Here is a 144,179-nt window from a genome sequence, read left to right on the forward strand (position 1 = left end):
TAACATCTGATATCAGTCACTAAATTATTCCATTAACTATGTTTTCCTGATTGTTTAATACTGATTTATAAATTATACAATTCACCTTAGGACAGCCATTATTTTTTTTACCCCGCTCAGAAATAATGTTGCAATATTCACTCCAGTGCAAAGCATGAATATTGTAATGGCTTCGAAAAGAGCTCCGTGTTGCTCTCTCACGCCCGGGCTCTAAACAGTCGTGAATTTTTATTTCATTTACAAATGGTAATGAAACTCATCTCAACTCAACTCGGTGAAAAACGACTTCTCCGAAATCCCACAAACTCAACCGGCGTTTATCCACATGATCAATTTCCATGAGTGCTCTCTTCTATTCCATCAAACTGGGAATATCAATCTACGTTTGTGAAAGGATGAGCCTTTTTCTTTTTTTAAAAGTTTGCTGATACTGATTATTGTTTCAACAGAGGTAGGTTGTATTTAAAGTATTTGACATTATAATACTAGTGCATAGTAATGCATGGTAAGGAACGTAAAGGCTAACATAATACAAACACTGTGCAACCTCATTAGGGTGTCAGCCACTGGCGTCACAACAAGAAGCTACGCTAATGCTAAACGAAAATTAAAACATTTGCGCTAATGCTAATCGTAGCCTCGCCAGCTTAACTTTGGAAACAGATTCGCCAAGTTTGCTGCAAAGTAGTAGCATGCTAATGCAAATAAATATGTGCTCGCGTATTGGTGAATGGACAGCGACTTTGTCGTTTCAGTATAACACCATGTTCTGCAGTGAACCATGTGAAAATGTCTCGCCCACCGTGAGGACAGCCTCTTCACTCCCACCTCCCCGCTCCAGACAGTGCAGCTGCTGCTGATGAGCCGCTGCCTGCCTGGTGTAGCGTGATAAATCAGCGAAAATTTAAATTCCTCCAAAAAATGTGAAAATCAAGGATGCACACCATCGGGCCATGCTCAACCCATATCCAAAGTCCTAGGGCGATCTGACTAAAAGTCAGCGAGATATGCCTGAGTTGCGTTACTTGCTTTTTAGGAAGATATTGTTAAACGCAAAATCTGCCCTGCCGTCTCACACTAACGTTAATTCAACCTTTAGGAAATTCAAACTCTACAAACTACACAGGCTGATAATTTACCATTTTAACTGCGACATTAAGACAAAGGCGCCTTGTAGAAAATGTAACTAAAAGAAAAGGGCACAAGACGATTTGAAGGGGTAAAAAAAGCAAGTTTGAAACACTGTTAAATTCAATTTTGAAACATTCCCGATTTCTACTCATTCCTTGAACCATTACCTATAATTATGAGCCATTTTTAGATCCGTTGTGAGCAGCTCTGCCCTTAAAACAGTAGTTTCCAACAAAATGAATCTCTCGTGTTGTTTATTGTGCAACAGTACTGAAATACGATCATAGCTGGATGTAGATGTGTAATTGATAAGTCTGTATTCTGATCTCTAACCAGTTATTCAGATTTATATAAGAAGAGAAAACAACATTACATACATAAACCCTTACATATTGTCAGTGTGGATGTGACCACTTCCCGAGACACAAAAATATGGAGAGAGTACAATCACAGAGAGGTAGTCTTCATCTGTAACTAAGAATCCTGAACACTGGTTGTGTGCTGTCGATGCCCTGTTGGCTGTTTATGGTTTCAGAGGACAGGTGAATGTTAAGGACAGATGAATGATGAGGACAGGTGAATGTTGAGGACAGGTGAAAGATGAGGACAGGTGAATGAAGACCGGTGAATGAGGACAGGTGAATGTGTCGAGGACAGATGAATGATGAGGACAGGAGAATGTTGATGACAGGTGAATGATGAGGACAGGTGAATGAGGACAGGTGAATGATGAGGACAGGTGAATGAGGACAGGTGAATGATGAGGACAGGTGAATGATGACAGGTGAATGTTGAGGACAGTTGAATGACGACAGGTGAATGATGAGGACAGGTGAATTGGCACTAATTAAGGTCCCAGAGTGGGTGAGAAAGCTAAACTCATTTGTGACCCATGTTGACTAATATATTATGTGTTTACAGATTTCATTGCGTCAGCACTTTAATTTTTAAAGGTTTAAGACACAAGAAAGAACCTCAACCGTGTTAAAAAAGTAACTAAGTAACTTTTAATATAAGTACTTTTTTTACTTTAACTTGAGTACATTTTAGACCAGTACTTTTACTTAAGTAAAGATGTATGAAAATAGTGGTACTTTTACTTGAGTAGTATATTTCAGTACGCTGTCCACCGCTGAAGATACCACAACCACAACCACCAGTGTTTTGACAGCGGATATACAGGAAACTGCAGGTGTTTGGACAACCTTTTGCAATACCTTGTTTTAGGGGTTAGACACGTTTTAGGTTAAGGGTTATTTGGTTGTGATACTCAAGGTTAAGGTAATGGGCTATGGTGTGCGTTATATCTGAGTGTCTTCACTGAGGTTCAAAAATGTGTGTGTATCGTTTTCAAAGCAGGGCTCGTAAATTAATCCTTTGGGCAAAAGGTGTAAAAAAGGGAGGAACATAAAAAAATATCACTGACTCTTCTTTTTTTTTTGAAGCTGAATAAAAAAATGGCCACTGACCCTTGTATTTATTAAATCCTCCAAGACGTTTCTGATGTTCAACCGTCTTATCAATAACTAAAATCCCTGTCAACTACAATGTCTATGCCTTGCCTGTTCCTGTGGCCTGGGGGCAGGACTGAGGCAAGTTTAAAGTAATATCCCTGAGACTGTCTCTCTCTTCCCAGATCTCCTGTAAGTCCTGTTCAATGAGGGACAGACGGCTCTGTTGCTCCTTAGCAGCCGACTGCAGCCTCTGGATCTTGGAGCTCAGTGTCGGGCTCTCCACGCTCCCGCGGAGCATGCTCAGGCGGCGCGCCGTCTCGTTCAGGATCTGGTCGAAGCGCTCCAGCGGCACACTGTCATCTGTGCCATGCATGGGTTAGAGAGAGGGCAGATGAAACAGGGAAAGACAAGGACTTAAAGACTTTCTTTCTGATGTTTATAATGCAGCTCTTGATGGCTTACATCATTGATACAAATTGAAAATCAGCCAACACATCGACCCGATCCCAGTGATTTGTCTTTATTCATGAGGCCTGATGTCCACGTATTGACCGCGAGTCAGAACCACGCTTTTTCGAGTTAATTCTTCGTACAGTGCCGTTCATTATACATGAAATGTGTAAGACTGAATAGATCAGATAATAATGGGCCAGGAATACACAGCTGAATTGTTTTATTACATTGAAATTTACCCACGAGGAAATGCTGCTGGGAGCAGCAATTATTCTTGCTTTACCATCAGGATACCAATCAGGGAAATATTTCCATGTTAAATGAGGCATTAAAAAGCACGGGGCTCTTTAGTAATCTGACATTTAAGGTATAATGAAGATTTATGGGTTTATAGACACAGTGGACTAAAAAGTGGCCACAGTGGAAATCATCTTTGAGAGAATGACTTACCGATCTTACTGATTAGGTCTGTTAGAGTGGCAGAATAGGCCTCTAACTGGAGCTTGGCTGCCTCCATGTCTTCCTTTACGCCGGTCAGGGACACCTCGGGCTGGGAATAAGAAGACATAGTCTAAGAAGTGTTGTTTTTAGCCGCGCACAGGAAGCACCGATCGATACTCATAGATTACGCCTTACAAACGTGAATGTGTCCGCGTTAAGTACCTCTGAGGTGATTTGGGACTTTGCTTTGTCAGTTAGTAGCTCGTGCTCAGCGAGCTGTTGTAAGGCAGAGTCAACGTGGGAGTTGAGGTGAGCAGAGGCCGTCCTGGTGTGCTTGGCCTGGCTCAAAATGGCTTTGGATTCCTGGAAGCAAAAATAAATGATGAAAAATGGAGTGACAGGCGAAAGGTACACAGATCGATGACAAAGCATTTTAACTTGAGACTAAAAGTCTGTTTTCTACTTGTAACTGCAACTTGACAGAGCTTCACGAGTTACGCAGTGTTTTAAATTCATGCTCTGGTGGAAGATGTCAGTGGTCTCCATGGAAACCAACAACACACTATCTTTCAGTCAGTTCTTGTATCATCCTGATCTGGTTAGCGTTGCGTCTACTCGTTTATTAGATGGGATGGTGAGTCAGCATTTTCTTTGTCAGTATTAGTCTTTTTTTTTTAATTATTATATTGTATATACACATTTATATACATTTTGTGATTTTATTTTGTGGATTTAAAAAAAGTGTGGCTCATTTATATCCATATCTGTGCTGCTTTTCCATTTTATAATGGGCAGATATGAGGTTGTTGACATAATTAAGGAGGAAGAGATAATAAATCTATGTTTACTATGAGGACGGAGGATGCCCAAGAAACTGAGGTGGTCAGAGGTGAAAGGTCTGAGGTGTACAGGTGCACGACAGGAGAGGAAAGAGTTGAAGAAAAAACTTTTTCCTGTCACTTGACACATTTTAAACATGGTAAGCCTGATTTATAGATCCATGCTGATGTCAAAGAAAGTGCTGCTAAGATGCTTACAATTACAGTTCCATCATGCTGGTGGTATAATGTTAACCTTCTTAGTTTGGTACGGCAGCGTGTTAATTAGCACCAAACACAAAGTAACAGCCAGTGGAGAATCTCATTAAACTTGACCCGATGATGGCGTCGGACGAAACCTTAAGTAATTAACAAATTTCATCTTCAGCGGGGTCATCTCGAGGGCACCGGAATAATCCGACATGGGAATCCATGGTATTTTATTATTTCATGGCGTATATATATATGCAAATTTGACAAGAGGCCAGACCGCATTAAAAGAGCAGGATGAGATTCCATCTTCGGATGTCGGATGATGATAATTAAGCTGCTCGCAATGGCGCCATCCTGTGTTAACCACGAATTTGTAAAAGGTGCATTATGTAATGGATCTAAAGCAACTGGCCATAAAATCCTCCTAATATATCACAAAGACTCAGGAATAATGTTCATATAACAAACTGAACTCACCAACAACAACAGTACAGCCAAAATATTTGCATTAAAAAAAATCTTTTGCGGGCCGCACATCATATTTGGGCATGTGGTGCCACCTACCGCCGTCTACCAATCATTGCAGTCTGTAGAGTCTCAGCTGCCGAGCAACCATGGGATTGCCAGTTACGTCTGAGCTACAATGGCGGAGGAAACGAAACCTAAAAGACCTCTGTATTTTGAATTTGAGTGTAGTAACCGTTTTTTGGCCACATTCTTACATATGGCGCCTTTAAAATCAAACTCTCGTGCCTTTACTGCGGCGTGTGCTTTTCGTTCGGCCTCCTTCGCGGTGCTGCTGGACAGACTGGAGTTTTCCAGAGCAGGATTAAGAACTTCCTGGATCTGCGAGACTCGTTTCCTGACGTCGGCCAGGACTTTTTCCTCCAGAGGTTTCGCCTTCTTCATCGCGGCCTTCGTCTGGGTCTGTCGATGCGGCCACTCCCTCGCCATGCCTGAGTCGAGATTGGGAAGAAAAGCAGACAGTCAGAAAAAATTACAATTTCAACGTTGTGTTGAATTGCGAGCTACAGTTGCATTCAGTAAAACACTTTAAGTAGGTCAAAACATCACAGCAGTCATCATGGCTTATTAATTGTCGTAATACTGTTTGTTTTTGTCAGGGCTTGACATTTAAATTTCAGTGGACTCTTTTAGTTGAGTAAGGAGCCGAGCAAAGAAGAGGAAGAAAAAAAAAACATGGTATATACAGACAAAGAGAGAAAAGAAAACAAACAACAAGACTCACTTTCAAATTCTCTGTGAAGTGAAATGGCTTCTGATTCCACCTCCTTCCCCGACACTACAGACGCCAGAGCCAGGACCTTTGCCTCTTGAGTCTGAGCGCGAAGCTTTATTAGAGACACAGAGAATGAAACACACGCTTTAATGTGCTGTAGAAAGCAAAACGGTCAGCTGTAATAACCCACTCGTAGTGGAGCTTCCACACATGCTCACAATGTTGAAGCAGATTTAACAAGTAGGCTATTATGTTCAGGATTGTACTTAATAGAGTGTAAATATTTGATAAGTAGCACAAAACATTGTGACTGATGGGAGACTGACAGGCACAGATCAAACAACACATTGACATTCTAACCTGATAATGCTTGAGGCAAAGTTTTTACTATTCATTCTGAGGGGCAGAAAAACATGTACAGTATATAAAAGACGACTGTCAGATCTCCAACATAGACTCTGTTGACCATGACTGTTAAGCAATTCATCATATTTAAGCATATTTAAGGTCTCGCTAAGTGTGTCTCAAGCAAACAGCCAAAAGAAAGTGATGTGACTTTTTCCACTTAAGCACTGAGGATTGAAGAACTCGGTTGATGCGTTTGAAAAGGTTTTGTTTTCAGTCAATGTGAGTTTCACAGAGTATATTATGGCTTCTATTTTTTTTCCCAGATCAAGGTCAAATCTTTTCACCGACTCAATATCACACCACAGAGACTATGCATAAATACAAACCTGAGTTGTCAAACAATCGTGTTGTAGAGGTGGTGAAGAAGAGGGCCTCGTTTCTGCATTGCACCTGTACGAAGCTCAATACATTTATACAACCATATAAGATTCTTCAGCTTGTCCTCATAGGAGAACCCTTTTTGGATCCAGGTAGAACCTTTTTATAAAGGTTCCACCTGGAACCCTTTTGGAGGGTTCCACCAAGAACCCTTTTAAAACCCTTTATTCAGGAAAGGGGTTTTAAAGGGTTCTCTGGATCAAAATGGTTCTTACTGGAACCATTAGTGTTACCAAGGACCCTTGAAAACCCTTCCCAGAAGAAAGGGTTTTTCAGAAGCAAATGGTTCCAGGTAGAACCTCAGCCTTTGTAGAAGGACCCTTTTGGAACAAAAATTGTCGGGTTTTAACTTGCAACTGGATCCACGTGCCTGTTGGGTAATTTTACAACCATCAGCACACATTCAGGTCCTTTTCACACCTAATAATCCCGCTAGACTCGGTTCAATTGGGGGTTGCAACATTCAGCCGGTCCGAGTTTGCTTTCACACTGAACCTTTTGAATAACGCATTCCCCTCCTCGCCTGAGGCGGCGCTGCATCAAGAATTACTGAAGGAGCAGACAAACAATGAACACGAAAACTCATGTATTGGTTCATGCAAGACAGCTTCTGTTTCCTCCACATAAGAGCAAAACATGGAGCTGCATCAAATCCTATCGGTCTCAGTTTTTTTTAACGTTTTGGTTGCGTTTACCCACAATGCACTACGGTGTAGTCCGCTTCCTGCATTTAGTTCACATGAAGCGAACTGAGACCACCTACATTTTCAGGCATACCACAGTTCGGTTGTGCATTCACACCTCCCCCAAAGGAACTAGACTTTCCGAGCAAACAAACTAGGGTTCGATTAAGAAGGGCTGGTTCGAATGCACCCATAAGGAACTCCCAGAATTGTTTTCTGAGCTTTGTGTACAGACAGAAAATACATAGCAATGACCTGGCAGTCTGATTCCCATTAATCTCATAGCTGGATGGTTTTTGGAAATGAAAAAGCTACATCCCTCTTGAAAAGATCACATATAATCGAAGAAATTAATGTGAAAAAAAAGGCAACATTTTTTAAGGTTTAGCTGTTCAGATCCACATCTTACCAAACAGAATGAGTGTTGTTGATGATGTGACATTAAACATATTCAAATGAGCAGAGCTGCGGCTGTTTACACACAAAGTGGACCTTTCTCAACTCTTCAAACTGCCTCACAGACATCCTGACATTGTCAAGCAGGTAAAGTTTAAGCTCCTCCACCAAAGCCCCATCTGTCTTTTTCAGTGTTGGCTTGAACCCCGGTATTTCTTTGCCCTTTCTATTGATTCAGTAGAAAGACAGAGTACCTACTCATCATCATGGACGTGGACTCGAAAATTCACATTTTTGTGTCGTTCCTGCACATCTCTGTTGATGTGCAAAGGCCTTCAAACGCCAAAGAATGTATTAAACGTCGCGGCAAAAACACTCACCGCACCGATGCCACCCGCCATCTCCAGCTTCTTATCCACAGTCTGTCTTAGAGGCTCCACCTCGCTCCTGATTTTACCGATCAGATCATCTTTGGTCTGAATTTGCTGGTCCAGCTCTTTCGTCTGTTTCAGCAGTTCGTCGGCCCACTGAACAGGGAGCAGAAATACACAGACTCAATGCTCTGTCCTCATTTTACTTTTTCTTTCAATTTCTAAAAAGAAAAAAATCATTGACATTTACAACAGGCACTTAAGCAGTGGTGCAGTGTCTGCTCAGAAATGATGCACTGGTTAATCGCCCTCCTCTGGAACAACATGTGCCCCCATGAGCTCCAAATGCTGCCAGAAACTTCTATCATATTCCCACTCAGTGCCCCCACCCCCCACCTCCAGTGAATGCATGTTTGCCAAATGTTAAATCACAGAAAAAAAGAAGAAGCAGCATTAACTGCCCACTCTTCATAACTCAGAGATGCTTTTATCTCTATATGAGCCTTGCTGAATAACCTGAAGTGAATTCTAATATAAATAAAACACACGCCGTCTCTAATTAGACTAAATGAGTCACTCGTTGGTCTATAATGCGACACGATGATGACTTGTATTCCATTTGTACCCCTGGAGGTGCCGTTCAGACTGACCTCAGCTGTACGGTTGGGTGGTTGAGTTTGGTTGAGCTCAGTTTGTGGTGATGAGCTGGCATCGGGCAGAGCCAGTTGATGTAAGGATGACGTGATGTTAGCCAGGGCAAGATTTAACGCAGCGGCCTCCTCCTCCAGGGCCTGATGTTTGGTGACGGTATCGTTCACCTGCACTGTCAGATTGTCCTTCTGCTGCTGCATGTGTGTTATTCTGAGACGAAAGAGGGAAAGGAGAGGAAATACAGTTATAATAGTAGTTTATTCATATTGCCCCTTTTAACTGTGTAAAATGCAGCTCAACGCAATGTCACAAAAAAAGCAAAACATATTAAGACAATAAAGTGCAATAGAAGAATAAAATATTAAAACACTTACCACAAAGAATATGTATAAAGAAAAGCGTGTTAGATCTGTCACTTTAACTGTTTTTCTGTACATAATTGACATTCACACGCCTTATTTATTAATCAGTTCTATTTATTGTCATAGAACTTAACCCTTTAACACCGAGCATATCACAGACAACACGTTTGCACGAGCACATTTTCCATTGCCGTAATTAAACAAGGGTTTGTGCTTTCGGAAAAAATTTCAACACTTTCTTAAAGATGAGACGTTGCACGTCAATGTCAACATGTGGTTATTACGGTAATTTCACTCATGCTGTTGCAGGAAGCCGGCTAATCAGTATCTTTGTCACCAGAGAGGAAAAGCACCTATACGTAGTTTCCATTTTTTGTTATTTTAAATATGTTTTACTGTTCAAACTTCAAATTTAACACACAAAATCTGGTGTTCGTGTATAATTGCAGTGTTTTTTTTTTTTTTAATTAATAAAAGTTTTTGTTTTCTTCATTTAATGCACTATTTTCACATTTTCTGGCCCTTTTATGGTTAAAATAAGCAAAAAAAAGTCCAGATAGACATTTTGATGGTTGGATGTTAAAGGGTTAAGACAATAAAGTACAATATGAGAATTAAATAAGAAATTCCTCAAACGCTTATTTAACATTTTTCACAAAGAATATGGATAGAGAAAGGCAGGTTACATCTGTCACGTCTTGACATTCACTGTCACGTTTTGACATTCACACGTCCTATTTAGTATTCAGTTCTATTTATTGTCACAGAACCTAATTAGCATCATTATACCATGTATGTATATATTTACTTTTATGGTATACATACACATTTCATATATACACACATTTCAGCTGCTGATAATATTGTTTCCTTTATCTTATTCCTTATTTTCTTCCAGAGAAAATGCAATGGACCCAATTTTCCCACAGGATTTATAAAGTATCCTGATTCTGTACAGCACTCACTATGCTCACCATGAGATTTGTCGTTTTAACAATGCTACATTGAGCCTATAGTACAATTATTTCTCAATCACTTTATCGGAACACATCCAGAAACATGTACTCAGTTTTAAAATAACCCAATTTTTAACAAGACTCAGCTTAAAGTGTAATGAATTCAATGGGACCACCTGAACAATGGCATGACCCTGGCTTTCTTAAATCTGCAGTGGAACCCTACTTGATTTTAGTCATAAAAATCTGTGTTGGTCGAGACATAGCTGCTGTGAAAAAGGGTCATATTTTAGTCATATCATTCCACTCCAAGTGATAATGATAATGAGCTGTTTTTTAACGTATCAACAGAGGTTTACGTTCTATTATGTGGTCGGAGTACGTTTCAAACCCTCAGTGCTGAAGTGGAAATAGCTACAGGACTTTCTTTTGGCAGCTGTGCATGCGACACACTTAGTGAGCCAAGACTGAGTACGGAAAAACCGTTTGGAACACACCCCGCCATAGAATATCTGAGAGATAAGAACGTGCCAGGCCAAGTAAAAGCTTTGAAAATGGTATCATCATTTTATGAAGCCAGTGAAGTGATGCAAATACTTGTGTAATATGTCCTCTTTTCGTGGGTCTTGCAGTACAGAGCACATTAAAGCAATCTGAAGGCCCTTTGCACAGCGCACGTCTTCCCTTTTTTTTTTTTCTTCGATGCAATTTATTCACACATTAATGATGCTTTTTCAAACCTGTGTCAAGTTAGTGTGAGCATCCGCATCAGCTGCAACATTTCCCTGAGCAATGTTTTGCCGCTTCATTTCAAAAGTTTCACACATCTAATCAGTCAGAATGTGTGCTGTTATTGATGTGAGGAAATAAAAAATAAAGGAAACGCAAAATGTGCACAGCTGGGGCTGTAAAATATCAAAACCTCACAGTCATGGTTAAATCTGTCCTGGAGTGGTGAAGTGGAATGATTTAAGCTTGTGGACCAATCAAGGTCTTTTCTCCTATTCAGTGTTTATTTGTCTTTATGGAGTAACATGACAGAGCATCAGTTCATCATGGACAGATGCTGAATCCACCCGTTTTCTGTGAAACAAGACTTTTTGTGGTCCTATAATTACCATTCACACCTTGTTTCAGGTGAAACAGAGACAACCGGAAACTGGGAGGGGTGGTTCTTTCCACTAGATCAGGAGTGTCAAACTCATTTTCACTGAGGGCCACGTCAGCATAATGGTTGCCCTCAAAGGGCCAGATGTAACTGTCATACAGAATAAATATAACTAAATGTAAACGCACCCTCAGAAAAAGACTTTGAAGCACGGGCGATTTCTTCAGCCACAATGAAACGAGCTTTCACTGTCGCATCCTTTTTGGTTATGGCTTTTGTGTACACATTCTGCTGCAATCGCAGTTTGCCTTTTAATTCTTTCTTTTTCATGAAGACTAACTTTGGCGTACTTGGCTCCTTGTTTGGTGTCAAAATACCAACGTAGATTGTACTCCTTGACGACAGACACCGCCTCATAGACAAGACATACCGTTTTTTCTCCTAGAAGCACAAACATGTATACGCCTTCCCATCTTTCTTAAAATAACCTTCCATCTGCATCAATCTTTCTCTTCCTGGGATCATTTGTGGATATTTCAATCTCGTTGCATGATGCATATACAATGCAAACTAGTGGCGGGAAGCCGTCACTTCATGGGTAACGGGTAAGCAGTATAGACCTTGCGGGCCACATAAAATGATGCGGCGGGCCACATCTGGACCCCGGGCCTTGAGTTTGACACGTGCACTAGATAGTAAGAACTGAAGCCCACAGAAGAAGAAGATTATGACCTGGATGACCGAGAACCTTCATCGACAGATCCTTATAATTATTTCACTTTTCTGAGTAACTACTCTATGCCTGGTGCAAAGTGACACAAATCGCAGTGCGGTTGTGTTTTTCACGCTATGGACCCATGTCATGTAGGTAGCACCGGTGCGCCCGTGGGTGTGTTTGGTCTTAAAATGTTGAGGCAGTAGAAAGCCACTGTGAATGAAAATACTGGGCCATTGAATGCATGAGTATTTATGCAGCGCAAAACATGCAGCAACATAGGCAGGTTCACACTCCACAACACACCCTGCTCGTGTTACACATGGGCATGTGCTTCAAGCGCTACTCTCCTCCTCTGTAGTTAAATGCATTTCAAATGTCTCTGCATTTCTTTATCCTGTGCAGTCTAATGGAGTTAGATGATTAGCTGATTAACAAGGATGATTTGACTGTCTCTGCCGTCTCTCCATGAGTAAACTATTAGGCTCCTGATTCAACTGAGAATCAAAAACAAACAAAGAAAAGTGTCTCACATATTAGTGCAGATGCTCGCTGTCATCAAATGTAAAAACATTCGAATCACAGCTGCACATCAGTGCAAAGCTTGTCCTTAAGTCCAAACCTGCCTTTGTCACATTTATTCAAAGTTTCTTAGACCTTTTGCATTTATCCATTTTACCAGCAGAAAAAAGCTAACTTTATTAGTTAAATTCATTAACTAATCGCTATTTAAAGAGCTGGATTTCAAGGCAAACGACGAGCAACATTTTCATCGGCTTAATTGATGCTACACGCAAAACACACAACAAACGAGAAAAGCACTCGGAGAGAGCAGATCTCCACCAAGGCAGCTCATGGCCTACAAAATACACCCCGCTGGCGCACCCTGGTCAGTGCTGTAACCAGTGAAAGCATCTACGGATCAGGCCCAAAATGTAATCACTTGTTCCTGGTCCCATTGCGGACATTTCCTGAAAATTTCATCCAAATCCGACTGTGACGTTTCGAGTTATGTTGCTAACAGACAGACAGACAAACAAACTCCGGCGAAAACATAATGCAGACACTAAATATAAGCCCGTTGTGCTGACACTACGTGTCATGTAAATAGCAAAACTGTGCTTTAAATCATCTCAATAAGGCCCTTAATGTAAATAGTGAGGTCGCATCTAATATTATCACACCTTTTTGTTGTTTATTCACATACGTAAATATAAATATGAGCGTGGAAAAGACAGCTACTTTTTAAAAATAGAAATACGGCTTGTATCTACACCAGAATGCCCTTTATTCATTTGAATATTTTCTCATGAAAAGACAGAGACACCATACCTGACACTCGTTAGAGCCCCGCACATTATTTCACATGTAGCGCATTCCACTTAACTTGGGTAAATGACAAAACAGCTTGTTATAAATGCGTAAATCGCAGTAAAGGGAAGATAAAACCCTTTGTGAACTTACGAGGGCTGCTACGAAAAGGAAAGTACACGTTAAAGTGTTGCATTTGTCACCTTCAAAGGTGTAAATTACGTACATTGTGTTTTTATTTTTACAGAGCGTCTTCTCTGAGGTGGCGAGGTACGGCACTCCAGGTTTTTCCCTTTTGTTTCAAATACTGTGAATTTTCATTAATCGTAACTTAGAATTCTAAGTGTGCACATGTTTTAAAAAAAGAACAATGTGAAAGTACTTATCCTTTGTCCAAATGTACACGAGTATGAGCTAAAATTATGTGGAATGCATGAAGTATAAATTGGAGAAAAATCCACCTTATGACAGTTATATTTGACACAATTTAGTCCAATAAATGCACAGTATATTAGCTATAGTGGACAGAGTGGTACAGTCTTATTGTTAGGGACTTCTTGAATGCTATTGTCAATGTTCTAAATGGATATCCCTCCTGTCTACAAACCCCATTTGATGTGTCGCATGGCTATATATGTGTGAGAAATTTAATTTTATGCTGCCTATCAGTGCGTTAAGTGCTCAATTCGCATCCTAAGAAGTGACACAAACACACACGCACGCACATGCATTGTCATATGGCAGTGCTCCATAGATTAAGAGAAGTGTCCTGAACCAAGCTGACGACTGTTACAAGGGGAGGGGGGGGTAATCAATTTTGAGTTTCTCGCTTCTTGCTCTCATCATGGCCACCGGAGGGCTTTTTGCATCATTCTGTCTAGCGTTCGGGATAATCCTCACAGCAATCACACGCTAGGAGATGCAGCGAGTGAGCGGCAAATCCAAGAAAGCAATAGGCTTACAGTGGAGAGAAACCATTCCCCTGTGGCTAAATGTCTTACTCCTAAACGCCAATGTGCTTAAATAAAAAAAAAAAGAAAAAAAGGCTGCTGCGATGAGGACCTCGAGCTGTAATTCAGAGATAGGTGCACTTTGTTCAAAATATACTGCAAAAGTACAATAATCCAGCCGAGTCGTGGCGGCTTGTTGGGAGTTTGAAATAAAGTACTGTTCATGAGAACAGCTAGTGTAGGGATGGATCTACTGGATGTGTGTGTGTGTGTGTTATTTTGTTTGTGCTCACTGCTCTGTTAGGTTCCTGATGTACTCTTCGGTGGAGTTGTCCTGCAGTAGATCCATCAGGAGAGCAAAGCTCTGTTTTGAGGCTCTCACTGCGCTGCCGGCTACGGCCTCAATGTGGTCAGCTGTTTCTCTGTGTCTGAGAAAAGAGGAGGACAACGAGCAGGAGAGGAGGTGGAGGGAGAGAGGGGGGGGGGGGTGAAGTGCGATGAACATAAAATAAGAGACTGTTACTGCCTGAGGAAAGACGAAACAGATTTCAAACATCAATGACTTCCCCTCACTGGTTTTCCAGTTCAGATTTCTGTAACTACCACATAATAGTGCTGCATACACGGAGCGTCTGAAGGTATCGATTCACAGAGGCCAAACCACAATGTAAGTGACGAGCTCAAAGGAAGGGAAGGGAGGAAGTGACCACTCGAAGACCCATTCACTGAACTTACCTTTTCATTAAAACCTGGGAGTCATTGACCATTATATTCCATTTGTTCGGTCCTGATTCCAAGTCGACGGGAATGAGCTGTGAAGAAGGTGGAGAGGTGAATCTCAGAAATGAAAAACCAACAAAAAAAAAAACACAAACACAAAGGCCTGGTCTTGAAACGGCTTTGGCATTTTTTAATTAAATCATGTGAACTTACATCTCCATCTCATAATGGCATAAGGGATTTGTCACACTCTAGCTTACCGGAGACTTTTGTTTTCCCCCTAACGCTGTTCACTCAGATCATTTTTGCATCGATGTAAAAGCTTCTCAGAGAAGAGGCAGAGGTCTGTGTCAAGATGTCAGCGCTGGGTTTTCTTGCTACCGCACAATACGAAGTCAACTATTGAATCGCTCCACTTGAAATGAATGTAATCAGAAATGTTCACAGCAAGGGCATATGGAAAAAAACCTCCCTGGAAATAAATCCCTCTGAATATTTGTCCTGATAAATGTAATGTGTATATACAGTTCCCTGAGTGACATTTAGAAAATGCTAATAAAAATCGAAATCGAAATCAATAATTGACTTCGTGGCATTTTTTTTCTTCTTCATTTCAATGAACGCTGTGCTGCTTAATAATATGGAAGGAAATTGCAGCTGCTTCAGGCTTACACAACTGATAAGGGCTCCAGAGGTACCTCTGCGCTCAGACACTGACACTTGAACAGAAATAGAGAGTTAAAGTATACTGGAATAAACAAAGTCTATCATCTTCCCTGATGCTAAATAACATGGCAGCACAATCCATAATTGATTCCAGCGAGTGTCGAGAGGAGACAAGCGAAGAGCTTCACTTGGGTGAGAAATAATTTGTTAATTTTAGCATCCGTCAAACATTGGTTTGAGTTTTCCACTCACAAGGAGGAAGACAGTGGTTGTGCGAGAGAGGGAAAATAAATATTGTTTTGCTTGGGGTGCTCTTTGTGGATCTCTACAATGCAGCTCCACCAAAAATAGTAAACCTAATAAGGACGAGAAATCAATGGCGTTACATTAAACATCAACATGCTTTTGTAATTAGGGAGGACAATAACATCATAGCTATCTGTCTGCTTCACGTACCACGTTGTCCAGGTCGGCTGTTGCCTGCTTTAGCCGTTTCTGAGACGCTCTCATCATGAGCGCAGTGTCTGTGAAGGTTTGACACACACTCCTGCTCCCTTCATCTCGCCTCCTCTCCTGCTCCTCTCCCTCTGTCATGCCGATGCTGCAGTTCAAAGCAGATGTAATGCCGTGCAGCTGGGCTACGAGTCTGCCCGTGGAACCTTCCATCGCGGAAAATCGCTTTATGAAGGCCTCTCGTGCTTCTGGAAGTACAGAGAGCGCACAAATCAGACAACGGCGTATACCGACCATGGCTGACCATGACTATTGTGCTACGTCTTTAAAGCTTGCAAGTCCTATCTTAACATCTCTCTGGGGTTTTATGCGAATCGTACTATTGTCCTTACCGTCTATCTGCTGTTATTCAGACAAATAAGAATCCATACCAATGTTAATCCTTTGTCACAGTCTCACATTTTATTCTGACCTGTTTGAAATAGCTGCACAGAGAGTTTGGATCCAAGTACAATTAGTGCACTGTGTCTGGATTCTTGTTGCTTGGTTTTGTTACACACTTTCCTTGTCAGGGCTGTGTTTTATACAATAAAAAGATAAGCATCAATGTGTACGCACCTCAGTGTGTGGTGTTTTACCTGTGTGTATTCGCTCGATGAGCCACACATTCTAATTAAAACCTTATTGGGCCACCCAGTGCCTTTAAAGCAAGGCTAGTAACTATACACGCATGTGTGTATATATGTGTGTGTGTGTGTGTGTGTGTGTGTGTGTGTGTGTCGGGAAGCATATACTTAGAAAACTGTTATTGTGATTGCAACTATAATCATAATAAACCAGGGATTAGAGATGTGCTGCCTGTCATATAAATAGGGATTAAGTTAGTCACATGGCGCCTTGTTCTATATTGTTATGATTTGTCTCCATTTGGCCTGTGCAGCTGAGCCTGTAAGCCCTTTTCCCCTCCAAAGATAATGACGATATATCAGCATTGTGTTCAAGTAATTGGGAGAGGTTTGTATTGTTGCCTGCTTCCTGATTTAATTGCTTTGTTGTGCCGTATCTGTAACAGCTTCACACTGAGGAGACACAGACAGAGCAATAGCCCATTTGCTGGGATGCCGGGGGCGGTTTCATGTCATATTTCTTCGCCATGCCTGCTGGTGTTGCATGTGCTGATATGGCATGGTATCATCTCACAGCAAAAAAATGTGACACCAATGGTAAACAAGTTTTCACCAAAAAGGAAAGGCTGCTAAGTGTCTCGTCACATGACATGACAATATAGGAAACATTAAATGGAGTGACAGGCCAAGTGGAATTATCTTTGCTCCTGGCTGACGTTACCTTGGAAGGCCAGAAAATCCTCCAGAGCATTGGGTAGAGTATCCTCCCTCTGGTGCTCATGCTCGTAAAGCTTGGCTATGTGATACTGGAGCATGTGGTGCTGCTTCCCAAATCTACCCCGGCAATCAAAGTGAGCCAGGAGCTTCTCCAAATCCTGCAGGCGACTTCTCAGCCTCTCTGCCTGTAATAGCACAAAGATTTATCACTGCCGGTGTCAATAAGAATACAGGCTTTGAAAAAGACGGAAAAAAACAAGATTCTCCCACAATGCTGCTACAACACATTCCATAAAAAGAATCTATCAATCCAGATCTGTATTTATTTATTTATTTAGACACAGGGATTGAGACAGGACTCTGATTCTTTGTACCCCTTAACATCAAAATGTAGTATTTCAACAAAGCAATGAATAAATGAATATCAATAACAGGATGAGGTTAGAATACGGTTTTCATATCACACTGTTCCTCTGCCCAGTATGTGGTTGATAGAGGCATTTCAGAAGATAACTAAATTACACTTCTGGGAGAATGGAAGTGTGAGTCTCAAAATAGAATGGAGATGCTGTGATTGGCACCAATTTCCTGACCCTGGGACTTAAATGATGCAGACCTATAAAAAGTGTGCTATCTCGCTGTGCTCATACCTCGTTATCTTCACAGAACTCCTGAGCTTCACATCCCAAGTCATGCCCTCTTAACTTCAGGTAAAACACATGATTTATTATCAATAAAATATCATGCCTTTGTACCATGAATCTTCATGTTTCATTTATTGCTGTTTTCCAGATACTTTCTTTCAATATATCTCTCTTGACTATTGATCACACATCTCCATGTTGTCTTCTTTTTGTGCTTGTTAGGAAAATGTGAGCAGAAAGATAGAGAGCGTTAGAGGCCGAGAGGGAAAGCTGGGGGTGGGGAAACCAAGGACAGCGAGAGTAATTGCAGGTGTTCAGAGCAGACAAGGCTCGGGATGTTCACTGAATTGCTAACACTGTGGAAATCACAGCATGCATTCACACAGGTACGAGCCTGTCCAGAGAGAACACGCAGCCACTTTGCCTTGAACAAGAATATGTACAGAGAAAAAGACAGAACATGTTGGAGATATTGGACTTCGCCTCAGAAGGCAAATCCAGGGAAGCAGCACCTCAGAGAAGGGGACGTGGGTTGTAACAAATCTAAAGGGACAGAAAGAAGCTGCACAGGCGATCATTAAAGCAAAAGTCTCTTTCTGTTTCACTGCACATCAACTGTTAACTTGTAATCTACAAATACAGAGGGGGCCTTATGGCTGTGATGAGGGTCTACAAAGGCAGGATGTTGCTGGGGGGGGGGGAGTAATGTGTTGTTTATAAAGGGCAAATTGCACCTCATAAAAGCCAGAGCCAAGGCACAATCTACACTTGATGCAGGTTAACAAAACGTTGATGAAAAGATTCGCAATAGCGTTTGTGGCTTAAACAACAGGTGAAGCAACCTGGGGAGAAACATACAGAAATACAGCAAAAGAAAGAAAAGAACAAATAATCAAAGCTTTAGCATATGCACAATTTTTACATGGATACTTTATATCAGAACATTTATCAGACACCTGTGGTTTCTTATGCCTAATATGAAGATGTAACAAAAACTATAGCGCTGAAACATGTGGATGCTTTTCCAGAAACATTTCAGACTTGAACTCATTTCAGGTCAGTTCTGATTTTTAAATATAGGTATGTAGTCCTAGATCAGATACAGATCACATGACCGTTCAGATGCGAGACATCAAATCTGATCTGTGATGAATCAGATTTGAGCAATCTGAACATAGCTGTATTCACTCAGCACGTCTACATGCAAAGTTTAATCGAGCTAAGGCCGTAGTCCGACTAAGGCAGGCAATTGGACAACTTGCAGAGTCCGAGTACACATGCGGAAGAGAAAATCAATTTATTGGCCGTGTACATCTGATCTCTCTATAAACCAGTATGTTTTGAATCAGTTTCCTGTTTACCATTATGTCCCTTTTCAGGCAACAGAACTGCAGTTTATACTACGTGGTCTCCTCCTACCTCAAAGACCGGGGGGATCATTTTAGTGCATGCACAGAAGTCCAGCTCCAGTCCGACTAAGCGTGTTCATGCAGGAGTAATCAGACTATGAATCACATTATCCAGGTATATTAGTCCGACTATGACAAGCTTGATTTTAGTCCAACTAATGTGTTTATATGAAATTCAGAAAACCAAATGAGTGTCTTAATCTGACTAAAATCAGACTTTTAACATGCTGACATTTTACATGTAAAAACTGATATCACCCTCTCCATTTTGGAGACTTTCTATTTTTGAGCCTTTGTTTCCACAAATATTGGAAAACAAGGGGACAGTCTCACCTGTTTCTTGACCAGGCCATAGCAAACTGGGCATTCCTCACACTGATGTGTGTCTCTGTTGTGGTAGTAGTTCAACTCACATTGGTCACATTTGTAACCGACAAAGCCCTGGCGACAGGGGCAGGTGCCGTTATTGTGACACTGCATGGAAACGGAGCCCATGGGGTCACAGTTGCAGGCTGGGAGAGGACAAAAAGAGACCAAAGATAACATAAACATCAACATTTGAAAAGTTAAAAGTGCTTTATATTGCAGTTGTGTTGCATCATGTAAAGTTCTGTACCTCGGCAACCTTGAGAGGAGAATCCAAAGAAGCCCATTCGGCAAGAATCACACAACGTTCCCTCAACTCCTGTACGACACAGGCACTGCCCTGAGATTGGGTGACACAGGATGGACGATGACCCAATTGGATTACATCTGCACCTACGATGGGCAGGAAAATGGTTTTGTAAATACAGATAACAGCTTGTGGGTGCAGTTACATTCATAGTTATCATACAGATCCACCTTGAATTGCACCACAAATCCTTTTACCTTTCACATCCTATGCCTGGTTGGAGGTTGAAGAAGCTGACTTCGCAATGACTGCAATCCCGGCCAGTCACATGAGCAAGGCACTGGCAATCTCCACTCTGAGGGTGGCATTCGTTTAAATGCCCCGTGGTTCCAGCAGGGTTGCAACTGCAGGCTAAAAAGAAGCATAATTAAAACCAACAAATTAAATTGTAAATATATAACATTTGTTTAGGGACTTTTAATTGTTGTAAGCCTGAGGCAAAATAGGATAGAATGACAGTCAGTACAAGGGAGACTCATGGACAAACTGGGCTTTTAGAGAAAACCTGCAGCACTTTTAAGGGCATTTATATAACCATGAAATGAATTTGCTTTTACTCTTTGGTTTTGTCTGCATTTTATATTATAACATTATTTTAGGTTTTATTAATTCTTTTATTCTCCCAATCCAATGACTCGGTTTCTCTTTTTGTCAGTATCTTTCTGACTCACAGCCATTTGCTCACTCCACTTTAAGCTTTTTCCACTAATGACTCCAGAGTGCTACACCTGTTGAATCTAAACTCCTGAATTGATTATTTGAGTCCATTAGCATGTGTTGCGTGTACTCCTTTATCTAAAAGATAAACCCAGGGCCGTGGGCATCAATGCAATTTGTTCCGAATAGTCTTCACTTGATTTTACCTATTCTGTGGTCAACATAGCAAATTGAGCCTTGACAGGGTTTTTGATGGCGTGCCATTCTGCTGACTAAGTATTCAATAATTCATAAAGATCAGAAAAAAGCACTTTATTTTGGATAATTTGTGCCAATTAGTTTCTTTCATAAAAATGACATCAATAAGCTAAAATGCCACTTCTCCCTCACTGTAAAACCCAGAATCTCTGAAAATCTACATTTTAAACTACTGAACACAAGTTTGATACTGGGCACTGATTAGGTTTCAAACTAGCGACCAAATCATGCTCATAATTACAAAATGTTTCGTTCTCTTCAGCAGATTAATGTGAACCTTGGAGTCTAACTTTAAATATTCTTGCCAGTGAAGGTCAAACGCTAAAGAAACACAAAAACAAAGGACATTTTTGGGTGGAAGCAGACTTTAAAGCCGTAGTGTGTAGTTCTTAAACATAGATGCATTTCTGTTCCATTCATCTCGCTGTGTTTTTCAGTATTGTCAAGTTGTGTTTTCATGTTGCCCCACAACATATACCTGAGTAATGCATTTTATGTCACGAGCGATGGAGACAACAGCTACATTGCGCTAGTAAAGTGAGATGCTGCAATCGGATGTAGTATAATTGAAATGCCGGTGATTGCAACTAGATAATGTGGTGTGAGATACTGCCAATGTTTTAATTAATACTCAGAATTCCTCATGAGAGCTTTAAAACCGTCTTACAAAGATTCTTCTTTTCTACATTTTCCCTGTAAAACATAAACATACCAGTACATGAATTGATAAATGTTTGATTTAAATTCCTCATTCACTCACGCTTGCACTTCTGGCCTGCAGTCTGGCTCAGGGCATCGCCATAGAAACCCCGCTGGCAGTGTTCGCAGTGGTCACCCTCTGTGTGTCCCAGGCATTTCAGACATTGGCCAGTGAAATGGTCGCATACTCCCAAAGCGTTGAAGTCCACATTACCATTGCAGTTGCATCTCACACACGGTCGAATTGCCCCGGATTGTCCCAGCGGATCGCCATAGTAACCGTCTTCGCACATCTGACAGCGCATCCCTACACGAGGGGAAAGGTGAATGAGATGGGCAGGAATTAGATGGATGACTGAGCTAGAAACACAGCTGGAGGTCACTCTCCATCACCACAGAGTCTCTATCTGAATCTCAGGTGGCGCTGTGTGATGTCCCTTTAAATGAGCTCCATTCAATCGACAGCATCAAGAGCTCATGTGGAAATGTTGATATCAATTTGTTTTTGAAAGCAAGCTCATTATTTACAGTGTAAAAAAAAAATGATTTCATCTCACCTGTCTGTCCTGGGGGGCAGTTGGTACACACCACCTGTCCTGTCACTGCAATTTGAGCACAGCTGCTACGGCCTGGGCAAGGACAAGGCTGACAATCACCAGGCGTGCCAATCAAAGCGTTGCCATAGTAACCATCCAGGCAGCGCTCACAGGTCATCCCGGCGGTGAAGTCTGAGCAATCACACACACCTGAAACAGAGAGAGGAGTGCGACAGTTACCCTCTCCTCCTACTCAGATGCACACCTGTTCACATCAGTGTCCATCACTGTTTTCACCATCTCCAGCAGAGTGTGTGGTGTCTCTGACCGTAACTACAGCTCCTGCACACAAGAACTCCACTCCACAGCCCAACTCAGTGAGAGAACATTCCCCACAGCCCACCTCGGAGTGCAGAAGACAACTAAATTCACCCTGGCTATAATTGCTTCAGGGAAATATATGAGCCAAATGCAGTCCGAAAGACCTTCAAGAAGTAAAGCAATTCCCCCACCAAGCAGGAGAGATTACCAATTCTATGATGCCCTAAAAAGAATCTGTTGTTTCCAATGTTTAAGAAAAACAATTCAGAGTTTCAAACAACTTTAAAGTTACTCCGGTGGCATTGATTAAAGCCCTAAAAACTAATCTCCGTTCCTCAAAATTACATATAGACAATAATAGAGTTTTCATTTGTAAACCAATCTCCTCCCACATCTCAATCGCTTGCCTGCAGCTCTGACTGTGCTCATCAAACACAAACCTCTGCCTTTGTAATACTTTGATTGCTACCATAGACTACACAATGACAACTAGCAATAAAGGAATAATACATGTTCAAATTTGAACTTGGAGGACAAAGAGCATATTGCACTGGTTTGCCTCGAGTTATATTTTGCCTGTATTTTATTTATGGCTGTCTGCAATGATAGAAGTATAAAACTTTCACATTAGATGAGCTTTTGACCTGACTATCGTGCAGCAACTAACAATTATTTTTATGACTCATCAGTAGATTATTTTCTCAATGAGTCAATTAGTTGTTTGAAACCTTTAAGGATTTTAAGGGATTTTGGCTACAAACCAGTTGTATAAGTTGTTTTATATGACACAAACACACTTATTTTCAGTGTATTGAATCAGTTAATTAAAAAGATTAGTTCAGTACTTCCTGCATGACCGGAGCACAGACTCTGTCTGTGCGGCAGAACGGGTTGTGATCGCTTGGCTCGCTATTAATGCATGTTGTCGTGATCCATCATCCATCCATTATCCGGGGGGGGGGGGGGGGGGGGTGCTGTGCCTATCTCAGCTGACATAGGGCGATAGGCGGGGTACACCCTGGACAGTTTGCCAGTCTATGCCAACATGCGTTCACTCACACTCTCACACCTACGGTCAATTTAGAATGACCAATTCACCTAATCCCCAAATCTGCATGTTTTTGGACTGTGGGAGGAAGCCGGACAACTCGGATAAAACCCACACACACTGGGAACACGCAAGCTCCAAGCAGAAACCACTACGCCAACCGCATGGCCCGCGATTAATGCATGTTGTTGCGATGTTTAAGTCTTTTCAACTGACCATTGCTCTGTTTGCTTCCTGTGTTGGACACGTCAATGACTCTTCCAGTGGCCGTCTGTCGACGTCACATTTTAATATCAGCTTTGCTCATTTGGAACCTCTGCAGAGCAAGTACCAAAACAAGCACCAGGTACGAGGTACTATCTGCAATGGAAAAGCAATAAAAATGTAGAGTCGAGCCGAGTCTTGCTAGAACTGTATACACTTACAGAACTAAAAGTGCTAAGTAGAACCATATCAGGTTTTTCGGCTTGTTCTCATAGGAGAAGCCTTTTTGGCTCTAGGTAGAACCCTTTTGGAGGGTTCCACCAAGAACCCTTTAAAAACTCTTTATTCAGGAAAGGGGTTTTCAAGGGTTCTCTGGATCAAAATGGTTCTTACTGGAACCATTAGTGTTACCAAAAACCTTGAAAAACCCGTTCTTCGAGAAAGGGTTTTTCAGAAGCAAATGGTTTCCGGGTAGAACCTCAGCCCTTGTAGAAGGACCCTTTTGGAACCCTTATTTCTAAGAGTGTAGTAGAAAAGTGCCATTTGTGGCACCTAGGGGTGAAATTGCACGTAATTAAATACCTTTTGCAAACAAACATTGCAGTACATCTCCACCCACTGCAACCCTCCCGATCCTTAGCGCACCAGGCGACTACGGCGGGCTTTGCATACCAGAAAGCATCCTGATCTCCTTTATTTGCATAGTAATTCTTGAAAATGTGACATGCTTGCTCAAGCTAGTCTGTGTGTGTTGGCTGCTATAGAAACATGGCACGGCAAACTGGGAGGCTCAAGTACATAAAAGGCCTGTGCATTTTTGAGGCTTCACGACGGGAGTTTGTTTCGTAAAACCGCATCCATTTATACACACAGACTATGTCAAAAACACGATATATTCTGGTTACACAGGAGAATATCTTGATTTAAATTGGTGGTGTAAAATGTTTGATATACAGCGCATGTATAAAAACTAAACCTCCGATGAATTCTACTTCACTTTACTGAGCAGTACTTAGTATGCTGTATTTCAAATTCAGTAAGCTACAGGCAGCGCTGAGCGACAGAACATAGTAATCAGAAGAAAAAAAAATACCCACAGCAGTGAAGTGTGTACAGAGGTAGCATGACAAGCAACCAAATTCAGAGTAAAACAAGCCTGCCTCCTGCTGCAGCAGTGACCTGCTTTTGGCACTAATGTCACAGCCTGAGATGACAGGACCCTCATACCACCCTGATGCCGGCTTAAGCATCCCTCCGAAAGGAAACCGAGACCATTTGACAAGATATACAGTAATGTGGCACTTGAATTTCTTACAACTGAAAGACTGGAGCTAACGCCCCAAAGTAATACGTGCAAAACGTTCATGAAAAAAACCACAGAGAAAAGTAACAGATCAGATGTTTACGAAATTGAATTCACTGTAAGATCACAGCAAAGCAGATATTCATTACATTTTAATCACCACTTATGCATTTTAATCTGTAACAAAACAATCGCTGCCTCTGTGCTGCATTATGCAGCAAGCAAAATTCCTTCTGCACTGCATACATTTTTGTATTCACCGAGTGCCTGTATTTCAGAGAGCATACATTACCGTGATTTTTTTTTTAATTTTCACATTAAATGACAATGCAATCATTGTAGTTTTTTGTTTTTTTAATGAAAATTAGTTGTGGACTATTTTCTACATCACTATGATTCAAAATATGTCTCGCATGTGTTTCAACAATGTTCCATTTGCTTACCCAGCTGTCCATGTTGTGGATAAACCCACACATTAGTATTTTATGCCCACAAATTAACATTATGTTCGCAAGTTATATTTATTTCGTAAGATTTAGAGGCTATTTTCCTCCCCATGTCATGTCTGGGGCTCTATGGTTATGAGATGTCTGCGATCAGCGTCTCTAATGACTAAGCCTGTTAAATATAAACCTGTATAAGACAGAATAACAACTGCAAAGATAAATTGATCATGCAGCAATTAAGGGGTATAATTATCCTATTGCCTGATGAAGTATAGGCTTCTGGGTAAAAATCATTAGCTCTTCAGCGAGGTGAAGTGAATAACACAAGACTATTAAAGTGAGTATTAGTATTTAGTAATAATGGTTGTTCCAAGCATAAAGAAGTGAATCTTTCTTGAATTTCACAAGGCTTTAGAATGACACTGATGGTGTTCAGTGTCAATCCCCAATGAGCCATAGTAAATTTAATGGCAGCAGAAATGTGCTGACTTTACGGAGTGTGAAGATGACTGAGCATGATATGAAGCGGTAGAGCCACACTGTGGGCCTCCTTGACACTATAATCGTCATCCCACCGGCCCTTTGGAAAAGCTAACGACACGCATCACAAACCGCCACTTCACATGATATTCCTGTCGTCATGTGAATAACACCCATGTGGGATGATTCTGTTTTTGTCATTAGTTTATTCAGTCATAATGAACTGGGATTTCTGGGCCGGGGGTTTCTGTTTAGAGATGCACACTGAATTCTTTGAAAAACACACACAATACTTTTTTCAGCCAACCTTGCTTGTGTACTCTGTGACGCCAGAGCAATATTTCAGAATGGTAAACAAGCTGTTTTTCTCCATTCATGCACTGTGCTCCTCTACAGAAATACACGTTTCAGACTAATTCAGCACTACATTAAGCCAGGCCACTTTTGAAAGATAAGAATATACAGGACACATGTCTATGTTAGCCTAAGAGACATGGAGAGGCACTAGAGAATGAATGAAAGAGTGGTGCACGCATTATTCCCCTTTTCTTTCTTATTCCGTGTGGTAATACTCCATTATTCAGGGTTCCTTTTAACTACCATGAGTACCTTTGCCAAATATAGTGGTTGTGGATGTTTGCCTGTAAAAACTTGGACACTGAAGGGCGGACAGCAAAGCGAGAATGGAAATCCAAGGAGATATTGATTTTAAATAAGAGTGTTTTTGTATAGGTGATAATCAGAGCCTTGTTCTTATGTCGTTGCTCTCAAACTCTCTTGATTTATTTACTGAACAAATTGATTTTTGTAAAAAAAAACAATTACATATCTTTCTGCACCGCACCCTGCAAGGTCTCACTGAGGGATGAGGACAACACATGGGGTGTCTTTGGTGAGTCATTTTGAGTTTTTTCCTCCACCATCAATATCTACGGAGTAATAATAAAAAACAAAACAAATCTAGACTAAGCCTCGAGCATTACATAAACAAAACAACAATAAAGATGACGTCAAAAAAAACACGAGCCTCCGTATTTTCGGAGAGCTATAGCTTCCTTAGCCCACTGGAACGCTAAAAAAGCTCTGGGCCAAGGAAATCTATTTACTAATGCATGTGAACACCCTGTTTTAACGAAGGACAGAAGGAAACAAGACAGAATGACAGAGAGAGAAAGAGAGAAAATTTTGTCTGCTGCTCCAAGGCCTCCAGGGTAAAAGCAGGGCTACGTCTGCTGCAGGACTGTTTGAAGATGATGTTGCTCTCTAATTTAACACAGATTATGCTGCTTGCTCAGCTCAGACAGCTGCAGATGTGGCTTGTCAGTGGGGTCTGAACGAGTGGAGTGCTTGAGCTGAGAGAGAGAGAGAGAGGGAGGATGTTGAAAGAAAAGAGGAGGGGTCGCATATATCCTGTCCACCCTCATGCATAATGTGCACAATGCCGATGTCGGGGGTAATATGTTTTTGTCAAACTGTGACTGTGGAAAATAAATGCCCCAATTCTTTTTTTTGTATATAGAGGCTGACAGCCAAGTTGTCATAGCTGTGGCCCTCTGGCATCAGGGATGGGAACACAAACAACTGTGGCTGCGGCTTGTGTAGCTCTCGCCAAAGTTCTGGGTCACCTCGCCTATAGGGGCCGTGTAAACTATTTACAGTAGATTTTACAATGATTAAATGTCATTGCACTCATGAAACAGACAGCAAGTGGGTAAATGATCAGAAATACCGTATTTTCCGCACTATAAGGCGCACTTAAAAGCCTTTAATCTTCTCAAAAAACGACAGTGCGCCTTATAATCCGGAGCGCCTTATATATAGATCAATTGGTAAAGTTTGACTTTATCTGTTTTGTTGACATTCCCTTTAGCACAGCTCCATCTAGTGGATGCATAACGCAACCCCAGTCAAACGTTTGACTGCAATTTCTTCTTATTCTATGCGCCTTATAATCCGGTGCGCCCTATATATGAAAACAGTTCTAAAATAGGACATTCATTGAAGGTGCGCCTCATAATCCGGTGCGCCTTATAGTGCGGAAAATACGGTACATGTTTTACAACATTATTGCACAATGTTGGTGTAGTTAGCAATCGTGCCTTTGCAGCAAGAAGACCCAGGTTCGCGCACCGGTCAGAACAAGGGCCTTTCTGCATGGAGTTTGCATGTTCTCCCCGTGTGTGGATGGTTTGTCTCTGGGTTTTCTGGCTTCCCCCAACAGTCCAAAAACATGGGGCTAGGTAAATTGGACACTCAAAATTGACCTTAGGTGTGAGTGCGAGAGTGAATGGTTGTTTGTCTCTCCAGGGTGTGACCCCCGTCTATCGCCCTATGTCAGCCCCCTTGTGACCCTCATGCGGAGCATAAAGCAGAAGAAAATGGATGGATGGCTGTTGCGTTGTCATTTTGTATCAGAAAATTTGAGAGTGGACATAAATATATAAATTCAGCCTTTTCATGAATTACTGAAGAGAGGACGTCCATCTCAACGGCTGTCCTCATCGTCTTCATAACAAACCATACATAATACAATACAGTATAAATTCCCCCACAAAAAACTATAAACTATAATTTAGTTTTTGTTTCAACAGCCCAACAATCAAAGGCAACGCTGATGCTTTCCAATTTCGGTGAACCAAACAGCCAGAATCATTAGATTTAATTCCCCCCGATTTCAATCAGTGACGCATTATTAATGAGAAGATTCATATCATTTGGGTTCAAAACACTACGAAGCTCTAATCCCAGATTTTTCTTTCATGATGCGATGCACTTTGGTTGTATGACCACATGTACCTGGATGCATCTGCTCTATAAGGTCTTTGTGTCCCGTGTCCCTGTTTCATAACAGCATTTGCTTGCTTCTCTCTTTGACATTTTGTGTGGGGCCAAATTTCTTTGGATAATGCACAATGGTTTTGCATAGCTAAATGTCACACCCACCGCAGTCCGGTGGAGGACGCTGAGAAACTGAAGCTGCTTTTGTTCTTTTTGGTCTGTGGAGGGGAACGGAGTACCAGGGGCTCCTGCAGCAAAATACAGTGAAGTCAGCCTAATAAAGGCCATCACCCAGAGTACCTGTCTCATTGTATCAATTAGGGCACGGATGAAGAAATGACCAAACATGCTGCTCATTACAATATTCTTTATAAAGCAAGTATAAAATGGGAGGATACTGAGTCAGTGTTTACCAAAAAAAGGGCTGCTTTACAATGGAAAAAGGGGAAACCAGATCTTGCATTTCCCACATGCCTGCTTAAATGTCATCTTCAGCCGTCTAAGGTCATTAGTTCTATCTATAAGAAAAGTTGAGGCAGACGAACTGATGGGGAGTGGAACTGGCTTCAGTGCTGGCTTATTCAATCCTGTAATCTCCCTGGTGGGTTGCGTTTGTTGCAGGGTAAAGGCCTGAGATGCCTGGTCTGAATTAGAGAGATGGTGTACGAGGAGTGACAGTTTGAGGAAAAAGTAGTCACCATGTACTTTCTCCTGCTGATCATATTCACAACACTTTGCTTATCTCCTTACAGCCAGAGCATGCATTTAACAAATAGATAAAGATATTAGTGTGCACACACTCACTGTCTGAGACTTCCAATTTAAAAAAAAAAAAAAAAAAAGGTTTCAGCCTCCCTTAGTGTGCTCAGGCAACCAACCCGCCACTGCTAAAATAAATGAAAATTAACTTTACAGAGTGTAGCCAATAAAATCGAAAGCATTTAGAAAACAACAAAATTAAGTTTTCCATCTGTGGAAAATCATATCAAAAAAGTGGACATCGTCTTCTGGTTGCAAATCAAACTCCCATTGTGATCGATCGGGATTTACAATTTTGACTGGTGCCACGTTTTTAATACTAAACCTACTTATTACAGAGCCGTTTTAGTGCTCGAGAGATGAGTATATTTAACCTGTGAAAGTCATGTTGGGAATAGACAAACAATAGTATTGGACATCATGAAGGATTAACTTGGGTTTATTAGGACACAGCGAGCAGCTCTGATACAGCACCCTGATGCTTCACGTCCAGCAGAGAAAAACAGAGTTGAGAGCATCATGTGTTCCATTTTGTTTCTGTGATTAATGAGCCCTCGCGCACATTGTGAGCAGCAGAGAAAATTGACTGTCTCCATTTTATCTATACATTACAATCACCTCACACTGTCCTCAGCGCCTTCTCCTGAGCTTATAAATTATACCCTGTGCCCAATTTTATGGATGGCGTGCATGCAGTAAACACTCATACACGCATTATGTAGACGCACATATCCAGGCAAGTCACAGTGGCGCTACGCAGACATTTTTTCTTCTATCCTATGTAAAGGACACAGAAATCGCGATTTGCATGTTCCACTGCAAATATTAACATTTCCAATCTGTTGTGTTGCTGTACAGCAAATAGAGCCGACACGACCCAGAGAATGTTAATAAATCATGATTATGAAACACCACTGGCTGTGGCTTCCCACAGCAGCCAGCGAATAAACTCCATCCCAGTTCAGTCTGTGGGCGCACACCCTGCATGATGATACAAGTCGCTTCATAATTATACAGCAATTAAGATTCTGATAGAAGAAACAGCAGGTTGGTCCAGGCTCCTGATTACCATTCAAGTTGTCTCTCTTTGACTTACTTTGATCGTTCCCCTTGACCTGAACCTTATAGATTAATGAAGAGTTTGTTTACTTCTGTTTTTATGAAAAGACAAGACAGCGGGCCTTCAGAACATGACATGCCATCACCCATTTAAAAAGAGAGAGGATAATATTAACTTGCTCCCTCCTGCTGATAATAAGCTCATGCTACTCAGCCCATGAGATTTGTGCCAAAGGACACAGCACAAGAGGGATTTTTGATCCATGACTCAGAGGACACATGGTGTTTTTTTTTTCTTTTGTAATTAATACTCATTCATCTTTTGCATGACGCCGTAAATATCCATAAAACGTCTTGAAAAGCGTGACTGTGAATCTAAAAATGAATCATCAGCCGCGAGGGGACATGTCAAATATGAACTCTATTAAGATTCTTAAACGCTGCTAAACTCAACCTGCTCAATGTTAATGTAAAAGAGCTTCTTTGATGTGAGACAGTTCAGCTAGTTTGTTAATAAACACAGACCAGTACACATCTATAGTCTATATACAACATGAGACACTGACTCATGTTGTGGAAATTCTCTGCTGCTGGTGAAGAATGTAATAGAGAACTTCCAGACAAGGTTTTATTTTCTTTGCAAAGAAAAGGTCAATCTGCACACGAGTGATCCTAGCTGAAGAAATACCCAGAGCATAGTGAGCCCTCCACATTTATACCTGAGCAACTCCCCTTTCACATTCTTCCAATAGTCAAAGGAATCTGCTTTTCCAGGCTATGTTTTCACACCTCTTTGTCTATTGCAGGTATCAGGGAGCCAACTCGCTGCAGATGATGTAGGAAGGTGCAAGTTCAGTCTATATATCCTAATTACACAATAAACAATACACAATAAACAAAAGGACCTGGTATTCTGTGTTGGGCATGTATAGGGTGATGGGCAGTTCTAGCTCTGAGACAAAGAAATTGAATTTACCATTACACTCGCATCATGTTCTAACACATACAAATTAAGAACTGCTTTAAAACTGCATGGATCCAACTGTGTGACTGTTAAAGTACTACCTGAAATTCGGTTGGAATAATAATACAGCAATATAACTTTTCCCTGATGCGTGAAATTTTGGAATTGATACAATGAAGCCAAATACTGACATTATAATTAAGATGTATGGCAATTTAGACAAAATTCTGTCACCAATTTCACTCAACAGGATCAATACTTCATGGCTTCTAATGGTGGTGCTTATTACAGAGAAATGTGAACGGATGTTTTTTTTTTTTTTCATTTTTCTGGGGGGGGGGGGGGGGGGGGGGCATTTTGCCTTCATTTAACAGGACAGTGAAGCATGAAGGGAGGAAAGTGAGACACGTGGCAAATAGCCCTTTGCCCTACAGGGCACCAGCTCCGCCAGCTGAGCTATCCGACGCCCCGAAAATGGATGTTAACTATTTGAAAAAGGTGGTGACAGCAGGAAAAATGGTGGACAGCAGTAATGATATATTAGCTTCTACAAAAACCCACAATTTACCTTTCAAGGGGTATTTTTTTTTGTATTATATGTGATGTCATTATATTGCAGTATTTTTACAAAATCTCATGAAATTACGTATTTATTGTAAGTCAGTGTGCCATTCCCACCCCAAATAAAAACATGTAGAGAAAGTAAGGATGAAATCCAGGAAGTGAAAACTTTAGATGGGTCAAGGATAGTAAAAACAACATCAAGGTGAATTGGAAGGAGCAGACACAATCATAGCTGAGGAAGGGGGGGGTGAAGAAAATGGCAAAAAGCTGACAAGAGGTGTCTGACAGAAATGTGAGCGTGAGAGGGAGAGACACCAGATTGAGAAGAGACATACGAGACATGGGAAATCTGCAAGCAAATTAGACATCATTAGCCAAGAGGTGGTTAACAAGTCTAATTAGGGGGGAGGCAGGCAGGCGGTGATACCAGACTTGCTTCCGGATCTCAGACACTCACTCACTCAGCACCCCAAACACAACACACACTCTAAGCCAAAGCTTCAGGCGTCTCCTAACTAGGTCAGATCTCTGAGACTTTAAGTCAGAGGGAAGGAGAGGGAGGAAGAGAGGAAGAGAGAGATTGAGGAAAGATAAAAGATGGAGAGCAAGACCTTGGAGGGAATAGTTGTCTACACTTGGTGAGATGGAGAGAGTTGTTAAATGCTGTTGCAGGGAGATAGTGTGAATAAAAAAAACAACAACAAGAATGTGTATAGTACAGAGATACACACATAAAAATAACCACACTGAGGTTGACTTGTTTACACACCCAACAGCTGTTGTTTTACTTCTGTCATTCACTTGATGTTGCGTCTGAGATATGAAGGTGAAAGAGTACTGCGACTGCCGTTGTTATCTCCCACGAAAATGTCAGGTGCATTAATTATGCACTTCAAGTTGAGCTGTTATTGCAAAGATTAGCTGTGTGAGATGAGGGGTATTGCCGTATTAAGCGCAGCCATCCAGTTCTCAATTTGAGTGATAGCAAGCCAGAGACCCCTGAGGGATGTTCCTCTTGATGCAATGATGACTGGATGTCAGTTGCGGAAAGACAGAAAGAATGCTTCAGTCGAACAGCCTGCATCTCTTTCTGTTCCTCTGCTCTCTCAGAGGCACAGAGACAGAAAATATGGTCTAAACACCCTCTGATGATCCCTCATCCCATGTTGAATGCTGAATGCTTCATGAGAATGGCTTTATAGCAACTTGGACCAGATTTATATTGTTACAATACGGCAGCGCCAAACCCTTTCTGTTAACAAAAAGAAAAGCATGTTTTGAGTGATAGTGACTTGTGAATTGTTGAATTTTAAATCACTTTGTGAAAACTCTCCTAAAGGGATAGTACGTCTTGTATGAGGACACGATATTAGTGATCTGCTGCTCCCACCGTTTCTCACGTGCACTCTTAGAAATAAAAGTGCTAAGTAAAACCATATAAGGTTCTTCCGCTTGTCCTCATAGGAGAACCCTTTTGTTCCAGGTAGAACCTTTATAAAAAGGTTCTACCTGGAACCCTTTTAAAACCCTTTATTCAGGAAAGGGGCTTTAAAGGGTTCTCTGGATCAAAATGGTTCTTACTGGAACCATTAATCTTACCAAGAACCCTTAAAAAAACCTTTTTTTTGGGAAAGGGTTTTTCAGAAGCACATGGTTCAAGGTAGAACCTCAGGACCCTTATGGAACACTTATTTCTGAGAGTGTGGTAGCCAGACGATTGGTCCCACTACACTCCCTGCACTACTAATAACATGGCCGCCAGCAGTGACAAAAGAAAAAGAGTTAACAAGAGATTCACTTCATAAAATATGCCTGCTTAAGTATAAAAAAAACGTTCAGGACATGTTTGCCAAATTCTCTTGCCATTAGATAACCTTTTATGGCTGAAAACTAAGTTTGAAAACTGCTCATGATCCTGCATAAAGAAGGCCTTAGAGGAAAATCATTGTTTTTAACTTGCCGGGGACACAGGAGCTCAACTGGTCAACTGCTGCCACATCTGGTGAGTTTGTATTACCTCAGTAAATCTGAAAGAAGGATTTCAAACACTGAAGACACATGAGTACATTGCTGAACTTAGTGACAGAGGCAGCAGTGGATTAACAACTCAAGTGTGCCGTATGTAACGGTGCCAATTTCCTCTATAAACTTTGGTGTGGGAGTTAGTCGTTTATACATTTTTCCGGAAGACAAAGCTGTTTCTCAGTGAGAAAAAAAAAGTGGCAAACGTATTCTTAAGATATGGTAGACTTACAGTAAAAAAGCCTATTTTTCATTAGTAGTAGTTTTGTTTTTCCTCCTGTCCGTGTTGGCAGCCATGCTACCAGTGAGAGCAAGTATTTGGCTCCCAGGCATGGTTTACGGAAATGACGGAGCATGCTAGGTCCGTGTTAATAATGTATCAATAACTCGGCTACAACTTCAACGACAATAAAATAAGAATCCTGAAATATCCTTTTAGAGCTCCAGTGTGTCAAGAGTCAAATATAATAATTTTCTTTTTTTTAATCATTTTACAACTTGAGTCACATGAGGATAGTTGATGTTAATTAATAAAAAGATTCATCCAAAACTTAAGTATTGTACTTATAAGTTGCTCCTTGAAAGCTAAATAGCAAAATAGACAATTGGTGCAGCAGAGACTGTCGTATCCCGACTTCTGTTTCACAGTATGGGTCAAAATCCATACATGCTGCATCCTATAGTTTTCATATTGCCATCTTGGTAGCCATTATTTATACTGCATTCCATCCACCCATCTTTTACTGCTTTATCCTCCACATGAGGGTCATGGCGGAAAAAAAAAATCTGCATGTTTTTGGACCGTGAGAGGAAACCGGGAAACCTGGAGGAGAACATGGAAACTGGACGCAGAAATGTACTGCATCCCATTGTTAAGTGAAATGGTTAGTTACTCGATTAACATGTACAACATGTATTTTTGGTGTGAATGATCGATACTTTTAGAATGACCGTCAGCTTAATATTTCAAGTCTAGAGTCTGAAAGGTTGCTATTTCAGCATTAGCAACAACTGCCTCTGCAAACAATTAACACATGTCGATATCGGTGGATTGTTTCAGAGATGGAGATATAGCCTCAGGTTATATCCGTCACATATGTAATGCATGTGTCTGTCCATGGTTGGTGGGGCTCAGAACAGAGAGCCTTGTATTGAAAACTTTAAGTGTTTTATGGACTCAACAATCTACAGTTTTTCTGGCGCAGCTATCACCGCGTTATTTCCCTTTACTTCGGCCAACGTGGGAAATTCATGATGTTTGCTTGGTTACCAGCTACACATTGTTAGCAGGTGAGTCCAACAACTCGGCTGATGATATCTCACCTGTGACACAAACGTCGATATCAGTTTAGTATTTACGATCCTCCGCGACACGAACGCAACTTTACACCTCTATAACGCAAACACCTATCAAACTTTACTCCCCATTATGTCTTTGTAGGCTCAGGTTTTAGCCGAGTCACTCTGCGATCAAGCCACAGCAGACATTACATGGCTGTGGAATGATTCCCATGACTACTTATTATTCTGTGCTTGATATATTACTTCACATTTTCAGGGTTATTTCACCTTAGCAGCAGTCAGAGAGACAGAAACATTGCAGATTAGTTGTCAAGGTGGTGACACCACATATGTCATGTCTCACAGATCTGCACAAGGTAAATATACTTAAAATGTCTCACTCATTACCTGTCTCCGGGTGGCAGGTCCCATGCTGGTGACAGTTGCATGGCACACAAATGGACAGAGGTCCCTTCCCTGGGACTTCCCACGTAAATCCCGGGGCACAACGCTCACAAAATTGACCTGTAAATCCATGGGGACAGGAACAAGACTCCACCCAAGGAGCTGGAGGGTTTGCGAGACCAGAGGAGATTAAAGCTGAGGTCAGGGATACTTCAGCGAGCTGGGATGTGTCTAGAGAGGAAGGAAGGGAGACGACGGAAGAGAGCTTAGTCAAAAATTGCAACACAAGACAGCAGCAAACTGCAAACACAGTGGAATCGAGAGTGCATGTGTGTCCCAATTGAGGGTCAAGATCCTGTGAAGTATGGATTTGTTGTCCGGATGTTGTCAAAATGCAGCGGGCCTTGCCAGTAGCCACACTAATTGTCCACTACTTCTCATGCGGCTGCCACTAATAGCACTAGTAGACATTTTTGACCTCACTAGTAGTACTAGTAATACTAAAATGCCCACTAGTAAGGTGTTTTTAGCCTACTAATAGCAATAGTAAGGGTCCAAATATTCACTAGTAGACCTTTTGAGCCTCACTAGTAGTAAGGTCAAAAAACATCTTACTAGTGCTTCTAGTGGACATTTTTGTCTCTTACTAGTGCTAATAGTGGGCATTTTGGCACTACTAGTAAGGTCCAGGAGGCTACTAGTGCGTGACACATGCCTACTACTAGGGCCTAGCAGTGTTAGTACAGCATAGTAGTTTACTAGTAAGGTTTGATTGTGCACTAGAAGGCCAAAAGTAGCACTAGTCGTGGAAAAAGCATTACTAAGACACAGTCATTCTACTTGTGCACCCTAGTAGTTCTACTAGTGTGCCAAATTGTCTTACTAGTGAGGACAAAAAACTTACTGTACATAGACCTTAAGTTTGATATCAAGGATATCGAATTACTGCTCAAACGGCTTGCCATAACTTTGAACTGTAGAGGGCGGCGTTTAGCTTCTTGGTTTACAGCCTGACGGAATGTAATAGGAGAAGGAGAAGGGAAACCCGTGCGTCGTGTGGGCTCGACCGTCTCATTTCAACAGCGCATGACTTCCGTCTCCTCCCTCCGCTGCGCACTTCACAGGATCCAGACCCTGAATTGAGACACGGCTTATGAGTGTGTGTGTGTGTGTGTGTTTGTGTTTGTGTGTGGGTTTCTGTATCTCATTAAACAGTCTGTTATTAGCATTTGTTGCGGTGCTGTCCCTCTCTCCCCGACTCATTATGGGTTCTGGCCTGTGTTTACATTTTATATACACACACGCGCGCACCAGAGTAAACAGACAAATTGGTTTATCCACCCACGTGCTTATAAACGGCACACTTAATGCTCACTTGCACATGCTCATGTGTGTGCAAGTGCCCATGCACGCACATGTGCACGCACACGCACACACACACGTGTGTCACCCAGGGAATCTTTGGCATAGCAAATAAATAAATCACTGCAGGAGAGCTAGAAGAAAGGAGACCGAGGCGATTCGTTGGAGGTATGTCAGACTTGCAGCTCCTGCGGGGCTTTCGAGATCCCACTCTTCTCTCATGAATAGTGATGGAGGCAGGACATCCTGAACTGAATCCCTTTCACCCTGTACTCACTAAATCACAACCATTGAACACAAGATTATATTTATCCCTGGCCCATGAGACAGATAGACAGACAGACATGCTGTATATCTGTACAGTATGTGTGTGAATGAGCAGCTGCATAAGCACGGAAACCAGAGTAGGCGAAAACAGCAAGGATTGAGAAAGTGGAGGAACCAGAGGAGGGGATGGACTTGACTACTAACAAGCCGTGATCCAGCCATTCGTTTGCCATTTGGTTCATTTGCAGCTCTGATGTATAATGAGCGGGATAGCCTGTCCTCTTCCCTCTTCCAGACTTGCCTTGTCCTCTACCTTTCATTCTCCTTTACCCCCTATATTCTATTAGCCCATTTAGTGACGGAAAAATTTGCACTTTCAGTTAATTAAAAAAAAAAACTCTTCTCTTTGAGTCACACTATGCAAGTTCCCCCCATCAATCCTTCCTCCGAGAATCCTTGTCAGCCCAGTTTGAGATTCAATTTTGTGGAATCACTCACAGCAGCCCCACTACCTATAACAATTAAGGTCTATTTATGTACCTTTAACTCATTAAGCCAATTATTTCTCTTAAATGTCCAATTTTACCACGCTTTCTGTTCAAGACCTAATGTTTGCGGGATGGAAAATGAAAGGCCTTGAGTGTAAGTGCTGTGGAAGCTGCCTATATAGACTAAGGACAATACTGTCATTTAAAAACACACACACACACACACACACACACTTCTGTAGAGAGAATCTCTGCAGTGCAGAGATAGAGTTGTGGTGCACAGGGGGATGAGAGAGGGACTGGGAGAAAAATAAGAGGACAACTTTTAAGGGATTTAGATGTCAAAGATGTTCCATGCAGCCTGCAGAGATAAGGCAATTCTAACTCCAACTAGAAATGAGTTTAAGACCTTGTAAAAATCATTAGGCATCCCATGATGTGCAATAGATGCAGCGCTAATGCTGCGTTTGACTTTGCATTTTCAGGTGGGTGGGTGCTTACTGAAAAATAATTTAATGGCATGGCTTTGCCTCCACATAGCTCGCTCAGTCTTTTTGCATGTGCGCATGGAGCGACAATTGTGTTACATTACCTGCTTTGCTTACAACTAATTAAAATGGGTGCAAGTAAGGTTGAGAGACTGCAGCCATGGTCGACCAGCTGTTCTTGCTTCTATGCGCTTTAAGCGGCAATAACACCCTCAGATCACGCCTGTGCTTTTTCGCTGCTGAAAATCACAATAGAATTTATTTTTATCCACCAAAGACAAAAATAAGAGCAGGATTACAAGGAGTTGTCACCAACATCTGGGAATAAATGTCCTGTTTTTTTTTTTTGCTGAACCAGATTTGGAACACTTGAATTATTCCGTCTAGATAAACACCGATGTGTTAGGAAATATGTTAGGTGCAAAGTTAACAATTTGTGCTACCGTGAGTTGAAAATGCATTATTTGTATTGATGGAAACATAAGGGTTTAGAGTTTTCTGTGGCACCTTTATATCTATTATTTATAATACCCATGCTATATGCAATAAAGTCACATAGTATTTACATCCAAGTGCACAATGTTATTAAAGTATACACAGCCACCATTTGACTGCGGTACAACATAAATTATGGGGTAGTCAGGTTAAAAATACAAAAAGGAAAAACAAACAAGAAGAAAAAGGTATACTTTGATATCAACACGTTGTACACACTTACAGTTGTGACCGCCAGCGTTACTGATTCTGACAGCGGTCAGGTTGTAAAGGAGATGCTGGAACTCAAAGGCAGACAGTGAAGGTTTGAAGCTTCTCTCATTTTCGTGGAGCCTGCGAAACAAGAAGAGAGTAACATCAACATATATTCAGAGTCTTGATCACTGAGCTCTGCCATCTGCTGAAGGATGTTGAACAAAGTCAGGCTGTGCAGCTGACATCTGTCTGTTTTACTCCAGGTGTCATGCGGTGCTGTGTCAGCTCCACACGGCTGATGCTATGCTTTCTCCTCCACTATTGTTTGAAGGTCCCAAGGGCGATGAACAGCAGCATGAAGATGTTTTTTTTTTTCCATATAAATACATATTGTAGGAAACACACTTACAGTAAAAAGATGCTTCCTACCAAATTCACAGTGAACCATCAAGACTGCAGCTGTTATAAAATAGATTATAGATTATATTAAATAGATTTTGGCCCAGGTCCTCTCAGGACATTATCCAGAGGGTTAAATGTCCCATATTATACCCTATTTCTCCAAGTTAAAACTAGTTCCCTGGTGTCCTAATGAACAAGTACAACGAAACTTAAGGGACAGGAATTGATATCAGCCACAGAGACTACTGGGAGCTAACAGCAGCTCTCTTTTGGAAAAGTGATCATTTGCACTAGCTCTAGCAGGCATATTGCTGTCATATATAACATGTATCCACTATAAAGAGCCACAAAGATTTGGGCTGCAACCATTTCCACTATTAACCATCGTTGAAAATGTCATGTTGTATAACTGTAAAGAATCCGCTACACCCACCGTTTCTTGTCACACTCTCAATTTATATTGTTGTGTTATGAACAACAGCGGCAGAGTGAGGGAAATGCTACTATTGTGTCATGCATCAACAAGATCAATTTTGCGGAACGATGCACCACACTCCAGCTTAGTAGGTGGCAGCCGCAGAACTTTACCGTTAATGCTTGTCGCAACAGCTCTATGGCTGCATTAACAATGGTTGCGGGGCTGAGCACTCAGCTTTGTTTAATGTTTACACCCCAAAAATATCAAGTTTTAAGTACAGGAGTGTTTTACCCTCGATGCACGGATCAGTGCTGCAGGTGCACCCTTGGTAAATAATACACAACTCCTTATATGGACATCCTGGGGATGTTTGTCTATAGGTCACATCTTAGAAATAAGGGTTCCAAAAGTGTTCTTCTACAAGGGCTGAGGTTCTTCCTGAAACCATTTTGATCCAGAGAACCCTTGAAAACCCCTTTCCTGAATAAAGGGTTTTAAAAGGGTTCTTTGTAACACTAAGGGTTCCAGGTAGAAGCTTTATAAAAAGGTTCTATCTGGAACCAAAAAAGGGTTCCCCTATGAGGGAAAGCCGAAGAACCTTATAGGGTTCTACTTAGCACTTTTATTTCAAAGAGTGTATCACATTTCTTTTTAAACAAAGACAGTTGGAGTGATAATTGTGCAAAAGTCACAAGTGAACTTTTGAACTGCACTCTTAGAAATAAAAGTGCTAAGTTGAACCATATAAGGTTCTAAAAACATAACTTTCAGATTGCCTATAGGTTGTGCTGAAAAAACACTATTATTCTTATGTATGACTGTATTCTTATACATTCTTATAGCCTCTGCATATATGTTTTAACATAGTAATTGGAAAAAGCGGCCTAAATGCGCTGTGTTCTAAGGGTTAAGATACTTGAATGATCAGCTGTTCAAGAAGAAGGATATCCCAGTTTTTACATAATGTGAGGGTAATACACTAATTAATGACTAAATCAAAACATGACTGGCGAGTTGTTTTCCAAAAAAATGAGCCAGTTGACGTAAAACATGTCTAAACATGTCACACAGTTAACGTAGTAGCGGAGCAGGCAAAGCATGATTTCACCCATCGCTCTCCAAAACGACACATTATCCACTCTGGGAAAATGCAAAAAGAAAAACCCAAACAACTATAATTCAAGATGATTACTGTGGTGTAGTGTTGAAGAATAACAATGGATTATAATCGTAAAACCATGAACCCGCATGTTTTTTCCCCTCAGACAATAATCACACTGTGAAATCTTTAATCGTTGCATCCGACATTCACGGTCCCTTGGGAATGAATCTCCCGCTAAGCCACAATTGCAACACATGAACCTCACAGTTATAGATAACAACCCTATACGGATGCTTTAGTGACCCTGTCGAGCCTCTACGGTTGGCTGACAGCAAAGAACAATGATCTAGCTGGTGTTTGTCAGGGAAAAAAAAAAACAGTAACCAGAATGTAAGTTCTGCAGCTGCATAAGGGAACATTACACTTTCATAACAGCAGGTGCAGGTAGTCTGGATTTGTCACTGAAAAAGAGAAACTGGAAGCGTTGCAATACGCAACTCGACGAGGGCTATGGACTGTCACCGATTTCCTGACAGCTGACAGTTAGGGCAGTGTTTCCTGGACGTTAGTGCTCTTTCTTCCTTTCTTTTTTTTAAATCTCAGTGCATCACTAACTTGTTTTCGTACTGCTGTATTTCTCCAAATGTTTTAGATTCCCTGTGCATACGAGAATTGTGTGTGCCTGTGTGTGTTCCTGGCTCTGGCCACACAGACTCTCCCACTGATGCAACGGGTCCTTGTTCCCTGGCCTAACATGTAGGCGCGGTAATAAAGAGAGGCAATTACAAACTGGGCCTGAAAGCCATGGTAATGGAGCTGGTCAGACAGCGATAAGCAGAGTGTGCATGAATGTGAACAAACTCGATGTCATGCTTTCCCTATGGAGCATCAATGTCCTTTTTAATCAGCACTAAGCAGAGCACAGGGAGCCCAAGTGTAATTAAGCCTGCACCGTGGAGGATGAGTGGAGATTATCAAGAGAGAAAAGCCTGAAAGAATACCAGGCCGACGTGTGTGTTAGTGTGTGTTAATTTGTATTTGCTACCTCTTTAGGACTTTTTCTGGCATAAAACGACCTTATCAGGACCAGAAGTCCTCCACAAAGACCAAAAACCTGTTCCTAATGATGCAGAATACAATTTCTGAGCAACTGGTTAAGTTTAGGGCTAAGATTTGAATTGTGGTTAATTACAGGCTGTGCAGATGCATGGAAGTCAATCTGCTGTCCTATGAAGAATAGCCGTTCAAACCTGTGCATGTGTGTGTGTGTACCCTCAGCTAATACGCACAGATAAAGATATAAAGCGAGTAAATAAGCAAGACATAAACAGTCTGTGATGAGGAGAGAGGACATGATGAGGCCCTGGGACAGTGAGCATATAAGTGGTGATTTAAAATATGGGGCCATGCAATTAACATAATGTAATTGTGTCATTGCCTTAGAAAGAAACATATTGTAATGAAATCCTCTATTAAAATTGATGCACATTGTCAATTGTGAAACAAGTCATTTTACATTGGGCCAGCATAACAAAAGCCCCAAGCCTGCCTTCGCTCCTTATCACATTTTTTTGGAACAAATATCTGTTACAATTAAACCATTTTCACACAATGCTGATTAAGCCTATCAGCTCCACACGACTCTCTGTGTTTCTCAGTGCATTGGTGTACAGATCTCGTGTCACCAGCACACAGAAAGTGATTTGTTTCTCGTCAAGACAGATGAGACGACATCAATATTGCACTAGTAAAATAGGTCAGAGCACGACTGAAAAAAAAACAAATCAGTGGTCATTAAAAGTTTCAGAGGCAAATTCTACATGTCATGCACCCAAATGCTCCCTCCCTCAGGTCTGATAGTTTTGCTTGACAACACCAAATGGAGGCAGAATAATAACATTATCATGAAGAACATGAATCACCAAAGGTTACGTACTGCAGCTTTAAGTCACAAGCTGTGTACCCTTGGGTTGAGGCTGTTGCTGAGCCCCATTTACTGCCATTTAGCCGTAAGACATGAGGCATTTTAATCATGAGTTTTGTCACAAAAGTTGTTTTTCAGTGAAATGTGTATCCATACAGTTCTGCATACAATCAAAAATTATTAAAATTAAATATTTCTTGTAACAGCTGTGGTTATGGTGAGGCAGGGACATGCTAATGATGCTAGCAACACAGGGACAGAAGTGTTAGGATGACTAAATCTTAAATAAACCACAAATAAATCATACAAAACCTATAATTTGCTTTGTGTTTTTTTTTTTCCTGTTCGATATATTTAGTCGGCCCTGATCTATGATCAAAGTCAGTATATTTTCGAAACATGACAGAAATGAGCACAGTGCCAGATGGACCACATGCCTGCACTAGTGCTGGTGCTCTACCAAATGGGCTCATTTCCTCTTAAAGGCATTCATATGAGCGCTTTCCCTACACACTTCTGTTGGCTGTTTGAAAGGATGAAAGCTGATCACCACACTTATTTCAGTCAAATGTGGCTGAGCGTCTGATGGGGCGTCTTTGCAGCAGCAAAATTATACCTCCACGCCGTAGTTGTATACAGCAACAAGCAGGGCAATAAAAGCTCCCCGCCTACTGGTTTCAGGGGAAAAAGATAATAAACAGCGGAGACATCAGAGAATGGATACCACCTCCTATAAGCCATTCATCTCCTCCTTTCATCAATGCATTCTGCCTAAATCCCCACACTATCATACGATTCTTCATCTGATTTTGAAATGATCGTTGCACCAGGTGGGAGCACACAGCTGCTTCACAGGTTACCACATGAATGAGCTATGAATGGCATTCAAGAGCGACATTATGAGTGTGTGTGTGTGTGTGTGTGCGCGCTCATGTTTATTCATGCTGTGAAATGTCTTTAATAAAACATTTATTCTCTTTTTCTAAACACAATTATTTTTGATGCACATCATGGCACATGGATGCTGGAAGTCACACTGCCAGATGGCCACGTGAATTAATGTGTCTGTGTTGTGGGCTCAAACTTAAGAAACAAACAAAAAAAAGAAACACCCAAAAAACAAATTCCTCACAAGCTAGAATGTGTGTGCTGTGAGTGTGAGAAGCAAAAAGAGACAGAGGGAGTGTGAGGAAAAGACATGAGCATGTACTGAGGTGCATCTGTGCATGTACCTGAGAAGTGTAATGAGATCTGTGGAGAACTTCTCCAGAGAGAAAGACTTAATGATAGTTTCTGTCCCACCACATCTCAGTGAGGGAAGCACAGAGCACCTTTTTAGCCTCAGCTCTTGGTGCTGAGGGATAACTCATTACTGGAGTCAAGACACCAGAGCATGGCATAAGGGGACAGGAAGAGACAAGCGGTGTCCCACTTTCTGTCCCACTTCAGGGGCTGGATCCTACACTGAAGTGAGTAAAGAAGACATCTTCTTATGGACTCAAAAACAAGGCTTATTCAAGAGGCTGACAAATAGAATAAAACTTATGGTCCATGCTACAAAACATAGCATCATTAATGAAGGGGACATCATGTAATAATAAAAAAAACTGTTGTGTTAAATCAGAGTCAGAATTAACTTACACATGAAAAAAGACAACAAGAAACAAGGACAACAAAACTGAGCAAATGAGTTAAATGATGGTTAAAAGATCCTGCGAGAATAGTAATGTGAGGTAGATATGAATTGTAATGTTTAATTTTATCAGCTCATGGACAATAGGCATGGGTCAAAATATCGATTATGTGATGCATCGCCATCCCTCCTTTTGCAATGCGATAATCAACTGGCCAGGGCGTTGCTACTTGATGTGGCGGCGCTGCGCAAATGAATGAGGGACACTTGGGTGGAAGTTAACTGGCTAAAGAAGAGCGAGTTTGCAGTGGGACAATGACGGCTAAAAGCTACTTTAAGAGATGCCCCATCCATGTTGTGAATAAAGAGAGAAATCCTGCATTTTTAACCCCACGGATGTTTTGTTTTCTTCAGTTAGACAGATATTGTGATGTATCGCTTGTATGATTGTCTTGCAAAATATTGATGATCATAGAATCGTAAAATGACTGGTATCATGGATCATGTATCGAGAGGTACACAGGTAGAACCTTTTTAGAAAGCTTCCACCAAGAACCCTTTTAAAACCCTTTATTCATGAACAGGGTTTTAAAGGGTTCTCTGGATCAAAATGGTTCTTACTGGAACCATTAGTGTTACCAAGAACCCTTGAAAAACCCTTTCTTCGGGAAAGGGTTTTTCAGAAGCAAATGGTTCCAGGTAGAACCTCAGCGCTTCCACCACAACAGACAACAACATTATCATCTCGACTGCTGCACAAACTCCCAGCTATCATACAAATGATTCTAGGCAATTGACTGTGAGGTGGAGCCTTCAGGGCAAACACAGGTTTCCTCTTTACTGAGTCCATAAAGTAAGACATTTCCTCACTGAGGATCTCGAGAATGTTTTAATTGTCTGCCAGCTGAATCACAGTTACTACAAGACTACAACATAAACATGTCTTTAAATGTCTCGCTAATATTTCACTGCATGCTTTCATAGATACCAGTCAGCAGCAGCCAACAATGAGCTGTTCATTGTTTTCAAACCAGGAACATGTGATCCCAGAAGTTCATGTTCAGGCTCTATAGAATTGTCTTGGACTAATGGACTGGAACATGCTCAGCGGAGCACATAGTGGGGACAATGCAAAGCTTCCTGCAGCATAACATGTCAATTTCCTCGTGGACCCCTGAATTACATTTGACATTTTTGCTATTACCTTTGGTTCACTCTAAACGAGCCCTGGAAAACAAAGAAAATCAAATCCTCTCTTGGGGAAGAAGAAAGCTTCCAGTACCAGCTACGGGGAGGAAGTTAATTTGGTCTGCAGGTGCTGAAAAAGAGAATTAAAACATGGAAACACAAGGACAGCACTGACGACAAATTGCAACAAAACAGTGTGAAGGAGGTGCTGAGTGGGATGAGGAGGATTAGTGGCAACAAGATTCCAGGCCAAGCGGGAGAGGAAGACAAAAATAGATTGAATGACTTAAGCCTTTTTTTTGTAATGGGTTCAATGTGGAGACCAGGGGCTTCATTTATAAAACTATGCATGGATATACGCCTGCAAAGTTTGGTGTATGTAAGAAATGCAGAAAGCACTTCCACAGGTACAGTAAATATCCTGATTTAGAAAACCAAGTGGACACATGTTCCACGTGAGTTTCCCTTTCATAATCACAAGTCACGTCCATAGTCAGCCATAAATAGGCAGAAAGAGAAAAACGTGTTATTTGGTGGACACAATGTCATATTGTATGATGTATGTTATGAATCAGCGCTATATAAATCAAATCAAATTGAATTGAATTGAAAACAGCTTAAGTGGTTGTCAACAGTCGCCTGCAAGGTCAGTGAATGGCTAGAGGGGTTAAAGACTGTAAGGGTTTGTTTAGTCAACTTGGACTTGTATGTAGAGTAATCGCTGTGGATCGCGGCACAGACATCCAGCAATACAGCGCGTGGAAGTCAGAACCGGCTCGCAATCCCTTCGTCACCACTGGACAGCAGATCTTACTGGTCTATTTGCCTCATCCTCAAGTGCCAAATAAGCCATTTTGATGATGATGACCGTATTATTAGTCATAATACTAACTATTGTTCTTCATTAATATATTGGATTTATAGCATGAATTATCTAAACACTGTTGCAACATTCTTCACAATAAAAAAAAAGCTCTTATAACATGGGTATGAAAGGATACTCAAGAAACTCGAAAATCATTAGACGCCAACTATAATTATTTATGGAAAATTCACTATCGTCTCCTCAGCTGAAGCGCAGGAATCTGTATCAGTGCCAGACGGAATCTATGTACTAGTTTTACCACATAAGTATTAAATAATTATAGCATAAATCTCAAATGTTATCTTGCAACAGCAGATATCTTGTATTAATTTTTAATGTTTACATTTTTGAGGGTGTAGCAGTCAAGCAGGTGTTCATTTTGTTGTGAGCAGTAATAATTCAATTTATTTTAAACAGTGGAATCATTTTTAAGTTTACAGTTTCTCCTCTCTCCCTTTTTATGTGCGTACACATGGAGTTTCCATGAAGAAAATAAATCCCAGGCTTTGCATAGAAAGTGGCGTACGCCTTCTTTTGAGCGTATCTTATAAATGAGGCCCCAGGCCAGCTGCACCCACATCCCTCAGGTTGAGATCTCTCTCCCCCTGAATGAGACTGATTACACAACTGCTTCCCCACAGTGTGCCACAACAGCCTCCACAGACTCAATCTGCCTCCTTCAGTCACTCATATCTCCAGATTGACCACTTTATTCTGAAGGTCAAGAGGAGAGAAAGCCTGCAGGAGACTCACTAGAGAACAGAGTGGTGCCAGAGGAAGTACTGGAAGTTTATTGTGAGATGAAATATCTTGTGGAGGATTTCCAACAGAGAAAGTGGTGGTGGCACAATCCCACAAAGAGCTGACAATCTATATCAACAAGAAAGTGATACAAAAAAAAAATCACAAGACGTCAGAGTAAGAAGTTGGCCTTCAGATAAGCAACTCGTATGGAGTTATGGAGAGGGGCACGGCATAGTCCACATTTCCACAATCAAGAGTTTAGCAGAAGAAAGCACCTTGGAGAACAGTTACACTTCCTTTCTAATCGTTTCAGTCCAACTTAAAAGCAACTGCACAATTTTAGATTGCTGCTTCAAACACTTTGCATCAGAACCCTGCACTGGCAAAGATGCAAAGTCAGTGCACGGACTGCCAAAATAAAGTGGTAGAAGAAGAAATTAGCTTGTTCAGCTGGGTGTGATGTTTCCATAATTACAGATCGAAGCCAATTAAAAACCAGTGTCTGCTGCGGAGTCGTTTGACCCAGGAGTGAAAGCCTATTTTATCAATTTCCACTGCAGACAAAAGCCAGAGGTCAGTGGGTGTTCTGACAAGTGGAAGGGGCTTTAGTTAGTTGGTGCATGAGATCGTTGACGGGTTAACCAATAATTGTATATAATTACCAACAATGAATTTATCATGAATTTAAAATGAGTAATCAGGGTATGAGAACTGTGCATTCACGTGTGGAGTACAGACAGAGGAAGAACTATCGTGAAAGTTTCCGTTTAAAAGGTTTAAAAGTGTAAACCCACACTTTTCCACCCTGATTCCCTCTTGTATTAGCAAGGATAAGACAAGATGTCTCAGCATGTAAATGGGTTTGAACAGTCAGTACATTTACATGCACCCTTTAATTGAGCTAAGGCCGTGCCCCGGCGAAGATAGGCAAGCGGACAACTTGCCGAGTCAGAGTATAAAGGATTTATTGGCTTAACGACTGACTCCACCTCTGTAGGTTCAGTCGTATCTTTCTATAAGCTAGTGCGTATTGGATCGGTTTCCTGTTGACCTTTATGTCACAGAAAAGTAAGAGATTTACAGCAACTTCTCCACCTACTTCCTGGTCAAAGACCGGGGAGGAAGTTTCGGTGCAGGGCAAGTCCGATTCCAGTCTGACTAAGCGTACATGCACAGGTAATCAGACTATGAATCACATTATCCAGGTATGTTAGTCCAACTACGACTGGCTCGATTTTAGTCGTACTAAGTTGTTTAACATGACATAAAGAAAATCTAATTACTGCCTTAGTCTGACTAAAATCCGACTTTTAACATGCATGTAAACACATTATGAGACAAATAAACTCGAACTACGACCTAGAACTAAATGCACATAATCGTCAATCAATAAATCTAACGTATTTCTCTATAGAAATGTTATGGATGTATAACTTACTTTAATCTTACAGAAGACACAAAGAAAACAAATCAGTTCTAAGGATCTGTGTCGCAGTTTGATGTGATCAGTGCAGCCTTTCCCACAATATCCAGCCTCTCTGTCTGTTGCAGTATTCAGAGAGGTGCAGTTGTCCTTGACTCCAACTAAAAACTACACCTACCCGCATAGTCGTTAGAATATTAACAGTTGTAAAGCCTCATCACAAAGTATTGGCGAACATTTTAAAGATGTACAGTACATTTATATGGAATTGCTCTATGATAGGTGATGTTTATCTGTATCTATTCTCTTCTGTGCGTGTGCTACTGGAGTTGTGTGAATGTGTAGAAGTGTGCTTATACAATATAGCACATGGAGGCGGGGGAAACTATAGAATCGATTATACCCACTTTGACATTTTAAGACTCCAGCTCTTAACCGGAAAGTGCTCAGTCAAAGATGTTTCAACTCATAAATGCATAGTTTCAAAGAAAAAAAAGAAAAAGAACAAAGGTTTAATTCAAACTAAAGCGAGCCATTAAGAAAGAAAACCGCTGAGCAGATTTCTTTAGCAGTGATTAAATACTATTAAATACTTGAGGAATACTGATAAAATGTGTTTATGGAGCACTTTTATAAACCACAGATAACGAGGGCCTCATAAAATGAATAGAAAAAAAAGATTTTCTAAATAAGCAAATAAACCAAAAGCTACATCTGCATCACAACAAATGACTTTGTGATGCCTCTAATAAAATGCTGTTTCAAAAAGAGGTGGACACTGTTTATACAGTTTTTGTGAATTCTCCCATTTATGCTGCACACATACATATTGTGCGTTTATGTTCTGCTTCCAACTAAATAGGCACGGCACAAACAAATAAATTAATAAAAAGTAAAACAGCAGCATAATGAAGCATAATCTCCTGCCCACTTCAGTCATTATATCATACATTTATGAGCTCTGTGTGTTAAAGAAGTAACTAATAGCTTGATCTCTCTCCTAACTTATTCTAGAGTCTTTATAATAATTGTGGACCGATTTATTTTCCAGCTGTTTGCCATGATCAGTTCGGTTCCACATTTTCTTTGTCAGCAGGATTTGTGACTACACTTTAAGTATCACTTTGCTGCACCTTCTGTGACTTCCCACTGCAGCACACACACACACACATTTCATGTCACTCTGCTTGAGACCATGTGATAAATGTATAAAATGGAAATGTAATGCCGCTACTGTGTACCTGCCAGACCTACACGACAGCCAGCACATGGGGGAGCTGGCTCATCACTACATTCACATCCTGACATTCTGCCGGGCCCGTGACAGCGCAGTCAGTGTGGGTGAGCTACAGTCAGTACATGGCTGTCCAGGATTGTTTTGGACTGCAGCCTCTATATTTATACTGTAGGGAGGAACAAGTCAGGCAACGGAGGGGGGGGGGGGGGGGATTCAGATGCAGTGGGGGGAAAAACAAACATCACGACATCCGTTCTGGTGCACACATTCAGGAAAAAAAATGCTTTGGTATTTTTCCACCGAGACTCAGCTTTAACAGTGACAAAAGAAAGGGTAGAAAGAAAAAAAAACATGTGCAGAATCTCACAAACTGACAAACAGTATCCTTGTACCTGACAATGAAGGCATGCTGCGGAGTGAGACCAGGGTCATGTTGAAGCACTCGTTGTGGTGAAAGGTCAGCAGAGAGAGCGATTCCAGAGCCTTGGAGGATGACGGTGACGTCGTCAGGGAGCAGCTCAGGGGTCTCGGAGTTGAAGGTGATGGAGAGGAGCTGACCGTAGCTGTGGGCATGGTGACCCAGGAATTTCTCTAAAGAGGAAGGAGAGGGGTGGGGTCAGAGGTTGGTGGTGAATGGAGTCGGTATTATTATTGTACAGATTGAATTGCTAGGTACACCTGTTAAACTTCTTAATGTACACTGCCGACATCAAAAGTCACACTTTTATTCATCAGAAGAGTTGCAAAATTAATAGAAAATACAGTCGAGACATTGACAATATTAGAAATAGTGATTTGTATTCAAAATAATAATTTTGTCCAGTAAAACTGTTTTCAGCTGTGCTAACATCATTGCACAAGGGTTTTCAAGGGTTTTCTAATCATCTAATAGCCTTCTAACACGATTAGCAAACACAATGTACCATTAGAACACTGGAGAGACGGTTGCTGGAAATGGGCCTCTATACACATATGTACATATTCCATTAAAAAACAGACGACAGCTAGAATAGTCGTTTACCACATTAACAATGTATAGAGTGTATTTCTGATTCATTTAAAGGTGCCATATCTTAGAATGTGGCCAAAAACGGTTACTACATTAAAATTGAAAATACCGAGGTCTTTTAGGTTTCGTTTTCTGACGTAACTGGCAACCCGTGGTTGCGTGGCAGCTGAGACTCTACTGACTGCAATGATTGGTAGACGGCGGTAGGTGGGGCCACATGCCAAAACATGATTTCAAAACATAAACATGATTTGCAGTCTGCAAAATATTTTTTTTTTAATGCAAATATTTTGGCTGTACTGTTGTTGCTGAGTTCAGTTTGTTATATGAACATTATTCCGGAGTCTCTGTGACATATTAGGAGGATTTTATGGCCAGTTGCTTTAGATGTATTACATAATGCACCTTTAATGTTATATTCATTGGAAAAAAATTGCTTTTCCTTCAAAAATAAGGACATTTCTAAGTGAACTTTTGAACAGTAGTGTACATTCAACCAATCACATGGCAGCAACCTAATGTTTTTAGACACAGACATGGCCAATTCAACCTGCTGAAGTTCAAACTGAGCATCAGAATGAAAAAAAGAAACATGATTTAAGTGACTTTGGTAGTGTTGTGGTTGTTGGTGCGCGGCAGGCTGGTCTGAGTACTTCAGGAACTACTTGCATTTTCATGCATAGCCATCTCTAGGGTTTACAGAGAATGGTCCAAAAAGAGAAAAACATACAGTGAAAAGGAACAAAAAAAATACCTTGTTGGGAGCCAGAAGTCAGTGGAGAATGACTGATTTGAGATGACACAAAGGCAACAATAACTTTCAGTGTGTACATTTTAGGTGAAGAAGGTTATTTCCATTTGTCATAAATTGAATATAAAATAATCATACTGATATACTGATATTTTTTGAATGCTAAATCACCAGAATGTATGAATTGTTGTTTTTCCATTAACAAGCCCTTTATATTTGCATCAGGAGCATTATCACTAAGCCTTCTGTTAGTGATAATAGGCTATCATAGGTTCTCTCATATGCTTGTGAGAGTGAAAAGGTGCTAAATTGAACACACTGTGCATATGCAAATCTATGAACACACAACACATAAAACCAAAAATCAGCATTCTGAAATATTCTTTCTTTCTGCATGTCAGTGTGTGTGTGTGTGTGTGTGTTTTGAGTCCACACTGCAGGATCCTAAGTGTAATTACCCACACTCTCATCTCTGGCTCATTAGAGCACATTAACAGGACTTCAAAGATCTTCCCCTCCATGCTTGCTGGTCCGAACCCCAACGAAAAAGTAAAAACACACAAGTTGTACTTTGAAAAAAAAAAAGAAAAAGAAGAAACCTAAAGAAAAAGATTCATTAAATCAGTTTCCCTTCCTCGTATCAAAATATGAGACTACGCCGTTTCGTGAAAGCATCAGTTCTGCTCTAAAACTGAACAAATTACAACAATAACGGCTACGCTGCCAGTTCTGGGTGAGTGAGTGTGCAGAACTGACAAGGTTTATGCTTGGCTGCCACCTTGTTTCGGAGTGTAATCGTGTGTGAAGTTCATCCTGGCCTCTTTGGCGGGTTAAGAGGGTGATTTTGCTTTCGAGAGGCATCTTGCGTCATTCGGCAGCAATTCGGCTGTCTGATAATCTAATATCTGCTCAACCAACAGCACCCGCTGCGTTCATGGCTGCTTTTATTTGACCTGCGGAGCACTTCATGAAACTCTGAGTTGGGGTTAGTGATTGCTGCAGGTAATGCATTACCCAGTGATGTGCGAAAGAAAAATCTGGTCAATTTGGGTGTTTTGTTATTGTTGTTATTATTCCACATCTGTTTTGTCCTCATGAATAGAAACTGGGGCTGTCACTTTTCATTCAAAATTCGATATGCTTTCTAACGTGGGATGTAAAGTTCACGTTTGAACTGTAATTATATGCTTAAAACACAGCCTGCCACCTCATGGGCACCTTTTTTCAGTAGTATCCATTAAAATCCAGCAGCAGGGTGCATATATATATATATATATATATATATATACATTTACAGTACACAAGGGATATTCCTCTCTCCACAGAGAGTACCCCATGCTTTGGTGGAGAGACACTGTGTGCACTGTATACCTGCCAATAACCTCAAGAATTGAACCTTGTGGAGTCCCCCAAGGTTCAATTCTTGGTCCCATCCTTTTCTCTCTCGATTTTCTTCCTTTGGAGTGATTTTTTAAGAAACAAATCAAATCCTGGACAGTCTAAATCGTTTTAAATCTGCACCAAAACTGATATTGTCGTTGTGACCCAGTGGGATCTGTGCTGCCCCTGTTTTGGACCTGGGCCCTCTGTAGCCCTTGTCCTAAAAGTTACTAACCTTGGTTTTAAACTGGAGTCTCGTTTGAAAGTAGATACACAGATGCATTCTGTGGTCATATCTTTTATGCAAGATAAAATCTGATTTATCTTATCATATTTCCTGGCCTCCCTCCATGGCCTCCGTGTACATTATTTTCAGCATCTCTTAGTTGTCCCCAGTAACCACCTACTCCTTGGCTTGGCTTTTACATCAGAATGATAGTAGTCTGCTCTAAGTTCATTGTGTATCTATTGTTTTATAATTTCTCTTAAATTCAAAATCTCTCTTTTGTGCTTTCTAATCATTGTACCATATTTAAATATACTAATTTATTAACCCTAAACCCAAATATTAAATTTTTCTGTACAACACTTTCTTTCATCCTGAAAAAGTGCTACATAAATAAAGCTGGATTGGATTGAATTGGAACCTGTCCTAATACTCTTTGTAAACTGGCTCATAAATATCTGTGTGTGCCAGGGACATCTGTGGGCTCTGAGCACAGGTTCTCCTCTGTGGGTAATAATGTTTGTAAAAAGAGAGTCGCACTTGATCCTCATAAGGTTGGCAAACTTGTGTTTCTGGCAAATAATATCCAATATTAAGTTGGGCAGTTGGCCTTGACCGGCGGTTTTAACATAGTATAATCAATGCATTATAACATTTTAGTCAAAATCTGTTGCTGTCAGTAATTAGTAATATATATATATATAATGTAACATTATTTCTATGCTGCATCCTTTGTCATGCAATACTATCAGACCTGATTAAGGGAGCATTTGTGTGTATACACTGGCAGCACAGGGGCTTAAATTAAAACAAATCACTTCCTGTGATTATTAATATTGTGTGAACTCATTTGACATAGACTACAAATTTGGTTTGTATATACAAGTTATGCACAACACTTTTAAAGTGTTTAAAGTTATTTATTTTAAAAGTGAAAAGCAGAGCATAGTCAACACCTTAATGTGGCTTTCATGTTATATTGATCTATTAGTATCCCAACAGTACGTTTCCAGCAGCAGTGATACTTAAGTTAAATAGATTTTTTTATGTGACGTGGCTGTGTCCATTCCCTTTGTAATAAGCTCCGAGCTCAGCTAAATTCAGAAGTCAATTTGCTGTCGCTTTTTTTTGCTTAGTTCTTAGCTTTAAAACAATCTCAGGTTGAAGAGAGAGTTATTTGTCATTCAGATTCGAGACCAGTATTTGCAGGAAATGAAAAGCAGCCAGTGCTCCGAGGGGGAAATGCTTCAATTACACAACCAATCAATACCACTTTCTGTTTGTAGTCCAATAAGACATCGTTCATGTCAATGTGACTTCAGAATCAAAAGAAATAGATAATTACAGCCAATCAGAAGCAGGGGAAGCAGTTTAACAGCCACCAATCATCACCAGTGAAGACAAAACACTTGCTCAAGTGAAATGAGCTGTCTCATTCAAATCTCAGTATAGTTTCAGAATCAATAAATATTGATGACAAGGACTAAAAAAAACAAATCAGTCAGTCCAGAAGGAAGAGAGGCAGAGATTAAATCCACTTTAACTGGAATGCTTTCAGCGAACGCTCTCAAATCTCAACATATTTAGGAGTGCAAAAACAACCAATATGGAGAGGGTGACAGTTCTAATTGAACAAAAAAACAAAAAGAAACGGATCAATAAACCCTGTTTATTCTGACAAAGCAGCACTCATACCAAGGCAAATTTAGATCCAAACACATTAATAATCCATAACATTAGGTGATTGTGTGCATTTCATGGCTGTTTGACACTGCAAATGACTTTTACCTGAAACTTTAACTGTAACCAAAAAAGTATATAATTTTATCCTAGCCATCTTAAAAAAAAAAAAAAAAAAAAAAAAAATATATTGAATATACATGTGGAGCTCAATGTACAGCAATACCTGGCGTTATAGTTTTTCTTTCCACTTACATTTTATTGGTTATAATTCGACTCATCTGACACAATTGCTGTTTGAGAATGTTTAGCACACAGAGCTCAGAAACTGACAAACACAGACATCCTCTTCTAAACTCTTGTCCCTCTGCTGCTATTCATTTGCCATTTTATAACATTTGGACTCTCCAGCCAGTCACACACACACACACACACACTCCTTAGGCGGCATTCAACAGAGCAGCGTCTGCCAGGAGATGATCACTGTAGCATTAAGTCTTATTTATGAGACCAGTATCCGCTGAGAAACAATATTTTGTTTGAACAAAAAAGAGCCAATTACCTATATTTTGGGGAACGGCAAGAAATCACGCTCGCAGAAAATAAAAGTCAAGAGACACTACTTCTGAAATGATTAATCACGAATATACTCCCTGCATTATAGTGGGTAATGAGGCCACTAATGCTGTTGTGTGACTAAGCTAATATTCTCCCTCAAAGTGCTCACATATGGGTTGTTGCTGTTTATGTTTCAGGTATAGCAGGCTGACCGATACTCTGCTGGGGTCAATGCGGCTTCCTGGGTGCTCTCTCCCTCGCTCTCCGATGATGATAGAGGCACCAAAGCAATAATTACTCAAAACCCTAATAGACCATCAGAGAACGGCCTCCAGTGCCCCCTCTCCAAAGTAATGAATCACAAAAAAACAATGAAAGGATTATTCATGTGTAAGGCTGACCTGTTGTCCATGTATTGCCATGAATTTATATTCATTAATGTATTGCACATGACGAATAGGAGAGACTTAAAAAGTCTGAATACCACAATGTACTGTATCTCTTTTTACAGTACTAATGCAACATTTTATATCACTGGTACCGCAAGTGATCAGTCAATAAACAGAAAGAGATTAATCACATCATTATTTTACTAAAAACTACTGTGAGGTTTGCTGCAAAGTGCAAGGGCCTGGAGTGCAGAATCCACAGCGTGGCCAAATGTGAACAATTACACTTGCACAAGTGTCTGTATCACTTTGCAGTTACATCACCAATCACTGGCTGTGAGATCATGCTCCACGGGGTTTGGGAGTCTTGAAAAGCAAGCAGTAGCAGTGCTCCACTTTGAAATCTAACTATCCCCGTCTCATCATCCCTCTTGTAAAAACGTTACCCAAAAGCACTGGAAGTCGTCTGCAATGGAACTAGGGATTTTGGCAGCACTTTTCCTCTGCCATTTTCTTCCTGCGTTTCACTCACAAACATCTGGTTGTGCTGGGAAAACATTTGGGGTTTGGTGCACACAGGTGGGCAGGTTGTGCAGCCAGACAGTAGACAAAGTATGCTGGCCAATCATCCTGTGCAGTTTTGACTGTAATGATTGGTCATGTTTATAACAGTAGTGTGAGCGCTACAGACACTGAAAAGTAGCTTTCAAGCTGCTGTGGATTTATTGGGGTAATAGGCAAGTTTTGCACGGCTTAATCCAACACAATATACCTTTTATATTTGTGACCTTTTTTAATCTATTTACAGAGCTGTAGTACTTAGCTTATACCTATCAAAGAGCAAATATTGTCTTTTTTTTCACCCTCTCCAATATAGAGATTTCTTGTCAGTTTATAATAGAACAATGGATATTAGTGCTGTGCAAAAGGTTAATGCGCGGTTTCCATGACGACTGACAGGAAAAAGATGCGCATGACGTCATGTTTACGTGTCGTGACACCGGAGTCCAGGCACCGTTTACCAGTTAGCTCCGTTAGCTGCATTAGCTCCTTTCAGCACCGTTAGCACGCCTACAGTCGATCTGGAGTGGTCCGTTTATTAAACGAAAAGAGCAGCGTACCCGTGTACTGCGTATGTGTGCCTCTGTTTTTAAAGTATAGCGTTACTTCACAGACTCATTTTAACAATCCGGAGTCACGTAAACATAACGTCACATGCGTCTTTTTCTGGTCTGTTGTCATGGAAGCGTGTCGTGCGTTAACATTGAAGCGTTACATTTGACAGCACTAATGGATATCTTTGTGTTTTTAGGGGCTGTTAATGAGAAGCTGCTTTAAGATGTCTCTTGCATTCTGGCAGGTGAAATTACCATCAAATTAGCAACCCATTCAGTGCTCAAAATAAATGATGCATATACAACAGTCAACATTTTGAAATAGAATGGGAATAAACCAAAGCTTCAGCCCCGTGCCACATGGTGTTCCAATTTTGTTTCTATGAGTCTGTCAAAATGATCTGGAGTCCACCGACTGTGCTGCTGCTGCCAGGAAAACATAAAGCCACCATCGCATCAACATCGCCATGTGATAGATGTCCGTATAACTTTTGGGGAATGGCGGAAGAGCTCACGATCAATCAGCGGGGGTTTAGACTTTGCTCCAAACAAATTAAATCAACTCGGTTTCAATTAAATCACTGCCGCCTTGCGCAACCACAAGTCCCACTGAGGCTCTAACATCGACCACCATGCAGACAGTCTGGAGGCAAAGGCTGCGTGGACAAACCAAACTTTTAAACAGTTCTGGTACCGTCAGGACACAGAGTCCAATATTAAACTGCACTGCCTGCAGTCGCCATATAAAGAACATGACACATTACCCGATACCATAAAAGATATATTATTTTCTGTACTCGAGGGAACTGCTGGAGCAATAGTGAAACCTAGGGTTGAGTGTAAGCAGAGAAATCCTTTTCTTGGCTGTGTAGGTGCTTGCTAGGGATGTAACAGTATTTGTCAATTTTGCTACATCACAGGCAAATGCTTTGATATCCTCATATCGGGGGACCTTTGTTGGTTTCAAAGCGATCGATCTTTCAGGCAAAAACTGTAGTTTTCTTGCAGTGAGGGAAGTGAGAACCATAGAAAACATACTCCCATGCAAATATGACTTTTCTTGCAAGCCATGCAAGCTCCACTGCAAAAAATATACCATGACAGTAATCTATTTCTCCAGTTTCAGTGTCTACAGCTGTTGCGTATGTCACAAACACAGCAAATCCTGTTTTTGTTTCGAAGCAAAAGCAACGACAGCCGCGTCGCTTCATCCATGAAGAGTAACTGCATTTTAGTTAAGTACAGGGGGAGTATTTAGCGTATTTAAAAACTATAATTTATGATTTTCTAAGGCAGAAACTGCCACAGCAGAGACATGCACCTGGTGTGAACGACAGAAGCGTGCAATACAGCACTGCCCACACATCCACTGTGATACCGGGCTGCGAATAAAGAGGACGGTGTTATACACAATTGCTTTGTTGGTCGGCGTACAACAGTGTCTCCATTGTGCCAGTGGTGTGCAGTGAAATGATTGAGAATACTATTTGTGAGTCTGAACAGCTTTTTACAGCCTCAGCAGCTTTAATCAAAGTGCTAATGTGATTATTCAACAGCATCCCACCTTTTTTTTTCCGCCTCTGCGAATGTGTCCGACAATTTGACTTTCCAAAAACAGACAATCCGAGCATCAGAGCTACACGGCGAACGGGGGGGTCAGGTGAGTGGAGGTGAGAAAGTAGTCACAGTTTGAATTTCTTTCTCAAACTCTCTTGTGCTAGCCCATGAATGAGAATTATGGGAAGATACGGCCCTGAATGATTTATTGTGGTGAAGACAACCACGAATGCAAAAGAGTCTTAGATAACGACTGGGGAGGCAGTGGGATGCAGCCAGTCGGGGGAATATAATGGCAGAGTTTTCACCAGATCACTGATTGTGGCCGTTTTATCTCGAAATGCGGTTGAACATTACAGTGTCATGCCTAATTTTTCAAACACACTGAACATCACTTGTTTAATTGATTAACAATAATTATAAGAAGTCTGGAGATTTTACGCCTGCTTTTTTTCTATGTAGCCTATGATATATTTGTTGTTTTTTTCTTTCTTTCTTTCTTCCTTCCTCCCTCCCTATCCCCGTCTCCACTCAGTTTTGTGATATCGCTTTGCTGCAGCCCTTTTCAGTGTTGCTTAGTCTTCCAGATGACAAAGCCTCCAGACTAGATTACATGCAGACCCCGGTGCAGGTAGCTCTCAGGCTGTGTGAAGCTGCAATTGCTGCTTGAATCAGAGTGACAGGTAGCCCGGAGCTGCTCTCACAGATCTTTGCTCTTCTTTTCCCCTTTCCACTCCTCACCTGAACACAAGCGCAGCCATATGCTGTTCTACTGCTTTCTACGAAAGGGTTATTTCATTCAAATTCTGTCTATCTTTCCTTCCTTTACTCTATTCTTTCCCTTTTATTTCAGCTTCCCTGCTGCTGCAGGCCAGGCAGGTTGGCCTGTGCTGCAGATATGAAAAGGATCGAGCTCCTCAGCAGATGGCTGTAAGGACTTTTGTTCGATGATTTCCCCCTTCAGCATGAAGCCCCGTTCAGCCAAGAGAGCCACAGTTACTGTCCAGCAGATTCAAGTGGTGACCAGTGTTATTGGAGGCAGGTCAAAGCAACTGTTTAGGGAGGTACTTCATGTTTGTGTGTGTGTGTGTATTATAGTTCCTGGCAGCTGTGCTCAAGTGTTCAGTCTGTTGAATCACCACAGGGACTTGAACTCCATGTCAACTAGCAAACAGATGTCCGAGATTCGGGAGAGAACAAGTGACAACACAAATGTTTCAGAGGACGAGTGTTCCCAAGCGCATACGCACACATGTAACCGTTCACACATGCTGCGGATAACCAGCTCTTGATTTTTAATTAGTCGCACCGATCCAACCTGTTCCGAGAACCAACCTGCATTAAACTACTCGCATAATAAGCCTTAATATATGACTAACCCAATCTGCTACCACCACTGCAGGCCACCTTATGCTGCATTCACACGTACTGTGAAAACTGAAAAGCGTCAAGCATTGTCGAACTCCACTGTGGATTCATTGCTTCACTTTGCTTTCGTTGCATGCGTCAGAAGTTGAGAAGTCAAATCAAATCACCTTGTGCAAATATTCCATAATAGGCACCATAGCCAATCAAATCACATTTATGAGTTTTGTTTAAACGCCACACAACGCAAATGCAGTTTTTGGACAAGGTTGCTCTACCCGTTTCTCCCCCATTTCTGATGTTTTCGTTGGATAAATTGCATCCAACAATAGCCGACATGGCCAAATCACATCGCCGTCACTGAAATGAGATACACAACTCTTGCTACTTAGTTAGTCATGACAGACTCTGCTCTGCCAGCTCGCAGTAGCTACCAAGCATCAGACCCACCCACGTTCAATCATTAAAGCAACACACGTTCGAGTGCGGCGAACCATAACTGTGACATTTCTAATTCTGAAATTATATTATACCCAGTTAGGCCTGTCTTCCTCCTCTCCCCAGTGTCTTTTTACGAGTGTATATTATTAAAGTAATGTTCCTCACAGTACACAAGCTTGCAAGCAAGACCGTTTTTTAAGTTACATGACCTTGAATTATGTAACTGTTGCAGCAGAGTGTGGCGCGGTCACGGCAGGTTAATTTCCTCACATTACCTGTTCCACCCCCAGGTTACATTAAACATCACCTTCATAAAGTATATCAGACCAAAGTTGCAAATTGATGATAAAGGCGCTGATGAGCTATGACAAGACATAATTTTAAACTGTAGTTTGTGTGCAAAAAAAGAAGAGGATTGATCGATGTACGAGCGTGAGTGAAGGTTGCGTTTTATTATGGTAATGCAGGCTATTGACAGCTGGCGCATCAGAGGACCTGCCATCTTCAGTGCAGTGGAGTGGACTAATAATCACAGACTAGTGTTGCATATAGTTCAGGCTTTAAGCTTCTTTATCCATGCTGTGCACAACCTGCAGAAGTTACATGGAATAGTAGAAGATAATTCAAAATCTTTCTATAAAGCAAGTTGTGTCCGTCTGTGACGGGCATATCTCGCTGACCGTTAGACAGCTCTTCTTCAGCTCCCACTATAGGAATACATACTTCCTACGGGCACAGCACTAGTGAGACAAAAATTAAATGTCCCGACTCGGGATAGGAATCGAACTTCAATATTTTTTCTCTGTATCACATAATATTGAAATTGTATTCTATATCAAAATTCACTTACAACTAGAGAACAAGGTCATTCCTCAAAGGACAAGTGAGAGGCTGCCGATTGTTTAATGAATAAAGATATGTAGAAAAAAATCTAAAGTGACACAAATAATGTACTGTCAGCAAACACTTGATAGTCCACGGAATAAATGTGAGCATGCCAACGACAAACAAAATCATTTTATGGTAATATGTAATGAATTTTTTTTTATTAAAACTGATTTAATAAAATTTGCATCCACAAAAGAATCATTCAGTAATCTTGTCCAGATATTGATATCATGTAGACAATTTTAAATCAATATCCAGGTCTTAATCCTGACTGATGTAAATGTAATTCTGGCACGGTTTTCACTGGGATGTCAGGGGAATTCTGTCACTCTCTTATTTCCATACCATCTGGCGCTCTCTCTGTCTGGCTCCTTGTCAAACAATTAAAACAGACTTTGTGATGTCCAAGCGTCTACTCGTATTTTTTAAAACAGGTGAGCAACTCGGGCCCCAAACACTATTCCCTCTCGCTTTATCACTTCAATAAAGACAAATAAAGAAGTTGATTGAGTCCTGTCTCCTACGTGACAGGTGAAGCCCAAGACAAAACATGCTGGCAAATACTGTACATTCACTGGAATCACAGAATTTGCAGGTTGTACGATGCTTGACATTGAGTTGTCACTCAATTCATTTCTTTCACTTTGTTGGAGAACAGTGCAAGGGATTAAAATAAAATTGAAAAGAGCAGAGGCAGTTGCAGAGTGACAGAGAATTCTAGAGCTACTTCCAACGCCTCTGCCTCTGTAATCTTTAAAGTAACTATACACATGCACAGCTATGGAAAAAAAAAAAGCGAGAGGAAATGAGATCATTAATAGGGATGGCAAGGCAATAGATTTGTGCTTTTATTACACGGAGAAACAACATAAACAAGAACTGGGCAAAGTAGATAAGCCACAAAGCCACTCTTGGCCAGTTGGGCCAATAATCTGTGTGGCCTACAGAGACACCACTGTAAACTGTGTGAAGAAGGAAGCAGCTGTAAAAAAAAATACCATTAACTATGCACTTAGAATTATGAAAGCACATACATGCGGTAGAGGATGCAGGCAATCATTATGGAGCCATACTTATGTCATGGGAACACGTACACAAAAAAAAAACCTGTCACACTTGAACGGGAATCTATGACTTATTAGTGGATTTAAAATGAGTCCCTATAAATTATGTCTGACCACCAGGCTTTGTCACATCTTTTTAGCTGAGAGCGTTTCATCATTCTAAAAAAAGGGATGGCAATCAGAGGGAGCTGTGAGTCTGTGATTGCGTGTTTTGGGCATTAAACCTCGAGGATGCAGAGTTAATGGGATTGCTCCTCTTTTGCCTCGAGCTTTGGACCACTTGGGTGCTGGAGGGGCTGGAGCTGATGTTGAGAACTGACTTAGCAGAAACAAGGAATAAACCAAGCCAATTTTTACTTTGTTGCTTCTCCAGTACGGCCAAGACATCCAATTCCACGCGGCCATCTAGGCTGGGGCAGCTGATGGAAATGGGCTCCATATCCTAAAACTGGGCCAGCTTATTCCCTTATCTTTCCCTATGATAAGGAATAGTGTCAGAAATCTGCCACAAGCCCCACTGCCAAAGACCCCGATTAATCTCACAAGGAACAACAGGAACAAGCTATGGAGTATTACAGATGCTCAACCAGAACTAATCTCAGTCTCATATTTGCCAGAAGAACAGGAGGATTTATGATAACTGACCCCTGGAAAACACCTTCTGCCAATTCACCCGAGCTGTGGTAACATTCACTGTCCTCAAGAATGGACTTGAATCTCAATTATTTTCCACTGTGACTCACCGGGAGCTTTGTAGAAGCCAATGTCTTCCTCAGTCAGAGGCAGCAGGTAGACTTCGCCTTCCTTCCACAGCAGGGGGTATTCCTGTCCACCAAAGAACTCTCCGACCCAGCCGTCCTGATCTGGAGGTGAAAGGAGCGTTTCATCACTGAAGGGATAGTGTTTTAAACGCTCTCAATAGGAGATGTGTGTCCGTAATTAAAAAAAAAATAAATAAAAAAATGTCATAGCGCTGTACAATTTAGAGGGTATACACATTACTGGGCTGCTGAGCTTGAGAAAATACCTTCATTAAAGTCAGAGGTGATGTTGACGCCGGCATAGTGACCAGACGAGGTGCAGGCCAGCGAATGGCCAAAGCAGAAACAAGGTTGGCAGCCCTCTGGGTTTCCATGTTGGAGATTGAAAAAGCCTGGTTTGCATCTGTAGGTACAGAGAAATACACAGCTTCATGCATTAAGAATGATCAAAAAATGCTTTACACACTTTCTCAAAGCAGCTATTCATCACACCTTTGCTGGAGTCTTATCCTCACTATTATCTTAAAGTTGTTCTTACTGCTGCAGGCGAGGACGCTAGTCCCACCCCCAGAGATTGCGGTACTGAGCAAGAAAGGACCAATCTTGGATGCAAAGACCCTGACCTGTGACCTACAGACACAAGCTGCCATACGGGTGGATAAGGAACATGGCTAAAAATCAGGCACTTACACTGGTCACATTACACAGGAGAGGGGTGTGCTCAACGAGCCATGAAATCAGCAAAAAAAAAAAAAAGAGTCCACAAACAGCCAGCACAGAATTATTCAATAGTTGCAGACCTGAAGCTGCATGCATTGTTAATGTCCCAATGAGTTTATCCTGCATCCCAGATGAACAACACATAGGCAGAAGCAGAGACTTGGTTACTGACGTATACATATCAAATTCGAAGGAGTCAAAATGACACTCTATAAACACACTGTACAATATATTGTATATACTATACTTTTTCTGTTTTGAACACATGGGAAGTATATTCGAGAAACAGATTACATTTAAACATGTATGTAGTTTTCCAGTTTGCTGGAGGAATCCAACATGGAAGTAAGCATATGTTGAATAGCCACCAGGAGGCAACTCCACGGTTTGCTAAAAAGGGGTCCATCTGGGAAAATGAGCCCATTTGTCCCTGAATTTACAACGTCAATAAATTTTCCTGAGGAGTTAATGGTCTCAATCACTCGGTTCCGGTCTTTGTCAATAAAATATGGTGTCAATTTTGTGAATTTATGTTCTCATCTGGAGGAAAATAGACAATAATATGGCATATTTGAGTGGACACCGATGTGAATGACAGCTGGCATCTTTCAGCCGAAAGCGTGGTCGCAGGTCTCTCACATTCCATTAAAAAACCTCAACATGGCTCTGGCTAAATTCTGACAGTCGAGGCTTCAATATTGGAGTTCAGGTTCTTTTGTGGGACTTCATGATTGGTTGACCCTTTTTTTTTTACAACCAGAAATTTCTAGTCTTAAACTCTAAATTAAAACCCTCAGATATAATCCAAAACACTATAATAATGACATAAATCAATGCATATTAATGGCTTCCCCGATAACCACGGATCATGTTTGATGTAAGCAGCGAGTTTCAAACACACCTGTCACATCCTTGTCCCTCCACGTTTGCCTTGCAGTGACAACGTCCGTCCAGAGTCGAGCAATCGCCCACAGTCCCACTGGGATTACACTCACATGGCCTACAGACAAAATGTGATGGGGGGGGGGGGAAATGAGAGATTTCAATAGACTATAATTCGGAGTTGTGTGTGACAAGAACAATTTCCATGAAGATATTCTCTTTTTATTTCCAACCACCTACAGTTTACAGATGATCAAAAGTAACCCAAGGACACGTCAACAATCTTATATACTTGTCCTGATGCGTACCCTTCCATGCCAGCATATTTCCATCATGACTACACTCAAGTGGTTTGTAGTGCACTTGATGCCTGCCGTCACACAATCCATCATGCAAAATTTAAAGGCTGTACAAACAACCTTGATAAAAAAAAAAAAGCAAGTGAGTAGTGTATAGGTCAGCGGTGTCTTGCATGATGTCAAAATGTGTTTGATCACCTGCACTGATTGATTACTTTTGTTTGGAAGTGTAACACAGAATCTATATTTAATGAGGTGATATTACAAATAATTCAATTATCCCAAGGCACGCTGTCTCTGCTCGTTTCTGCTCCAGTGGTCTGAGTAATTCACACCTCAACTCAACAGCCCGATTCTGCCGCATGAATGAGAGAAAGATACGCGTCGGTGTGTGTGTTGGCATGCATGCATAAATGCATGTACTTTTATTTCAGATATTTATTGCCAAAACGTGTGAAATAAGAACACCGAAATGAGATTTGAGGGCTAAAAGAAGGACGGTATTCAGCACTGATTGTCACTTAAGTTCTTGAGCCTCATCTTAAACCTATAACGCTGAACGTATCATATGTGATACATGAGTTTTTGAGCCCTTCACATAAGTGTGCGTGTGACAGTTTTTCCCTAGAAAAACCCTTTGTATACAATTATGGGAAATCCAACAGAGATGCAAGCGCTGCGTAGGCCACTTTTTCCATGTGTAGTGTGAGAAATGCTGAGTGCATCTTTGTCTGAACAACTGTTTTCAAGCCTACCATCACTCAAAATAAAAATGTTGTGAACCGCAAAATGAGTAAAAATAACTGAAATGTTGTTTTCCAGACTTCCACCCTGCCAGTTCCATTGCTGCATTGTTTTTTTGGGATTTATTTGTGTATTTTTATGTTCAAGAAAAAAATCTTTGAGTATTGCGAGCCACTGTATCAAATATGATACAAATTAAAACTCCTATATGGAAATTCATATTTGATTTTTTGTTTGTTTGTTCAGAAGGACCAATAAAGGGTCTAGTTTCAAAGAATTGAAATGTTCTGTCAATTATTTAATGGTTTGGGCTTTACAGGGTTAAACCATTATTCTTGACGTTGAACCCCAAACACAACACTGACTTTACGTCACCTCCTAAGCTGATATCGTAAACATACTTGGATTCCTTCACATTCATCAGATATATAGAGCAACTGACTGCAATGTATATGGAGTCAAACTTGGTCTCCACTAACTCCTGTCAAACACATCTGTCATTGAATCTTAAACTACAATTAAACAGAAACTTAAATTAAATCAAGCAATTACTAAATACAAAATAAAGTCATTAAAAGACTTGCACTGCACATATAACAACTCATTCATATGTAATGGCCTAGCTCTGTGAATGCCAAGTCCTTTTGGGTTTTCTAAAATTTTTCTTGTGTATTTTCTTTCGTTTGCATAGATCTTGTTGGCGTATACTGACAGAATTTGGGATGATCGTAACATTGTAATGGAAAATAAGGGTGGACCAGATGCACTGGCATGACACAGGTAAAAAAACAGCAAGAATTATTATTCACTGCAGCTTCTAAATGTTTATGTATGAATTGTGAATTCAATATCTGTCTTAATTTAAACAGGATTATCCAAAAGCTGCAAAACATAATTATTCATAATTGTGTATAGAACAAACATTAACTTTTGTAACAGGTCAGCTTTTTCTTTTTTACTTATTTTGACATTCAAAGATAGGGTCTACTTCACTTGAATGTGATGTTTCAGAGCTATTAAGTGACACAGGTTTCTGCTGCGGCAGGAGCATGAACCTAGGGGACTTTCAAATCAAAACATAAGCATAGGGGAGCTAAACAGTTGCACTGAAAAGAGGAAAGCTGCAGAGCTTGATAACAGCCTACAGGTTTATTACTTTGAGTGACTGCTATGGTCATCATTACATTCGTAATGAGAGCTGCTTTGAAGACACAAGAATGAATATCAAAGCATTTAATCGAACTTGTTTTTTAAAGTTAAAACTGCCTCTGTTTAACAGTCAGTCCACTACCTGTTGTCACGGCATCCAAAGTTATAGGTGATGCTGGAAATAATATTAACACCAAACAGTCATTGATATGCAATTCAGCACCATCACAACTTAGCATTCCCTCAGCAGGTAGAAGGGGGTCAGGGAGAGCTGCGATGGTATATGAATACAAATAGCTCATCATACTTCTCACGCACTCGCACCACACACACACACACACACTGATATGCATTTAAATGTAGGCTCATATGCACACACACACAAACAGCAAGGGAGCTCTCAGGTCAGAGAAATTCAAAATTTGGTTTCCATCATCAAAATCTACGCAGCACGTCAGTGCATTGGCATCTGCACGCCATAACAAAGTACTCTCATATCTTAGGAACAAAGTTTGAAATGATGGGAATCATAGTCAAGTGCAAATGTGGACAAGTAATTTTTTCCAACAGATGCAGTATTTTGTTTTTATTGAAGCTGCAAAGACACTTCATTTAGAGACAATCATTTGTGACACCGACATCACTGTCTTTGCACCCTTTTTTGTCACGTATATTTATGTACAGTTTCCTTTTTTTGTGCCAGATTTGATTACTTACTGCATTGGCTGCCTATGAACTCACTCACCATTGTACATAAGTGACTCTGAAAACCTGCAAATGCTTCTTTTTTTTTTCACAAGCGCATTTATTTCCCAGTTTTCACCCACGCTGGTTTAAGTAAACAATGCAGTGTCAATAATGAACTGAAGAACGAGCATTTGCATGCGTTATGCAAGTGAAACTATTCATGAGGAATTGATTATTTCTCATGAATATTAATGACTAAAAGAAGAGTGTTGTTTTGGTCATGAAAAAAAAAACATATATACTGTATTAACATGGGGGGGAAAGTGCCATTTTGAGGTTTCTACTAAAGCCGTTACCCCCTAAGTTTCTGAAGGCAGTGAGGCTGGATCCAGTCACCATGGCAACAGATGGAGGAGGCCTCATGGTCGGTTCTTCAAATGCCAGATCTTCCTCTCCTGTTGGTGAGGATGGCAGGGTGACCAGTCCAATCACTGACCATGTGCAGCAGAGCAAGATTTACAGCACAAGTATATCGGCTGTCATTGTATGTAATATATAAGTATTCATTTCATCTGGAGCCAGGTTTTAGATGACTCTTTTTATTTGTTTTCATATACACGAGTACAAGAAGAAATAACATGAAGAAATAAATGCATGAGTAAGGATGTGGGAGATAATTATATGAAGACCACACATAGAAAAAGATACAATGGGTGAAAACACCAACTTATCTTTTAAAATGGTAGAAAAATATATATATACAGAGTATAGGGAGATAATAATGTATTAAAGCAGGAGTAAATTCTGTGTTTGAAATACGATTCATTGTTTATGAAGTGGCAATTTCATAGCACAGCATCTATAATTGTGCTCCTTTCATGCACATACTATGACGCCATAGGATTAATTAAATACAGACAATCATAATATTTGATTGAATACTGACTTCTGTATGTTTTATATAATGGAGGACAATGCAAATGTGAATTCATGCCGACTGTCTAAAACTGTGAGGAACATCTAAACCCTCATAACCCACTCAAAATACAAATGAAAAGAGAGATGTATTGGATTGAAGAGCTTTGGAAAAAGGTGCGAACAAACCATTTCAGGGGCAGCAACTTAGAAAGCTCTTGTTCATATGATACTGCAGTATGTTCAATTTACATTATAATGTTGAGAAACATTTATTGTGTACAATAAATCTAAATTATAATAATCAAAATAACAAGATTTTTCGGAGACAAAACCAACCCGTTTGTCATTCCTTAAAAAGACTTTAATGAAACTCTAGTTATTAGCATGAACTTTAATTTGGTTCCTGTCATTTCCTGCCAATAACGGAATGGAATTGGACTTTTGAGATTTAATCATATATTGTTTGTTTGAAAACATTGTGATTAATTGGAAAGATAGTGACTGTGACGAGAGTGAAAATAATCTATTGTTAGATACTGCAGAACAATTATTGGTATAGAATAATATGGGTTCCTTTCGCGTGGTGCTGGATCATATTTATTTTAACTAATAAACATTGATAGAGACATTTTGTTTTGCATGGGGTATAAAATCATAGAGCCAATTTTATGTATTATAAGCATTGTCCAGAGCAAATTAACCTACTGTAGTTTATGGAATCCACATTGACCATTGTACAGAACGTTGAATTTAACGCATGCAAATGCAACGTTTACTCTTCATTTAGCTCCGTTTTGTTTTCTACAAACTCCTGAGGCAAATCGCTTTGCTCTTTATTCACTTAATGTTCCACGATGTTCGCCAGCTTGCGGCGAACTTCATCATTGTGTCGCGATGCCTGCAGGGCGTAATGAGAGCTGCAAGACTGAACCGAAACAATAACGCTGCGGTGATAAAAACACAAACTGATGAAAGACACGGAGAAGCTCTGTCTGGTTGAGGGGCGACTGCTGAGTCAGATGATAATTCTCAGTGGGTTGTAACCATTAAGATATGATGAGATTCACATTTAATGTCATTGTTTTGTATTTATATTTCACATGGCGAAATAGATACGATGGTCAACTTATGGATTTCCCCTGATGTTATTATTTTAAGCAGCTTATTTTACTTTAATTATACTGAAATGGTTTATAGATATTTTGTTCGGCAATGTGCGCCCTCTATAGATGGTGTGAGCGTTGACGAAAATGGCGTGACACAGAGAAAGGCCTCAGTCATTGACCTCAGTCTCGCTCCAAATATCGGACACGTCAGTAGATTAGTGGGATCTGAAACAAAAAAAAATATTTCCCCGTTTTTTTATAGATTTTTCTACTAATATATATATATATATATTTTTAAAGCATCAGTGAACTAGAACATCTTTGAGGACTTCTTTTGTTTTTGGGATCAAGGCCATGAGCTTTATTATTTTGCTTTGTCAAAAAGAATTGAAATAACGGTTGTGGCCGTGGTGACTGAAAGGAAGGAATGAACATCAACCAAAGTACCTCGTCAGAATAAAATTAAAACATGAAGTGAGGAGATGAAAAGAAAAGAGAAAAATATGTAGCTGAATTTAAAGACTTTGAATTTAGAGAGGTGTGGGCAGTTAGAATAGTCTTTTATGTCACTTTTCCACGATACAGTAGTGGCATGGCTCGGCACTACTTTTTTCCACTTTTTTCCGCTTTTCCATTAGGAACATTACCTAGTGCTTGTTTTAGTACCTGCTCTTGTGAGGTTCCAAGCGAGCTGAGTCAATACTAAATGTGACGTCGGCAGACTGACGGTTTGGCTAATTGGCAGAGAGTGTTGACACTGGAAGAGTCATGAGCGCGGCATCCCACACACAAATCGAACCAAACAATGCCAAACTGTAAAAATAGGTAAAAATCACATTTATCAAGGAAATTTCTTAATATTTAACAGAGGAGGCCGCATCACAACCCTTTCCAAAGTATTTCAGTGAGTGAGTTTGTGCTCCAGTCATGCAGGAAATACTGAATGAATCCTTTTAAATCAACTGATTCTAATGATTCAGTACACCAAAAATAACTGCTTTCTCGTCACTATTTTGTTTGTTTGTGTCGCGTATAAAATGACATCATGGTATTTTCGCGCAGCTGAGGAATGGCGACTCCGCCCATGTTGTGGTGGTACTATAGTAATGGGAAATCTTCCCAGATTGTGTACAGTTCAGCTGTGCTCACAGTGTGCAGTGGAAAAGATTCATTAGAGTCTGATACTGCAATTCACAAGGGTGTCTCATGTAGAGAAATGAGAATCCTCCTGTGTACAGCTGCTTTGTACTTTGATATATTTAGGGTTGGGGAAGTTGATGATTGCTGCAGACCAGGGGAGATTTATTTAAAGAAAGTCTCTCTGCTTCGTTGGTCTAGTTAGATCCCTTATCTTTGTTTCCTCTCTTTTAAAAACGTGGGTCCTTTGCCATATCTCTGGTTCACTTTCATGTCATTCACCTTTCGTTTGACATAATTATGTTCATGGGCATGTCTGGCAATGAGTGTCGCTCACCTGCAGCCACCAGGACCCAACGAGTGAAAGCCGGCCTGACACTTGTCACACTTCTCCCCTGCTACGCCGACCCGGCACACACACTTCCCTTCTTCATCGCACTGCAGACTCACCGAGCCTGAAAGGCACAGGAGATGGACGGTGTAAGAAAAAAAAAAAAAAGAGAATGAAAAGAAGGTGAAGGTGAAAGAAAGAAATTACATGGAATACGTCAATACTAATTAATAGTCTGTTACAGTACGTGCTCATGTTGGAAAAACTCAAGATAACCTTGCATACACAGTAGCTGACACACTGAATTGTGAGTTAATGGAGGAAAAAGCTCCACTGGGGCATTGTGAACATGAAAGAAAAGGAAGCCTGATGGAGGGTGTTTTAACCTTTGATCAATATAATGCACTCCAGCAGCTCTGCGCAATCACCTGACACTATTTAGGAAACTGAGGAAAAGATAGCTAATGCACTACTCATTTCTCCCTCTGGTTTTTCTCTCTTTACCCACAGGATAGTGAGTGTCATTATGTCCCAAACGTTGGACGTCCAGTCGTCTAAAATTAGACTCGGTGTTTAATGAGCACCGAGTCTCTTCACTGATAACATTCAGTGAGTCAACAAGATCAATTTACAGCAGCTGGGCTTAAAGTCATTGATTTCTTTAACAGTCATTTGGGAAGCCAAGGTGATTAATCTGATGAGATGTGTGAGACATGAGAGGAACAAGAGTTTATAAATTATGGATTGGGAGAGATTCTGCTCTGAGGCGAGGTTTGACAGTGCAGTACAGTGTACGAGTTGGACTAAATATTAAAGTAATGCTGTTAATGATTTATAAACTTTGGCTATAAAAGTTGCATCAATTAATCCTTTCAGTCGTTTTCGCCTGTAGCTAAATCTTGCTTATGGTGTTATTGTGCCAATACAGCATTCCATTTTAACCGTTATTAAATTTGCTCATACCAGGGAAAAAGAAGTGCAGTGATTAATAACATAGGAAGGGATTACAATTATGATTCTTACATCATTATCAAAATATATCTGCATCTTACCATTGATGTTGCAGTTGCAGGGAAGGCAAGGCTCTTGTGACGATTCCCTGTGGTGATTCTCTCTGCAGCGCTCACAATGGGGCCCGTCGGTGTTGTCTCGGCAGCTGACGCAGCGCCCCCCACTGCCCGTGCTGCGGTACTGCTCCGTGTCGAACACGCACTCCTCTGATCTCCCACTGCAATTACACTCTGCATGCGAGGAAAAGAAGAGAAAGAGCAAGAGGTCAAGTGAGCGTCGACTTGAAGAACGAGGAAAGAGCAGCCACAGGGGAAGAAAGCAGGCAGAGGAGGCAACGAGGTAAAAAAAAAAGAAAGAAAAAAAAAGGAGGAAGACGGAAATAGACAAAGAGGAGAGGCAGAGGGAGGGTGGATGTGTGAGAGAGATTATGTGTTCTGGGATTGAATCATAATTTAGAGGCTCGTTGCTAATCTCATTTCACACAGGCCTAATGAGGAGCCAATCGGCTGTCAGGGGGCACTTAGATAACAGTAATTCATGTTTATACAAGAGCAAATTACTCAGCTGATAACACACCATCACAGCTCTCATACCCCTCACATCAAATCCCTCCATAGTTTACCGGTTACCCCGAGGAGGGATTTAGGTAAAATTGCCCATTTTATTATGAATCAAGATGTCTGTTGTGCTGGTAATAAGTATATGTTTATTGCTTCTTGTTAATAAGGAGTCTGAGCAGGTTCACCTTATTTGAAATGAGAAAAATGTCCTCAAGTTGCTTTGAACCCAAACGTAGAAACTTGGAATTAGTGAAGGGAAAAGAGGTTAACGTAAAATAACATACAGTTCTCTGTTTTATGTGGCTTAAACTAATTATGCTGACATTAAATTAAGTAAATAAGGTTGTGGATTTTGTATTTGGACTCCCAAATAGGTTAGCGAACAATGCTATTTACATATGCAGGATGAGCATTTACACACTGACATTCAGACTCCCGTTAGCTCTGCTGGGGATTTGACTCTTTAACTGCTAAACTCTGTCTTAATAATAATAATAATAATAATAATAATAAACAATAAAATTCCAAACTGCAGCCTTGTTATTTGTTCAATGTTCTTTCATTGTGTGGAGTCATTTGTACATTTTTCAGCATTTTTGCACTTATCTTATCCACTTACCGTCTGTACTCGATTTAAATGATACGCCGTTGTTTCGTATGATTGTGTTTTTGTTGCTTTTCATGATTGTGTTTTTATCTATTGTGCCTTTTTTTCTCTTGATGTCTTTTTTTCATATTCGGCATCATTAAAAAAAAAACGAAAAAGAAAAAAGAGGGTCTTCCTCAACTGATTGCTGAGTTTTTAAATAAAGTTTACATGAGTAAATAAAACACTTGGGTTAAAGAAAGCAATGGAACAATTTGAGCAATACAAGTATTTAATAAAATTAACTTGTTCATCTAATACTCTTTGTTTTTCACTATATCTCCTGTACTGACAACAGAGAAGTTCTGAGCCCTGAAACTAAAGATGGAGGAATTATGTTGATTGTTCACAATGAGCGACTTTTTCTCATTACACATGGTCATTTGAGCCATTGTGAAGTCAGAAATAGTTACTGATCTGGATTGAATTACTCCTGGAAGTGCAGGTCTGATGAATAAACTGAGAAGCAGTATGTGCATAGCTTGAAATAGTATTTTGATCACAACATGCATTATGAAATGTTGAATCCCTTGTTATCACATCTGCAGTCCCTCTGTCCATGAGGCAACAGAACCTGAAGCTGAAATGTGAGGCAAGATGATTTAGGTCTGATTGGCACTGGCAGGCAACTAGTGCACAAACACATCTCAGCAGCTCTACTTTTCAGCCCCCTTCCACTCATATCTTTATCATCCCAGTAAGTTGTGCTGCCACTGGAGGTCAGGCTAAACTGTTAGCCAGGTATAGGACTGCACTGTCAACAGTTGCCTGATTCGCTACAAGATTTCCTTTAGTGGTACAAATGCATGTCGACTCTGAAAGGACCTCATAAAAAGTGATGCAGCCCATGATGTAACGTGTAAAATAGCAAACATTAATACTTTTTTTAAAATCCCTATTGTCTCTACAAAAGGAAAAACTAAGGAACCAGTGTATACACAAAAAAATAATATCGTCACAGTTGATATTCATTTTGTCGGTGTGCAAAAGCTGCCACTGTTCGATAGGGGAGATGGATTAGTGGGCATACACCTTCCCTCTTCATTGCCATCATCTTCAGCCGGTTATTTGACCTAAGGTCCAGGTTGTGGAGGGGGGCAGCAGTCTAAGCAGGGAAGCCCAGACTCTCCTCTCCACGGACATTTCCACCAGGTATTCTGGGGGGGATCAAAAGGCCGGTCAGGTCAGCCGCGAGATTGTAATCTCTCCAGCTGGTCCTGGGTCTGCCCTGGCGTCTCCTCCCAGATCCACTTTCCCTCGCACATTTTTATTTTAAATGTACTGTGCATTTCAAATCCCACATTGGCTGTGTCGACTTCCTTATGTCAGACATTAAGAGACATCCAAGCCATGACAAGCATGTTACAGTGCTGCAGCTTGTTTTCAAACTCGGTAAAAGTTTAAAGGTGGTATACACAAACAGTGCATGCACAGTGTAAAGGGAAGCCAGACCAAACAAATCACATTTTTCAATAGGCTTCACACAAAGACCACTCCACAGCTACACAGCTGTGCAACCTTGTATAGTCGGGGTTTGCCACATTTAAGGGTCTGCCCACAGACAACCACCACTTCCACATGCTGCTTCCATCAATCCTATCCCGGGGACCACACCGCATGTGCAACACTGCCACTGTCGAAGCTCCACACTAGTAAGAAGGCAAACTTTGCTTCGGACTCAAAAGGTTGACTGTAGTTTAGAGTAGGAAGAAGCCGATGACCCCGTTTAATCCCTTAGTTTCTTACCCTGTTGGTATAATAATGCAGGTGGAGTGTTGCTTATGGCAACACATTTTTAAAGTCAAAAAAGTACTGAGCGGTGAATAAAACTGTGGTATTTAAATTTTAATATATAACAAAGCCTGAAGATTAAAACAATTCTGAGATGAGCTAACATTATATCAGCTCATTTTCAGTTTCTCAGTAACATTTATGTGCTGGAAGTGATTTGTTTATCGTCAAGACAGATGGAGATGGCTTCAAACAGGTTGGAATAGGACTAAAAAATACAAAGGAGAAACCCACAAAAAGTCTCAGTTAAGCGAATTCTCCTGCTTAACAAAAAACTTGGTCAATTAGCAATTTAATGACATAAGTGCTTCTTTTCCCTGCCTGCACCAATCCCTCAGTCAGGTTTGACAGTGTTGCTCAACAGAGCCCATTTTCAGATAGGACGCAGCATATACAGTAATTAGGCATTGTTGCATTGCTTATGTTCACTGAAGAATAAACAGAGATAGAATAATAACCAAAAGGTATACAATGCAGCTTTAAGTATTCAGCAACAGTAAGTAAAACTTAAGATTCTGATCAATTCTCAGCTTTTAGCATTGGAATTAATTGTCACTACACATTTTGACCAACTTTACTTGAAGTGATTATATCCACTATAGCAAAACTTCTTTACCCAGTGGCATGAGTGGTCCTAAAGCACTTCAGACTCTTGTTTAAGGCTTTTTAATTACATTTAATTTGATTGCGATGCCCAGCTTTGACTTATTGGACATGTTTATACCCTTGCATTAACATGGATCTTGGGCGATACAATCACAAAAGGCAAAATTATATGTCCCTCCACCTGCATCTATTGTGACCACTATCTGACCGGATATACATTTAAATAAATACATATATCATTGTGAGTTTGCAGGGGCCAAATGTGTTGTTTTTAGCCAGTGCGACAATGACAGGCGAGTCCATTGTCAATGTGTTTGTGTGTGGGAGAGACAGAGGTAGACAGGGAGAGAGAGATACAATGAACAAACAATGTGCTGTGCACAGGTTTACAGTGAAATAAGATTTTCAGGGGGCGGGGGGGGGGGGAATCAATATGTGGCACTCTATGGTGATATTGTAGCAGGCCGACACAAATAAATCAATGTGGGAAACACTGAGAAGTGTAAAAATAGTTTTGGTCCATTATGAAGCTACCAGTAGATGTCAGCAGGCCGAGTAGGAGGTCTCTAAACATGGCTGAGGACACATTTTGCAATCACAAAGCTAAAAAGATGTGCATCCCAGAACGCTCTGAAATCTAGCCTCAGTGATCAGACTTTAAATTCATCGCCCCTCCATTCATTCTCGAGTGCTTTCACAAATTTTGTACTCAGAGCTGTCCACTTGTGATCAGATTGCTCAAGATGCGTGAACAGAACAGGTCTGTGAAAACTATATTTTTCTTATCGCTAGTACTTTGAGACGGCATTGTGAAAAGTTGCATAAAGACACCAGTGTTTCCCATTGATTGATCCTCTATTTTTCGTTTTCTCACTCACTCTTTCTATACAAAAAATGATTGACAATAGTTTCATTTGTCATAGGCAGACAATTGGGAGCACTGGGAGAAATGTTGCTGCATCAGTGAGCTGGTGGACCAAAAAAAAAAAAAATCCATTAAGTTTTTACCATCCTTGGCAGCAAGAACTTGACACAGGATCTGTAGATTCTCTTTTAGCTGTGTGCGTTTCCACAAGGGCCTCGCAAATCTCAGCTGGCAGGAGGACCTCGGCATAGCATTAGCTCTCTTTCTCTGCCCGGTGGAGGTGAAGGAATCCACCATCTTAATGTCTTTTGCCCTTTGTATGAATATTCTTTTTTTCAGGGCTGTTGCAGAGCACTTTGCAAACAGGGACCACAACCCCTGCAGGCGCAATCATTTCTCATTTTTACATCTAATTTGCTGGACAAATGAGATGTCAGACCAGCTAAGAGAGTAGAACATCAGGAGCGATAAGAACCATGCTATGAGGGACCACGCTGAACGTACATCTTTACAACCTTTGCTGCAGTGTTACAGACAAATCAGACCTCCACCTACCTCGCACATTAATCAGCCATCACAACACAATAGGAGTGTTCAAGACTGTAACGCTCTACTCTATTATTTATGATAGCTTCTCTCTGCCAAAGAAAAGTGTCTGTAGTGATATACAGCATTGTCTACAGTATGGTATTTTATATTTTTTATATTTTCTTATACAAACACAGCAAAACAGATGGTTGCTAGAAAATACAGCCACTGTTTCTGGACAGGTCATAACTAGTTTGCTTATTTCCTTACTTAAGACTGATGACGATGCTAATACACCCACACTATTGCCTTCTGTAAAGGTAATAAAGTATGCAGGATAAGATTTAACACAATATAGACTTAAATCTACCTCCACATCTATCATATTTTCACAGAAGGAGTGATGATAGGAGGTTTGGATCATGGACGTTAGATTTATCTGCAGTGTTGTAAACCATACGACTGATATTTGGGGGGAAAAAGTAAATTATTACAGTCTTCCAGTTACAACTATAGCCTTCAATCTTAAATCAGTGGCAAGAAATTATGTGAAGTGTCTGCTTACAGGAAAAGCCTTGGGCTAAGCCGATGACAATGCCAAACAGACGAAAAAAATCATAAACACCTGAGGGGAACCTGCTTAGGATAAAAATGATTTCAGTCTTGAAAGAACGACATCTAATAAAACACACACACAGACAGTCACAATACGGCAGCACAGGACACACTATTGCGCAACCTTTTCGCAAATGACTCGCAACATTAATAATGATGGATTGTGAGTAAAGGCACTACAAAAAAAGTGAAATGTCATAAAAGCACCCCCACCTCCAAGCTTTCATTTACCACCTGCTTCTGTTATTCACACAATACCAACAGATGAGATAGCTGTAGAAATCACACATGATTATCACTTTTTTTTGCTACATATTGTTTTCTATAAGAAAGTGTGAAAATCGACCCAGTCTGCAAAATCAATTTTCAATAAATGCCATTTTGTTTCTTCTTTTTTTTTTCCTGGAACCAGGCAACCACTGCATTCTACAATTAATGGTAGAAAAGGTGTGACAGTCAAACAGTAGTGAGTAAAAGAGAAAGCTTGGAAGTACTCTGTATATCTAAGGTGGGTCACTAATGTCTTACGGCGTTTGCACTTGCTCGCCTCGCCTCACTACGGCACAATTAAGTTGCGTTTCCACTAGCATAGTACCTGGTACCAGGTATTTTTTTAGTACCTGATCTGGTGAGGTTCCAAGCAAGCTGAGGCGATACTATGCGTGATGTCGCCAGGCTGCAAGGCCACTGATTGGTCAGAGTGCTGTCACAGGAAGAGACGTCTGACACAAGAATCGAATGGAACTATAGATCAGTTAAAAAGACTTGACAATCCTAAAAACCTGGGTTAATCTCCAACAATTACCAGGGAAATGTCTAAAATCTCAATATTTAACAGAGGAGTCTGGTGTATTTAGCGACAGCACTGCTGATCGCGAGCGTCTGTGCTCCAGTCATAGAGAAAGTACTGAACAAATAGTTTCAATTAACTGCAGCCGTGAAATGATGATTCCGCCCACGTAGGTAGGTACTTTTTTGTAGTGGAAAACCAACCTAAATTGCGCTGTGGCGAGTCGAGGCAAGCTGGGACCATAGTGCAAAAGGGCCATTATTGCAGAGATGGAGAGAAAACTTACATTAGATTACCCATCAATAGTAACTCAAGCGGGATTATTTGTGTGTATGAATTGCATTTTTTTTTACTCACTGCAATTTCAGACACTGCTTAATGAAGGTTGTCGTTCACCTCACATTACACTATTTAATCCTGTCTTGACATGTAAAATGTTTCACAGATTTGATTTATATCAGCTGCATGCGTTGTAGGAACCCACACATACAGTACATTGCAATCAGATTTAAATGCTATACAGCAGATAGATGATTACAGAGAAACTTGGACACTAACTTGATTCATTTTCTTAAAACAGTGCCAGATGAGCACGACGAAGGGCTCACAATAACAAACACACATGGGCTCACACAGATGGTGCCTCATCAGGGGCAATTTGGACCCAAGGGCTAGGGGATTGAACAACAAGAGTATTTAATTAAATATGCGTCACTTTGTTTTGAGTTTGCAAAGCTCAGGTTTTGTCTGAATCATTTCCTTATTGTTGGATTTCACGGTGTTCTAACCCTCAAAAGGTCACAAGTCTGCGAGGCTTTATTCTCCCCGCTAAATAAATACTTAATTTGCTTGAAAAAGACACTTGACATTTTTGCTGGAAATTTCCGGCTTCCATCAGCACTGACAACAGTCAACATAAATAAACAATATAATCCACATGGTTTAACGTCCTCTCTCGAAATGTCTCTCTTTTGTGCTTCAATAATTGAGGGCGATGGGTTTGTGAATTAGGGGAGGTCTCTTATTTGTGTTGAAAATAAGTTGAAAACAAATCATATTGTAATATCTTAAATCACAATCTTTTACAGGTGCAAGTAAAAACATTTTATAATTATAGATGAATCCATCGACTATTTTCTTGATTAATAGGTGACTTGTTTGGTCTATAAGATGATGGAAAATGTTGCCTTACCTCAAAATGACACCATGCCCACATATTTTGTTTTGTTCAAGCACTAAAAATATTCAGTTTGCTGCCGCAGAGTAGGAAAATTAGTCAAAAAAAGTAATTTAAGAAGCTGAAATCGGGTTGATAGAAATGGAGGATCACGCTATGGCAGTCGAGCAGCAGTGCGGCTTGATTTTTGTTGATTGCTTCGATTTTTACAGCTCCACAACAAACAAAGGAGATGGGAAAAAAAATCTATTTTGTGAATAACAGAATCGGTTTCTTGCTTTTATTTCATATTCAAAGTGTACACAATAGTCACACGTACATTTTTATGTCTTTTGAAGGGTAACTTTCTCTAAACATATTGCTGTTCCATTTGTTTTACAAAGCTGTATGGACAAACAATGCTACAAGAGAAGGAATGATCATGTTTAATAACTCTACACTAAGGCCCCCGTGAATTATGCACGTTCTTGTGGGGGGAGCAAGGGTGAAGTGCGATTTTGCCCTTATAATCAACCCTCAAAATGTAGTGAGCTCTGATGTGGGCTTAAAACGAAGTGGAAGATGACATTACCCATGATGCTTTGCAAATTCAGCAAGCCGGCTGATTTTTTTCAACAAATATGGCAGCCACATCTGCAGAGGTACAATTTTGTTGAAGCATATTTTCGCAAATAAGCATGTTACAATGTCGAAATGTGCTGGAATATGTAAGAAAATAACTGTGAATAACAACAATTTATTAAAGGAGCTAGCTAGTGGCTATTTGTTAAGCGCTCCACCGGTAGAATTGTCTACATGTGACGTAGATTAGCATGTTCACTACGCTAATTTCCATATAGTGGTGTCCCAATTCCATAGGGAAACCACTTCCCTATGAGGGGAATTTACAGTTGAGGGCACTCCAAACCAAGTGGAAATTTCAAGGGGGAGAAATGGGACAGGGCCTTAAACAAAAACTAATCACACAGGGGGATGCGTATACGTACAAAAGAGGAGGAGGAATTATCTTGCTGCCAGTGTGACTAAAGAAATGTATATCACTCATGAGAGCTGGAAGGTTCCACAGTGAATGCAGGCACAGTTGGAATCATGACTTAAGCCATTATGTCTGAATAAAACAAGGAATAGAATAAAAAGTGTTTTGTTAATTTCAGTGTTAAGTGGCGATTTATTTTAATTGTAACGTGCATCTTGAATGTTCTCTCTTTAATTTTCTACAGCCACTGGGGCTACAAGGCAGTGTAATTAAATACATAAAAACGTTGCTAACCAACAGACCTGTCTGTTGTCTATGGCTTGAGGACTTTTTCAGTTAAAAAAAACACCCTCAGACTTCTGTACAGGATATCCATGCAGTCACGGTTACCCTATAGTGTTATAAGTATATCTAAATATTCCTTTTCTTATTTCATCAGAGTCAAACATTTCATGGAGTCAAAGTAGCCTCCATCGACTGTGGAGAGTGTTTTTGCAGCTGCTTCTCCAACTTTGACTTCTAGTGCAACTAATGTCTCAGGCCCCTCAAGCCCACAAAACTTTCAACACTTTGACAGGTCAGACTCTATTCATTAGCATGAAGACATCTCCTCGATAACGAGCGAGTAGAGAGTATTTATTTATTTATTCTAAATTGAACAGCAGCGATAAAACAGCAAAACACTGAATTTTGAAAGTGCTAAACTGGGAAGATGTGCATCACACATTGTGTATTATTATTGTCTGTGTTGGAGCTGCTAAATTCTGGCATACTTACACCTTGATGTTCATCAGTATGTACCGTCACTATTTTCAATAAATAATAATGATTAATAAAAAGGCACATGACTTGTCATGTCCCTAGTGTTTGGTATTATAGTTGTAAAAACACAGCAGTAGCGAGACGGTTGGTAAGTAAATAAGTACTCAGAGCAAGCTGTGTCACAACTTGTGTGTGAAAAACACTATCAATATTTTGAAATATTTACTGATTAGGATATGGAATAAAGCAGTTTTGTCGTGCCAAAATTAAAGTCACGGAATACACCGTCATCAGTTTCAACATCATAAAACGGGGTTGAGCTTTAAAAGGTTCAACTATATTAAAACCATTATAAGTTCCAGTGTGGTTGTTTGTGTTGTGTCCTGGAGATGGACCCGTCCTCTACTCTGTCCTTCTCTAAATGTCAGCTGTCCCTCGAGAGGATGAGTAGTGTAGATGAGATGATGGACGGAGGGATGGATGACTTTCTGTTTGGATAAGTTAGTTCTCATGGATGTTTTATTTTAAGCCATTTGTATTAACTGTAGCAAATGCACAGACTGTGTCACACTACACTGTACATAAGTCATTATCTTATTAATTAATTACATCCAATCCAATTCAACAACATCTTGCAAAGTGTCGAAGGCCAAAGAGAAGAGGTGGGTTTTAAGAAGGGATTTAAAAACAGGCAAGGACGAGGCCCCTCTAACGTTCAAAGGCAGATTATTCCAAAGTTTTGGAGCTGCGACTGCGAAGGCACGATCCCCTCTGAGCTTCTGCACATAATTAATTTATTAATCTTCTTCCGCTTTATCCTAAACATTTGGTGGAGATTGCTGGTGCCAATTCCATCTGACATTAGGTAAATGACGAGGTACACCCTGGACAGGTTACCCATTCATAGCAGGGCCAGCACAGAGAAAAACCGTTCACTCAATTTAGAGCGTTCAATTAACCTTTGCACGTTTCTGGACATGTGGAAGGAAACCCACGTTCACACAGGGAGAACATTAGGTAGGCTGCACATTAAACCATGAGGGAAAATAATGATGTTCTATGTTAGAATATAAAAGTTTACTTTTCTTGGCTGAAAGTGTTTTGCGCCAGGTAACCGGATATAAATGTGAAATTGCACAGTGCCTTTTGTTTTTATGCGTCCACATTCTGCGAGTCTTTTATATGGTGTGTGTTTATTTATTAATATGCTGCATTAATTGAGTTGGGTGCAGAACTCTGTTTCAAACACCATCTGCTTGGAACCAAGAGTAAGAGTAATTAAAACATGCCTGCTACTTAGAGTTCAGAAAGGAAAAAAAGGAAAAAAAAACAATTTGTGAGCCACTCTCCTTTAAGGTGTTTATCCCACAGCCAATTACGATTCATTCTCGACAGCATTAAGTAAAAGTGCAAAGTGTGACCAGCCGGACCTGATAATGCTCAAGCTCATTTTTATAAATACAAGAATGGAGGGTTATTACCAGTCAACTTGTGAGCGTATTCATACAGGCATTACAAAATCATTACGAAGCCACGCACAAATTTTCACTGCTGCCTGTTTCTGTTTTTAATGGATATTTCTAAAAATGTGGAGGCAGGCAAACAGTTAAAAGCAGTGCAAAGCCGAGATCGACATTATAAAATAGCATTCAATACAAAGAATAACGAGAAACTATAAAGTACTGCTTCTATAAACAATTGACTGCTGCACTGACTGTCAGACTGTAATCTTTCTTTCTTTTCTTTTTTCAAAGTGATGTAGTGTACCATCTACTCACTCATGCAGCAAATAAAGCCTCACATGAGGAAATCAAAATTTATATTGTAGGTGTTTCACTGATTCTTTTTGAAACCCTGGACAGCATGAGCTTGACATTTGAATTTAACACAGCCCCATGGATTTTGCAGAAGGCTGCACCCGATGGGTTTTCTGACAGCGGCGCAGAAATGTGCTACTCACTCAGACACTCGTTGGCAGAGTCCCCAGTGGCCCTGGCCCAGGGTCGGTCCTGGTAAAACGGGTGACATCTCTGGCAGTCATCTCCTACTGTGTGATGTTGGCAGGAACAGAGCAGGGCACCATGTTCCCCCTCAACGCACTCGCTGGCGTGACCGTTGCACTTACATCTAAGGGAAATGTGGATGGACAGTTATGTAAAGACTGTTAGTCCAACAGTTCCTATTCACAGATACACACACATGCACACACTCTTTGCTGATTTATCAGTAGACCCACTTATAGACACAGTGGATGAAATAGGAGGCAGAGGAGAGGGTAAAAAGTAAGAAGGTATTTCCACTAAATCTACTTGTCACTCCCCATTATCTTTAATGGGCAAGAAAAATGGCCTGAGATGAGGAGGCATTTTCACTCGTCTTTTACAACTGCACTATTCATCTGTGCAGGCAGTGCCACGAGGGGGGAAAAAAACCATGCATGTACAGTAGCCTATCTCTGAGAGTCAATGCATTAACATGTTCATTTTAAAAAGTGTACTTTAATGGGGTGCATCATCTTCAAAATTAGCACAAATTCCAAATGTACAGTATGTGATTTCTGCCACTATGGGTTTCTCGTTCAATGAATGTACACAATATCTAGTTTCATGACTTCAAGTCAAGAAGTTTGTTTGCTTTAAATTTACTGGTCATTTCCTTTATCAATCTTTTGTTTCATTCAGGGTTTGCCCTAAAGCAGAAATTGGTCATTCGGAGACAAATATGAAATCATCCGTTTGCTATAAAATAAATAATAGATTTAACCCTCTTATGACTATCAAGATAATGAGGCTGCCTGGATTTATATTGATTTTATGGCTGTAGTATTGTCAAAAAAAATGTTCAATGAGTGAGTGCTTCTGCCCCCTTTCTGATCCATTTTCCACTTCCGATATCTGGCAGTTATTCAACCGTTTAGGAATATTGGATGGTTGATCCGTGGAAGTCCTTTGAGCTACCGTGACGATAGGTATGCTGAATGGGTGCAAAAGTTCAATTTCTCTGTTTTCCGGTTTCCATCCATCCGTCTTCATGAGGGTCTGGTGGGGTGTTGTGCCAATCTCGGCTGACACAGGGTGAAAGGCGGGGTCACACAATGGACAGGTCGCAACTCCATAGTTGAATTTTCTAGATATCACAAACGGTCTAGGAGTTACGGTAATGACAAGCACGCACGTCAAATCCTGTCGGCGACGACCGGATAGTCACAGGGGGAGTTTAAAAAGTGAGGAAACATTTTTAATAATGCAAGTACAAAACAAAAACGGTTTCTGTTTGATTGTTTGTTATGACAAAAAAAAAAAAAGATTGGTATTATCTACTACTATGTGTGGAAAGCCAATCATTTCTTATGAAGCACTGTGGCAGCTATACCTCGCTGTGCGTGTACCTTTTCACAACAGTGTTACTGGCTCTGTCAAGTGGTTGTGATGGAGGACACAGGCGCTGAGTGGCAGATTCTGTCAAATTCAGCCAGCTGTCCTGGATCCAGACGAGTGCTAGCCTGAGGCTCAGACCCAGTTATTTTTGTGGTCGCCGAGATGACAACAACCTAGTGGCTCTGAATCCATAAATCTTATCTCTCTGCTGTAGTAGACTTGAGCCGCTCGGGGATAATTCTAACTGAATATGTTATGAGAAGGGGGGTGACCTTAACTGTACAGGCAGCATATGTGTGGTGCAAAATGTGATGCTGAGTATTCATATTACACTCTTGTGACAAGATGCGTGAACTGCATTTTTCACATGTGGATCACCACCAAATTTATTTTTATCGTAGTCCATTTTGGGCTGGGATTGTGTTGATATTCTGAATAGATCTAGTGCTGTTTGTTTGGACAGCATGTGGCACGGAGGTGCGAAAGGCACATGTACTTGTACAGAAAGCACTGGCACAAAGCTAACATGTTTGTCATGTGGGTCTCTCCCCCAGGTGTTGTGACATTGATGGGTAATTTGTCATGCTGCTGCAGTGATCCTGAGTGTTTATGACAGGTGTCAGATCAGCTTTATATTCTTTCTGAAGGCTTCATCTCGACTACTTAATCGTTCACTTCTTTCTGCAGCACCAAGGTGCAGCCTGGTCCTTGGCACCACGTCCTCTCTCATTACTTTGAGTAATAAAGCAAGAGGTTTAAGGAGGTTGGAGGACTATCTTGGTTTACTCTGTCTTATGTAAACCTGGCAGGCACTGGGGAGCTGTTTTTATCAGTTTCACAAACACCTGTCCTTCAGTCAGTAGATTATGTTACCTACAAAAGACACTACCAGATATGTACAGTTTAGAATTTACTTTAACATGTATTAAAACATGTCATGTATTGGCTCAGACTAATCTGACTGACTGTAATTCACCGATCCATATAAAAAACGAATTCACGCACTTCATGTTTTTCTTCCTTTGATTTGCATTTCTGATTTCTTATGTTGTTTTAAATAAATGCTGCTTGACTTGAATATATTGGTTTGAAATTCTAAATAGGTCATGCTGCTCCCTGTACATATTTTATGATAAGACATGATATATCCCTACCCTTTACCTTCAGATTAAGGTTACTTTGGCTACACTTACTAATATGTGTTTTGTATACCCAACCACCACATAACAATTCCTTGGGCAGTAGTTGTGTTTCTTTCAAAACATATTTAGCAAAGCCTTCACTGGATAAGTCTCAGGGTTAACCTCTAAAAATGACAAATTCAACATTTCAAAGAAAGGAGAAAGGTTGTTGATGGTGTGCTGTGACATTGATCGTCATCGCTTACCTCCCACCTACAGAGAAATCAGAGATGGCGTAGAAGTATGAGCGCAACACGTTAACATCCTTGAAGACCTCGTCCCCAAACGTGTTAATCCTGTTCAAAGTGATGAGCAGGTCAGTGGCTGTCACCCAGTCCTGGAACAGAAAAAAAAAGAGCAGAAGAAAAAAGGACCAACACAGTGAGAGAGTTGTTAGAAAACATCGTCTGATGTCCACTTTAAAAAAAAAAACTGAATGAAAGAAGACCAAAGGGGAGCAGTGTGTTGGCTGCTGTCACTCTTGGAAACACAAGAAAGCAGCAACAAGTAATAAGAAGAACAGAAGATGGGCTTCAGAGAAGCAATGATTTGTAAGACTGCAAATATTGACAGAGCAAAGAAAAGGAAGGTGTCGGTGGATCAAGGAAAGGAAACTGGGATGATGGTGTAATGGCAGGGGATAGAGCAGATGTAATGGTGGGATGACTAAAGTGTAGTAAATTGAGTTAATGTCAGCCAGAGGGGTAAAGAATGACGAGGATTAATGGAGACAAAAGCCAAAATATGAAACACTGCAGCATCATTTCTGTATAATGGATGGCACTTGGCGAAGCTCCCTTCCCTGATATGATTTAAACTCCTCTGTTTGAGCCCACTGCAAAGGTAAAGACAGGATGAAGAGTGGGAGACGAAAGCAAAGAGGGATAATACAAACAGGGGGAAACGCAAACGGGAAGTGCAGTAGTGGGTGGAAGATAAAAGTGAGACCAGGTACAGGAGGAAAATGACATGAGGCATCTCTTACCTGCGAACCAACTTTAAAACAAATAGCTGGGTAGAAACTTTCTGTCAGTTTCTTGGCTGGCTTGGGACTCTGTGGCAGTCCTGGAAAAGCCTGTAATGCTGTACATTTTGAAGAATCTCCCCAGAGGTGTTTTTGAAGTGTGGCAATGGGAGAGATTGGAGCAGAGGGGCCTCAGACTAAAAACGTGGGTGATGAGTTCATTCATTCATGCTTTTCCCCAGGCGCTGCAGTTTGCCTTTTATCAACTTTTATCGACTGGCTTTTCGCATCCTACATGTCACAGTGTCTTGTAATGAAAATCTTGTACCATATATAATACCCCGCAACTTTGTCATATTAATGGTGTGGCTGTAGATGATGGACTTCTTGGACATTCTGAACAAGGATAATGCCGAACTTGAAATGTATGACTAAATACTGAATGCATGAAATAGGTCAAATGTTTTTTGGATGAAAAAAACTATACATTTGGCAGCATTTATAAAGTCTCTAAGAACAGAAATATGCTCCTCAGTATATAAACAAGTCATAAATTGGTCAATTAATAAATTATGATCGACCAATGTCACTTAGCTTTAGAGAAAATGTCTCAACAACTGAAGAATATGAAACAACTGTGATAATTGCTTTGACTTTTGATCTAGCAAATCTGTTCAAAATGTGATAGTTTAGTTTGATAGCCGACCTTGTGTTCTGTGCCACTTAGTAATTATTTGAACGTTGACATGTTAAACACTACAGTATGACATGGACATTTGAGAACCGTCTCTCTGAGTTCTTTTCCAGACTGATTTCCTTCCACTGAGGAAACTACACTCACTTCAGACAGTGAATCTTATTCTTCCATTTATTTTCGGGTTTCCGCAGACAATATAAAAACACAGGGATCATTTTGAAAAAGAAATAAAAAAAATGGTGGGATACTCCAACATTAGCAGACAGGTTGCAATGCTCGTTTACTGCTTTAATTCATTTCCAAGCAATCACTAACCAAGGATGCAGAGGGACACTAAGAAAAAACAAATCCAACTGATTCCTACGACCCACAATACCTTGCACGATTGTGAAATTCATATTTTCACCTGTTTCACCTCAAAAGAGATAATGTGATAATTTATTGCATGCCCTTTTTCTACAAAGCACATTTTGCAGTGTGAAAGTAGCACTAAACGTGTAAAATTAACACATATTCTGATTAAAACAAGACACAATCGAGATTTGTGTTAAATTTCACTCACTGAGTCTGAACATAACAACAAAAGTTAAATTAAATCTCTCAAGAGTTTCTTCAAGACTACTTGACTATGTGTAAATATCACATTAGAACAATGCGATGCAACAGTGAATAAAAATAAAACGTTGCTACGGCTTGATGATGAATTTTTCCAGTAGTGCCTCCAGGACTGAAGGTGGATAAAGGTGCTCTCCGGTGAGGACACAGAACACAAAGTACATTTTTCAAAAACAATTTCTACTGTGAACTGCATTATTATGCAATGATAACACTTAACGCAGTCAACCATTATGGATTACCCAAGCAACTTTTAAATGTCTGCACACACTGATTCTGATAATACAGAGGAACAGTTGAAGGTATGCAACTCATCTAAAAGCAGTCACATTTACAGGATGTGGTACTAATAGACAAAAAAGAATAGAACTAGTATAGTCTTTTAATTCATCAACTGCCAAGAGAGAGCTGCTTAAATTTAATTATAAATTATTGAAACCAATGTAGTGTCCAGGGTGTACCCCGCCTATCACCCTATGTCAGCCGAGATAGGCACAGCACCTCCCGCGACCCTCCGGTGGAGGATAAAGCGGTAGATGATGAATGGATGGATAGATGAAACCAAAGTAAAACAATACATTATTTTAATTTCTTTAGCAAGTAAGAACAATGGCCTTAGTTGGCTGGTAGTGAGAAGAAGATGACACGAATGAGCCCTCTGAGGATCTCTCTCAACTTAAAATAGCCTGAGCAGTTCTGCAGTAAAAGTTAAGAACTGAGAAATATTTTAAATTATTTTCTCTCAGGCTTTTTTCCAAAGGAGAGGGTCTTCGGGGATTCAGACCACCTGTGTGATCCGAGTCTGCGGTTTCAAGAGACACACTGCTGCATGGGCCATCGAGAGTTCATATTCCTTTATTGGAACATCTGGTGCGATTATGTTACTTGTGTGTTTTTTAATTGGTTCAAACCTTATGTAGATGTCGGCATGACTACTAAACTATGGCGCTACTTGCCGTTTTCCTACATTGATAAAGTTTTTAGTGTGAAAAATAAACTGACAGGTTCTTGTAAAAAAAAAAGAGCTCTTTCATTTCATATCTGCCAACTAGTGACTCGTTTTCTGCAAAAAAAATCAACCACTTCTGCTGCTGAAACTCATCCCACCTTTAGATTTCTTTCCTGAAATGGCTCTTTCGCTTTACCTTATATACTTTATTATATATATATATATATTTATTTGCCTTGCTTTCTTTGCCAGCCTCATATCTATAGCCTGCTCTCCCCTTCTTGCTGGAGTGCACTTCAGAATTTCCAGACAGATCTGTGCCTTGAAGGCTATAGGGCTGCTGTTTTGTAGTAACTGTAACTACAGTGTTGCAGAATTGAGTGCAGTTGGTAGGCACACTATTGTTCCAGCTCTTGCTTATCGACTTTGCCCCTGCTTGACATGGCTCTACTGGCTAATGGGGTTTGGACAACAGTGAAGAACCGTGATGCACTACAGTTGCCAGGGAAAACAGATGCTCATTCTTCATTTTGTGTTTCAGTACCTGGACATGAAATGATTTTCCACCATGGTTTATGAGAAAGACTGTGAAAATTGGGGCAGGACGCTTTGTGTAAAAGTTGTGCCAGTGAGGTTAGGGATATTAAAAAAATGTTTTGTCTTTCCCGTGGAAAAATTGTGAGAAGAAATAAGACAAGGCACAGCGGATAAGGAATGACTCTCATCTTGTGCTGCATGCTCACTGAATGTCACGACATACATCCTCTTTTTTTTTAAAGCACATCATTTGTTCCTTATTATCCATGCTGTACTTTTAACTTCAACATCTAATGTTGGCTTATTCAGCTCTCCAGAAATACAGTGAAAAAAGATGAATTGCTTTCTTAATGACCTGACAAGTTCTACGGAGCTACAGAAATGGAGGAGTTTTTGTTGGATGGTTTGGTTTTATACTGTGTTGTAAATGTATGCTCATAAAGGCATGATGTTATTAGATGACACACTAAGTTTCCTTCATTAACCCCTGTGACATTCAAGTTGCTATTGATTCAGTGGAGTTGCTGCAACTTAAACACAGAGTTTACTGTCCTACCGTCCTACCGGCCTACTGTGCACATGGCGTTCCATCTGAAGAAATGTCTGTACATTGGCCTCAAGACTTGCAGCATATTCCTCATCCACAATAAGGTGAGGTGCTCACTCAGTGAAAGTATTACACAGCACCCTGACACGGAACAATGTTGCAGAGGTAGAGGTCAGTGAGCTAAACTGATGTTACACCCAACCTTTACTCGGGTGTAAAGAACCCAATGTCATATACTGTATATCATGGCTAGGATTTGCACCTATAGCATCTACACTAGCTGATAAGATGTGATTGGATACATAGAATTACATGAAGACAATAACTTGGTGTTAAGGCTGCTGTATGTCCAATAAATGATATTGGTCCCTAAAAAACTGAATGTTAATCATGCTGTGCCAATACCCTTATATGTGCGATGACTTGCTGTCTTTCAACCAGTTTTGATCCTTCTCTAGTCCCGGTGTCCCTGGGCAAGACTCTTGCTGGAGCTGATGATGGACTGACTGAAATAAATTGCATTCTCTGGACATTTGCTGCTTGCTCGTGGTTGAAAATAACACACATCGTTATATGTCACAGTATCGTGCTTGTTTTGACAATAGCGCAACATAACTTCTTTTAAATAGAATCGTCTTACTATTCTCTGGTGACACACTTGTTTTGCTCTTTTAATGTAATCACATCTCATATAAAATTATGTTTCCAACACAAAATATGGCATGAGGGCATAACCTGGCCTTTTGTTTCATATTTAAATATATTAATGTGCACCTACTGGTGATCATTATGGTGTAAATTCATGAGATTCACACCTCTGCTAATGAGTAGACATTCAGCACCTTGGCAGGGCATTGCTATTGTTTCCAACATCTCAGCTCCCAAGCTTCAACACATTAATAGATGATGAAATGTTTGAAATTCATTGTACGCATTTCAACATTCTTACACGCCATAAAGGCAAATACTCTCCTCCATTTATCATAGAGTACGAGGCCATTATCATATGGAAGAGTTATTAGTTATGCTTGGCAGAACAGTGCTAATTGTGTAAAGAAAAGCAGACATAGTTCCAAATATCACTTACTGAAGTGAAAGGAAGCATTTTCCTTTTGGTTAATTAGTAGTCAGCCCATTACTTATCATTTGTGCAAACCACAGCAAAAGCTTAATTAACTTTGATTCTTACTCCCTTGGAATTTGGGCTCACAATGCTACAATGATGCTGACTTAGGATAGGCAGCGGCATTGGGAGTCGCAATGAGCCAGTTCTTTGCCCACAGACAAAACAAGCCTAATGGTAAAAATGGGCAGGTGTGTATTCTGTATATTCACTCACACACAGCAACATTTTTGAAATATCAAACACATTTTTAGAGGTCATCTCCTGTCCGGGGTGTATTAAACCCTCACCCTCAACTGTAAAACCCATCTCGTCTCCTTCCACTCGTCTGGCTCCTTCCCTTCTACCTTCTCTTTTTCAGTGTGTTTTCCTAAACTGGGAAACCGCTGGCTGCAGGCAGCGGCGGTAAAGAGAGCTATGTGCCTCATTCCAAAGTTAATAACTTTTTAATATAATTGCTTAAGTTCACTGTGCCCTCAATATATATTTTCTCCCCTTTTACTCATTGTCATTCAATGCAGGAAATCCAATTTGCCACACAGATTTCTAGAGAGTGTGTGAGAGAGACGGAGTGAGAGGACAGACTGGTGGCAGGGGAGACAGACAAACTGTTTTAATGGATGAGTGAACAAATTAAATTTAAATTCATACCGCAGCTTTCATCTTCTTCCTGATCATTGAAAAATGAGAGCTTTACAAATTTTACAACAGATCCCCCACCCCACCCCTTTGAAGTAAGCCATTACATTGGAGAAAACGTCTAAATGCCACATTACGGAGTGACTGTTATTTATTCCAAACCAAATCACTTAGCAATGAAAATACAATGCATTAGATCACTATTGCAACATGGGTATGTTTGTGCAGATGACTTGATACATATACAAGACAGAAACACCTGCGGATTTAAATGTCACCAGTTGTTTTTATTCAACTTTACTTTGACTCCTCAAAATGACAAGAAGATATATTTTAAAAGACGCAGATGAAGCTTGTGAAGTCTCTATATTGAAACTATGCACTCCGCCGACTGAGGCTCAAGTGGCAAATCTGCAAAAGGATTAAAATGCTAATAAAACAGGCAGAATACAATTTCTCTTTTAAGCCTCATGCAATATACATGGCTCTGTATGAGCCATATGCGGAGGAAATGGCACAAAAAAAGAAACGGGGATCAGAGTATGCTCTGTTGACAATCTGTATGTAAAGAGTGCGGCTTTAACCCCTGACATAAATGCCCGATCTTTTCCTCCTGGCAGCAAAGGCCAAGTGAAATGTGAATTCTCCGAATAAAAAGTTCTTCAGTGATCGGTCCACCATTTTATCCGTCACAGGAGTTGTTCAGGAATATACACGGATGTTGATGAAATAAAAACATTAATAGTGAGACACAAAAAAAATAAAAATAAAAAAAATAGTAGGCCATGGCCTCTTATGTACCTCCAGGCTTGATTGTACAGCGTTTGCTGGATCACTGCATAATATTGTAAGAAATAGTTCTGGGTATTTTTTTTATTTTTTTTTTTATAAAAACAGCTCGAGGCATTTATTCTGATTACATCAACTGTATGAAAAAGGCATTTTGCCTGAACAGTGGCATTTAACAAAATCAGAGACTAAGGCTTATTTATAGATACGTTATCATAGAAGCCGATCCCTGATTACAGACACATTACTGGCATTTTTCCTGCTTCTGCTGCTCTTGTCTAAGAGCTCTTGAAGTTTTGCCATCTCAAGGATAAAAGAGGTCAATCCAAGGCAACTAACTGCAGGGTATTAGTGTTCTCCAGTCCTTTTTTCCTTAGTTCGACGTCAGAAAAGGTCAGCTCATAACAATGACAATGTGAGATCATGTGGCTTTTGTGACGCACGTGGTGCATTGAACGTAGGGGAGAGTCATAGAGGTGCTTCAAAATGTGATGCTCATTCTCCATTTATTAGCCTTTTCCATCAGTCACAGAAAGGTTCTCTGTCTGCCAATTTCACCTGCATATTGCAATATAATCATATTCATAAAGTCAAGCTTTGACTTAATTAAGAGGTGTGTGATGATGGACTCCTTCAGGGAATGTGATTTCTGCCAAAGTGCTGTTTCGCAAAAATGCCAGACTCTAATCTATATACTGTATATGACAACAGATGTGCACTTGATAAAGGGACTAATAAAAAATCACACTCAAAGCTGCATTGTGACCAAGGTATGAAAAGTATTATTTTTAGTATCATTTCTTTCTTATTGTTGCCTTACAAAAAAAAAGAAGAAAAAAAAAAAAAGAACACAGGAATTTGAAAGTTGAGATATTTAAAGATGACATAATATTTCAAAATATCTAAAAATGGTGACATATTTTTGAGTAGTGTACTAACATTAAACCCAATAAGTCCAACAACATCTTTAAATATGTAGAAATCCCCATTTACTTAATGAACCCTTTCATTTGCAATTGCATTTTAATGATGTCATAGGCTATGCACTGTGTACTGAATGACCTTCTTACACAGCTGTGTTAGAATTCATATGCATGCTGCTACAACAGTGCAGACAATAAAAACGTGCAAGTGCTCATGGGGAGGATGTGGAGAAAAACAGTAACGGTATATATAAACTTGATCTAATCTTCAAAAACTAGGCTTTTCAAAATGTTCGAAGCACTGGGAAGACCTTGACAGTTAGTCATGGGATCAACATCTCCGTATTGATTGCATACATAAAATCTGACAGGTCACTGACATTTTAGCTGTTGTTTTGGATGCAATAAGTAGAGTAAAAGGTACTTGTAAAGAGGAAGGCCCTTCACATCACCATTTCCTGGCAGAATTGATCAGGTGCACTACACCACCAGTCCATAATGATCACATCAACACAAAAAGTATTTTTTTGTGAGAATGAGTAAGAGGCTAAAAGAGAACAAACTCGTCTAGAGGTTTTCAAATAAAATCTATGACCACCATGTTTGATAGGTTTTCAGCGTCTTATTCTTATTCATTCTACTGCATATACCTAGGACTTAAATAACAGTGAACTTCGCCATTTACAGAAAATGGGGAAAGTGTTTTTTGCATGTATATATTTTAAATAACTTGTCGTATACTCCTCTACCTCTTCTTTTCCTCTCCTGTCTTCTTTTCACACCATTCATCTTATATTTGATAAGTAGCGCTGGTGCGGATTATATTTTTGACTACGCTCTCCCCCCACCCCATTGTATTGACGTTCTTTGTCTTCTTGTTGTTTCTGTAGCGTTTGTAGCTCAAGTCAGTAGAACGCCTCAACCTTACTTTTGTGATTCACCACAAAAAAAATAAAAAAATAAATTGCTGTCCTGTTTTTACCGTCTTTGCATCATGAGGATGGGTGGTGTGATTTCATTTCTATTCAAGACACCCGTCTGTGCCATCACACTTAAAATAGAGGCAGGAAGGAAAGGTTTAAAGAAAGAAACGCTGGAATTGATCTGCCTTTTATTCTAATGGCAGAACAGATCACAGTCAATTATGGGTCTTCTCATCCTGTTGTTTAAGAGGAAGGCCAGGAGGGAGCAGTGGAGTGAAGGAGAGCTGGTGTTTGGCAGGTCTACTGAGAGGTTTGCCACCCAATCTATGTATTCTTGGCCTATATTGATCCCCCCGCAGCTTTATAATCAGTGGGTCGATGTCATCCAAAGCATAGTGAAATGCAGCCAGTGATATTATTAGTAGTCAGCTTTTAATGTAACCAAGGCCAGTTAATCGCCTTTATATGGCCTTACTGTGAAAAATTAAAACATCTAAATATCTAATTCCTTGGCGGTTAGAACATATTAGAACACTCGCAAATTGAAAGAAATCAATCGGTCAGACAATCAAGCTGATCTCAGTACATTTGGGTTAATCAGCCAATTGTACTGATGCATGCTCTGCCATGGATATTCATAAATATATATGCTTGAATTCAAGTTTTGCTGTCACGTACTTTCATGACTTGGAACAGAACCCAGGTCAACAGAGATTAAATCAAGTGGCCCCACTTTTTTATGGACTGAGTGGTGGGCACTTGACTCACTGATCTGTTGACCACCACAATGCTCTTTGTTCCTATCACACTATTGGGGAATCTATACATATCTTGCGCTAGCGTGAGTGACCCTTGACCCTTAATTCCACTACATTTTTTATCTTGACAAAAACACTCTCTGTCCATGCATGGAGCATGTATTTCTCACAAATCTCAGCCAACAAGAATGATCCTGCATGTCCTACAAAACTACACTCTAATTTGCTATTGTCCCAGCATGTCAGATTCCATTTTGTATTACAGAGATATAGAGGATGGAACAGCACAGAGGGCGAGTATGAAGGGATTAATCAGAAAAGAACAGCTCAGTAATCTTTAAACTAGAAAAGTGGGCTGCAGCTATAACTTTTAATGTAAGTACTTTAAAAAACTGCTCTCAAGCTAAAAAAAAAAAAAAAAAAAAGTGGAGGTACCAGCACAGGAGACCAAGTAATACACACTTAGCAAGAAGAGAAGGGATGAATCAGGGAATAATTGGTTTGGAGAGAGAAGATCCTTGTGCTTCCAGATATGTCTTTTTCAATGTGTGGCTCTCATCTGATTTTTTTTTTTTTAATTCCCCTTCTCTTTGTTGTCCTTGCAAGACAGAACAGCATCTTTGGACTTGAAGCTCGGGTGGCAAATCCAGTTCAGCGTGCGGATTCCTTTATTATGCGGCTGTATGTCGTCTTACTGACAGCCGCCTGCCACACAATGCGAGCAACCCATATAGCAACACTGAAGCTAATCCGGTAGTGCACTTTATTTTTATTTTCACTTGCTGCAGATGCACGGGGACCTCACACAGCACAGACAAGGAAAAAAACATCTTTATCCTGCTGCTCAGTCAGTGCAGCTCGGCATATGCTTCAGAGCCAGTGTGGCTTCACTACTTCTGACTTCTCTCCATTCCTTTCCCTGTTTTAAATGAGAGTGCCCTTAAGGGGGACTGCCTTGCTCTATACTCTGTTGGAGGTTGCAGATATGTCACCTTTTCCAAGTGCCATGCTTGATGAGAGGGGGGGGTTTATGAGGAGACGGCATTACAACACACAAAGCATGTGTGTGTTGGGGAAGGAGGAGGGTGGGGTTAAGGCATTTGTGCAGACAGATACCATATGTAGCCCTCAGGGCTCGTCAGCTGCATCTCACCGTTTCAAAGAGCGCAAATAAAACAACAATGCTGCATTAACATAAATAACACATTATATATTATATTTCAATAGATGTTGCAATTTGAATATTAAACTACTTTTTTAATATATTATATAACTTACTAGGGGTGTATGAAAACATTGATTTACTAAATGCCTACACTATTGTTATTTTTTACTCCGAGGTAGACATTTTTTCGGGGTGTGTGTAAAGGTGATTCAGGCTTCAACAGTTTTTAACTGAATGTAGTATTCAGGAATGTGTCATATGAGTTTTAGAACATAACAAATAGTTGGGGAGAAATATTTTGGTTTTTCCATCTCTAAATTGCCTTGAAAATTATTTCTGGCAGCCACATTCAATAAACGGCTAATGCACAGGGAGTATTGCATATTCTCTTTCTCTCTAAAAAAACCAGCCCTCATCCTTTTAGTTGCGCAAGATCTTATGTCATAGAGGAGGGAGTTGGTTATGGCTTTGTGGGGTTGCCTTGCATATCCTCCACATATCCTCTAAAAGACACCCTTACTCTTCTCATTTAATGATGTGGAGGAGGACAGCTTCCTTCACAAAGGTGTTGCTCTTGCATTTCGAGGCTGACTTCACCCACTATATTTGAAGGGGGAAAAGTTAGACAGAAGATTGTGTTATCATTATCATCGTTTAAAAGGAGCGTTTTGTTCAAAGCAAGAGTGGGACAGGGATGATTGTAGATTGGACTTTAAAGTTGTTAAGATGTACATCCACAACATTGGTACATTTTGTTGTCACAAGGCAAAGATGTTGCCCACATCCTGTAGGCCACATTATGGGGGTGGATGTGACTTCAACTCGGAAAAAAAACAGGTTCTGAGTGCTTGTCACTCCTGCTGGGGTCAAATCAATGCTCTTTATGTTAGTGAGCAAACACAGGCTGAATTATTTCTTAAATAATGATTTACATGCATCAGTGTTAAGTTAGGGTTATGCAAAGATTATTAGACCATAATATATTCTTCTGTGGGAAAATTCTGCACTTGTATGCAGTAGATAAATCTTCTTTTATGAATAATCGTCGTATTATACCTCACAATTGTCGACATCTATGGAAATATATGCATGTTTTATCTGCTGAGAATTTAACGTATGCTTTATTATTTATCTATTCAAGGTCATGATATAGCTTCCATCAGATGATGACATTAGTGTGGTCTCTGCTCTAATAACCTAACTAACTTAATTTGTTCTGACAAGATTCCATGTAGTGTATATTTAGTTCAATGCAAGATGCCGTCAGCAACCTAGAGACACAGTATAGACTTACACACAAAAGCCCAATGCTCCCAGATTCACCTTCAAGAGGGCTGCCATTAATTCAGCACAACCCTTTAGATCCCGCTGCTTTAAAAAAAAAAAGGATTGAAGCCTATTTGTATGGAAACAGTATGTTTGCTTGTGTTTATGTTTTGGACAGTGGTATAGGTGCAGTGAGCCCCACTTGTAACATCAGCAAGGATCAATACATGTAGAGTAACCTTAAGTTATACAGCAGTGTTACAATATGTCTACAGGTAAACACTAATTGTGTCTCGGTCTTTGTTTTCTGAAGTTGTTGACACTGTCAATCTGAGACAAATTTGGTTTGTAGAAGATACAAAAGTTGAACATGATGAGGATTTTTCATCCATAATAGATTATCATGACGGGTTTGAAGTACAACGCATTAAAAAGAGGCAAACATCCCTTAAAAAAGAAAATTCAAAGCGTTTCATGTTTAATCTATAATATGCATTTGTCTCTTCTAAGGAAGTTTTGCTAATTGCAAACACACACACACACACAATTGTCTGTCTGTGAGGGACATATCTTGCTGACCATTAGTCAGAACACCCTAAGACTTTGGATGTGGGTTGAGCATGGCCCAATGGTATGCATCCTTGATTTTCAATTTAATTTTCGTTGACTTATCACACTACACTTTCTCCAGTTTATGACATTACACCACGCATGGGCGCTGTCAGGATTGTCAGAGTGTCAACAACAGGCAGGCAGGAGCAGGCAGGTGGGTGAAGGTGAAGAGGCTGTCCTCACGGTGGGTGAGACATTTTCACACGGTTCAATGCAGAATATAGAAGTCGGTGTCCATGCACCGATACGCAAGCACATATTTATTTTGCATTAGCATGCTACTATTTTGCGGCTAACTTGGTGAACCCGTTCCCAAAGATAAGCTAGCGAGGCTACGATTAGCATTAGCGTAGCTAGCCGTTTTGTGACAGTCAGCCACGCTGGAATCACTTTACAAGGCATATTTGATTTGTGTTGTGCCTAATGAGGTTGCACAGTGTTTGTATTATGTTCGCCTTTACGTTCCTTATCATGACATGACTGCTAACTTTAAGGACTGATGAGTATTTTATTGTGTCAAAACATAGTTTTACTGTGAGTGAGAGTTTTTTTTTTTTTTTTTTTTTTAAAACAAACCAAAGAAAACTGAAAAATCTTTTTCAGATCCCACTATAGGAATACATACTTCCTGCACTGCACTAGCAAAACAAATATACAACAAAATGTGGCCTCACCTGCAATACTATGCTCTTGTCAAATTTGTAAGCGCTGGGTCGTCCTTCCAAGGTGGAGAAAGCTACGTTTCCTCCGCTGAGTGGGGAGATGTCACTGAACTCGTCTGTGCATAGAGCAGTCCTCTCATCATCTCCTGGTCGAATGTAGCCCTTTGCATCCTTCCCATAGGTCTCTCTGCAGGACGCACTGTAATATTGGTACGGTAGCCAGGGCCCAGCCTCCACTGTGCGCTTGTAGATGGCGAAGCTCTCCGGCCGACTGGTGTGGAATTTCAATCGCACATAGGTTAAATCAAAGGCCTTGCCTGTGGGACGAAATACAAATGATTAGCTTTGAATGGAGTCAGAATAACTGTTAGAAATACAGCTATTGTAGTCGGCATGTAGATCATGACTGGGTATGTGAGAGACAAATACTGTGAGGGCGATAGTTTAAGACCCTCGAGCAAAGATAAAAAAAAACTGACATAATTGCATTAGAGAGAGAAGGAAAACAATGGGGGACAGGCTTAATTTCCCGTGCCTCTATGCAGGGTAAATGAATGTCATTCCTCCAGGAGTTGCACAACACCCGGGATTATTTTCTTATTATCCAGACTATAATGGACCTAAGAAGTGAAACATAGGTCAACGTGAAAGGAGGCAAAAACGTCTTTTGTCTTATATTAACTGCAACAAAGAACAGACAAATGAGTGCAATATCACAAAAGGGAAAGTGTCAAACTGCCAGCACAAACAGGTCTGATGCAATATTTGATGGGTGATGTGAGAGCAAACAGTCCGATCAACAGGAAATCATATGAATATGCGAAACAGTGAGTACCATGGGGGGGCTCAGGATAGCACTGACTACATTATATGCTGTAGTTATAATTTTGGTAGTACAATGGCCATTTGGGAGCAGTGAGAGAAACAATGAGAGAAAGTAAGACCTTATATAGATTTGAATTCTGCTAAGACAGTAATTTGACTGCAATATGTGAACAAGGAAAATTGGTTTCACTTTTTAAAAGAGGTGCTTTTGGAGGATCTAGAGATATAAGATGGATTTTGATTTAGCTTGTTGCTAAAGGATTTAACAGATCAGACCAACTTATTGTATTGTAATTGGTGTTGCACTTTAACAGAAGAAATGTCTGTAATTTAAGGCGGATAATAAGTGAAAGATCTCTCAGGTCAACCATGTCTCCAATGAATTATATTCCTCGACAGCTGGCAACAGAAATGTTTTGTAGGAAATATAATTTTGGCTGGATTATATTTAGAGGCAACACACTGTATGTTTTGAATTAACGAATGAATAACTTGCTCCATTTATTTACTGCCAAATGCAGAGAGAACATTTTAATGGAATGGTGTGACTGATTGGTGTCATTTCCTCCCATTGTTTACTCGCTGCAGAATCAATAATCTTGTGTTGTGCACTTGCAGATTTATACTTCGAGTATGAACACACATTTGGACTGTGCCAAATGTTGTGCAACCTGAGAAGGGATTAACTGAGCAGACACAAAGTGAAGCCATATTGAGACCAGAGTCAGCAGTAACATGCGGAAGCGCTCGTCAACAGGTTGTGTCTACATTGCACTCACGGGGAATTTTCTCTACGTCGTGAGATACTAAGTCTCAGCCACTCGACTGCTTTATCTGCCAAGTCAGAGGCAGGCAACTCTGACTCTTGGATCTGCAGCAAACTCTAATTGTATCCTTCCAAACAATATATAAAAAAGTGGAAGAAGCATCTGCTGAATATCAGCTCTGACAAAATGCAGACGAATGTAAAAGAATATGTAAGGTTTTTTTTCTGCATAATTCTTATTGACTCATGACAGTGATTCATCCACTTTCAGGAGTGATGTGGGCACCACTGCACAAAGGGGTTCAAGCCATTAGTTAGAAAACAACAACAACAATGAAGAAGCATAAAATAATAAAAAAATAAATGGTCAAAATGTGGTCTAGCACCAATTTGCATATGGCATATTCTCTCCACAGTTAGGATGTCAATTAGTAGCAAAAGCCTCTCTTTGTCCAACAAGTGACACATCTTTGAGCACTGAAAAAAAATCAAAGACAAGCCTGGAAAAACATAGTAAAACAGCCTTGTGCAGCTTCACAGGGCTGAGCCAGAACGCTGCGCCTCCACAAATCAAACCAAAGCTGTTCACGTTGTGCACAGACATGGTAATAAAAGGAATGTTTGGACACGGACTTAAGAGTAAGGGGCTGGGAGATGGAGAAGTACAGCTGGTGACCATCTCTGATTATTTCTGTCAACTTAACCCAGCTCCTCTCGTCTGCCCATTTGGGGTCAGACGTAGACTAAACTCACCACAATTGCATACTCTAGACTCAATATTTACTGTTTGGTTCCAGCTGGGATTTTTGTCATCAGAAAAAACACACACAAACAACGAGTGGGTTTATCTAATCACATGTCAACACTACATTTATTTTTGTTCCCTTATAAAATGTCATGTCTCATACATATGCCAATATTCTAACTGTGAGAGCGTCAGACCGACTGTGGCAGACTTTAATCACTGTCTTACATCTGAGACAGGATGTTGATTTTCTTTGACTGAGTTCAATGAGAACCAGCTGTAGGCATCAATGTGTGTTTGTGTGTGTGGTGTGTATTTCTTACTGAAGTCTTTGTGGGAAAAACCCTGACCCCAATTCCTCACCAGCTCACCACCCAGCATTTTGTTCCCCCCCCCCCCTCTCCACCCCTTCTTCCTCATTATGTTTTGTTTACTCCCCTTGAAGAAGGCCCGACTCCCCGTCTTCTTCACGCTCATCCACAGACCAACTCTGACCTGGCTGCAATATGTGCCTCTGCATCCTGGTGCTGTGTTTATCAGCCCAGCATTTGTCTGTCTTCCCTTCTGAGACCTTGTTGTGTTTGGAGAGGCAAAGGCACCCCCACCAGCAATCCAGATGGATCACAGAGCTTTCATATGTGGACAAAGAAAAACACCACATAAAGAAGATTTAAAGGGTATTCAGTTACATACAACTGTGTTTCATGAAAATGCAAGCTTCCGTTTATTAAAAAACAAACACAAAATTGCTGGTACAATAATCTAAAGGAATAGAAAAACACATCTTTTGGTGGAGTGCAGAGAAGGGCAAAGGTCAATTTAGACTGACTGAGACTGGCTTATGGAGGTTTGGTATTTTTTAAGAACAACCAACCCCTCCAGACAATACAGCACAACACCTTTCTTCAGTAAGAACTAGCCAGAGTATAGATAAAAAAGCCAAAAACACTGCAGGACACATGCTTGCTAAATCAATATTTTACATTAGACAGAGACACTTACTGCTTCCAGAACACGTGATGTAACCATCAGTTACCGTTCAAAGCCCTGACATTTCCAACTTCTGTCATCATTTTGTCCATGTATCTTGTTCTTTTGAAGCAGACTTTTGTGATGGGGAGTGCCCCATATTCACCTACACAAAAGACAGAGATCTGAGCTGTCAAGAAAACGTATCGTTTGGAGAAGGAGCCGACATCCCCCGATGGAAGTCAACACAGGAGTACTGAGCAAAAGTTTCATTCATGTAGAGATGGTTGCAGTATCATGAGGGGAATCATCTGATTTGATTCAAAATGTCTTTGTATAGCCTCAAATTATTTAGTGTTTATGGCAGTTGGCATCTGTACTCTATGAAGAAAATTATACAAAAATGTGTTACCTTGAGCAAAAACTAGAGAAGAAACAAACAACTATTCCCTTGATAGCACATAATAGGAACATTAAATAACCATCTCCAGTGACATGAAGAACAAGATACCCTGGCCAGGTCCTGAGACCATTGCCCTCAACACTATGGGCAGGTGGTCCTCAGAGTGATATACATTATTTTAACGAATAAATCAAAAGAAAAATTGTTTGTTCTGCAAAATGTAAAATATACCTAATACAATGTTTTGTGTCATTGTGTTATGGTAATTTTTGATGATGTATATTGTGTTTTAATGAGTAAACGCACTTTTGATTAAAAAATTCATAACACCATGAATATAGATATATACAACTATTTTTGAATGCAGCCTGACTGTGTTTATTTGCTGTATTATTCACAGTTTAAATGGGGAAAAAAATTAAATCATTTTAAACAGTGACAAAACCCACAGTATGAAAGCTCACCGTGTTCACTCACTCACTGCTAACTGCATTGGCAGCATTAGCATGTATATACCTTGCTAGCAGAGCTGGTGGAGACGAGCCACACGTAGGAGGAGATAGGACTTACATCTGCCAGGTGTCCACAGACAGAGAGATTTGACTCCAAATTAAACAACTGCTGCTGCGCTGTGTCTTCTGGACCACGTAGGTACAAACCCAAAGTTACTAATTACTTCGCTATGTTGACTTATTTAGCCTGATAAAAATGCGGGTGTTGTGTTTACAACATTCCTCACTGTCGCTCGCTCCAAGTGGCCAAAAGGGAGTACTGCAGGTTAAACGTAGTTGAAACGGCACTTTCACAGGTGTAAATAATCAAAGTATTAATGGCTGGGTTCCACTTAGCTTCCAGCGCGTGCTGTCACAGTGTCCTGAATTGACATGAACTGAACTGAGACATTGCTAATGAGATTGGTAACACACCTGTGTTGTTTCTGCTAAAACATGTCAAAATGGCTGCTGTGCAAAATGACTTGTTGGAGAGTGGATGCCAGTTTCCTACTGTGACCTATGTGTACTGCTGGTGAGATGAAAAAAATAAAATAATAATAATACTAAATACATGTGGGATATTCTCCTGATACGTGTTAAATCAGTTGAACATCCTGTTATGAGTTTTTGCCGCGGTGGACTTAATACAGACTCCATTCATAATTAGACTAGACACGGTGACATATAAATAGGATTATAGTGCTTTTCTTCTCAACGTGCATGTACACTATTATGCCATTCACCTATTCACATCTATTATACCCATGTATACACTGCCAGGAGCAAACTGGGGTGAAATGTCTCGTTGAGGAGCTCATCGGTATGTGGGGGATGTCGTGGAGCCGGGGATAAAACCCCCAACCTTCCAGGTGGAAGACAACCCACTCTGCCGCTACTACTGATACACATAAGGTAATATGAATGTGTTTTTTTGGTTTTTTTTTCAATACTCAAATATCATAGTCGAAAAAATTCAGGATAAGGTCAACAGTCACAGTACTGACCTTACTTACAATACTTACATTTGAGTTGTTGATTAATGGCTGTGTGTAATTTTATTTCAGTATTTAAGTTTTTTTTTTAATTAACATCCGACTCTCAACCATATGACATTTAAGAGAAAATGATTTCACCAAATGAAAGACCCATTGAGATCTATCTATCTATCTATCTATCTATCTATCTATCTATCTATCTATCTATCTATCTATCTATCTATCTATCTATCTATCTATCTATCTATCTATCTATCTATCTATCTATCTATCTATATTTGAACATTGTCCATAAACAATAAGCCTATTTCTTAAAGTCTTATAGTTGTTGGTGGATACTTATTATTTTTTTGGTAATTTTGCTGTAATAGCAGCAATATGCTTTCAGTTGGGAAAGTCTCTGCTGATTCATCTTGATTTAGGTCTATGTTTGTTATTCATGCAATATGCTATTTGTTGCTCGCACAGCCAGAGAGGAACGCTGTGGACATAAACGAAGACAAAACAAACTGCGACTGAATTGCTGTTTTTCAGCCTCTGCACTCAAACTGTGAATGAACTCAATTTATTAAATGCACTTTTCCTAAAAATATTAAATACAGTTCAATAATGAAGGACCGGCCTGAGCAATAGTTTTTCAGGGGGGCCCCCAGCAAATTGGTGTGAACGTACAAGTCTATATTGAACCATCTGTTACCAAACACACACACACACACCCGTACATACAAACCAAAACACGGCTCAACAAATATATGGAAGCGAGAAAGGTAATTTCACAGAGGGATTTGTTTTACTTCTTTGTAACATAAATCGCCACAATTTAATTCTTTTAAAGTGAGAAATGTGTGACTTATTTCGGCTGTGGATTTTTCCCACAGCACGGTAATGGGATAATGATGCTAATAGCTCAGGCTGGTCTCATAAAATTTGGTAAAATGAGGAATGTCTGCAAATGCAAATATGTATGCGATGCATAAAAAAAAAATTGAGGCAAATGCATTTTCTTAAAGGGAAAGAGTGGGTAAAGGAAGGAGGAAATCCTTATGGTTGCTCTTCAGTGCTGAAATGAGGAAGTGTGATTAAAATGATGCATAAATGCAATCAAGCGATATGACACAAGAGGGAGTTCTGTTGTCCTGAATAGCAGCGCCGCTGTGATGCCTATACGACCACATCGCAGCCCTGCTGATATTCAGTACAGCAGCACTGCCTCAAGAAAGTTCTACAATCATTCTCTTTCTTTATGCTACCACAGGTTATTTTATTTAACCAGTTATATGGATCCGCTGAAAAAATAGTTGACTGTTGCCTAGCAACACATACAATGAGCCTTTTCTGCACGCTACGCAGGTTATGTCAGCTAATTTCACTCACTGAACATTTATTAATTGTGCAACCAGTTTTATTGGGTATTATGAAACTGGCGAGCTTGATCTGACAGTTCACTGCTCCAATGTTTCCTGCTCTCTGCATTGTTTGTGTTTCACATATACTGACAGTGAAGTTTGCACTGAAGTATCCTGTTCCTTCTCCTTGTCCTCTCCTGACAACCATTCATCATTTAATTCAAGTGTCATTTCTGGAAAAACAAAAATTATTATTATTTTCTTTTATGACTTTAGTTTGTGATTTATCTCTGATTAATACGGATTGGGACCCTGCGAGGGACCTGTCCAGGGTGAACTTTCTGTCGTATAACCACTTGTGAATGAAGCCGGCAGTTCAAAACACAGCCGGTGGTTGACTACATTTCAAAAGTTCTTCTTTAAAAGTTATGGGCCAAGTTCCTGCACAACTGAAGTGACTTGAGAATGAACATAATTTTAGGTGACACTAAATTGTCTGACCAAGTTCCCTGCTTTGCAAGAATAACTAGTGGGGTGAATGGAATTTTACATTTTTAAATCTTTTGAATTCCAGATGCATTTTATGCAAATGTCATTTTTGTCAAGGACGTCTCTGTAGCTTTTTACCAGGAATATTTAGTGGCTATTGTATCTTTCAGAGCATATGGTGTAACAACATATTGGGGTTTGCTGAAAAAAGAACACCAGATTGAGTTTTGGAAATTAGTGCCGAGTTTATTTGTTTTTATTTGAATGTTGAATTCACACTTAAAAAAAAAATCTAATTGATTGATTTCTGGTTGTGCCTGTCTGAATCTATATGTGGTGGCTGTGTTAATTTTTAGTTTTGGCTTAAATCAGTGTGACTTGTGACTGTATTGTTAGGGAGAGATATTTTAAAACTCCCATAGTGTTCCTATCGTATGTATGTGAACGTATGTGAGTTATGGAGGTCTACTTACATACATTAACTTGTTTTTATGGTCAAAAACCTCCTCATTGCTGGAAACGAGCCGAAAGAAATCTCTCCTCACTGAAGCTCTCAGCCGAGCCGTTTCAGACTGAAATCTCACCCCCAGAAGACAGACTGTGTTGTGATTGGCCAGCCAACGACAGCTTTCCCAAATGTCTTGTGATTGGCCAATACCTGGAAGTGACATAATTAGCACACCCACTCTTAGAAGCGCAGCTCCCCCTCTGGAACGGTGGATGCACTGCTACTCATTATCAAGACATTGTTTTAACAATGTTTAAAAATGGCTTCGTCACAACTCCCCACCGCAGTCCCTTTACGCCTTTGACCTGAAGTCAGACCAAGAATCAGAAGACACTTTCGCAAGCGAAACACCTCCACAATGGACGTTCTTCTTCTTCTGTTGTCCAATGTACGCAACTGGATGTGCCCGGACTTGTGCCCTGACCAGGAGGATCCGCTATTCAGGAGAAATGCTGTTTACGTAACCGGACCGGGTTTTTTCAGAAATCTCGCTGAGCCCGAGATTACAATACAACACAGCGTTCTCAGCAGTGGCTGAACTGTTTGTTTTCGAACCTTCAGGGCTTCATAAACGAGGTAATCGGCGCAGATACACAGCAAAAAAAACCAGCGTTAATTGGAACTTCCGTTCTAGGTCTTTAATAGGTTTCGCTCCGGTAGTGGCGTAAATGAAAGTAAACATCACTGAGTTCTTTTTTGGACATAGATATATCTTTGGTATCCTGTTTAAAAAAAAAAACAACAAAAAAAAAACATGCAAATTCTCAGACATCCCCTTGTGGCTATGTACTCAAACATAAGCCTTGTCTGAGTCTTCTTTTTTTCATGAAGACAGCTCAGAGCTGTGACTAAACACTCCACACAACGTGTTGTTCGGAACATCTGTTTTGTATTTAGTGTTTCCCCATCAGTGGCCTTGCAGCACATGAAACGCAGCAGTCGGACACACATAAAAGTGAAAAACTGATTCCTCTTGAGTTAAACAACCCTGGAAACTGTTTGCCTTCAGTGTGAGCACTAAACTGATATCCATAATCTATTCATGGACACAGTTCATATAAAGCAAATCCAAGCACTTTAAGGTGATATAGGAAATAGAATATGTAACATAACAAGAACAGGGGCCATAACTGGACGCTGAGCACACATTTATGTGACCAAGAGCATTTACCTTAGCATGAAACGGCTCTGTAAATTGTCACTGTGAATATTTCTGTAGGTCAGGGATGTTCTGATATGCTGCTTACCAAGGTGGAGGGTGACGTTGACAGAATTGGGATGCTGGACGCCATAGAACATGGACTGGCTCTGCCACCATGTAAGCTCATCATTCCTGTGGAAGTCTGTCAAGAGGCTGGCGTTGTGGTTCAGCTGTGGGTCTAACGCGTCGCAGTAGTGGCATGAGCGCGTCGAGCCGGTCTGCATGCAGTATTCCTCGGATGGAGAGCCACACACGTTGGACACCTCCACAGTGCGATTGAAGGCAACGTTTTCAAACTTGGGCATGCAACGGTTTGGGACACCCTCCTCATCATAGCAGGAGTCCATTGCAGCCCAGACAGGAGGTTGGCAGTGGAGATGAAGAGAGATTAGAAGGACCAGGAGAGGAGAGCTCACAGCTGAGGATGTATCCATGTCTACAACGATATCATTCACATATCACACAGAAACTCTCCCACTCAAATACTTTGATACAGAGATGTGAACACATAAAGACCCAGATTTTAGTCAAATAATCCAGTGACAGGAATCCAGTAAGAGAGCTTTGTATTCTTTGCTCTCTCTCTCTCTTGCTCAGTTCTGCCTCTGTTTAGTCTCCAACATGTGTTCTTCCTATGTGGAGTGGAATGAAGTTTGTGCAGGAACTCCTTTCACCAGGGGCAGCATGAGGCAGACAGAGGCGGGACAGGGAGAAGTGGGGGTTTGAGGATCAAAAGGGGAAAAAAAAAGAAGAACATTCTTTCTCCCTCTGCTGGTCAACATAAGCACCACATAACTATTCCCTCAGGATGTTCAAAAGATTTGGCCACCGCAATCCAATTTGACCAGGAAAATACATCCAATAACATTATTTAAACAATGCAGTAGTGAGGTTATTACACCTCTGGGCTCTCAGGTGGTGAGTGCCAAAGCACTTGCATTCACCACTTATATAACACAGAATATCAATGATATAGTGGTAAATGTACTCGGCAGTTGGCGCCCCAGCAGGGAGTTCTGGTAGATGCTGACTGTGATGATTCACAGTGGTGACTCCAGCTAAAATATTTCAGCAGACACAGGTGATCTACATAAAATGTCACTTATGGGAATTCTTTGACATTAAGGGACACTTTATTTATGAATAGGCAAGTCGGGGACAGTATTGATTTTCCTCTCTGTTTATTTGTAATTGTTACTGACTGCTAAGGGTTCTATGTAACCCCATGGTTCTCAATCTGTGGAACTTGGAGGAAAATCAGGAATACTGTATACTGTATACCTGGGTATGTGACCAAAGTGGAGTTGAGTTATTTTGACCGGAGTGTGTAGAAAATGATATATGAAATAACACAAAACATAATGAAATAATGTCACCTTATCTCTCGCTTCATCTTAATCTAATCGTGCTGTACCAGTGTCTGAAGTATTATGTGAGGACGATGAGCATGGAAATGATCTAGTTGTGAATATATCTACATCCTGTGAAAAGTCATTAGCTGACTTTGTTCTGCCTATTCACACCACTATTTTCTAACATAACGTTTGAGAAGTTTGAGAATAACCGATTATTTGATTCCACATGAATGAGAGGTGGCATGTCGATGACGCATAATTGCAAGTTTTGGCTCTACGGGGCTGAACATAGTTTCTTTACTTAAAATGTTAATCACTTGGTTTCAACATGCAACCAACTTCAGCAGTAGATACCACTAAATTACAGTCAACTTATCTCTCGCTTCATCTTAAACTAATTGTGCTGTACCAGTGTCTGAAGTATTATGTGAGGACGATGAGCATGGAAATGATCTAATTGTGAATAAATCTGCCTTCTGAAAAGTCTGTAGCTGACTTTGTCCTGCCTATTTACACCACTACTTTCTAACATAATGTTTGAGGAGTTTGAGAATAACCGATTATGTGATTCCACATGAATGAGAGGTGGCATGTCGATGGCATGTCGATGGCGCATAATTGCAAGTTTTGGCTCTACGTGGGCTTTCCATATGACCATAGTTTCTACTGTATATTATACTTGGATGAAACACAATCGGGGGGTGGGCGGGGGGTTTGGTGAGAGTGGTGGCACTCTTGTCTTTACAGCAAGAAGAACTGGGTTCACAGACCAGTTGGAACAAGGGTCTTTCTCCCAAAGTCCAAAAGCATGCAGATGTATGTATTAGGCGAATTAGACATTCTAAATTGACTGTAGAAGTGAGTGTGAGAATGAATGCTTGTTTGTTTCTATGTGGCAAGGTGTGCCCCACTTTTTGCCTGATACCAGTTGGGATTTGCAGCACCCCCCCCCCCCACAACTCTCATGTGGAGGATAAAGCAGTACCACATTGAGTGTGTGAATTTTGTCCAATGTCAGTCTCTTCTCCCTCAATCTGCATTTTGGAAGCTATCTGGCTAGACGCATTAAACAGCTATACACAGCTGCATGAGGACATTTAGAATGCAAAACAACATTGTGATGAATGTTAGTTCAGCTGAGGAAATAGACACATTTTTCAGTCCCTGGGAATGTTACACTGTCAACATACAGTGCACATCCGTTTAGAAATAACGGCACTCTGTAGTGCCAGGTGGCTGCTCGAATGTGGTTACTCAATAGGTCTGTGCACAGCAGAGGCTGCAGTGTCAAAATGGTATGAATCTCTTGAGTGCAACAAGTAGTTATTGAGAGCCGCAACCAACGATGTGTAATCAAGACAATTAGTGACAGTGCGGCCAGTGCTGGAGTTAAAACAATGGTAGGATCAGGGTTGTCAGAGCCGTGTTTGAAATAACAAGACAGATGTGTGAAACACAGAGAGACAGGTAGTGTGGACAGACACATTTATTTATATGCTGTACATTTATGATCCCACCCGGGTTTTACTGCAAAGTCTTTTCCATATCTCCTTGTGATTGCCTTGATTTATTGGGGATCTATCAGCACTCCAGCAGACCTATTGCAAAATGGACCACATCAATTTGCGGTGAAATCCTCTACTGGCTTTGGCTGCGAGCAGACCTGATTTCAAATCTCTTTGGATGGATGCGTATCAGCCATTATGTTAAGCATTGTAATGCCTCTGCAAACAGACGTTTATTCATCAAGCACATCCATTCTAGTGCCACCTGCACGAGAGGACAACTGTTGGGGGAAAAATAAATGGTTGTGGGCTTTGACTGGGGAAACATTTGGGAGGAGGAGAAGTGGTAAAATGTCGCAATTTGCTCCTAATTTTGTCTCTTCTATTACGTGGTGTCTGCAAAATCACCTGGCGAGAATAATGTTTTTGACTTTACTTGTGGCACATTTAACGAGTGCAAGAATCAAAGTCTTACAACAACAACAACAACAACAACAACAACAACAACAACAACAACAACAACAAAAAAGAAGTCTATTACAACAGACTTGACTTCAAAATTGTGGCCACTATATGAGTGGGCCGAATAAGCTCAGCATGGGACCTGCTACAATGGGGGGTTGGGGGCTACCAAAGGTTTTGAAGGGGACCCCCGACTGGTTTTACCCATTCAGACGAGAGTCCAACACACACTATTCTGTGATACAGGGAGAGAAGATAGACCTCACACTCGGAGCACAAGGCATAGCTTTTTAAAATCACTGTGATCCTGTCTTCATAAAAAAACAATGCTACTCTTTGAAAGTTGCATGTCAAACATAAGCAGTAGGACACACCTGCAGAGATGTAGCTACATCATGTCAACATATGTAGCGTTAGAAAACCTTCTCTCAGTTCTTTGGTTTCAGGGAAAGAAACATAGTCATCCTTCTGTCACAGTGTTTCGGGCATTTAAGGTAACAAAATAAAATGGTAACCATCAGACTGGTGTGGGTGAGATTTAGCTGCATCTTTTAAATCTCTGCCTAAGCCTGTGATCGGTCACAGTTTGAGCCTGTCATGATGTGAATGTGGATGTGGACAGAAAATTTATTTCAGTTTTTGTCTTCTTCATAAGATTACAGAATGCCTGTTCTAACTTCCAACTGATCTCATCCGTCTGTTTTCTCTGCTCCTTTTGTTTTACTTTCCACTCATGTCTCACTCCCCCAGTTCCGTGTAATACTTCAAACTCCTGCTCTTCCATCCCATAGTCTCTAGTCATATTCCCTGCATGCCTTCCCTCAATTTCTCCTCTCACTATCACAGATCCTTTAGCCCCAACCTGCCACCCACTCTTTCATGAGGTGGATTGGCACAGGTGGCTGTCATGAACGTGAAGCACGTTGCACTGAGGTACTACCAGGTACGGCCTCTTCTTTTTTTTATGATGACACGCATCGTAGTGACGATTTACACTTTCACAAATTGTGATTTGATGTCACAACTGTCAGCACGCCACTTAGCAATGCAGGAAGCGCCTGGTATATCCCTATGGGGATCGTAGTATCTGACAAACTAATGAGCGCTGCACAACCGCCATGTCGTCATATGCATTTCCTGCCGTCTCGCTGCTTTATGAAAGTCCCTAGCCTGCATGACAAAAGCCATATTAGCCTAATGTATAGCAAATAGCATCTCAATGCAGTGAGAGGTCACAATATCAATACACACAGATGTAAGACTGTCCTTAGTAAACAAACAAGACTATGCAGAAATATTTTGTGTTAAAACTCACATAGAGTGGTCCTGTTGCACATATATGTTAGTTATGGAGGTCTACTTGCGTACATTAACTTGTTTTTCTGGTCAAAAACCTCCTAGTTGCTGTAAACGAGCCGATAGAAATCCTCCTTTCTGACGCTGTTCCCCAGCCGCGATATTTCAGACTCAACTCTCACCCCCAGAAGACAGACTGTGTTGTGATTGGCCAGTACCCGGAAGTGACATAACCCGCTCTCAGAAGCGCAGCTCCGCCCTTTGGAACGATGGATGCACTGCTACTCAATATCAAAACATTGTTTTAACAATGTTTAAAAATAGCTTCGTCACAACTCGCCGCCGCAGTCCCTTTTATGACTTTGACCCGGAGTCAGACCCAGAGTCGGAAGACACTGTCGCTCGTGAAACACCTCCACAACGGACGTTATTCTTCTTCTGCGGTTCAATGTACGCAACCGGATGTGCCTGGACTAGTGCCCAGAGCAGGACGATCTGCTGTTTCCGGAGAACCCTTGTTTATGTAACCGGGCCGGGTTTTTTCAGAGATCTCGCTGAGCTCGAGATTACAATACAACACATCGTTCTCCGCAATGGCTGAACTGTTTGTTTAGAACCTTCAGGGCTTCTTAAACAAGGTAATGACGCAGATACACACTAACAAAACAGCCTTAATTGGAACTTCCGGTCTAGGTCCGCTTTAAAATACTATATTTATGAGCCTTGACAAGACTGGTCGAAATCGCTGATCACAAATTAAAAAAGAAAAATCATAAATTCTGATACAATTAGAACTGAAAGAATTACTATCGATTAATTGGTTTGAAGTTGCAGCTCCAGATACAATCCATAAACCATAACTCTGACATTAATGCTTCACTACGCACACAGGCCTCATACTGTAAAGATAGATGTGCAGTGCACCATCACTGTCATGTGACCCGGATACAAGGGCGGCACATGTCTGCCATGCTGCTGGAGCATTACTGTACATTTTTTAAATTGGCTGAGTATATGTATATGAATTTCTACTACTACTTGTACTATTTCTACTTCTACTCTAAATTGGAATCTATTTCCATGCCCATCCAGATATCTGACTGGTATCGTTATTGGTAGAAATTCAAGGTTGTGATGTCAGTATTGGTATTAAATGCAAAAAAAGCATCACTATATTGTAATGCAGTTTTTTTTGTGCTCTGTACACGTAGCAATATCCACAATGAAATACAGATTGTCACCCTTGCAAAATGGTTATCAAAATACCAAGCTTTAAAAAACAGATGGATGGACGTAACAGAGAATTATGTTGTTTGGAATATAATAAACATAGTTGTAAGGAGATGAAGAAGGAAAATTCAGTCTCAGCCAAATAATCCAAGGTTGTCTACTTCACTTAGATTTGATTCCATACATAGGATGTTTACATTTAATGACTTTTGATGTGAGCGTTCAGCCGAGTGAAACACAGGAATGCTTTCAAACTGTCACAATGACTAGTCCCTTTCTTTTCAAATGTGATGTGAATGTGAAGAAGGCTGCCAAACACAAAAGTGTGGGCAGTGGTAAAAATGCAAAAAAATAAAAAATAAATAAATAAAATGCCTGTCACTGCTAAACAAGGAAACAAACTGTCCATTCTTTAAATTTAACATGATTTATTTGCTTTTTGGATGTGACTGGTAAACACTGTGTTGATCCTTGCGTGTCCAAAAATATAACAAATATATAAAGCAAACAAGAAAAAAATCATAGCACTCAAAATAAAAAGAAAAAAACACTATGTCATGGTTCAGGAAACTTGATCAGATTGGATCCAAACGAAGACCTGTGACCAAGACGGAGAAGTATATCAGTCTGACACAAAGGTCAAACTATAGCAGTCAGTGGGATCAGGCACCATGACACTTCAGCAGCTATGCAAGTATCAGCTGTGGTGTGGTATACTACTATACCACACCACACATAAGGTACAATCAAAAAACATTGGCTGACTATATTTAATCACCATTATTAATGACTAAACTAACAGAATCTGTAGCTTTTAGAAATGATGACTCTTCCTCCTTGGAAATTAGGCCAACAATAATCAGAAGAAAACTTTGGTTGACTGAAATTGCATGTACTCCTCAAGTTCACTACACTCTTAGAAATAAGGGTTCCGGTTCCAGTTTGTATTTGTTTCCTTGCTTCCAGTAAAAGGGAAGGAGAGCATACAAAGAAATCTGTGACTACAGGCCATCCACAGACTGGAAGAAAGACCACATGTCTTTCATTAATATTTTTCAGATTGTTGTTCAGATTGGAAATGTAATGGAAAGTAAGATAATTTATTCCCTGACTTGCCATACACTCTTAGAAATAAGGGTTCCAAAAACGTCCTTCTACAAGGGCTGAGATTCTACCTGGAACCATTTGCTTCTGAAAAACCCTTTCCAGAAGAAAGGGTTTTTCAAGTGTTCTTGGTAACACTAATGGTTCCAGTAAGAACCATTTTGATCCAGAGAACCCTTAAGAACCCCTTTCCTGAATAAAGGGTTTTAAAAGGGTTCTTGGTGGAACCCTCCAAAAGGGTTCCAGGTGGAACCTTCTCATGTCCACTCATCAGCCACCGCAAAAAGCACAGAGACTGTCACGATTGCTGTCTTTAACTGTTGCATGCTGTGCTAATCACCTTAATAGAGCTTGTCTGCTTGAATCAGCAACTGACTAAACATCATTAACTCAGAATGAGTCTAAATCGGCACCGGCAACAATTTGTCAGGATAAATGGTGATGTGTTCACTTACTGGTAAACTTTTAGCATTTGATGAGCTTATCCCAAAAAGTATTTTGTTTGTACTGTGATAATCTTTCAAGCAATGCGACGTTACCCTCCTTGTGTTGTGATAATTATGTTTTTTCTTTTATGTTTTAATAATGTAAGTAAATTACTTTTGCTCTCGAGTGATTAGTCAATAATATAATTAAATTACTATTTTAATGAGCATCGTGTCATGAATAACTAATTAAAAACAGGAGAGCCAGTGTGTAGACGGGGTGACTGGGTCGGTGATGGCCCGGGGTCAGGAAACACACCCAGCCACATTTGGTGGGTTGTAGTGCACATCACTGAGGTTACAGCAGAATACGTGATGCTGAGTTTTAGAAAGAAACCACAACCAAAACCAGTGTCTTTCATTCTATGTCCACAATTCATTGACTTTTTTTTGTTCTCTCAGATTCAAACAGAGCTCGTCAACAGCTGAGTGTTTTTAATGAGCTGCATGAAGCTTAAACCCCTGACTGTAAACCCTGTAATTAATTGAGCTGTGGACCAAATTTTAAGCTTGATAATTCAGTCTTCCTCACAACACTGCTCAGAGGGACTTCTGTTTGAAGTGAGAAGTTTTAATTTGAGTTTTCTTTTCTTTTTTAACATGTTTTCCTCTAACAGAGCTACAGATTGCACTGATTTTCCAGGAACATTTTGTGCTCATCCAAATGTTGGAAGTGCAATGTCAGTGGGAAACAATGCACAGGCCACCCCACGGCTGCCTGGTATAACTCATCCCAACTTTGTGTGCTATAAAATGCTCTGTATCTTCCTTGTACGGCATTTTGTCAGTTTCCAAGGCCGATGTAAAAGGCCAGTCCGGCGTAGGGAACACCGAACGGCATAAACAGATCGATTTAGAGAGTTCTTCAAAACAGTTTCACAGTTCCATGAGACACGAAAACAGGGTGATGTGACAGTCCAGCACAGGGGTGCCATTAAGTAGAGAAATATTTTCTAAGATTTAGGGAGCCAAGAGTTGGACAGATGCCCTGTAACAAACCAGGGATTGAAGTTATTTATTGTGTCTGAGCTGCTGTTAAGCTGTTGTCAGAGGCCATGAATTTGCAGCTTCGCCCCTGCTCTTGCATCCTCCAGTGATCCCGTCCTGTATTGTAATATCAAAATGACACATTTTAGACTGACAGCAAGGTAGACCATATTTTCTTATCACTCTGTCCGCCCATCTTCTTGAAAGCAACAGTTCGCTACTCATAACACCCCCTAGGTTTAGTAATTAGTGGACTGTTGATTAAAAAAGGGCTTTAGAGAGAAAGAAGAAATCCAGCAATTACCAAGCGTATTAATCCCCTTCAGTGGCTTCATTAGAATGCTCCACGTACCCAGGCTTCAAGTTTTACATTTAAATTTGACTCTGAGATTTTACACTGCAATTTGCACTTTTAATTTGTGCCTCCCATAATTGGACATAGCTGCTTTGTGCTTGAGTTGGTCTGTAAGTGGACTGTTCTGAAACTGTTCTGTTCTCTGGTTTTAAAAAATCTTAAAATTGCAGTGTCTGAGAAGGTAAGGACACAGAAGCCATGTGTCCACCGAGTGGAGCAGTTTGGTTCGATACAAGAGTACCAAAAAAAACGGCCCCAATCATTCTATTTTTTTGGTACACTTCCCTTGGGGTGCCAGAGTAATGGTATGGTGCAATATGGTCCGGGTGGAGATAGATGTGCGACAGTCAGGTGATTGGGTGACAGAAAAGTTTCACTCCTGTGTTTCTTCGACGCTCACAGTCTATTCTCATACAAAGGTTGTCGTCTTGTTGAGACGCTTGTCGGTTTTGCTGCGTTGATTGTTCGTTATTCCTACATCAGTACAACATCATGCTACCTATCTTGTTGATGTGGCCATTGGGCACAGCTTACACACCGCCTACCAAGTCAAGGTATTGTTGTCAATTAAAACACAAGCCTGAATGAGGGCTTTACCGTTCCAAATTGTACTGTACTATACCACCCGAACTGTACCATGATGGAGACATGGCTAAACTCTTTTCCAAGTCACCAACACAATAGCACTCCTCACTTCTACCTACACTCTAAGAAATAAGGGTTCCAAGAGGGTCCTTCTACAAGGGCTGATGTTCTACATGGAACCATTTGCTTCTGAAAAACCCTTTCCTGTTTTCCAAGGGTTCTTGCTAACACTAATGATTCCAGTTAGAACCATTTTGATCCAGAGAACACTTTAAAACCCCTTTCCTGAATAAAGGATTTTAAAAGGGTTCCAGGTGGAACCTTTATAAAAAGATTCTACCTGGAGCCAAAAATGGTTCTCCTATGAGGACAAGCCGAAGAACCTTATATGGTTCTACTTAGCACTTTTAATTCTAAGTGTGCAGCTACTACTTGCAAGAGTAGGGTGGTGGAGGGAGGAAGCGAGTAGTTCTGTGATAAACTACAAAGTGATTATGCCGGAAGTTGGGTGGCAGCTTCGGGTGTCGATGGGCAAAGTATTCCTCAGAGCGTGGAAATCTCCAACATTGCTGAGGAAGGGAAATGAACCGATTTCACTTGCACTAATGGCTGCAACCCATACAACATCACCCCATTGCTCTGATCCAGCTAAAGTGTGAAAGTCCAAGGTTCCTGTACATCAGACTGAGAATACAACACTTGCCCAGAGTGCATTTTCCATCAAAAAACAAGACAACAGCATTTAGATAATGTGTAGGCTTGTGGCACTTCTATGGGGCTGTAGATATTGATTTTGCAGATCAGTTCTCATAAGTTTCTGTAGTGCCTACAGGCATTATGAGGGAATATCCAGAAGAAAAGACAAAAACACATGAAACTTCAGCCTGTAACCCCTTATAACTATGGGGCTTGTCTGTTGTGACAGATAAACACAATGCAGTCATGATTAATAGCTAGACCTTGGGCTGTTTTGAAGTGTTCTATAAATCATGTCATCATCTTCATGTAACCATCTCTCTCATGTAATAATTTACATTATTTGAGATTCTTGTTTTTGCTTCGACATACCCCACATGCATTATTTACACACACAAGCAGGTTTATACACACACACAGGCGGCGAGATTTAATGGCTGTTCTACCTTAGATGAATAGAAAAAGGGGATGTGGGTGTTTATGGGCAATCTTTGCAAATTTGACCCCAGTTGTATATCACGGCAGACCACCCACACACACAAACACAAACACCATTCAGCACAGTCCTTTCATGCAGATTTTGCCCTTTTCCCTCATTCTCTCACAACATGCACATTCAGTGCAACATACTTTATTACACAAGCATGCACAAACAAATAAGACACATAGACACAGACGCACCAGGCTGTACCTTGAGGCGAGCGGTGTCTGGTTAATGGAGTTAGTGATATATCCAATGGGTGCTCTGTTCATTTAAAAGTCAGTGGAGGGAGGACAGGAAGGAGAGAGAGAGGAAGCTGGGATAGTGGAAGGCTACGGGCTACAGAGAAAACTGCAACAGTAGGGAACAGGACATTTGGATGGTGAGAAAGCGGGCTAAGAGTGTGAACAGTAGGAAATGACAACATTAATACCACAAGTCCATGCGACTGCCCTGAATATCGTGAGGATCTCACACCTAACCACAGAAGTGCTGTTTGTCAGTTTGCTGTGTGTCTCACCTGGTGCTATTATGACATGAGCCATGCGATGCGAGAACACAACTGGCCTTATCCAAAGTGTCCACCTTCCCCTTAAATGAGACATTCTGAGCCTCGAGGCTGAAAATTGCAGAGGATTAGAGCTTGTAAACCTAAATTAAAGCACCCTAGTGATGCTCCATTTACATCTGAGTAGTGCAACTTAATGATCATTTAAAAGTAAGTATTATGGTTTTATCACTGGGGTATATTAGTTTTCGTCTGGGATATTGTTCTTTCTTTTCCTGTTTTGATATGCGCCCTCAGATTCCTTCAGGCCTAGTTTGTAATGATATTCCGTTGGTGGCTATTTATCAGCTAATGCTTTTCTTTTGTGACCCCTGAGAGACCTATCTCAGTGTGGTGACTGCGATCGCCCCCACGGCTAAGTGCTGCATCCACCTTTTAATTTCCTCTCTCATAACTATGCACTTTTTCTTCAAATGTGGATGTTTTGGTTGACCTGACGGGGGTCATATTTCATTTTTCTGTGCTTTTGTTCAGCACATCTATATATACGATGCATACTGTTACATACCTGTTTCCATATCTTTTGAATAGCACCAAGGTGGTAATTACTACAGATGTTCGTACATGCTGGTGCTTTCATGTTTTCTGTTGGCGTGATAATTGGTCTACTTTGCTAGCTGAGGGTGTGTTCACACCCAACAGCCTGCTTTCGGTTTTTTTTTTGTGCACATGGATGCGTTGTTTAATTTCTCGGCTGGTTTAGTTCTAGAAACGTGCTACAAACATAATTTACATAAAGATGCCATTCAGTTGTCGGTCAGGGAGCATGTAGGGTAGGTGGGTAAAAAGACAAACCTAGGGAATTTCTGCGTCATGGAGCGTCAGCGGGTTAGATGTTTATTCGAACCACCACTCTGGTGAGGATGTCCAGGAACAGTGTCCCAAAGGTCAACAGGTGGATAGGTGCGGCAGAGTGGCTATAGCCTTGTTTTTATTATTCACATACTCCAGAGAGGAGCCCAGAGAGCCAGGAGGAGAACCCTTTATAAAGGGAAATGAGTCCAAGGACTCCAAACTCCCTACCCTTCTCCTCCCTGGGTAAGATAGCACCTTAAGCCTAACTAGCATCGTAATTATCACCCCAGAGTGGCACTGTTTCTTGGCTGCAGGCAGGAGGGACATAAGGTTTTGCCTTTCCTTCTTGGCCTTGAGCCCCTATAGTGCCCTCCTGCCCACAGCCAAGAAACAGCAGTGAGTTCACACCTTAACACTAGGGTGATGATCCTACCTGGGGGGATCTTGAGATATGGAGGGTGGACATGCTCTCTTCAGTTCCTCTCAGTCTATCTATCTTGTATGGGTTCTTCCATCTCCTCACTTAGTGAAGTGGATGAGAATATCAAGTGTTTACTGTTACATTTACAGTTAAATGCTGAACTTCACACCAGTAATGAACCACCCGAGAGTTTACTTTTCAAGCAAACCGGAGTCCTTTCACACCAATCCTAAAGAATTGTTCCTGGGTCATAAATGGTCTACACTCTTAGAAATAGGGGTTCCAAAAGTTTTCTTCAACAAGGGCTCAGGTTCTGCCTGCAACCATTTGGTTTTCAAGGGTTATTGGTAACACTAATGGTTCCAGTAAGAACCATTTTGATCCAGAGAACCCTTTAAAACCCCTTTACTGAATAAAGGGTTTTAAAGGGTTCTTGGTAACACTAAGGGTTACAAGAACCCTTAGTGTTCTTGTAACTGTTAGTTAGTGTAACCTTTTATAAGGTTACCTTTTATACATGGTTCTACGTGGCACTTTTATTTCTAAGAATGTAGGTTTGATTCAGTCAGACTAAATAAGACTGGTGTGATTCCACCCAAACTGTACTTCCTTTCCTCTTTATTCTGTTTCAAGTTTAAGTTAAAATTTTAGAAAAATAATATGATCATTATGAAAATAACTAATTCCACTGTATGTCTTTTGCGTTTGACCTTGGGACAACTTTGCACTCTTATGTGCCAGGATCATGTGTTGCTTTTGTATGTTTCTGCAAACCACTGATACATGTGTGCTCATTTTTCTGAACCACATTTACATGAGTTATTCACAAGAATACAGACATGCATACGTTCCCTGTAAGTGTTTTAACTGCTTTTGGATATTTAACAAAAAAAATAGGAAATGCAGGTGACTGTAGCCACAGCTACGGAAAGATTGTGGTTCCTGAAAAACATTATTTTCCATGAAAAACACCTTGTGTCACAGTCAGCAGTCCACGTTGAAGTGTTGACCTTTTCAATAATTTTTTTTTGCAGAAAAAAAATAGCACACCTTTTCTGGGAAGACTGTTGATGAAGCACAAGACACTCAATCGGCATTCTGTGTTGGTGTCTATGATGCTGAGGGGAAATAAATACCGCTAAGTGATGCTGATTTTTCAAATACATGAAGTGTAAAATCATGACTGTGTGTATGTATTAAAGTCGAACTGCACAGGTTATTTTAATCCTAGAAGACACCTGGCTCGCTGCCACCGCAGAGTTCTAGGTGAAGTCATTACTGTTGTGTGTGTGTGTGTGTGTGTGTGTGTGTGTGTGTGTGCGCCTCGTTTATATGCATCCGGAAAGGTAAAGGAGGTGGCGTATCGATTTATGTAAAGAACTGCTTTATTGAATGTCTACTTAACTCTTCTTCGGTGCCTAATGAATGTGACTATATGCTGTGGATGCATGTGCTGAAGGGAAAGTTCGCATCATCTCTATTGGTATTAACCCCTTCCCAAATGTGCAATTAGTGATTCTCTGGGGGGGGATTAGGAATTTATGGTAAACGTATGCAACTCTGCGCTGCCCGTCCTGGGTGACCTTAACTTAAACTGGTTCTCTAGCATTTCAAACAAACTCCAGGAGCTTAGTCTGAAAAATTAATAAGTCTGTCATGGAAAGGTTTCCTCTCTGTTTTAAGAAGAAGAAGAAATTAATCACCAGGTGCAACAACACAGGCTAGACCATCTTGTTTTTGCCTTTAGAGTCCTGAAGTAAAAATGAAATTAATAAGGACGTACAAGTTCAAGCATAAATGAAGGATCTCAGAGCAAAATTCCAGGTATTTTTTGCTCCGAGGTAATTCATTTTATTCACTGACGTTTCACGGCCCCACTCAAGGTGGATCTTTTTTAAACCTGTGTGTCGGTATTGTGTGGATTTGCGTAGTCTGTGGGTGTCGTGGGTGTTTTTGGACAAGTGTGTTGTATAAAAGCACACTTTTGATGATCTAAGCACTTCTGTAGCTTGAATCATTAAGGATGCAGCAGTGGACCACTGGAAAAAGTCACCCTGATCTCAAATGGACGGTGGAAGCGTCAGCATATATCAGTGTGCACCCGTATACTCGGCTTCACTTTCATTCTTCACCACTCTACACTCATACCATCGCTCTGTCAGTTCCCTAACTAATTGGCTTGTTTACACCCCTCACCCTTTATTTTATTCAAGACATAACCTCTATGTCTGCATTATGCCCAACCTGTTATTGCTGTAAACAAATACACTGTGTTACTGAGATTATTTTCTGTCAATCAATGTAGTCACAAAAAAAGCTAAGCTACATTTGCTTTTTGTAACTGTATAATCTGCAGGATATATGCACTTGAGCTGAGACAGACAATGCACTTAAGGCCCAATAAGGTGGTGTTGTTGAGAGCAGGCATGCATAATCCTGTAGCCACTTTTAGGGGCGAAAAACTAAATCCTGTGAAAGTGCCAGCGACCAAGTGAGAACACTACTGAGACTGAGGCAAAAAAGCTGCTTTCCATTTTGTGTAAAAATAGAAAAATTATAATTTGCAGTTTGTATTTCTTTCCTGGCTTCCAGTAAAAGGGAAGGAGAGCATACAAAGAGATATGTGACTACAGGGCATGCACAGACAGGAAGAAAGACCACACGTCTTTCATTGATATTTTTCAGATTGTTGTTCAGATTGGAAATGACGTAATATAATTTATTCCTTAACTCTCCATACACTCTTAGAAATAAGGGTTCCAAAACGGTCCTCCTACAAGAGTTTAGGTTCTACTTAGAACCATTTGCTTCTGTAAAACCCTTTCCAGAAGAAAAGGTTTTTCAAGGGTTCTTGGTAACACGAAAGGTTCCAGATAACCCTCTAAAACCCCTTTCCTGTATAAAGGGTTTTAAAAGGGTTCTTGGTGGATCCCTCCAAAAGGGTTCCAGGTTCTCCTATGAGGACAAGCCGAAGAACATTATATGGTTCTACTTAGCACTTTTATTTCTAAGAGTGTAGGTCCTTGGCTCTGAATTCTTATTTCCTGTCAAACTCGCCACCGGTTAAATCACGGTGTTTATGGTGGTGACATGACACAAGAGCGAAAAAAAGTATACAGATGCCTGCTCTTGTCCATGGAACTATATTTTATGGCCTATTCACCCCATGATGATTCCTCGTTGGAACTCTTGAGCAACAGCCTGCAACTCAATCCCTCCTGTGGACATGAGTGAGTCCTGTTCTTTGCCCTTAAGTCTAATCAAGTGCATTTTATTTTAAGTATAATGAATCCTCAAGGAGCTTCATTGCATAATGGTAGTAACAGCACACCTCACCAACAGAACAGAAGAGATACCTCTCTTCCAACAGATAACAGTTTGCATGTTTATAACATTTTTACAGAGTAAACCCAAGTGTCAGTATACAAGTGTTATTGTTTGGGTGGCAGGAACCCCTTTTTCATAGTATTTCATAGTACTTTCACATTTGCTTTTTGCCCACTAGCGGGAAGAATATATCCTGAATATCTATCATAAATATTTATATTGTATCTTGACTGAAGTTCCATTTGCATGATCTTGGCTCCATCCCTTGCCATGCAGTCTGTGGATTATTTGTTCTGAAAGTGACATGTCTGCTGACACAGTCCTTGACTTCAATCTTACTTTAACTTTACTAAGAGTAATAGGTGGCACTCAGCTGCACATATAATGTTTATAAAAATCCTGCTTTGCTGACTAATATTTCATACAGGGAGCTAACAGTGTGTGGGTGAGGATGAAGGGCCAGCCAATATTACAATATCTGGTTATTTTCACAGTCCAATTTGTCCATTTGTAAAATAATGTTATGAGAAAAAAACATTTTGTTAACAGTATGTGCAGACACTTGACTGAGTGACCGTAGCATACTGCACAACACCTGTTTTTATGTCATTATGGTTTTAATTAGTGTTCTGTAACAAACTAACAAAAAATATGTAGCGATATTAAACTCTCGGTGCCCAGTTCAAGCTGAGATTTAAATATTTTACTACCTCCTACTTGTCCTGACTATGTGCGCAATGAGTCAACTGATAACCAGGTGCACTGCTCTCAGGAGGAGGCAGAGAAGCAGAAGCACTCAAATCAAGTTCGTTTCTAATCTTATCAAATATTGATGTCATGCTTGACGTTATTTCTTCATGATTGTTCCTATTCGACAAAATGTTACATCCAGTGGAAGAGTAGTATAAAATGTGTGTACATTATACGCATACAGCTTCAGTATTATCGCAACAAACTGTGTGCTCTATTGTACCTATATATATATATATAGCACCAGAAGTACATAGACTTGCCTGTGTGGTGCACAGCTGAGTCAGAGCAAGTATAGAGAGACAGAGAAATATAGAGAAAAGCTATTGGCAATATGCTGCGCCATGGGTGACTTGGCTTGTGACAAACTTCTGTAAAAGGCAGCACAACAGATAATAGACATTTCTCTTCTCCTTTCAGTCTTCAGCATAAACACTTTCTGTATTTGACTGATTCACTGGACTGTCACTGTTTTTTTTTGTAGTCCACACACAAACATGGCATTTGTAACATGAAGATTTTGTCCCTTACTAATAATATTTAATTTAGAGTAGCTACTTTTAACACATAAGGAATCCTTCCATTTTCTACTACCTTATCCTCCACATGAGGGTCATGAGGGGTGCTTTGCCAATCTGAGCTGACATAGGGCAATAGGCAGGGTACACCCTGGACAGATCGGCAGTCCATCTCAGGGCCACATAGAGACAAACAACCATCCATTCACACTCTCACAGTCAATTTAGAGTGTCCAATTTACCTTATCCTTCAAACAAACTCCATGCAGAAAGGCCCTTGTTCAGACCGGCTCTTGAACCCATGTCTCAAAAACAGGTCTCCTTGCGGCAAAGGCAAGAGAGCAAACCACTGCACCGACCGTGTGGCCCTACGTAAGGTATCAAGTAATCGAAATGTTTAGTGATGTTTGGCTGAGTTCAGTGGTGTAACTATAGGTGGTGCAGCAGGTGCAGCCACACCGCGGGCCCCCATGGGGAAAGGCAGGCCTGGTATTTATAATTTATGCTGTGCAACGAAGTTTGTGTTCCACATTGCAGGCACCTGTTAAAGAAAACTGAACTCCATGCATAAAGCTGAGCTCTTTTGGAGACAAATTCTGGAGTGCATTTGTGAGTGAATGTGACACTAACATTGGCGACTTGCAACCTATGTTAAAAATAACTAACAGTGGGAAATCTCTTGCAATTATGAAGCTGCTGCTAATTTGTGGCCCTGTGCTGTTATAGCTGAGCAAACGGTTAAATACCTCAGCCCCGCTATCCAGAACCAGCCCATATACATATTGTCACAGCATGTTCAGCAGCTGAAATAAACCAAGCACCATTTTTTTTTCAGTAATTATGGATTATCATATTGGTGGGCTTGTCCGGTGTTGTTAAAGTGAGTTTATTCTGTGTGGGTGTGTCTCGTATATATGGCGTAAAATAAGGCTGTTTACGGCAGTAAAATAATCATTTGATGTGGTTTATGCAGATTCCAGATCAGTTTTTACTTCATATTACTATACAATTAATCAAGTATGAGTGCCTTTATTAAATTATTGCACAAAAAAAATGCCTTTTTTTCCGCCATACTCAGTGGTCATTTCAGCACTACGGTGACATTGGATAGCTCCTCTGTTCTGGCTTACATATGGTTCTGATAGCCTCCCTTTTGACCTGTCCTTTCTCCTTTTCCAATACAATAGCCAAAGTAAAATCCGCATTGATTAATTTGAAGTGTTTTCAATTCAATTCTTAAAGAAAACTTAGCTGAATGTGATGGCCACCATGTTGGTAGATTTTCCTCTTCCCAGGAATTGTAAGAGGAGATTCATGAAAAATGTGGCTGCCTTGCTGCCTCATGGTTTTCACATTATTAATTCTTTCAAGCCTGAAGTGCATGCGCCAGCTGTCTAACCCTTCCTCCAGCCTTTAATCTAAAGCTGGTTAGATCGGTTCTTATAAAGAGAGGTGTGACTTATCTACCTGCCAGCTAGAAAACAAATAAGCACATTTCCAAACAGTTCTCGTAGAATTTAACAAAAGAATGACCCCTGATGCAGAACTGGCTCGAAAAAAAACTCCAAAGACTGAATCAAAAAGAAAACACCAATGGTTGTAGCTGGGGAAAAATAATCAATGAAACCAAAATAACATAACATAACAAAGTGAGGAGAATCCTGGAAAACAGAAACGGGGGGAAAAAAAGGTAACAAGATAAACTGCACTGCAGACTGAGGACAAGGAGCTTATACAGTATAGGTATAGTATAAAGGACACGTGCCTCTGAATAATCACATGAAAGGAGATAGACACACATGAAAGAGGATAGACACAGGAAAGAATAATTACAAAATAAAACAGGAAGTAACACAAGACAAGATCCACAAGGAGAGAAATGACACCAAACCAATATCAAAACATCGGAAATATAAATCGAAAAATACAAGTCAGTGTCCTAACAGTAAGTCCCAAAAAAATGTGTGCAGTGAACAGAAGAACAAACAAGTCTTCAAAGGTTTTTTTTTTTTTTTTACTGAAGTTATTGTTTCTGTTATGTGTGTTGTGATTTTTTTATGATTTCTGAATGGATTTCTGGAGGCTTTTTGAGAGCTTAAAGGTCCACTGTGTAACATTAAGGAGGGTATTATTGCTTAAAAATAAATAAAAATAGTTTGGTATTCGCAACCTTTGAACAAACAATATTGATGTATTTTATAGATATTTAAAGGTACATCAGCCCAAATGGACAAACAAACCAGATTGGCAGTTTTGGGTTTTGAAGTGAAAATTTAAATTAATCAGATACCGGCCAGTATCGATACCGATATCAATATGTTATCAAACATATGAGGGCCCTTCTATTGATCGTTCGACAGTGCAGGCTACAGGGTGGGTTTGTTTATGTATTCATTAAAATGCCTCATTATGTTGGAGAGGATGAAACTTGAACTTGAAAAATAGTATAGTTATGAATACAGTTTGCAAACATGACATATGCACACAGCTGTTTTAATGTACGCTCTTCAGGTTTTTGTTCAGAAACAGTGACATAGTAAAACAACTATAAGTGTAATTTTTTTCTATTTTTTTTGGAAACAGTTTTATATTAAACAAACTATAAGCTCAATATATTATTTGATCTTCAGCCATCTTTCCCATATTCCCAAGATCCCATAGTATACCCTATTTCTCCAAGTTAAACTAGTTACGTGGTGTCCTAATGAACATGTCTGTGACATGCGTTGGTCAAAATACCATAAGGATGAAGCACCATAGCAGTTTAATCACCCTGCCTAAACAGCCCTGTTCAGAACACTCTGTTTAGTAGTATCTCTTTAAAAAAATAAAGGTAAAACAACACTCAAGGGACAGGAAATGACACCAGCCACAGAGGCTACTGGGAGCTAACAGCCGTTAGCATTTGGAAAAGTGATCATTTGCAGGCTCGAGCAGGCACATTGCCGTCATATATAACATGTATCCACTGGACAGATAAATCCTCTGAGGCTGGAAGTTTGTGTAGAACTCTGTGCTGCACTGTGGAGCCAAGAATAGAACTTTTGGCGGACTTCGCAGACTTCCGGTTTTTCAGATACCGTTGCCCTCGCCAGCACAATTCCATGAAATTTGAGCATTGTGACGTCTCAGTGAGTGAGGAAGTCAATATTGCGCGTTTTATCTCCTGTACTTAGACTGAGGGGGGACCAAAAACAAATGAGTGAGTCATCTTTTGTCATACTTCGGCGACTGGTAGGGCCTCCAGAGTCCAAATATAAGGATTTAAATGATTAAAAAGTTGATTTTGCATAATATGGCACCTTTTCGTTTAATTACGCACATATTCTTCTAACCAGACCTGGTGTACAATATTAAACAGTCACAAGACACAAACCAGGTGCCTTTCAAGGTTCCCTCACTAGATACCAAAGTACCAGGCATCTGGATGATACACCATCTCAAGGCTTGCTAACTATCTGTATCAGACCTGGCATGCTGCTTGCCAGAATCTGCGATGATGCCTCACTGTTCAGATGGCAGGCATTGTCTCAGTTCTCCTCAGATCTGAGCAGTCCTCAATAAAGTCTTTCAACTTAACTCATCACTGACTCCAGAGGTTCCGCCATTGGTCGTCTCACCTGATAAACAAAAATCTCCGTAACATCATTGCGATGCTGTGTGTGTGCTATCTGGACACTCATTGCTGCTTTGAAATGACTCGGCCTGCTTGGCTTTATCTTTTCTCATGTAGTTTCATGTGTTGTTAGAGAAAAGTTGTCCCAGTTTTTACAAATATTGCATTTGGAATGTCATCTTCTGGCTAAAAATATGTCCATGCTTGCTCAATGGGAGGTGTTGTTACAATCTGCGGTCTCGCCATTTCACGTGATTCATTCTCACATACTGGACCTTTTAAGTTTGGCCTCAGCATGTTAAGTGTGAGAGTGTGTGCAGCGTTTCCCCATCATTTTCCGTTTCCGAGCCAACAGCCAAGGTATTCTGTAGTTAAATGAGAACTCTGCCACATTAAGTGAGATTTGAATGCAGGCCATATGGACACTCACAGTTGGGGAGAAACGGCTCCCTACATTAATTGCATATTGGGGCATTAAAATGTAGTGCAATATTATAGTGTGGAGCAGTTCAACTGTTGTAAAGTTCAAGCGAGACAATTAAGTGCCATATGTTCCTGAATGATGTATTGCAGGTTAAAGATAATATATTCATTCTTCCCTTCTCCCCCCACTGAGAGTGCAGTAGATAGGCAGTGGAAACACAGAACACTTACCAGAGTTAAAGAAGTTCTGTGTGTTCTAAATAGCATTGTTCTCTCGCACACATCAATGCCTAATAGCATAGTTGAGTCCTGCCCTGGCTGCTCTCCCTCTAATGGTTAAAATCATATCATCCCTCTCTCACCACCAAAGCCTTTTACTGTCTCAGTTCAACAATTTCTGACATCCTATTAGTTCACACTCTCCCTGTATCTTCCTTAATGTTTTCATTTCCTCCTCCTTCTTTTCCCTTCCTCTCTCTCTCTCTCTCTCTCTCTCTCTCTCTCTCTCTCCTCTCTAATTCTCTCATCTCCTGCTGGAGCCCCCCCAATGTGCCACTGCTCTTCAGGTTGTCAGATAAAGGTGAAGATCTTTTTTAGAGCGCTTCGCTTTGCTTTTTTCAAATCTTTCGTTTTTTTTTTTTTTTCATCCTCTTCTCCTAACTATATATATATTTTTTTCTTTTTTGAGCTCTACTGGTGGCATTTCTGATGGGGCAGGACTGGGGAGGGGGCTCTTTCGCAGTGACTGACCTTTGTGGATTTCTAAAGCTCATTATTCCTCATTGGGCTCAGTGGTGCTGCTGTGGGAGTGTCACCAGTCTAGTGATGGCTGCTGCTGGGCCAGTGCACATGCTGGTGAATTTCTTTTTTGCTCTCTCTTGCATTCTTGTTCTCCTCCTTTCTGACCTTTTTTTTCAAGCTGTTTCAACTAACTCTCTCTCTCTGTATTCCAGTTTCATTAAATCCTCTCCATGTCTTTTTCACCGTTTGGTCTTGCGTCTGCAAAACTGGTGAGGACAGAAATGTTAGAATAAGTCAGCCCACTTAACCCTTTCACATTTGCTATTTGAGATTATCACATTGATTACTTCAATAAATGTCACCTTAACGATTTGTTCAGACTGTTTTTTTTTTTTTAGCCTAAACTGTTTGTAGGTGTTTTATGTTCTCGTCGTAATATTTACATTGAATCCCTGGTGTGAATGACAGCTGGTTAGCCAGGAAGCATATTTCAGTCTCTGTTCACATCCTTAGTTTTCAATTACACAAGCAGCTTCAGACAATAGCGATCATGTCATGCAAGTGTGGGCGTCTGTAGACGGCAGCGACACTGCACATGTACCCTTATAAGGATGTCTCAAGGTTAGAGTTTTTGTTGTCATGGCTGGCAAGAGAGAGGGCCTTCATCTCTGCTTCAGGGTCACACAAGAAAGAATGAGAGAGAGGGATAGAGAGATTGTTTGTGTGTGTGAAAGAAAGGCAGAGAGTGGAATATTTCTTGCTTTTAAACATAATTTAACACCATCCATCTATATCAAATGATATTTGAGCCTGTGTCGCACTTTATTACCGAGACCTCTATTAACAACAATCATGTTTGTGTAGTAATGCATCAATATGTTAGTGTGATATCATTCCTTTGCCCGGTAACATGAGTTACTCCATCATGATTTTTGTGTGTGCAGAAACAGAGAGAGAGAGAGAGGGAGAAGGAGATATCTGTAGGTGTTTGGTGATAATGACATTCTGTTGCAAATCTGTTTTTTTTTATTGCGAAAATCTTTTCTGTTTTGTTTAATCATTCATACACGAATATGCAAATAACCACAAAAGAGATAGGGGGGACATATTTTTGTTTGTGCTTTGAGAGGCTGCCATGTTTGCAGTTCTGCAGTTTGACTGCTAATTTTTGTTCCAGTAAAGTGCACTATCCCAAGTGCGTTCCCAAGGTACCTTGATATACCATCGCTTTTGAGTTGTAAGTAACCTGTCTTATTCATTTTCACACCAAGCAATGCATGCAGGTAATGCATGAGAAGGAACGTAAAGGCTAACATAATACGAACACTGTGCAACCTCGATTAGCATTAGCGTAGCTAGCTGTTAGCACAGCCACTGGTGTGGCTGACAGTCACACCATCTAGCAACGCTAATGCTAATCGAAAATGAAAACATTTGGGTTGTGCCTAATGTGGTTGCACAGTGTTTGTATTATGTTAGCCCTACGCTAATGCTAATTGTAGCCTCGCTAGCTTACCTTTGGAAACAAGTTCGCTAAGTTAGCCGCAAAGTAGTAGCATGCTAATGCAAAATAAATATGTGCTCTCGTATTGGTGAATGGACATCTTGTCCTTTGAGTATAACACCATATGCTGCGGTGAACTCTATGAAAATGTCGTGAGGACAGCCTTTTCACTCCCACCTCCCTGCTCCAGACAGCGCAGCTGCTGCTGATGAGCCGCTGCCTGCCTGGTGTAGTGTGATACATCAGCGAAAAAATTTAAATTCCTCCAAAACATTTGACAATCAAGGATGCACACCATCGGGCCATGCTCAACCCATATCCAAAGTCTTATGGCGATCTGAATAACCGTTTGCGAGATATGCCCGTCACAGACAGACAGACAGACACACAGGCACACAGACGCAACTTGATTTATAGATAGATTTAACCAGATAAAAGACCTATTGAGATCAAGACCTCTTTCACAAGGGTGACCTGGTAAAGAAAGGCAGCAGCATTTGTCATCGTTCATAAAAAACAGGGAGATAACGGTTACAAAACAAACATTGAAAATTTAAATTGAGTTATGGTTGCAGTAACAATTTAAGAACAGGGGCACTCTTCAATCGATTCCCGTTGTCGTTCGTTTAAGGTAGAGCAGAAAACTCCCTGTGAAATAAATGTTGATAATTTTATTTCAGTTTGGAGGGTATTCCAAGCAGAGGAGGCAGAGAAACTGGAAGCTTTTTTATCCAATTTCAGTTCTGAACACAGGGAGCAGACGGGTACAAAATGTCATTGGAACGTAAGGTGTAATGGCTTTTTGGTTCTCTGAAGAAGAGTGCAAGCAGGAACCAACCCAAGAAGAGCCATATAAATAAAGCAATGGTGGGTGAGGCGGCTACTACCAGTAATAAACCTCAGAGTGCAGTGGTAGACTGGAGTTTGATGCACACATATGCACACATATGCACAACATCGCCCTTATCAAGTAAAAAAGTAACCGATATCACAAGCTTCTGAGCTTTGAGGGAGAATCTTTAAAAAAAAGAGACTTATTGACAGTCATCTTTAAACGAATAGTGTCGCAGGTGTGTCGTGTTCTTATCTGCATCTGTTATGTTACGCAAGTGATTTCCAGTCACGAACAAAGTTATACAATTAATAATGCAGAATGTAGGATATATTATGTCGGTTAATCAAACTACAGTAGAAGAAACCACATAATTGTAACTGAAATGCAATCAATACTGTACATTAACTGAAACAATAAACGTGTCTTCATTACCGTGATTTTGCTCTCAACTTAGCTTGCAGCTAGTTCATTAGCAAAGACATTTGAGTTTTCCTGGCACTCATTGCAGCAGAGCAGTTTGATGTATCTAAGTATCTTAAAGATGAAATATACAGTACACTCTTTGAAATAAGGGTACCAAAAGGGTCGTTCTACAAGGGCTGAGGTTCTACCTGGAACCATTTGCTTCTGAAAAACCCTTTCCCGAAGAAAGGGTTTTTCCAGGATTCCTGGTAACACTAATGGTTCCAGGAAGAACCATTTTGATCCAGAGAACCCTTTAAAACCCCTTTTCCTGAATAAAGGATTTTAAAAGGGTTCTTGGTGGAACCCTCCAAAAGGGTTCTCAAAATGGGCCAAAACAGATGCTCCTATGAGGACAAGCCAAATAACCTTATATGGTTCGACTTAGCACTTTTTTTTCTAAGAGTGTAGCTGCTATGATTTCCATAAATGAACATTGGATCACCAACAGACAGCTACTTATTGACACGGGATGGGTTTGTTTTTCTATACATGACATTATCTGATATGCGTGTATGTGTTGGCTATAGTTTAAACTTAAATCACAAGCCTCATGGCCCCTGACGGTTTGGTGTATATTGTCATTTGCATATGAAATGTCTGCATTCTGAAAGACCTATCAGCACAAAGCAGTCAGACCTTGACACATTCCAAATAGGAATGTCTGTATTTTTACTCTGGCACCCAACAAAAAATATGGTTCTGAGGGCTTTAAAGGATGGCTTTGCATTTGTTTCATCTGGCAATGCATGACCTTGGTAAACACCCTCTGTGTACTCAGTGCTGAATGAGGTCAACAGCATCATACTTTCAGTGTCAGCTTAGTGTATGCACATGAAGCGATCAAGGGGTCAGAGGTTCAGAGGTCAACAAGACATCTGTGGTGGAACAGTCATGAATAAATAATGTGTTTACATTCAGAGGGTAAATGCACTCACTCTGGACGGACACAGCTGATTAAATTTTCACGTGGCTTGCACGGACACCTCCTGGATCTCCTGGACCAGATTTTTTTTAATTTATTTTAGAAGAAGAAGCTGCTTCCCGTGGAATCAATATCAGCACTGTCCACACATCACTGCACAACACCTGGGGGAAGGCGTCCCACTGCAGATGCAGTACGCTCCACGTCGCGCGCAGCAGATTCCGGCATGTAAACACAGCAGCTGTAATTGCTCGTCATTGAGATTCATTGTCCGGTTTCCCTTCCACAACAGGACCAGATCCATCAGGAAAAGCGCTCCTCCGAGTGTCCTAGTGATGGTGCGGGAAAAACAGACTTTGATTTCTTCATGTGTGTATCGAGTTCACACATGATATTATTCCCAACCGTCCTGCATGGTGCAAGAACGCAATTAACACATTGTTAAATATAATGTTGCCAGAACCTTTTGCGATGAGAGCATGACATGAAACGCTGTCGTAAATACACCTTAATCAGTAAAGACGTGCCATAAAGTTATCTCATGTGTTGTATTTACTACCGGGCTGCAAAATATGTACCACCTTGTTATATCTTATGTTATTGTGATCGGTGGGTGTCGAGACGTAAAAGAAGTATCTGGAAGTGTGAAGACGCATTCCACCCCAGGAACGCTTCAAAAGCACATGCTTATTGGTCAATTATTTATAGCATGATAACAATAAACAGCTTGCAGTCGCTGACTTGTCTTCATATGTGGTGACATTAATGCCAGACAAATTGTCATGCACTTTCTCTACTCTACAAATCTAATTTGTTTGTCAAATATGACCTTTAGGACAGACTGTCCGCACTCTAATCTGCGCGCAATGATGCTAAATTGCGTGTCAAGGCACTGCACTTCATCTGTCATCTGCATTTGTTGCTGTGGTAACACCATAGGCATGTGTGTATGCTGTGATTCAGCCTTTGGTTTTTGTCACTGAAATATTAATCGCACCAAATACCAGAAATGGCAGAGATGCAGTCAAATATATCTTTTATTTCCTCACCTAAATGTGATTTGAATTAAGAAGAATAAGAATTTTTTTTTTTTAATGTGTTTGTTTAAACACATTTAGATTTCTTTTAGTTTATACTATAAACACCACCTCTGCAAAGATGAATTATAATTTCTAAGACATACAATTAATCAATGCAAAGTATACAATAAAAAACACTAAATAATAAATTGGATTATAAATGACCAAAGCAGCATATTATGAAACTCGTTCATTTTTATTATATCGTTATCTAATAATGTCCTTTTTTTGTAACCTCACTGGCAGAAGAAAACAAGTCATCACTGTGAAACAGACTGAAATAACTTCACTACAGGATGGATTACCGTGACATTTGTACAGACATCTTTGTCTGACAATGAATGAAACCAACACCACTTTGATTATTTCTTAAGGTTTTCTCTACCATAGCTGACGCGTGGTGTTGGTGTAAAAGCTGTTTGATGGACTGGTGCAAAATTCCAATCCCACGTACATTCAATGTCCTCGACACAATGCGTTTGTGACAGACTGACTCTTCAGATGCTCAACTTTCCGTCTGCTCTAAAGGTTATACTTTCCGCGCACATGCCATGCCCGAAGCATTGCGTGTCATGGACCCTGGTATACTCGCACGTCAGGGTCCTGTAGTATCTGACTTCACCATTGGGCGGCAGTACAAGTCTGGATGCTGGGAATAGGACACGTTCCTACCAAAGACATGTCTGGTTCGAGCGGCTCACAGCTGAAAGGCCCGTCGGGCAGGGGAGTCACGGGTGTCAGCCGGTTCGAGGGCCACCACTGGGTCGGATGACTATCCTTGGCGACTACTTCTTCTGTTTTAGCTGCTTGGTGAGCGGGGCTTAATACTCCACCTACTGGTGGGGTGAAAATTCATCCAACGCACTCTGCACACGGTCCCAAAAGCTGGGCTGCATGCGCGGCCTACGCACGGATGAATGCAAATCACGTCATACGCACGATGCACGTTGGGTCACTCGGTTCACTCAGACTCATATTTTCATATTTTTAGTGCTAAACATTAGCAAGATGGACATGATTACATTTTTTGTTCATATCACATCTTAGCTAAAGCCAGCATTTAGGTGAAAGCACCATTGGGAGTATCTTGTCTTCACTATTCACTTTTTTTTGCTTTGTCCCTCAGCTATTCAAACATTTCTAGCCTCTCTGCAAACCTGGCAAAGCATTTTAATACTGCATACAGTTTGTTAATACAAAGCAAGAGGTTATGCCAAGAAGCTGAATGCAGTGAATGAGAGTGAGGAGAAATATGGACATTTTGTATGCAAACAATAAAGCACACCGAGTCTACAGTTAACCACATGGTCTCTGGGCTTCCTGTGTTCTGTTTGGGCAGACTGCAGTCTTTATGTTCTCTGGACCTGCACTATACTATACAGCAGATGCCAGGGAAATTAAAACATGATTAGAGGGTCTGAGACTCAGAGGAAAGAATAGAAAGGGTTCCAATGAAAGACTGCAAGACCAGGGTAAACAAAGAAGCACGGGGAGATGAAGCGAGAAAATGATTACGATCGTAAAAGAGACACGCAGTGACAGAAGAGAATGCACATGAAAGAGAAATGACACCTTTTTCAACGTCCTTGTAAACTCCTGCGCATTCCTCTAATGGAGGAGTCATTTTTGAGATTCAGTATAGCAGACAGAAATTACACTATATGGTACCTCCACTGATTACCTACAAGAGTCGGGCTCATTGGAGTGGCTGTTTGGGCTCTGCTCTCTGTGCTGTGCTCCTCTATGTCTCTAATGCTGATAAATTGCAATGTTTGGGCCTTTCTCTGCAAGCTGGATCATATTTCATGCCACCCGGCACAGGAAGGAAGAAGGGAGGGCAAGGATGCGAGGAGCAGGTCCTTGAGGAATATGAGAAGGATAAGGGAAGAAAAAAAAAAAATAAAGGTGGAAGAGAATAAAAGGAAAGGAATGAGTTTCACTAGTGGTGATGATCACGACTGTCCCTAGAATGACAATTTTAGGGCTAAAGCCAAGAGTACAGTTGCAGTAGGCACTGCCTCAGGGACTAGCGCTTTCACTGACATCCATCCTGATTCAGGGCGACGAGTAGGCTGCTATATTTTCCACAGACACTTGATCCATGTTTAATTGGTGGGAAAAGGATAGCTGCACAAATCTGCCAGTGTATGTGTGATGTTAGAGTTTTTGTGTGTGTGTGGGGAATGAGTCCTTTATCTTTTAAACCCCAAAAAAGGAAGCTTTTTTTTTATCGCTCATTACATGAAGAAATTGGAACAGCAGGTGTTTTAAAGGGGAGAGACGGTGTTAGAGATGGAGTCAACTCGGAATTAATATCTTTGAGTGGGTGTTTGTTCGATGTGAGCAGACTATTACTGTAGGCTTCCCCTTTCCCTTTCATTTGCAAGATAGCATCAATTGGTGCGGGACAATAAAGGCACATCTGCTATCAACTACTATTTATGATCACCAATAAAACCACATAATTGATCCTCCTCTTACGAGAGCCGCCGATGAGCCAGTCACCTCATCATACCGCGTGCAGACGATGGAAAAAAGATGTGAAACTTATTGCTTGAAAGCGTCGTCCCTATGGATCTTTGATGGTGGCATGTCAACAAATTCAGGGAAACTTCAATCCCTTAATACTCAGTTAGCCTGCCTCTTGTGTCGCAGATAAGCTGGCTTGACACGGACACACACTTACAAACTATTTTTTTTTTAATTAAAAAAAAATGGCCACCTATTTTCTTCTGTTTATATTATGTGTCGCACATTTATCTTCTCTCACATCTGTCAGTCGACTCTCTCTTCTCATGCATAACCGAGGCATGCTGAGCAGTCACTTAAGCAAAAATGACTGCCTATAAAACATGCGGGGAGGCCAACATGGCTGCAGGCTCAACAATTTCCCTCTTATGTCTTTCGGAATATGTGAATATAAAACAGATATAATTGACTGTAGAGGCTGCAAATGAAGAGAACATTCATTTACTTCTTCGACCTCTAATGCCAGATAAAAGCCGAGTTTGACAGGGCATTTGTTCAAGATTATTGCCGGATGAGAGCGAGTGAGTGAGAAGCATCCGGAAAGAGGGAGAAAATAAGTATGTAATTCAGATAGTTCAAGGAGGGAGTCAGCGATAGGGCGAGTTCAGAGGGAGAGTGCAGGGAAAGATAGAGAGAAAGGGGTCAGGAAGATGCAAATGTCCGGTGTCGATAAGCAGGAAGCCAATCTCATGTGACACACATGGAGTGGCGCGGAGAAGGATCTCCTTTAGCACAGGCCTTATCTCTGGGACGACTCCTCCTCAGCCTGATTGAATGACTAATCTCCTGTTCTGACAGCATAACAATGCTGAAAGCACACAAAGACAAATACCCAGAGGAGGTGGTAGGAGCTGGTCAACCTGGGAATGCTGCAGGACATTTGGCCCCCCGGGATACAGGCAGAGAGATTTAGAAATGGAGAACAGAAATAAAGTAAACAGGTGAAATCGCAGAGCGATGGCACTCTAATGGCTGCAGACAGTGGTTATGCAGAACAGCCTCCCAGTTGGAGGATGGATAAGTGAACATGAACATTGAGTCATTTGTCACGCAAATTTCCCCACGGAGAGTCACTTGCAGTATGCCTGAACTCTCCCCTACCCACTGCTGCCCGGCAATGATTTCCTTATTTATGCCTCCACAAGTAATTAGAGTTCATTATAAGCAGTCCTGATGCAATTACTTAACTAATGAAATCGAATTAAAAACCTGCAGTTAACTGCCCCAGTTGTTTTTGTTTCCTGCGGTGGCATTCATACGTGCTATAGTCAGGACCTATAGATCATTGGCGGAGGGACAAGAACAAGGAGGAGGATAGGGAGGAATTAATCCAGCAGCTGCACTGGGGAAAAAAAGCTCCCCATGTTTTGTTTTATAACGAAACTTTAGTGTTTCTAGATTGTGATGGGATCATTACATAGCTGCAGTTTTATAGTTAGCATAAAAAATCAACAGACGTCAAGATAACCTAGGTTTTTAGGTTTTGCATGGGTCAGACTGCAAACAGTGGATCATATGCTCTGTAACATCCATCCATTTTCAACAGGAAGTGTTTGCAGTTTTTGGACATAGGGCAAAAGGCTGGTACACCCAGGACCGGTTGCCAGTCAGTCACAGTATTCGGTCACATGCAACTGAATAATATTTTTCACCCTTAAACACCTAAGCCTCAGAATGTCCCTCTGAACTTTTCTTGCTTATTTTAACCACAAAAGGGCCAGAAAATGTCCCGTGCTTTTGCCCATTTTTCCCAGAATAACTTTCAATAACTGGCAGTTACAGTATTTGCAATTCACTGCATGCTAAAATAGCATATCAAGAATTTAAAATGAAAAAAACCAAAACGATTTATTGAGAAAAAAACACAAACACCAGATTGTGCTTGTTAAATTTTAAATTTGAACAGTATAATATATATTTAAAAAAGCATTTGGCCGAGTCTTTGTCTCAATGTCCAAAAACAGGCCAAACAAATGGAAACTCTCTTCTCTGTTGACCAAGACTCTGATTTGCTGGCTTCCTACAATAGCATGAGTGAAATAACCGTAATAACCACATGTTGGCTTCAATGTGCAACTTAGCTTTCAGAGCTAGTTAGCGGAAACTAGACTTACTTGTTATTGACTTTTGGTACATCATGTCATATTGTTTTGTTTCCGTTTTGGCCGGAACTTCCTCTTGTTTTACTCTTTGTGCGTAGGTTTAAACTGCCGCCTTGTTACCCTTGATTGATTGCTCCCTCCCAACAGGTGGAGGTTAATTATTGGAGTTGCCAGCCCATGTGTCAAGTTATCAAGACCTACACGATAAATTCCCAAAGAAAGGGTTTTTCAAGGGTTCTTGGTAACACTAATGGTTCCATTTTGATCCAGAGAACCCTTTCAAAGCCCTTTCCTGAATAAAGGCTTTTAAAAGGGTTCCAGGTGGAACCTTTATAAAAAAAAAAAACTCTACTGACTGACTGCAATGATTGGTAGACGGCGGTAGGTGGCGCCACATGCCAAAACATGATTTCAAAACATAAACATGATTTGCAGTCTGCAAAATATTTGTTTTAATGCACATATTTTGGCAGTACTGTTGTTGTTGGTGAGTTCAGTTTGTTATGTGAACATTATTCTTGAGTCTCTCTGACATATTAGGAGGATTGTATGGCCAGTTGCTTTAGATTTATTACATAATGCACCTTTAAGGTAATTCTCTGCCTTATGTGTTGCTGGTCCATGTGTTGATCCAAATGTAGCCTTGAGGTTGTGGCTATAATGGGAAACATCAAGCAATGGGAGGCATTAAAGTTTTCCCATGACCTCCTTTACCGCGAGTGTCTCTTCCTGTTTCATTATGTTTAAAAAAAACAAAAAAAACAACATGCACTATAGTTGCAAAGTTGGAAAAGCATGGTCAGCAATAGCGGGTGTGGGATTGAACTCAAACTTTGCCAGCACTTTCTCCTCCTTGTGTGTCTGGGGACTTTGGGTGAGGATGATCTAGGCTCACCGATGCAGCTGTCTCTGTTTCCTGTTAATATATTTCCACAAACTCTTCCCGGGTCGGCCTCTGCAAAGATCCATTTATAAATGTGTGTGCGCTCCAGCCAGGTCCACATCTTTTTTTTGTTGTTTTTGCTGTAGCTCATCAAAAGCAAGCGCTGTCACCTGAACGACTGGACACAGTGACAAATAAATGTTCTCTCAAATAAGAGCCACAGACGTGTCTTAAAATACACCCGCTGTCAAAAGAGCATTTTGGCTATCAAGGTGGCAAAGAGGTGGGAGTTTTGAGCACCAGCAGCGCCCTCCTCTGCACATTGTGACTGCCTTGAGGCAAAAATCAATCGCCTTGCTTCTGGGATTTGTTGACTGACTAATTAGGAGTGATAATCGACAACTGTGTTGATGCGACTGCTCACCTACAGGTGTCTCAGCTGTCCACCTCTGTCTTCTTTTTAAATTACTTGGTTTCTTTGGTTCGCCGCACCACATCATCGCTGGACTTGTTTCAAACATTTGTTTACTAAGTTTGATTGATTTCTTTTAGTCACGCACACTTTGCACTTCCTTTGAGTTGGGTTGTACAGAAAAATGGCATTGTTGCATAATGATTTGCCAACGATAAGTCTGAGACGAGAAGAGAATTAATGTAGGTATGCCAGTAGGTCAGACGAGGTCATGGCAGCAAACAAAAATCCGTGTATACATGGTTGGGGTGTGATAGGGGACTTAATTACTTGAAAACATTCCCAGTGGCATGTCACTGAAGTAGAAGTTCTTTCAACTACCATAGTGTAAAAAAATTAGACGAGCGACGCTCACACTTGGAGGAGTGTGACTTGGCACTTGCATCATTTTGCCCCCAGATCTCGGCGCATAAGAGCAACGTTTTATTTGAGTCTTAAGCTTCTCCCTGTTGAGAGATAAGGAGCCATGTGGTGATGCATGTTTATAACCTTTGATTTGAGCATATTCACATTCACGAGCGTTGCTGCAGAGCCAGCCATGCAAGACGCATTGACTTTCTGTGCAGACCATACAGCTCTTTGATATGACCAGACATGAATCATAAAAGGACTATTGATTTCAGGAAAGGAGCAACATTAAAAGACCATAAAAGGGGTGGGCTTAATATGCCATTTATGAGAAGATAAATGAAGCACTTATGTTTTTAGTTGTTTTCTTCTACCATTGTCAAAAACACGTCTCTCAGAAAGATTTGATTGATCTGCTTGATGATGCGTAGTTTTTACTTATTCATGCTCATCATGCATAGCAAGGTTGACCAAAAAAAGGACGCATAGAGTCGGTTTCTGAAGTACAAACTGACTGTCTGTTGAAACTAGATTCCTTTGTTGTGCATGAACCTTGGTTTTACCATTACATAACATACATTCTCACAGAACCAAGGACTCAATGTTACCTCCATGCCATGTTTACAGACACTTTTTATTTTCATTTGAATTTATTCATAATCTCATCTGTGTGTATATATATATATATATATATGCTTTACCACAGAGTTTGCAACCTGTTCTCTATTTACTAGAGAATACTTTTTATTCTGTTGTATTGTTTTTATACCACCCATTATTGATCTCCTTTGTGTTGTTGATTTGTTTTTCTTGCAAATTTTTTTGTATAGTGTGGGGTTGTTCTGTGGGAGCATTCTCAATTTCTTGTACCTCCACAGTACAATCTATCTTTAAAGCAAGTTGTGTCTGTGTGTCTGTCTGTCTGTGACGGGCATATCTTGCTGACCGTTAGTCAGATCGCCTGACTTTGGATATGGGTTGAGCATGGCCCGATGGTGTGCATCCTTGATTTTTCGAATTGTTTTGAGGAATTTTAATTTTCGTTGATTTATCATGCTGCACTTTTGCTGATTTATCACACTAAACCAGGCAGGCAGCGGCTCATCAGCAGCAGCTGTGCTGTCTGGAGCGGGGAAGAGGCTGTCCTCATGGTGGGTGAGACATTTTCACACGGTTCACCGCAGAACATGGTGTTATACTGAAACGACAAAATCAGTGTCCAGTTACCAATATGTGAGTACATTATTATGCATTAGCATGCTACTACGTTTCCAAAGTTGAGCTAGCGAGGCTACAGTTAGCATACATTCTTCCTATTGGCACTGCACTAGTGACAATAAAGGCTATTCTGTTCTATTTTTATTCCATAGAAATAGGTAAAATGAGTATGTATTCATCTACTTCTAGTAATTTGATTATAAATATCGAATTGTGATTATTTTGACTGAAATCGTGATTGTCATATGAGAGGGAATGGTCTTTTTTTTTACATAATTGTTCTCATTTTCATTTGAATATCATGTTTAAAATGATCCCGATGTGACATTTGTGAAGATCTGCGAGAAACAGCTATGTTTTTGTCAGTCTGTAGTATAATACGATTTGTATGGGTTGTAGGTTGTAAAGGTCAATCTAAAATGGTAATTCAACACACGCAATTGCAAATTCTGCCTCCTGCGATTTGAAAATTGCAGTAGGCCGTATTGTTAAAATTTAGATTAAATATTCAAACACTAATAGATGGTGCCAGGGGGAAAGCATTCCAGACTTTATCAAAGTCAATGATGCCTATTTAAAAAAACAAATCCAATATGTGTGCAAGTTCATCCTCTGACGGCGCAATGGGTATTGGGGTCAATCCCACCTGGCACAAACCCTTGACAGGTCACCATGGCATCACTGGGAGGACATTTTCAGATACAAACAAACCGCTCCTGCTTTCATTTGCATCAACTTACACCAGTACATGGAGACAAACTAAATAATATGTTTGTGTTTTATATATATATTTATATTTTGGCATTTTTCAGCAGTTAGCATGCATAACGTTGCCTCCTGCTGTTTCCTTTGCATACCTTAGCGTTTCTTCCTCTTTGGTGGTTTTCAGCAGTCGGCGTCTGTAATATCACGTCAGTGCTTTGATCTGGGTTTACATTACATAAAATCTATCTACTGAATTTTCTCTGAGCGCCAGAGTTCTGTAGTCATTTTTTTTCCCAAGTGGGAGGACATTTAAAAAGCATTTAGCTCATAAATACTGCCATCTGAAAATATGTGTATTTAAAATATATGTATTTTATATGCTGCAGAACGGTCTCTTTGCCACAGCACATTCTTCTACAAATGACAGCATGATCTCCTGTATAAAAGAAGATGACAATGGATGGTTTCTGTTCTCACAATCACAGCTCTAGATCATGCATTTGAAGAAAAGAACAAATAAAAGTACTGTTCATGCAAAACCGAGGTAGAAGACCAGCTTCTCAACGCTTCTTTTGAAAATCAAAGGTCCAGATACTGAAAATCTTAAAGAGCAGGACGTTTATAATAATAAAACAATCCACATTTTCTTGCAAACTGTACTGACGTCATAGACATAATACAGAAATAAATATCCTCATTTTTTCCAGGATGCTCTAGATTGAACGTGAATGATTCATTTTTTTTTTTTTTTTTTGAAGTTGTGTGGTGATTTAGTCAGCCTTTGAGCAGAATTACTCATATCTGACTTCTTATTTGATTGTAATTTAATGGATCAGTAGACTCATGGATCTTTATCAGCATGACCAAAGTGCTAAACAACGCAGGGGTTGTTTTCTTTTTCTTCTAATGAAGAGTGATAGCCGGCTCTGGCCTCGCAGATGACCTTCCTAGATGTTTTAAGATGCGGTGAAACAACATTGCCAGTCAGGTTTACTTTAGCTTAGAAGTGAAAACACCAAGGAGACTAACATCCTGTGGTTTAATATCTATCTGTTTCAGTTCATTCACAGTGATTATGGAGCTAATGTTAGAACAGAAGTAGTCTGTTCTATTTAAAGATGGCAGTATTCAAACACACTCTCAGACGGACAAGTGTTGATGTTAACAGTGCACTAATCACACCTTTATTCCTCGGCTTTTCTCAAATGAGGGATGAGAGGACAACTTGAAAAAGTGGCTTAAGATAACTTGTGTTGCATGAATGTCATTAGTCATTCCCCAACTTCGCGAACACCCCCGCCTTTAAGTGATAAACTTCACCACCATGTGCTGGAATGAGATTGAAGGTGTGGTTATGAGACTAATAATGAGCTAAACAGTGCCAAGGCTATCATTATCAATTTCTGTGTGAACATTAAACTCGCCCAACTAAAATTACTTCATCTGTGATAATTAAACTGAGACGTAACGTGAAAATGTATTGTGCAGATTAGGAACTTGGTG

At 40.5% G+C, this 144,179-nt stretch overlaps 1 protein-coding gene across 1 annotated transcript; it reads right to left on the minus strand.

Annotated features, from left to right (window-relative positions):
* Positions 1-2,433: 2,433 nt before the first annotated feature.
* lamc3 (laminin, gamma 3) lies at positions 2,434-108,348 on the minus strand (the record flags this gene model as incomplete). Its single annotated transcript, XM_083890336.1, has 28 exons — positions 2,434-2,945; positions 3,489-3,588; positions 3,702-3,842; positions 5,264-5,466; positions 5,760-5,862; positions 7,996-8,142; positions 8,637-8,847; positions 14,333-14,467; positions 14,775-14,851; positions 15,882-16,126; positions 17,226-17,406; positions 19,608-19,786; positions 19,891-20,033; positions 20,145-20,298; positions 21,623-21,868; positions 22,119-22,307; positions 35,735-35,962; positions 39,055-39,164; positions 50,355-50,553; positions 63,129-63,248; positions 63,413-63,549; positions 64,768-64,866; positions 71,126-71,243; positions 72,172-72,360; positions 83,407-83,573; positions 86,211-86,341; positions 99,186-99,490; positions 107,961-108,348. The coding sequence occupies 28 exons, from the start codon at positions 108,346-108,348 to the stop codon at positions 2,683-2,685; spliced, it is 4,908 nt and encodes a 1,635-aa protein (XP_083746462.1). The 3' UTR covers positions 2,434-2,682.
* Between the last annotated feature and the right edge of the window lie 35,831 nt (positions 108,349-144,179).

The sequence above is a fragment of the Microchirus variegatus genome, assembly GCF_963457635.1.
Source record: "Microchirus variegatus genome assembly, chromosome: 1".
NCBI lineage: Eukaryota > Metazoa > Chordata > Actinopteri > Pleuronectiformes > Soleidae > Microchirus > Microchirus variegatus.